This window comes from Ochotona curzoniae, unplaced genomic scaffold (genome assembly GCF_017591425.1).
Source record: "Ochotona curzoniae isolate NIBS_2020 unplaced genomic scaffold, NIBS_Ocur_1.0 contig_4612, whole genome shotgun sequence".
Lineage (NCBI taxonomy): Eukaryota > Metazoa > Chordata > Mammalia > Lagomorpha > Ochotonidae > Ochotona > Ochotona curzoniae.
In genome coordinates, this window is record NW_024466343.1 from 13,448,501 (window position 1) to 13,592,679 (window position 144,179).

The 144,179-nt window shown below is 36.7% G+C and overlaps 1 protein-coding gene across 3 annotated transcripts; it reads left to right on the forward strand.

The window, feature by feature from the left end:
* The first annotated feature begins 43,923 nt into the window (after nt 1–43,923).
* On the forward strand, nt 43,924–117,388 carry PRKACB (protein kinase cAMP-activated catalytic subunit beta). 3 transcript variants are annotated; one of them, XM_040987353.1, is made up of 12 exons: nt 63,826–65,404; nt 71,995–72,018; nt 73,584–73,607; nt 77,655–77,716; nt 79,333–79,461; nt 89,401–89,499; nt 93,879–93,961; nt 97,988–98,114; nt 99,353–99,448; nt 102,605–102,727; nt 111,649–111,813; nt 114,135–117,388. In XM_040987353.1, the coding sequence occupies exons 1-12, from the start codon at nt 65,398–65,400 to the stop codon at nt 114,258–114,260; spliced, it is 1,065 nt and encodes a 354-aa protein (XP_040843287.1). In that variant the 5' UTR covers nt 63,826–65,397; the 3' UTR covers nt 114,261–117,388. The 3 variants fall into 3 exon arrangements, with proteins under 3 accessions (XP_040843286.1, XP_040843287.1, XP_040843288.1); XM_040987352.1 differs by lacking the exons at nt 63,826–65,404; nt 71,995–72,018; nt 73,584–73,607 and adding an exon at nt 43,924–44,269; XM_040987354.1 differs by lacking the exons at nt 71,995–72,018; nt 73,584–73,607 and having other exon boundaries at nt 63,827–64,811.
* Nucleotides 117,389–144,179: the final 26,791 nt, after the last annotated feature.

Consider the following 144,179-nt stretch of genomic DNA (forward strand, 5'->3'; position numbering starts at 1 on the left):
GCTTTTGTATTTAGAGTTCTTAATTTATAGAAACTATTCCAAATGTTATATTTCCTCTAGTATCTAAACAGCTGGCCTTGAGAAGAGTTACAGACAAAGATGAAATGTGGGAAAAGTTCTTTGATCATTGAAACTCATATCCCACAGCCCCTTAGTCCTCATGGCTGACAGAATAAGATAGTCCATATTCACAAAAAACACAAATCATTTCTCAGAAGTGTCATAGAGATCCTGACTTCAGTATCCCTTTGACCTTACTTTCTAAATCTGCTCCTGCCCTGTATTCATGTCCTGATTCCATTATGAATATCACAACGTATCAAGCAAAGACACTGAAGTTCAATGTCATCTTCAGTTCTTCCTTTGCTTTACTTCTTATGGGTAAACAGTGAAAGAATTGATTCATCTTTCTTTTCCAAATTTCTTCCAATCCAGATTCTGTGTCCTCCCTGTTTCTACCACCTTGGTTTAGACTCTCAGAATTCTCAAAGTCTTCTTGCCTTTGCTCCATTTGCTACACAGTGATGTATCATCACATGGTCATCAAAATAATCTCTTTAAATCTCAAATTTCAGTCTGGCACAGTAGCCTAGTGTCTAAATCCTCACCTTGCATAAGCAGGAATTACATATAGGCACCAAAACATTTCCCGGCTGCTTCACTTCCCATCCAGCTCCCTGCTTGTGGCCTGGGAAAACAGTTAAGGATGACCCAAAGGCTGGGGACCCTCATGGGAGACCCAGAAGGGGTTCCTGGCTCCTGGCTTCTGATGGGCTCAGCTGCAGCTGTTGCAGCCACTTGGGGATTGAACCAGTGGACAGAGGATATTTCTCTCTCTCCTTCTCTCTGAAGATTCCAATAAAAAAAAATCTTAAAAGCCCCTCAGATATCATCATTATCTCTTCCTTATTTCAAAATGTACAACTGCTCCTGTCCAGAGAATAGAACTTGAATTCTGTTCATTGTTTCTGTTAAATATTTAGTCTTATCCTTCGTTATATAATCTCTCTTCTTCCTAACACCAATCTCATATGTCAATTAGGCACAGTAAAAATTTGTTTTGAATACACCATACAGTTTCACTCCTATGAATCTTTGTTTACTCTCTGATCTCTTTATTCAGATACCCTTCCTTCTGTAATCTACTTAGTGAAGATTTTTCATTTTCACTTTTCACTTCAGGACTCACATCTTTTTGAAGTGCTTCTTGCATCTTTCCCCATCTCGGTGGAAATGACTATTTTTCCTTCAGTTCTCTACAGAACTTTTATGAAACCATGTGTAACAGTTTGTAACAGTTATTTCCGATTAGTATTGACCTATCTGTTTTCTCTAATCTATTGGAATACAGGCACACTGGCGCTGTTCTATGCCCTAATTCAATCTATTTCTGTAGCCTTCCACAGTTTGTCATAAGTTGGGAGCTCAATTATGCATGCTGAATGAATGAATTAAACAACAAAGAAAATAACTAGGCAAAATACATTTTAAGGAGTATTTTTAAGGAAACACTGCCATAATACAGTTTGGACCTACATATACTATTTTCTATAAATTCTACACTTTCTATTAAATAAAATTTCTAAATGAAAACTTAAGATTTATTTATTTGAGGAAATTTGGTTTACATATGTGTGCTAATACTTAGTATCCCCTAAATACATTGACAGCTTCAAAATTGTTAATTCTTTAATTATATTAACAAAAAATTGCATAGAACTTTTGACTTAAAAAAAAAAAAACTCAGCAAGACTATTCCCAAGTACCTTTTCCAATCTACTAAAGTGAAACAGGTATGTTGCTGACTTTCCTTAACAAAGAATTCTGGGGGCCAGCCTTTGATACAGTGGGCAAAGCTATTACCTGTAACCCTGGCATCCCATTTGGTTCTGGCTGCTCCACTTCCTGCTAATGACCTAGGAAAAGCAACAGGAAATGTCCAAAATGCTTGGGTTGCTCCACCTATGTGGGAAACTCTGAAGAAGCGCCTGGCTCCTGGCTTCAGCCTGGGTCAGCCCTGGCAGTTGCAGCTATCTGGGGAAAGGACCAAAGGTTGGAAAGAGGGAAAGGGAGAGAAAGGGGAGAACTGGATTGGATGTGGAGCAGCGAAGACTCAAACTGGCATTATCATATGGGATGTCAGCATTGTAGGCAGTGACTTAACCTTTACATTCTTGTAAAGATGGAAATGCACTAATTGAGTTGATGCATCAATGTAATAGAAGTTGGTTCTGCCTTAGTAAGGTGCATGTCTTCTATCTTGCTTGCTTCAATGAAGTATAAAACTCCAGGCTTTATGGCCATAACTTAATGATTCTGTATTGCCTGGAGTGCATATATTAACTTTTGGTGTTCTTAAACTTTAGTACTCTTGTGAGACAACTGTTGAATTTAAATCTCAAATGTATAGCAAGTATATTTATTTGGTTTTGGTCCTGAAAAACTTAGAGACTGCCTTGAGGTCTGATTAATGTAGGGTTCCAGTTACTATAGATGATGTTCAATTTTAACACAGCATTCTTTTTAAATAGATTATCATATATCATTGCAGACTTTTGTATGTAAGCCACAAATTTGAGAGAACATGTTTGTTACAGACAATACTTGGCTTCTGTTATTGGGAGTGGTTGTGCTGATAATGTGAGCTACTCCAGTCCCAGCTCTACTTTCCAGTTGAATGGGAGCTATGGGAAGATTAAATTGGGAAAGTATGAGTTGTACTTTTGATTATAGTCTTAATATCACTAAGTAAGCTAGAGGTCAGCTCATAGAGTGATATGGGGACAAAGCATTCATCTAATTGCAATTTGTTCATCCAATCCTTCCATTATACTTAATGTATGCTTACTAAGTTTCTGTTTGATGCCAAACATTGTGCGAGTCTTTCTCTCTCTATAATATATATATATAAAGCATACAATATATTATTTGTAATATATTGTATGTTATACACATTGACTACATAATCATTGTATATGTTACATACACATTAATGTACACATTATATACATTATATATTATATTGTATATAATATATTATATACGTACATAATATTTATATATGTATATTTTTTCTGTCCTTAAGTTGAGAAGGCGATACTTATGGATATTTATAAGATACACAATGATTACAATGATTACACTGGTTCCAGAAACTGATATTGGTTGAAAATTCAGCATAGAAGTTTACACAGGAATAAAATTAGAATTTCTGAGATTATTTTGGGAAGTAAACTAAAAGTGATTGAGCAGAAACTTGCTTGGGTTCATTTTGGAGTATGTACACCTATAATTGTAAAGCACTATATTGCCTTAGCTACTTCCCCCAGTATCAGTGTAATCCTGGAAAGGAGATGATGGAGAGGATGTCTTTATCTTGTCTGTAATTTAAGCCTGGGTTCTTATTTTGTGTCATGGTGGAAGCTAAAAGCATAGATAATTAAATGGATAAAAAAAGTCAAGCATAATTATTTTTCACTTTCTCTAGTTGGCAGGAACTTTGTCTTTAATATATTCACTACTGGGGATAATACCTGATTTGTTTAGTAAGAGATTATCTCTTTTGGAGAAACAGTTTATATATCAAATTTATATCAGTTTTTAACTGGTAGAGATATCTTGGTCTCAATACTTTCATGTTTAGTAGCTTTAGGAAAAACTGGTGTACTCCCAACATTTTGAAAAAGTCATCATTTAAGAAGCAGGCATTTTGCCCTGTGGTTAAGTTATTGCTTAGGATATCCACATCTCATCCTGAAGTCCAGCAACTGGTTCCATCTCCTTGCTGCTTGGATTCCTAGAGGGCAGCAGAGATAACTCAAGTAGTTGGGTCCATGCTACCCATGTGGAGGACTTGATTGAGTTTCTGTTTCCCAGCTTTGGCTTGACTCAGCTTTGGTCCTAGCAACTATTTGGGGAATGAACGAGTGAAAGGGAACTTTTTCCTCTTTCCTCTGGCTCTGCCTCTCAACAAACAAACAGTCATTTGAAGCATTATCATTTTACTGTACCACTGTGTGTCTCATCCTTGTTGCTTTCATTTACCTAGTTCTTATTTTTCATTCATCAAAACTTTGCTACCTACCTTTATGCTTGCATCCCTGCATTCATTGAGGGTGACCCAATCACCAATATTACTTCTTAGTTCTTTGGCCATTTTTTAAAAAATGTAATTTCCTTCTCTTTACATCATTTCAGATATCTAGTCTCACCAAGGATCTTGTCTTACTCATTAACTGCTCATGAACCACAAAATGTAGGTATGCTGTTTCTCTAGGTCACAATGTTCTCTCCCTTTGTTTACTTTAAAAATATTCCTACTGTGAGTGCTTTTTATTAGAACTGCTCGTTTCTTCAGCCATCAGTGTTCCTCTTCATTTTGCCCCTAATTACTTGAGATTTCATGGGCCCCACATCCTATGCATTTTTATGTTTTTTATAATATCTTTCGGACAAAGTCCAACACTAATACACTCAACTGTATGTATCTTGGTGCATTCAACTGAGAACTAAGTACTCCTGGAGAAAGTCTCAAAGACTTCAAATAGTCAAGTAATATTTCTACTGTATTACTGTGATCAAATCTGTCTCACACTTTTCACAATTTTAATTTTATTTTTCTCTCTTTGAACTGTGACTTCCCCATTATCTCTCTCACAGGAAATGATTATCTTTGTCATATTTCACCAGAAAAATGACAATAGAGAGGAGCTGCTTTAGCTTCTTTATAGCAAGCATTCTCTCCTATTGTTTTCAGCTGTATTCTCTAATTCTTTTATAGAAGAATTTTTATATAACACTTTCATGTTTAGTAGCTTAAAGCTATGACAACATGTATTTTGCTCATGAAAGTATAATTTGGGAAGATCTCAGCAAAGACAGTTTGTCTCTGATCTTTTTTGATTTAGCCAACTAGGCTCAAAGTTTGGGGACAGAAATCATCTATTGAATTTTAATTCTTCTTGATGTTAGCTGTAGGTTGCTTGAACCTTATGTAGGCTTTTCTTGGATCCCCAGATGAGTGACCTCTGCATGTCACATGGGCCCTTGTTAATGTAGTGACTGAGTTCCAATATACAGGGAAAGAGCTAGGTGGAAACAATATTACATTATGTGCTAACTTCCAGAGGCAATTCATGTCACTTCTGCTGCATTATGTTCATTAGATGATTTTATATTCAAAGAAAGGTGAAGTAAATTCTACCCTTCAAGGAAGGAATTAAAATGGTTTTAGACAAGTTTTAAAAACCACCCCATTGTTCATAAACGCCAATACTCCTACTGTTAATTTAGAACCAATTTCCTCTTGCTTTCCTTGGAGTCATTATGTTATCTTGTATTCTTATTTTATATATCCAGCTTATGTTCTTTTTCATTTAAAATATATAGCCCATTTACTTTAACCTGCAGTTTTATTGTTTGACCTTACTTTCTCTTTTTTCCCCTTTTCATCTTTGTCTACTAAAGTATATTATTAATTCTTTTGACTTCAATGGCCAGACAGATGATTTCAGTTTGGGGTACAAACATGAGACCAATGAGAAAAAGATGAAAGTACCTTTTTTCTTGATATTATGTAAAGAACTCATGGGGAAATGAAATTAAAAGTTTATTTGCATTCAAGAAATTTGAAATTCATATATAGTTTTCCTGTATTATGTGTTTTCCATGATCATTTTGAAGATTCCTTGTATTAGAGTTTCTCCCTGTAGTAGATCTATTTATAGTCAAGATATGTAGACCTTAACCTAAATTCAGTATATTTCCTATTTATCCTTACCCCAAGGAGCCTCTTGTGTTTTGGCTAAAGCCTATAGTAATTGTCAGGGGGTGGGCACCTTTCACCCTGGCTAGTCTCAACCTTAGTTGTTCTGCTATTGTAAGATTACTTGTGTGTTTGCTTAGTTTTCTAGCTACTCATGTGCATTTTATGACTTCATTCCTTCAGCAGTTTATACTTCTATGAATGCTTCAGAAAAATGCAGAAAAATTACAGAAGCATGAACATTTTATTTCTGGGATATTAAAGTTTTGGTTGCTTTGAGAGTACTGAATTCCAATTTGTCTCCAGACAAAATGTTGAGTGTCTGAGCCATAGCTTTTCACTTGGCCTGCCAATTAAAACTTTGGCTGTGAAAATATTAGTGAACATAGGTTTTACCTTAACAATTTTTCATCTTTAAAGAGTGTGACTTTAAAGTTATAAATTGAAGAGGCTTTACAAATGAATGTGCTTACATAATTACAGCTAGATCAACATGTAAATTAAAAGCATTCTAGAATCCTTCATTGTGCTCCTTCAAAGACAGTAAGCATCCTTTTCTCAAAATCAACAACTATTCTGATTTTTGTCAATATAGATAAGTTTTGCTTGTTTCTGAGCTTTATATAAGTAGATTCAATTTTACTCATGTGTGTAGACTTTATTTCAACATTAAGTCTGTGGAATCTGCATATAGGTGTATTCTTTGATATGTGGTGCTCCATTGTGTAAGTATACCATTATTTGTTTTTACATTCTATACATTTTGGACATTTGGGATATTTTCAGCTATTGTAAGTAAAACTTTTGTAAACTATTATAAGTAAAACTTTTATGACATTCTTTGTCATATGCATTTATAATAATTTATGCTGAGTATGTACCTGTGAGTGAAATTGCTCAGGTATAAAGTATGTATATCCATTGTTATAGATAATACTAGCTTTTCAATAAGGTTATACCAATTTATACCCATAGAATCAGGGAAGGAAAGTTCCCACTGCTCCACATATTCATTATCCTTGGTATTGACAAGCATTAGTTTTGTTATGCTTTGCTTTAATGACTTTTGTTTGTATGCAATGGATCTTCAAAAACTTCATGGCTAAATTCGTGATAAGGCTATGTGTAGATTTAAAATTTTCTTTTAAAATGTTTTTTAAACAAATATTTGAAAGGCAGATTTTCAAGGAGGGAGAAAACGAGGGTGGAAAAGGGAGAGGAAAAATGAGAGAGAAATGGAGAGAATCTTGTCTGGCGATTTACTCCTCAAATGTCTGCTATTTAATAGCTGGGCCTGGGCTGGACCAAAGTTAGGAGCCTAGAACTCTATACTTAGAACCAAGTACTTGCATCATTTGTTGCCGTCCTGGTTGCATCAGCAGGAAGATGGATTGGAAAAAGTGTAGCCAAGACACTAACACACACTCCAACATGGAAGGCAGTTGTCCAAAGTGGTAGCTTTAATTGCAATGCCAGAATGTTAGCTCAGATTTTAAAATATTTTTGCACCAAAATAAACTTGCACTATAATGCTGGTTTGCCATGAATTTTTTGTTGATCATATTAGTCATAGTTCTTCAGATAAACACACCCAACAGAAAGTGTGTGCATATGTAAAGTAGGAATACATATTTCTCATAATAAATCTATGTGTATGCATATTTCTTTTTTTTAGGATTTAATTTATTTTTATTGGAAAGGCAGATATACAGAGAGGAGGAGAAACAGAGAGGAAGATCTTCTGTCTGATGACCCCACTCCCCAAGTGAGTGCAATGGCTGGAGTTGAGCCAGTCTGAAGCCAGGAGCTCTTCCGGGTCTCCCACGCGGGTGCAGGGTCCCAAGGTGTTTGGCCATCCTCGACTGCTTTCCCAGGCCACAAGCAAGGAGGTGGATGGGAGGCAGGGCTGCCGGGATTAGAACCGGCATCCTTATGGGATCCTGGCGCATGCAAGGCGATACTTTAGCCATTACACTATCGCTCCCGTCCCTCTTTTTTAAAAGTTTTTGTTTTGTTTTGTTTTGTTTTGTTTTATTGGAAAGTCAGATATACAGAGAGAAGGAGAGGCAGAGAGGAAGATCTTCATCCGTTGGCTTACTCCCCAGGTGGTGACAATGTCCAGAGCTGAGCTGGTTTGAAGCTTGGCGCCCAGAGCCTCTTCCGGTCTCCCACGTGGGTACAGGGTCCCAAGGTTTTGGGTCATCCGCAACTGCTTTCCCAGGACACAAGCAGGGCGTTGGATGAGAATGGATGCATGGAATTCATCATCACAGAGGGTATATATCAATGTGTAATTATGCTTTTAATTTCCATCTCTCTGATGGCTAATCACTCTAGGCATTGTTACTTTGGTTTACTAGCTGTTTTATTTGTGGAGTCTGCATTTTTTTACCTAATTTTCTGTTGGGAAAAGAATATAGACATGAACATACTTAATTGTCTATTGGGAATATAACATTTTGCAAGAATGATATTTTTGCAGGAATGTGTGTTTTCTCTGGGTTGTTGTCTCGGTTTTATCTTTGATGAACACAAATGTTCAAGATACCAGCTCATTTTTCTCTATGATTAGCACCATTTTTTTGTTTTAATAAATTTAAGGCATTCATGAAGATGTTTTCTTATTTTCTTACAAAAGCTGTATTATTTTATCTTTTGCATTTAAATCTGCTTACATGTGTTAAAACAGTGAGAAACAGTAGTAGCTGCAAATAAGAACTGTAGAAAACTTACTGTAGACTGAAAATAAGGCATGAAAATTACAGTATAATGGGAAAGTAAATGGTCAAGAGAAATGCTGTGTGCTTTCCAGACATTAATAGATGCATGTGATGTGTTTTGCTGTGTATTTCAAATGATAAAATAAAATTAATTCTATCTAGCTTTAAAAAGACAGATTTACTATAGTGAATAAACCCAAATTGTAAATTTTAAAGACATTTGTATTTTTCTTCAGCCTCACACAACTGCACTTATGCAGGTTCACAGTAGGTAGGAAGATTACATGAGTTTTATGGTTTTGTCAAAAAATGTGAATAAATAAATCAGAGGAAGGTGGCTGAAACTACGTGCAAGTGAGTGATTACAATGCCTAGCCTTAAAATTTGTGTATAATAAAAAGTACTGGCGATTCTGTTAGGGTCTTAATACTATTGGAGTATAGGAATTAGCTATCTAACCAAATGTTAAAATGCTTGTTAAATGATCATGTCCCCAATCAGAGTACCTGGTTTGAATTCTAGCCTCTATCCCAGTTTTCCTATGCTATAACGTGGACCCTCGGATGCAGTAGAAGATGGTGAAGTTGTTGGAACTGTATCATCCATTTTGGAGATCTGAATTGAGATTATAGGTTCTTGCCTGAGCTTTGCTAAGATCCAAAAATTGTAGACATTTGTGGAATGAATCAATGAATGGGAGATCTCTTTTTAACTACCTCTCAAAAAATAGATTATTGGTATCAAGACATTAAAAGGAGTGAGTTAAAAGATAGAACATGATACATTGAAATGATTCAAGGGTACGATCCTTGGAGTAAATGACTCAAGTATTAAAGGGTAGAAATGAGCATGTTAAATTAATTTAGATATTTTATTAGGGTTGGTGCTTGTATTAATATTAAATTATTTTGGGCCAGGAGTGGTGGCTCAGTGACCGAATACTTGCCTTGCATGTATTAGAATCACAAATGAACACTGGTTTGTGTCCCAGCTGCTATAGTTCCCATCCAGCACCCTGCTTTTTGCCTCTGAAAGCAGTAGAGAATGGCCCAAAGCCTTGGGACCCTGCACTTGTGACAGAGACTTGGAAGAAATGCCTGGTTCCTGACTTTGGATTGACTGGGCTACAGCTATTGGAGCCACTTTGGGAGGGAAGCAGTGGATGGAAGATTTCGTATTTATTTTTATTGGAAAGGCAGATTTACTGAGAGGAGAAGATACAGAAAGAAAGCTCTTCTGTCAATTGGTTCCCTCCACAAGTGGCTGCAATGGCCAGAGCCGGGCTTATCTGAAGCCAGAAGCCAGGTGCTTCTTCCAGGTGTACCATGTGGATGCAGGGTCTCAAGGCTTTGGGCTGTCCTTGCTGCTTCCCCAGGCCACAAGAAGGGAGCTGAATGGGAAGTGGAGTATTCTGGACACAAACCAGTACCCATATTATGAGATACAGGCACTTGCAAAGCAAAGGCTTTAATTACTATGCTACTTTGCTGAGCCCATAACTAAATGAATTATAAGTAGCCAGATTTTATTGATAGTATTAAGTATAAGAAGTATGAGTATACTCAGACCTACAATGCTTGTTAAAATTTCTATCAACAACAACAGCAACAATAATAATAATAATAAAGTTTCAAAATCTCTATTTGGTGTTAACCTGTGATTTTTTAGACAAAAAGAGTACAACTCTACAGTGTGTTCTAATGGTATGAGCTTTCATGTTTTATAGATAAATATAAATGGATATCATGCTTTATTCTGTAGATTACATATGCTTCAATTTAAATGTATATCTCAGACTTAGCATTGCAACAAAGCAAGTTAAACCACCACCTGTGACTCTAGCATGCCATTTGAGTGCAGGCTTGAATCCCAGCTGCTCCCCTTCTTATTTCCTTCTTATCTAGGCCCTCGGTAATGCACTGGAAAAGCAGCTGAAGATGCTTCACATACTAGAACTTCTACCACCCACATGGAGATCTGGAGGGAGTTCCAGTATCCTGGCTTTGGGCCAAAATGGCTCTGGCCATCTTGGCCATTTGAGGACTAAAACTAAGCAGATGGAAGGAAGCTCTTTCTCTCTCTCTTAGTCTTTTAAATAGTTAAAGTAAATCTTTAAAAAAGCTGAACATCTCTTCTTGGATTTAAAAGTAGTTATATACTTACAAAACTAAATGGGAATGTGTTATTTTCTGTGACTCAATCGCATTAACCTGGTGTGCTCAAATTTCTGATTGTTTGTGGTTCATCCTTATTGTTATATTTTTTCTAGAAATTTTTATATTTCTAGGCTGTCCAGTTAGTTGATATGTAATTCTCACAGTGGTCTCTAATGTTTCTTTTTCTTTCTTGTACCAATTTAATGCTTTCTTTCATTTCTGATTTTATTTGTTTGTGTCTTCTCTATTTTATTTGGCTAAAGGCTTATCAGTTTTATTTAGATTTATTTCCGTTTCTTTGGTCATCCCACTGATTTTCTAAACTCTATTATTCTTTGTTATTTCTTTCCAAATTCTACAAATTTGGAGCTTAGCTTGCTTATATAAACTTATTTATCACAGTGACTCCATGTAGTACATACTGTTATTATCATCTTTTTTTTTTCTAGTTGGAAAACTTCAGTCTTAGAGAAGATAAATAATGCCACATAGCTAGTTAAGTGGAAAACCTTCTGTTTTCAATCCTCTTATATTGCTTGTTTACTCCTGTTCTGGCAGGCATCATCAATAATCCTAGAGTTCTTTCTATTGTGACCTGCTGCCTCTCAACCCCATCTTTACTTTGGAATAGACATTCTCCACTGTTTTGTTTCCCTAAAGTGAGTTGTGCACTAATTACTTCAGGCACACTCATTTTCTATTCTTGTCTTTGTGACCAACACATACCTTTCTTCTATTCTCTGGGCCTAATTTATATTGCATGTGATCCTAGAAGAACCAAAATGAGGAAACTATCTTTGCCCCAAAACTGCTCATTTATTTTTTTTGTTTGTGAAAGTGGCAGAATTCTTGTCACATGGTCAAAAATCTGTGATCTACCCTAGATTCTTCATTTTCTTTATCTCCTTCCTCTTACTGGTAATTGGCTCTTACCAATAACTTGTTCATTCTTGCCTAGGTTTACTGCTTCTTGGTTACTTCAATTCTTTATCATTTCTTTCTAAGAAATCCACAACTGTTTTCTAATCCACCTCCTTGCTTTTAGTTTTCTCAGTCTGTCATTCAAATCTACTCTGATTATTCTGAATTACTTTTGAAATTATTTTTGTAGAGTTCCATATCCAGATAGGATAAAATTTGTTCCTAATATTACATATAAGGCCTGTCATGATTTCAAGTTTTATCTTGTTTGGTTTCCTTCCTGTCATTTCTACAGCACCTCTTAAGGCACAAGGCATTATTATGAATGATTTCCTTGGAATTATTTGACTTGAACAACAAAAATTGTAGTACTAAAAATGCACCCCAGTCACAAAATGAGTCCTTCTGTACTGCTAGTTAATATCTAGTTCTATCTGCTGATTGATCACTTTAGAAGGTGTTAGTTTTATCAAAACGGACAAATCTGCTATGGAAAATAGGATAAGTTAGTTTCAATAAAAATTATTTTTGCTTGTTTTCTATCTAGAATTGTCTATTGTTTGATTTTATAGAACTGTCTCAAAGGAATTAACCTAGCATATACATATTATCCATATATAATTTAAGTATATTGACCATATTTTATCTGGCAAGTTTGTTTCTTTTAAAGTTTCTGTTAGTGCCTACATTTTTCTTTCTTAAAACTCTTTCCTTTCTGTAAGACTCCTCACTTTCTCCCTTTAGGTAAGTTAATCCTTTTTCAAGTCCTTTACATTTTATTTCAGTCATAATGCCTTTAGGAACACTGTTACTGACCTTCTGATACTGTGTTAAGGTCTCCTGTTGAATATTTTCATAGAATCATTCCATGATCTGTTTTATCTTATTTTGTTTTTTAGTTTACTTTTCCACTGTGTTTTCACTCACCAAACAGTTCTATCAGATGTATGGGATGGTGCTCGGCACATTGTATACACTCAGGAAATACTTGATATGTAAATAAATATAGATTCTTTAATCTATATTTTTTAGAAAAAAAAATTTTAGAGGTTTGCTTATTTTAAAATAGTTGCAGTAACTTTGATATATGTAAAAAAAAATGTAGAGAATAATAGCCCTATTTGAACTTAGAATTTTTTGGTTTCTGTTTGTTTCCTAATAGATGTGGAAGGTAGTTGTCAAAATACTTCTGGTTGATAGTAAAACAAACTGATTATGTATCTGAAGATAATTATAACTGTGTACTTTGACTTCAATCCAGGGTTTGATTCCTGAATCGAAAGCATTATCTTAGTAAGAATCAAATATGGCAAAGAAATTTTATGAACCTTACTCAGATGCAAGATTAAATGGTGATTGCTTTTTGTGAGTTTAAGAATACAGTGATGTAACAGTGATGGTGTTGTCATTAGCATTAGAGACAGGTGTCTGTTACACAACCCATGATATCCTACTTGGATTTTCTCTTCTGTTATCTTGACTTCTTTGGTAACTACTGTAACCTGGCTTTGCACCCCCCTTGCCTGTTCTGTTTACTTAGCTAATGAATTTATTATCTGCTTACACTAACTAGCATATTTTTTAGTTTCACTTCTTTGCAGCCACAACTCTAACTAGTAAAGATCCTAAAGGGTACACCAATTCATATGTCTTGCCAGAAAAGGCTGCTAAATCTTTATTTGCATGTCTGATGGAGCTCCCAGGAAACCAATGAAAGCTACACTAGGATTTGTAATGAAAATCTGAGGCACAAGAATTAGGCATCTCAGATTCTGACAGTGCAGGGAAATGTTTTTGTATGGAACAACTCCAAACAACAATATTCAAAGTTCACTAAGAATAGAGATTTTCAGGAAATATTTTCAATGCATAGTACTGAAAGACTTAATAGCCAGATTTAAGAACATTTTATAAGCCAATAAAAAGAGAAGAAAGAATGGTAGAGAAAAAAATACATGAAAAGCTAAATTACTGAAAATGAAGTTCAGGTGATTGGTTGACATAATTTACTTCATAAGTAACAGTACAATATAATTTAAAATGAGGTGACTTTCTTTTTAAACATTTGTTTATTTTTATTGGAAAGGCAGATATACAGGGAGAAAGATATTTTGCTGGTTCACTACCCAAGTGGTCACAATGGCCGAAACTAAGCTGATCCGAAGCCAGGAGCCTCTTCCAGGTCTCCCATGCAGGTGCAGGGTCCCAAGGCCTTGTGCCCTCCTCAACTGCTTTCCCAGTCTACAAGCAGGGAGGTGGATGGAAAGTGGAGCAGCTGGGACATGAACCAGTGTCCATATGGAATCGTGGTGCATACAAAAATGAAGATTTAGCCACTAGGCTATTACATGGGGCCTGAGGTGACCCTTTTTAATTCACTAGATTAGCAAAGATGAACAAATCATTTCACATTATGTATGATAAAGCATCTTTGTTATAAATTGGTATAATTACTCAGTTTGGTTATATCATTACAACTGAAAATGGATATAAAATATAACCTATGAAACCCTCTCTCAGGGATCTCCTACATTTACATGTACAAAAAGAAGTTAGAAAAAATGACACATATACAGAAATTGGAAACTCATATATTATTATTTTTTTTTAAAGATTTATTTTTATTATTTTTTTATTGGAAAGGCGGATATACAGAGAGGAGAGACAGAGAGGAAGATCTTCCGTCCGATGATTCACTCCCCAAGTGAGCGCAACGGGCCGATACTATGCCGATCCGAAGCCAGGAGCCTCTTCCGGGTCTCCCACGCGGGTGCAGGTTCCCAAAGCTTTGGGCCGTCCTCGACTGCTTTCCCAGGCCACAGGCAGGGATCTGGAAGGGAAGCGGGGCTGCCGGGATTAGAACCGGCGCCCATATGGGATCCCGGGCGTGCAAGGTGAGGACCTTTAACCACTTGCGCCACCGTGCCGGGCCCAGAAACTCATGTATTATTGATAAAAATATGAAATGGTACAGCTTCTTTGACATAGGCAGTTGGCTGAAATATTAAGCATAGCATTAACATCCAGAAATTTCAGTTTTAGAAATATATTTAAGAAAAATAAAAACATGCATCTAGGACAGGCATTTGGCCTAGGAGTTAAAATGTTGTTTGGGATGCTTACATTTCGTATTAGAGCATGTAGGTTTAAATCTTGACTCCAGCCTGATTCTAGCTTCTTGCTTCTGTGCACCCTAGTGAGGCAACATGTCATACCTCAAGTAGTTGAGTCCTGCCACCTAGGGAGGCCATCTGAACTGGATTTCTTTTTTTTTTTTTTTTAAAGATTTATTTTTATTATTTTTTCATTGGAAAGGCGGATATACAGAGAGGAGAGACAGAGAGGAAGATCTTCCGTCCGATGATTCACTCCCCAAGTGAGCGTAACGGGCCGATACTATGCCGATCCGAAGCCAGGAGCCTCTTCCGGGTCTCCCACGCGGGTGCAGGTTCCCAAAGCTTTGGGCCGTCCTCGACTGCTTTCCCAGGCCACAGGCAGGGAGCTGGAAGGGAAGCAGGGCTGCCGGGATTAGAACCGGCGCCCATATGGGATCCCGGGCGTGCAAGGCGAGGACCTTTAACCACTTGCGCCACCGCGCCGGGCCCTGAACTGGATTTCTAAACTCCTGTTCAACCCGACCCAGCTCCAACCACTGCAGGCATTTGCGGAGTAGATTAGAAAATGGATCCTAGTATTTTCTCTCTTTTATTCTTACTCTTTGTTCCTTCCCTTCAAATAAACATTAAAAATATGTCCACACAAAAATTTTTCATTAATATTCATAGCTGTAGTAGTTATAAAATAAAGTAGAAACAACTCAGCCAGCAAATAGGCACTCAGGATATGCTGTATCTATACAACAGAATGCAGAAGCATATCATGACATGGGAAGGGGACATGTAGCATAGGGCACTAAGCTGTCTACAGAGCCAGCATCCCATATGAGCACCAGTATATTTCCTTATTGCTCCGCTTCCAATCCACTTCCCTGCTAGTGGAACCTGCGAAAGCAGCAGGAGATGGTCCACAGTGTTGGGTCACTAAACCCATGTGGGAAACCTGGAAGAAGCTCCCAGCTCCTGGCTCCTGCCTCCTGGCTTTGGACTGGCTCCTAGCTCTGGCCATTGAGGCTATTTGGGATGGGAACCAACAGGTGAAAGATCTCCCTTACTCTTTCTGTGTTTCCACTTTTCTCTTTTTCTGTAACCTTGTCTTTCAAATACATTTAAAAAAATGTATTATGAGGAGAAATTTTTAAGAAGCAAAAATGCATATGAAGTTAGTAGAAATAAAGCAAAAGCACACAGAGAAAAAAGGCACACAAGCAGAGGAATCTAATGCGCATTTCATAATAGTTTGTTATAGTGGGATTGGATATAGCCTAAACACCCCTTAAGAAAGAAATAGCTTAAGATGCTAGAGTTGTTTTCATTTTTTTCTCTTTTAGTTTTTGAAATTTTATTTTTAACTTTTTTTTATGTAGTTAAGAGGGACGCATGTCTATGTGGACCTGGGATTAGGGTGGTGCGGTTCGGGTTTGGAAGAAGGTGGATGGGACACTTGTGTCAGTCTCTTTTTTGTTGTTGTTGTTGTTTTTCTCCTATGTCCACATGCGAGGAGGCACAGAGGGTTGCTCTTTGCTGCCAAGCCACATCAGCACAAGGGAATAAGGATGGTCATTTGATGAGGCCCTAGAGACCCTGGTGTGGGGAAGAGTGTTCTGAGGTTGTTACTTGAGTGGTTTTGATAGCCTTGAGACATTGTCAGTTTTGTTGCTCCAGGGTAGAGGAAATCTTTCCCAGGTCTGCTGGTTGACGGAGTTCGCCTTGCTATATCCACAGACCTAGGAAAATGCTGCAAAGCTTGGCCAGGATATTTGTGCAACCTGTTCTACTTCCCATCCTCTCACAAGGCAGTTCACAACCCTTGCTGGCCTAAATGAGCTGGCTGTTGTGTCTCCTATATGCATCTGTGCATGTTGTCCACTGCATAGGCATCAGAAACTGAGGAGACCCAGTTGAAATGCCTGTTCTCCTGACCACATATCGTGTGATTTTCCCTGTGGCCAAGGTCTGAGTCCAGTGCTCCAACTGGGGAGTTCCCCAAGAAACTTCACCTGGGGTAACCACCTGTGTGTGCCAGTCAGTGCAGAGTCAGGTGTGGTCTGTCACTTGCACCAGCCAATGCACATACTGGTGGATCTAGCTGCCTGTTCCATTCTAGCCCGGCCCATATCTCACACTAGTTGATGGGTGCTGCGGCCTAGCCCAGCCAGGCCTCAATATATCTGGTCCTCATGCATACCAGCAGGTGCCACATCCTAGTTGGGGTGACCAACAGTAACCCCAGTCAGAGCTACCTTCAGTCCTGGTTTTTGCATGTCCAGCCTCTGCTGCGGCCTATCCCAGCCCAAGCCACATCCCCTTCTGGCTCTTCAGTGTTGTGCCTTAATTCAGCCCAGCCCACTCCCAGACCCAGCTCTCATGTATGAGGACAACTGCCACTTCCTTGTCCAGTGGGCCTGTCCTCAGCTCTAGTTTTCATGCTCAATTGTGGTAGTTATAGCCAAGCAAGGGAGTGCTCAGTTTCCCTGCCAGGCATATTCCCAGCCCTGGATCTTTCACTTGCCAGGGGCTATTGCTCTCCAGGCTGGCATGACTTGTGCCCAGTTCCTGCTCTAGCTTGGCTGACGCCTAACTTGGCTGGCTTGTATCCATTCTGGCTCTTGTGCAGAATAGGTACAATGGCAGTAGCCTAGCCCAGCCTGGCCCACCCTTAGACTGCCCCATACACAGTCCCAGCTCTCAACACTCACTAATGGAAGCAGCAGCCCAGCAAGGAAGTTTCCAAAGTTCCCTACCATGCTACCAGGTCTGGGTCTTGCTGTGCTCCCAGTTAGTATGTGCTGCAGCCTAGTCAGAGATGGCCTATGCCCTAGTCTCTGCATTTGTCAGTTGGTGCTGAACCTGGCTTAGCCTAGTCTACCCCGAGTCAGCTCTCATTGGTGGATCCAACAGCATAGCTAGGCCTGGCTTACCCTGAGCCCTCATGTGAACTGGTGGGTATTGTGGTCCAACCCATCCTGTCCTGAATCCTGTCCTGGCTCTCATGCCAGTATGTCCTATGGATTGATTCTACCCACTGTGTCCCCAGTTGTAGTTCACATATGTACCAATGGGTGTTGAAGCCCAGTCTGGCTAGCCTCTCCCAACTCTAGCTCTCACACTCACCAACAAGAGCTGGGCTTAACAAGGGAGTTCCCTAAGTTACTCTACCACACCTGCCTCCAGCAGTAATCTCACTTTTGCTGGTAGGTGCTAGTACCAGTCTGACATTGCCAGCCTCTAGTCCTTTTACTCTCTGGTAAGTACTGTAGCCTTGCCTGTCTGTCCCACACTATTCTGGCTCTCATCCATGGGTACTACAGCCAGACTAAGCATGGCCTACCCCTGGACCTGGTTCTTGTGTGATCTGGCAGGTGCTGTGGCCTATCCTGTCCTGTCCTACACTCATTCTGGCTCTCATGAGAACCAGTCAGTGCTGGAGCCCAGTCTAGTTTGGCCCATCCCTAGACACAGCCCACACACATGCTGATGGGTGCTATGGCCTTACCTGGCTTGGTCTTCCCATGGCCCTGGCTCTCTCAATTATCCGTGGGAGCTTCAGTTCAGAAGGGAAGTCCCCATAGTTTTCCTACGAGGCCTTTTTCCAGCCTCAGGTCTTGTGTGTGCTGGAGGATGCTTTGACACACAGCCTAGCGTGATCCACCCACAGTCTCAACTCTTGCTGGCAGGTGTTCCATGCCCCGTCCTGGCTGTCGTGCATGCCAGCAGGTACCAAGGGCTGCCCCAGCCTGGCTTGGCCGGCCCCCAGCTCCTGCTCTTATGCTCCCCAGCAGGAGTTATGGTCTAATAGGGGAGTTCATCAAATTCCCCTACCAGGTCTGCTTTCAGCCCTGGATGTCAAGCCTGCCAACTGGGGGCAGTAGCCCTGCCTGGCATGGTCTGTCTTTACTCCTGGCCGTTACATGCTTCTTCAGGTGCTGCAGCCTGGCCCCACCTGGTCTTCTCTCAGCCCCATCCCCTGCAAATATAAAGTGGGTTCCTATCAGGGGAGTTCCATGATCCAGTCTGGCTCAGCTCATCACCACCCCCAACTTTCCATATACACCAGTGGATGCTGCAGTCCCATAGAAGCAAGCCCATAATTTCTCTACAGAATCTGTGCCCAGATCTGGTTCTTTTGAGTTCTGGTGGGTGCGGTGGCCCAGCCTGAGGTAGCCCACCTCCTGCTAGGATACTCACAGGTGGTTACTGTGGCCTAAGCCCAGCCAGGCATGCCTCCCCAGACCTAGCTTTTGTGAGCACCAGTGAGCAGTGGGTGATGTTATTTAGTCTAACCTATGTTTCCCATGTGAGCCTGTGTGTTGGCCTGGGCTAGACATGCCCTCTGTCCCCCCCCCCCCCGCCCCCTGTCCCTTTAAACCTCCATCTCAGTTCCTTGGCTACCTGTGAATACAATGGCCTAGTCTGTGGAAGACCCCAGAAATCATTTCTTCCCTGTCAAACATGCCCGCAGCCATTCCTACTCTAGTACATCCCCAGACTGTTTCTCTGAGTAATCTGCAGCACGCCCACCTAGAGGCTGGGCTGGCGTGTCCTAACCCTGAGTTTCCTGCCTTCCCCAGTTATATTAAAAAGAAAAAAAAAAAACAAGGAGAAGAAGAAGAAAGAGAAAGAAATGAATAATAAACAACTATGTTGCCATGCTGGTATAGTTAACACAAATTTGGTATTAACCAGGCCCAGAATGCGTCAGCAATTTGGCTGCTTTTCTCCCAGCAGTGTAACATTTGCCTAGGTACAAGGCAACCCAGGCAGTTGCCTATAGCTAAGGGCTTTTTTTTTTTAGATGATTTACTTATTAATGTGTGTTACAAAGGTTACAGACCATGTGGCCACCAAAAAAGATGGAGAGGGCCGGGGGCATGGGCAAGATGAATGAAGGAGAAGCCCCTGTTCTACCTTCTGTTACTGTGGGTAGAGAGTGCAGGGAGGAAGATGTGTTGATAATGTGACCTGGCACATTATCAACAGATGATAGAGAGGGGGGTCCACAAATGTTTTCCCTGAACCTGATGAGAAGAAGAATATCCTGATGGTATTCCTGATGTAGTTATGATTGTTCTGCAATACTGTTGGCATCGTTGTACCAGAGATGAGAAATTACTTCTAAGGTGTGTTGGCTTTTTATGCCTATTCAGTGAGTTCATGTCCTTAGGTATTTACTGGAGAACTTAGTATTCTTCACCTTCCTTGGTTTCTACCATTTGATGAAGAATTTGAGGTCTTCTGTTGAATTAAAGCAGTTTTCTATTTTGTCTTTCATGTGGATCTGGGCATGTTGGGTATGCTTGCATGGGAGTCAGCAAGGCAGGTGACCCAGTCTTGAAACACGTGCTCCAAGGCCAGACCAGTCTATGTGATGTTCCCTGAAGTTGGGGATTGTGTGAAAAGGTCCATTCAGATTCAACCCTAAGAACCCTACTGGGCTAGTCCTCAGACCTAGTTTTTCCTTGCACTGCAGGTGTAGCAACCCAGCCCAGTCTACACTCCACCGTAGACATCACACATACTAGTGGATGTAGCAGTGTGCTTGACTAGACTGTCCATGTACTCCTACCGTTAGTCTCCAGACCCAGCTCTCCTGTGCATTGACAGGTGCAGTGGTCTAGCCTGCCTTAAGCTCAGCTTTTGTCAGATGCTGTGGTCTAGTTGTGGAGGCCCTTTTAGAAATCTAACTAGGCTTGCCCCCTAGCCCGACTCTCGCAAACAGTGGGTGTTGCCAGCTGGCCTAGCATGTACTCAGTCCTAACCATCATGTGTGTCTGTGGATGTAATGGTCTGGCTCAAGAAGATCTTCCAGATACCCTTAACTGGCTTGTCATCAGGTCTGGCTCTCATGTGTACGTACCCACAGGTGCAGCAGCTGGTCCTCAATGCCGAGTGCAGTGGTCTGGTCTGGGAGACCCTTTAGAAACCTCATCAGATTTGCTGACTCCCTGCTCTCTGGGTCACTGTCACTGTGTGTGCAATGATCTGGCCTGTGCCAGCATTCATTCTATACATCTCTTGGATTTTTAAAAAAAAATTATTTATTTTTATGGAAAGGCAGATCAAATTTATAGAAAGAAAGAGACAGAAAGGAAGATCTTTCATCCACTCCAGGTGACCACAGTGGCTAGAGTTTAGCCGATTCGAAGCAAGTAGCTAGGAACTTCTTTGCAGTCTCCCATGCTGGATCAGGGTTCCAAGGCTTTGGGCTATTTTCTGCTGCTTTTGCAGGCCATAAGCAAGGAGCTGGATAGGAAGTGGAGCAGCTGGGACATGAATGGCACCCATGTGGGATTTCAGCAAGGTTAGGATTTATCCCATTGACCCATTGTGCCAGGTACCATCCTATCTTTTTTTTTTTTTAAGATTAATTTATTTTTATTGGAAAGTTAGACATACAGAGAGGAGGAGAGACAGAAAGATCTTCCATCTGCTGATTCCCTCCCAAGTGGCTACAATGGCTGGAGCTGCGCCAATCCAAAGCCAGGAATCAGGAGCTTCTTCCGAGTCTCCTGTGCAGGTGTAGGGTCCCAAGATTTTGGGGCCATCCTCAATTGCTTTCCCAGGCCACAAGCAGGGAGCTGGTTGGGAAGCGGGGCTGCTGGGATTAGAACCGGTGCCCATGTGGAATCCTGATGCATGCAAGACAAGGAGTTTAGCTGCTAGGCCACTGTGCTAGGCCCTAAAATATTATTTTAAGCTTTTTACTTGTTTATTTGAGGAGTTACAGAGAGGGAGGGAGGGAGGGAAAGACAGAGGGAGAGAGAGAGAGAAAGAGAAAGTGTTGCATCTTCTGCTGTACTCCCAGAATGGCTGTCACATCCATGCTGGGCCAAGCTGAAACCTCAAGTCAGGAGCCCGATTTGGGTTTCTCATATGGATGTGAGGTCTCAAGCACTTGGCCCATTCTGTTGCTGCTGTGTCTCCCAGACACATCAGCCTGGAGCTGGATTGTAAGTGCAACAGCTAGGTCTCAAGCCACTGCCTTTATGGTTTGCAGGTAATGCAGGTGGTGGCCCAGACAGCTGTGCCCAATGCCTAACTGTTATGTCCCATAGCTTTTTTTTTCCCCCTTGAGATTTATTTATTTAAAAGAGAAAGAGAAGGAGGGAGGATGAAAAAGAGAAAAAAGTTCTTATATCTGCTGTGTTACTCCCCAAATAGCTTCAGTGACTCGGTCTGGTTCTTGTCAAAGACAGGAAGCAGAGCTCTCCCAACTAGGTGTCAGGAGCCCAATTACTAGAGCCATCTTCTTTTCTGTGTGCACTAACCGGAAGCTAGATGAGATGTGGAGCTGACTTGGCTTGAACCTGAGTTCCAGTATGGGATTTTGCTATTGCTAGCAGCAGCCTAAAATGCTCTGCCACAATACTGGCTTAAAGATTTCTTACGTGAAAAAAATAATTTTTGAGAAGATATATACAAAGCATGTACTGTCAGGATATATTATAAAGATGTATATGTTTTAGAAGCACAATAGTAACTAGTTTTGTCTTTTAAAAATATTAATTTATATATATTTGAAAGGCATATTTTACAAAGAAAGAGATAAAAAAAAAAAGGTCTTTCATCCACTGGCCCACTCCCCAAATGGTCTCAATAACCAGAGTTGAGGTGAGCTGATCTGAAGCTGAGAGTCAGGAGCTTCTTCCAGGTCTCCCACAGGGGTGCAGGGTTCCAAGGATATCAGGCTGCTGTCTCAGGCTGCCTTCCCAGGCCATGAACAGGCAGCTGGAGAAGAGGTGAAGCAGCTGGGACACCAGTTGACAACCATATGGTATACCAGCACCACAGGACAGAGGATTAGCTTGCTATGCCACTACGTCAGCACAGCCTGGCCCCCTAGGTTTATTTTTTAATTATGTATTTATAAAAAAGGCTTGAAGGCCATGAGCAAATTTAGAATGATTGTTGATTTTGGGAATAGAAAGGATGAGGGTGGTTATCAGGAAGACCATAGTCTTGTTTGTAATGTTTAATTTCCAAACAGATACCAAATTTGAAATTGTACGATTTTTTTAAACTTGTAAACAGAAAAAGTGGGTTCTAAGCAAGAATTCCAAAATATTGATCTTATTTCTGGTTTGTGGGCATGAGACTAAGAAAAAAAGCCAAAAGCAAAGAAACAAATTTAATAGTCATCTTTTGCTTTAGTTGCCTAACATAAAGCTGCACAATGCAAGGTAAAAAAAAACAAGTCTTAAAAATGGCAGTCAGAACATCATGTGCCCAAAACAGACCACGAGACAATAGCAAGAGTGGAACAGCAGCCACGCAGAGAATACTGGCCTTCAGAACAGGCTCTGCCTGGTATTAGAGGGAACTAAAGAATTGGGCATTTTGTTGGCAGGAACTGTAATATATGTGATCTGTCCAGGTTATAATTTCTTTGAGTATTTTATAGCCGCATGAGACTCCTTTTCCATTCTCTTCTGTTTCTTATTCAGCAACAATTATTTCTGCTGTAATTTCAAACCATTTAGGATATTCACTTCTTCTGCTGAAGAAAGTTGGAAGTCACTTTATTACCCAGCAGCTGTTAAAAGTGAATTTATATACAGAAAGTATTTGATATATTTTAAAAGTAGGATAACCTGAAATTATTCTTAACTGACTGAAATGAAGGAAAATGATTTTCAGCAGGAAATTAATGTAGTAAAATGGCCTTCCAGTAGTGCAATATCCAGGCCCTCAGATGATGATCTTTTTCCCTCTCTTCTGCTGCATCTCAGTCTTTTTCTCCTTTTTTTAGTATTGATATAATTTTTGTTACTGTTTAGAAGCTGGAAGGTGCTTAAATACTGCTTCTCGGAAACTTCATTTTCATGATTATGTTTGCCATTAGATATGTACATTCAAATGCCCTAGAAGTACATCTGGTAGAGTTTGCTGTATCCCAAACTTCAGGGGCAAGGAGTCCAGGAAATGGATTCTTTTCATTTTTATTTATTTTATTTTTATTGGAAAGTCAGGTATACAGAGAGGAGGAAAGACAGAGGGGAAGATCTTCCATCCATTGAATCTCTCCCCAAGTGGCTGCAATGGCCAGAGCTGCACTGATCCTGAGCCAGGAGCCAGGTGCCTCTTCTGGGTCTCCCACACGAGTACAGGGTCTCAACACCTTGGGCTGTCTTCGACTGCTTTCCTAGGTCACAGGCAGGGAGCTAGATGGGAAGTGGTGTCACTGGGATTAGAATCCCATAGTGCCCACATGGGATTCTGGCATATGCAAGGCGAGGACTTTAGCCAGTAGGCTACTGTGCTGGGCTCCAGGAAATGCATTTTATAGCTTTCCAGCCTCTTCTACTGTTATGGAAGGAGAATGGAAAACCAATTTGCAACATCTACCATAGTTCATTTCTTTACCTATTGGTACCTTTTGATACCTACAAAATAACAACAACAACAACAACAAAAAAACCAAAAACAATCACAATATGCTACCTCTAACTTAATGACTGTCTTTCATCTAAATAAAAACACTTTCAACTTTTTTCCCAAAGGAAAGACCCCAAATTCCATAAGCGTCTGGATGATGTTCTGTAGTCCTGCTGCCAGACCATATTAACTGTCATAATCAAGCCTTATATCAAGTTATCAGTGAAATGAAAGTAGAAAATGGATTTGTATACACTTACATGTTCAAACAGAAGACAATATGTATGAGTAGCTACTATAGCAATTGTTCTTGATAATTTTATTGATATTTATAACTTTATTGCTCATTCATTCATTCCATGTTCCCACTGCTAGCAAATTATCCAGAAGGGGTACTTTTTAATGTAATACTCCGCATCTTCATTTTGAATCACTGAGATGTAGGTAGTACTTCCTAAACAAACGCTTCTCAACATACATTTGAATTGCATCCTGATAAACCTGTTATAAATTGAAGCTATGGTAAGTTCCAAATACATTTACACATAGAATCCTAAGACTGCTTTTTTAAGAAGGACAGTGTCAAGCCCTTGGGTTAGACGTAGGGCTTCAGAATCTTTTTTTTTTTCCTTTTTCAAATAAAGATTTACTTAATGATTTGAAAGACAGAGGTACACTGGAGTGGGGGGTTGAAGTGGGAGGAGGTGGGGCAGGAAGAGACAGAGATCCTTCATCTTCTGTTTCACTCCCTTAATAGAAGCAACTGCCACAGCTGAGCCAGAAGCCTGGGGTTTCTTTCAGATCTCCAACAAGATTCCATTCCAGTTGAACGGTCTTGAAAATTTTAACTTCACAGTAAAACTGCTGTAGACCTTGGATTTCAGTGTCCTTTCTGAGTCACCTGAAGTGTGACTGCCCACAGTCTTTTCTAAAGTCCACGGTGCATAGATGTATTTTTCCCCTTTGGTTAAAATTGGAGCGCTCTCTCTTTCAACACAACTCTTTTCACTCTTGTCACTGGGCAAAGGTGGTTATGTTCCCTCCACCTCCCTTAAATCCTGTCTAGTACCTGACAGCTCACTGTACAACTATTTTTTTTTATTTATTGAATTTTTAATTTTGAATTTTTTGGTACAATTCCATAGAATCTGTGATTTCCCTACCTCCTCCCTAATTCCCACCCCCCTGACTGATTTCCCCATATTATTACAATAATAGAGTCTTTCATAAGCAGTGATAAGTCTATCAGACTCTCCAGGACTCTTTAGTGTTAATTGACTAATGATAGAAGATCCGGTTTTAGAATCTCTTAGTTTGTCTTTGGAACTATATGTACTAAGCCTTATGGTAGGACTGAGAATGCGGAGATGAACAAATCCATTGTAAAACACCGCAGTTTATAAAAAATGAAAAATATAGTCAATCTGCCATATATTAAAACATTGTATGTAAACATCATCAAATTTGATATGAATACAATTGCTTTTGTTCAGAGCATCGCTGTGCATTAGGTTAAGCTACTGCTTGAGGTGCTTGCATCTCATATTGGAATGCCCTTTTGAGTCCAATCCAGTTTCCTACTATATGTGTGGGTTGTGGTGGAAGTGAATGGAAATCATGTCACCGCTGTTGGAGGTCTGGATGGAGATCCTAGCTTCTGGCTTTGGTTTGACCTAGCCTGGCTATTGTGAACATTGGGGGAATGAACCAGCCTGTAGAAGAATCTTTCATCCTCTCTTTCTCATTCTCTGTTTGTCTTTCCTTCTGCCTTTTCAATGAAATAAGCTTTAAAAATCAGAACTCTGTTTTAAAATACTTATATGAATTTTTATAGAACATTTCATCTTGTCATCAAATAGTAACTGGTATATCTTATCAAATTAAATATATTGCATAATAAAACATTTACTAAGAATCCTCCATTAGAATATTAGTAAATTTAAATGCAGGAGTTGAATGATATTAGGGAATTTGGAAGACAGTTTTTATAGAATTGTTTAAAGACGTTTGTGAAGGGGGGAATGTGGGTTATTCTTTAGATGTGGTAGTCTATGAAAACTGAGTTGTACACATGGAATGATGCTCTTGTGTGTTTGTAGCATGCTGAATTTTTTTATGTGAAAATTTAAATTGTGCTCAGTTATTTCCGAAACTTAAGGTAATACAATGAAAGATTTTTCTGTTGGGAAGGTCCCATTCTGCCACCTTCTGGCTGACTTCAAGTCTTACAGTGTAATGAGTTACGCACTGTTACCTGTGTGGGTTGGCATTAAGTAATTTATTTTCAGGCCTAACACAGTTTGAGCTGTAACACAGTTCTAGCACCACAGGCTCACATTTATTCTTTTAGTTTAAACTATGAGGATTAATTAAACTAGGACAGCACAAGATGATATTGTGGGGCAGTTGTTTGTCCTGGAGTATGTAGTTAAAACTTTTGACTTTTTCACAATACTAATGTTTCTTCAGGTATTACATGATGTTAACTATATCAAATCCATTTGCTATTTGTCACAATCATAAAAAGAAAACTTTTGGGGGTGGGACAAAGAAAGGAAATTACTAAAATACTGTCAAGTATTTATGCAGAAACTAATGTTGGATTTAGTAAACACATATTGCAACATTAAAATAAAAGCAGAAGTCATATGCATATTAAAGTCTCGGTACTTTATGTCCAGGACTTTGAACTGTTTCAAAGTCCTTCCATGTTTTCAAAGAATTTCTAGGTTACTAAAGAAATTTTCAGAATGGCTCAAAATTTTTCAAATCTAACTTATTTTAAATGAGTACGGTATACTTTGAGGGAAGATGAGGAGAAAATGAATTGAAATCAGAACTTTATAGAATGTTACAGTTTTGATGCTTTTTGTAAAACAGTTTCTTTATGTCTTTGGAAAATCTAATAATAATCTAAAGGAAGGTTGTTGAAAGGAGTAAATTTGTTATATACTTTATGTAAAACACTTAGAATATTTATGTAAAACACTTAGAGCAGTTGCTGACACATAATAAGTTGTATTATGGTTATATACGACCAGTTGAATATTTAGATTGTATTACAGTCTATTATATCATAAGTTTAGATTGAAAAGTATTCTTTGCTGTAAAATTTATAACCAATAATAAAATAGGACAAATGAATATATTGGAAATATATAGCTTCCAATATGTATATTGCTTCCTAAACTAGTGTAAAATATATACTGTATTGGGGCCTAATACATGCCCCTTACTTCTGTCTGTGACTTAGCTGCATGAAATATCAAAAGCTGTCTCATGAAAGAGCCATGGTGTCTATAAACAACTGCTCAATTTAGAAACATTTATTGAATGCTTACTATGTGAGAACCATTACATTAGATTCTGGAGGTATAAAAGAATGTGAAAACCTCACAAAGGAATTGTAAATTATACATGTAATTACTGAAAAGTGTGGATATTAATATATTCAACAAGTTAGGACAGAGGAAACAATATTGAACCAAACTTCAAATGACAAGTAGGAATTTGCCAGGATGTCTTCTTACATAAATGCAACTTTTGTAATCAGTCTTAATAGATTTATCTTCACCTTTTTCTTTTCTTCCCTTTTTTTCTTTTCCTTTCTCTCTGTCTCTCTCTCTCTCTCTTTTGATTTGTTGGTCAGATTCTTTTTTGGTCAGATTCGTTTGCTATAGGCAACAGATAGATGGGTTTTGTTTTTTCACCCAGTCCATTAATCAGCTTGATTGCTGAGTTTAAGCCATTTATAATCAGGGTTAATATCAATAGGTAGTAATTATTTTATTCGGTCTTCTTTTGTAGTTTTATTGGGACCTTCTCCACATTTGCCTTTGGTTTTGGTAGGTGCTATTTTTTTTTTTTTTTTGTCAGTAGAACATCTTAAAGTATCATTTGTAGGGCAAGTCTGGAAAAGGTAATCTCTGAGTTTTTCTTTACTGAAAAAAAATTTTATTTCATTTTCAAAGACAACGGAAAGCTTTTCTGGGCATGTTATTTTTTCCTGACAGTTTTCCTTTTTAGAAACTGTATTATGTCACTCCATTCTCTTCTGGACTGTAGAGTTTCCGCTAGAGGTCAGCAGTGAGTCTGATTAGAGTTCCCATATAGGTCAATCGATTTTTTTTTTCCATGTGCACATTTAAGGATCTTTTCCTTATGTTCCACTGAAGAGAGCTTGGTTATCATGTATCAAGGTGAAGATCACTTTTGGTCAGCTTTATTGGGAGTTCTGAGCCTCTTTTGTATTTTGTTTCCCAATTGTTTCTCCAAATTAAAGATTTCTTTTATTATTTTATTAAATGCATTTTTAAACACAGCTTCTCTTTCTATACCTTCCAGATCACTCATAACTCTTATATTTGGCCTTTTAATAATGTCCCTTAATTCCTGAATACTTTTCTTAGCTTGACTCAGTTCCTCCAGCTTTTTTATTTTACCCACATTGTTGAAGGAAATGCCTTCCAATTCTGAGATTCTTTCTTCTGCCTCATTCATTCTGTTATTGAGGCTTTCCATTGAATTTTTATTTGCTCCATTGTGTCCTGCATGTTTAATAATTAGACTTGATTTTGTTTCAGTGTTGTTATTTCCTGTGTGACATATTCCTTAATTTCTTTGAACTCCTTTATAAAAAATCTTTAATATTCTTTATCCCAGTTTCCTCCACAGTTAACTCTGAGGTTGACAAAGGGCTTTTGTTCCTCTATAGGGGAGGCATCAGTGATAATCATGTACCTCTGTCTTCTTTTGCTCTGGGTCATTGCACTTCAGGTTAGTAGATTCCTCTCTTTATGGCTGATTTCTAAGCTGTGTTGCTTACTGATGTATAGGTCTGTTTTACTGATTGCATTTGATACCCGATTGTTTGTGGTCACTTGTGCCACTCCCTCTGCCAAGTTTCGGTTCTGGACTCTTGTGCTAGGCTTCTACCACAATTTCCATAGCCCTAGTTCCTGGTTCACTACTCTCCACCTCCTGTGATCTTATGCTGTGGCTGTACCATTGCCTGTACAACCTTGTCCCACTCCCAGTTTGAGCAGTGCCCAGGATTGGAGAGACACCAGCTATCTTCAATATCTGGGTTGTTGGTGTTGCTGATTTTGCTGGAACTTGCTGGTTGTTGGGTCTGAGGACCACCTGGATCTATTTTGGGAGTATTGATAGTATTAACAGAAAACTATTGGTCTTTCTAATAGATTACTTGCAGAGACTAGTCCAGATTGGACAAAGGATACTGGTTTTGAAAGTAGTTTTTGATGATTTAACTGGCTTCTTTGCACACTGAGTATTTTAAAGAATCTAAGAGTTGGTAACAGTTGAGTTCATGGCATTCTACTCTTAAGCTCTCTGAATAAACTTTGGCTTCCTCTTCTTCAGAACAAGATCATTAATAACATTCCTGACTATAACATAGTTCTAAATGTGACTCAAAGTGACACCAATGACTCTGCTTTGTAAACAATAAATATTACCAAAATATAAATTTCACTAGTAAATTTACACATATTAAACAGCATTAAAGTTAATGAAAGTACACTTTAGTGTTATTTTTAAGAAATATGGAAATATCCTAAAACAACCAAGGCATTTACCAAAAATCTAAAAAATCAATTTTAATATTTGAAAGTGTCCATGTGAAACTGTGGCAATCACATAACAACTAATGTATTCAGTTGTTTTAAAATGCTATAAATCTAAACAACCACTTCTAGTGACATCAAAGCAATTTTACTCATAAAGGAAATGTGTTAGTCCTGTTTCATATTGTCTACTACATTTTGTTTTCACTAAAACACACTTATCAAAATATGCTTTATGGCAGCTAAGGTGAATTTTGTGGGAAATTTTTGATGAAAAACATTAGATTTTCATAGTAACAATCTTGTAAAAAGCTTTTTTCATAATATACAACTTCACAAATTAGACTTCTTTCAAAATTCCCATTAAACATGCTATCTTTAATATAATATTGTGACATAAAGTTGTAAAAATTACATTTCCATAAAAAATAAAGGCCTGGCATTGTGGCAGTAGTTAGGCTGCCATTTGTGATGCTGGCAGTGTACATCAGATGGCCTGTTCAAATCCTGGCTGCCCTGCTTCTTGTTCAGCTTTATGCTACTGTGCATGGGAAGGCAATGGATGATTGCCCAAATTCCTGGGCACCTGCCACCCATGTGAGAGATGAGAATACAATTCCTGGCTCCTGGCTTCCAACTGGTCCATATCTGGTTACTTGGCAGCCTTTTAAAAAGGGTACAAACCCAACTGATGGAAGATTCTCACTGGCGATATAGCGTAGTGGCTAAACACAAGGTGAAATATATGTGTATATGTATATATATGTATGTATATATGTATATATGTATATGTACACACATATATACATACACACATACATATATATATTTATGCATTTATACAGACTCTACAAAGGAAATTGGCATGCTGGGAAATAATAATTGCTTATCATATGCATCTTTGCTCCTGATTAATAGTAGGATTCCAACGGATACTTAGAAATATTCTTTTATATTGTGATACTGTGCTTTATACTTTTTCCTATACTTACCATATCATGATGCATTTAAATATCAAGAAATTGGGCTTGTAACCATTAACTGACTATGCTATTATGATAACATGGGGGCAAACAGTAGGAAGGGAAAATTGGAAGAAAGAGAGGGGGAGAGATGAACCCCTATGCTTATAACTATCATGAAAAACAATACATAAATAAAGTTTTTAAAAATTAAAATAAGTTCATGCTGTTTAAGAAAATAAAAAGTATTTGAATTTCTTTTAATATAAACATAAAAATTAAGGGATAACACACTTCCAGCCTGTATCTGTGTCAGAAGCTTAACTTCCGTAGAATTTTGGATGTTTCTGTTGTCCGGTTCTTGCAATTAGAATATTCTTTTGCATTTGAATTTCTTGACATCTGCACTATTTAAAAAGAATAAATGTAGCTATTGAGCACTTGAAATATGCCTAGTGTGACCAAGGAACTAAATTTTCTATTTTATTTAGTTATAAATACAGAAAGTATGTGTTGCTAGTGACTTACATATTGGACAGTGTCTGTGAACTCAAATATCTGAATAAAGAAGTCTAACATAGTTTTAGATTTATTTTTAATTTTTATTGGAAAATCAGATATACGGGGAGAAGAGGAGAGACAGAGAGGAAGATCTTCCATCTGCTGATTCACTCCCCAAATGGCTGCAACAGTTGGAGCTGCGCCAATCTGAAGCCAGGAGCCTCTTCCGGATCTCCCACACGGGTGCAGGGTCCCAAAGTTTTGGCCGTCCTTGACTGCTTTTCCAGATGACAAGCAGGGAGTTGGATGGGAAGCGGGACTGGTGGGATTAGAACTGGAGCCCATATGGCATCCTAGTGCATGCAAGGCAAGGACTTTAGCCACTAGGCTACTGCTCCAGGCCCAAGAAGTCCAATATTTAAATGACATATAGAGAGTGCTTATCTTTGGTATAGAACATGTTTTGAGCAAATGTATATTCTTACTCATTTCTGTATTAATGTGAAATATTAAAATGCTATCTTTGCATCTTGCATTGTCTTATTCCTTAATACTTAGTGAGCTTACAAACTTTCACATTACTTATAGTTCATGATTTGTCACTATAAATGATGATGGAAATAAAAAGTTGGAAAATTATTAGATGAACTTTCAAGTGTGTTTAGATGTTTATACAAGAGGGAGAACAAAGCTAAAGAGAATGAAATGATTGTAATGTTTATAAATTTACAAAATTGCAATTTGAAGTAGACTGTGAAAAGTAAAGTGTGTATATTGAAATTTATAGGCAAATATCCAACAAGAACAAAATTTAATATCTAGAACAGCATTCAAAGGAAAAGGAAAAAGAAAGAAGAGTAATTACACAAACATACGGATATTCATACAATCCAGAAGAAGACAGGGATTGAGAAACAGAGGGAAGAAAAGTAGAAGAAAGAGACTCAGGATTCGCTAAATGAAAGTCAGTAATTTCTCTTGTACATATAAGAGAGCTGATATTGCAGGGCAATCACTAGACTGATGTCTGGAGAGACGGGCAAATCTAGAGACCTGTAGCAATGATCTGACCACCTGGAGCAGAAGCACTGGAGTCACAAGTTGGTAGAAGCATTTCAGTGATAATTTAGGCTTATTTATATAAACTGGGCACCAGCTTGAGAGTGTTGAACTCCCTGGAGCAGCAGTGTTAGGGAGGCTCCAATATGTAATGTGCTTCATCTCTAGTAATTCCATAAGATTTTCCATGTGAAGACTCTGGTAAAGATCCTCTTGTACTTCGTGCAGGAGTAGGAAGGGCAGTATTACATCTTCCCAGAGCATTCTCTAATACAAGCCTGCTCTATAAAAGGGAAATACTTCACCAAAGCCTTAACCCAGTTTTCGGAGTGCATTTTTCTAACTATAGTTGTGTCTAGCCTTCCTGTCTAAAGAGGTAAAATAAATGCTTCCAGGTTTTCCCCATTCAATATACTGGCTGTGAATTTTTCTTATGTTACCTTCATTGTGGTTTGCTTACTGTTTTTATTTTGAAGGAATGCTGTATTTTATCAAATACTTTCCCTGAATCTATTGAGAAAATAACATGGCTTTTGTTTTCAGTTTATTAATGTAATATATTACATATTATTGATTTGTATATGTTGAACCATTCTGCATACCAAGGATAAATCCCATTTGGTCTGGGTAAGCAATCTTTCTAATCTTTTCTTGGATTCAGTTAACTAGTGTTTTGCTGAATAATTTTGCCCCTATGTTCATCAGGGATATTTGTCTTTTTCTTTGTTGCATTTTTTCTTTTTTACAGTTTGGGTGATGCTGACCTCATAATAGGAATTTGGGAGTATTCCCTCCCTTTCAATTGTTTTGCTTAGATTGAGAGAATTGGAATTAGTTTTTTCAGTGTTTACTAGAATTCAACAATGAAGCCATCTAACCCAGTGCTTTTCTTTGTTAGGAGGGTCATTATCACATGATTCAATCTCTTAGTTAATGTTCTATTTATATTTTCTGTATCTTTACGATTTAACTGTTTTGATTATGTTTATTGGAAAGGCAAATCGGATTTATAGAGAGAAGAGAGACAGAAAGATCATGCATCTGCTTGTTAACTCCCCAAGTGACCGAAATTGCTGAAACTGTAATCCAAAGTCAAGAGCCAGGAGCTGCTTCTGGTCTCTCATGCAGGTGCAGAGTCCCAAGGCTTTCGGCCATCCTCTACTGTTTTTACGGGTCACAAGCAGGTAGCTGGATGGGAAATGGAGCAGCTGGTACAAGAACCAGTGGTTATATAGGATCCCGGCACTTACAAGGTGAGAATTTAGCCATTGAGCCATCATGCCAGGCCCACGACTCAGTTTTGATAGGTGTGTATGTTCAGAAATCAGAAATCAGTCCATTTCTTTTAGATTTTTCATTTTGTTGGCAGATAGGTGTTAGTAGTAGTTACAGATGATTATTTCTGTTTTTGTGATATCCACTGTAGTAGCTCCTATTTCATTTCTGACTTTTTTGTTTCGGATCTCCCTTTCTCATGCCTTGTTTTTGTTGTTGTTAGTTGGCTCAATGTCATACACGTTTCTTTTTTCAAAAAACTGATCCTTCATTTTATGACTCCTTTGTACTTTTTTTTACTTCAATTTTGTTTATTTCATCTCTAGTTTTTAGTGTTTCTTTCTTCTTACTAGCTTTAGTACTTATTTTCCTATATCTTTGAGATGTCATTATCAGGTCTCTTATTTGATGCCTTTCCAGTTTCTTAAAGTACACATTAATTGCTAAAAAGTTTCCTCTGAGCTGAAAACTTTCCTTTTCTTTTGCTGTACTAGTTATGTTTTGATATTTTGTGTTATCTTCATTGGTTTCTAAGATTTTGTGTTGTTTTGTTTTCTCTTTAGATTTCCTCTGTCATTCAGAAGCGGTATGTTCAGTTTCCATGTATTTGCATTTTTCTAGGGTTTCTTAAGTTATTCATTTCTATCTTCATCCCATTGTGATTTAAAATGAAAGCACAATATATTTTCAACTTTGAAAAATTTGTTGAGACTTGCTTTTTAGGCTACTGTATGGTCAATCCTAGATAAATTTCCATGCACTTTTGACAAGCAGCTGTGTGATGTAGTTTAGGATATCATTTTTCTTGTGGATTAGCTCCCATAGCCAGCATCATGTTTAATAGGGAAAAACTGAAGTCATTTTCACCAAAATCTAGAACCAGACAAGTATTCACACTCTTACCATTGCTATTTAGTATAATTCTGAAATTTTTAGTGAGAATTATTACATAAGAAACAGAAATTCAGGCCCAATGCCATGGCCTAGAAATGGTTAAAGTTCTTGCCTTGAACGCGCCAGGATCCCCTGTGGGCACTGGTTCTAATCCCAGCAGCCCCTCTTTCCATCCAGCTCCCTGCTTGTGGCCTGGGAAAGCAGTTAAGGATGACCCAAAGCCTTGGGACACTGCACCTGCATGGGAGACCCGAAAGGGCTCCTGGCTGCTGTCTTCAGCTCAGCACTAGCCATTGCAGTCACCTGGGGAGTGAATAATGTGACGGAAAATCTTTCTCTCTCTCTCTCCTTCTGTCTATATGTATCTGACTTTGTAATAAAAAATAATTCTTAAAAAGAGTAAAGAAAAAATATCAACTATGCCTTAGAGAAACAGACAATAAATTATAAAACTTCTTATCACTATACAAGAATGAAAATGTTATGAAGTTCTTAGAAACTTGAAAGAATAAAATGGCTGAGTTTGAACTCATATCCAGTGAAATATCCTTTTTGACATGGAGGAAAAATAAGGACGTTTTCAGATAAACAATTTAAGATTATTGATTGCCAGCAGATCTGCCCTGTGAGAAATGATGAAAGAAGTTTTCTAGAAAAAAGGAAAATGAGAAAGGATGAAGAAGTGATATTTATATAAGGAAAGGATAATAGCCAGAAAGAAAAAAAATGAAAGTAAAATAAAATCTCTTGTTTTTCCTGTTCTTCATCAATCTAAGGAATAACTGTGTAAAGTATTAATAGCATCAGTATGTGGGGTGATAATAACGTCAACACCTTAAAGGACAGACCAAAGATTTGGGAATAGTTTGTTAAAATATACCTGACCTAGAAAGAAAGGTTATAGTACTGTTTATAGATGGGCTTCTAGTTAGTTAAATATATAAATTGCAAACTATAGAACATTTACTAAACTTTCTTTTGCAAAGAAAGTTTCTTTTTGTTAAGAAAAGGGAATCATTAAAAGTGTTCACGGGTATAAACATGTTGGACTTTATGTTAATAATCACTTTAAAGAGTAATGAAAATTCTAAGGAAGAGAAAAATTTCTAGAGTGGGTAAAATCATGACTCATGAAAACAAGTAACTAGGGGCTAGCATTTGACACAGTGATTAAGAGACTTTGGAGGTCAGCATTGTGGCATACAAAGTAAAGCAGCCATGTGCAGTGACATAATCCCCACTCCTTTGTATACTACTGCTCAATTTTTTTTTATGATTTATTGATTTTTATTGGAAAGTCCGATTTCCAGAGAGAAGGAGAGTCGCAGAGAGGAAGATCTTGCATCTGCTGGTTCACTCCCAAGTGGCCGCAATGACCAGAGCCAGGTCTCCCACCTGGATGCAGGGTTCCAAGGCTTTAGGCCATCCTTTGCTGCTTTCCCCGGCCATAAGCAGGGAGTTGGGTGGCAAGTGGAGCAGCAAGGACTGGAACGGGTACTCAGATGGCATCCCAGTGCATGTAAGGCGAAGATTTAGCCACGAAGCTATTACTCAATTCTTATCTAGCTTCCTGCTAATAGCCTGGGAAAAAAGGTGTAGCAAGTGTTTGGGGTCCTATATCCACATGAGAGTCTGATAGAAGCACATCGCTCCTGTCCTCAGCATGTCTCAGTCCTGGCGTTTGAGGTTATCTGGAGCATGACTCAGCAGGTGTAAAATCTCTCTTTCTCTCTTTCTCTCTCTCTCTCTCACACACACACACAGACTTTTAAATAACAAATCTTAAAAAATAAAATAAAAAAAAAACCCACAGCTTGGAACAAACATATTCCATATCAACTAGTTCGAGCCGCTGATTTGAATCTCAGGCACATTTCTATCCAGCCTGTACACACTGGGATGCAACACGTGATGGCTCAGATGCTTAAGTCTCTGCCTCCAAATTTGGAGTTCTGGGCTCTTGGCTTTGGCCCTTGCTTAGCCCTTGCTGTTACAGTCATTTGTGGAGAAAACCAACAAATGAAATGTCCCTTATTTCTTGTTTTTAAAATAAAATGATAATAAACAATAAATAATAAGCCAAAAACCCCACAATTTATTGTTGTCAAATAAAGTAAAACAAAACAAAACAAAACAAAAAAACAGTTATGGTTTGTCTTTAAGAAATACATGCTAAATATAAAGAATTAAATAGGTTAGAAATGAAAGTGATAGAGAAAATAGAATGTGGTGTCTCTAACCAAAAGGAAACTGTATTGATTCCAGAAAAGCATTAAATAATTATTTAAGTCATTTCTTCAAGACATAATCCTAAATGTGTGTTTTTAACAATAGAATATAAAAATTCATTCGGCAAAGTTTGATAGAACTGAATAGACAAATCCACTGTTACATTTGGGTACTTTAACATTGCTTTTAAAATGATGATCAAATAGGCAGAAAATCAGTATGTGTGTAGTTGAACCAAATGGAGCATCAGTCAACCTAATCTAATTGACATTATAGAATATTCCATTCACCAATTGCAGAATATGCTTTTTCTTCATTTTGAATGAACTATGCACCAAGACAAAACACATTCTGGACCATATACCTTACCTAAGAAATTTTACAAAATAAAAATCGGATAAAATGTGTTCAAAGATGAAGTAATTGAACTAGATCTCAGGAAAGTGAAAATCCCTACATATTGGACATCAGTTAGAGAACTGACTTTTAAATAACACCTGGACAAAAAAAGAAGTCTTGAGAAATTTTTAAATATTTAAAGAAAAATGTTGAAATACAACTTATCAGAATATGGGGGACTTAGAAAAGCAGTGCTTAGGGGGAAATGAATAGCTTTAAATGCATGTAATAGAAAAGAAGATGGAAAATCAGAAACAATAAAGAATTCTACCATAGCCGACTGCATAGATAAGAATAACTGAAGCTCAGTGTAAACAAAAGGAAATAAAAAATTGAGAAGAGAGCAATAAGAAAATCAACAAACTGAGAACATTATTTCAAAATATCAATAGAATGATAAACTTTCAGCAAAGCTATTACAAAATATGGAAAAGATAAATTACCAATGCAAGAAATGAAAGATGGATCTTTTTTTCTTTTTAAGATTTATTTTGTTTTTATTGGAAAGCCAGATATACAGGGAGGAGAAGAGATGGGAGTGAAAGATCTTCCGTCTGATGATTCACTCCCCAAGTGACCACAACAGCTGGTGCCAGGATCCAGGAACTCCCTGCAGGTCTCCCAGGTGGGTGCTGAGTCCCAAGGCTTTGGGCTGTCCTCAACTGCTTTCCCAGACAACAAGCAGGGAATTGGATGGGAAGTGGAGCTGCCGGGATTAGAATCGGCGCCCGCCCGGCGCATTCAAGGCAAGAACTCTAGCCATTAGGCCACAGCGCCAAACCCAAAAGATGGATCTTAATAGTTAACTACAGGCCCCCGGGTATTAAAAAAATAATGAGTTAATATTGTGAAAAACTCTGCTCATAAATTTGGCAAATGTAACGAACTAATTCCCTTAAAGATATACTGTCAAGACTTACTTGGGGAGAAATGTATTTGAATGTGTTTAGGAAAATTAAAAATTGAATCAGTAATTTAAAAATCATTAGTGGTAATGTTCCCCAAAATAATCAATACCAGTGCATTTATTGGTGAATTCTACAACTAAGTTCAATTTTAAGATAAACATCCTGTTTAAAAAGGTAATAAAAGATTTGAACAGGTCCCGGCGTGATGGCCAAGCAGCTAAAGTCCTCGCACCAGGATCCCATATGGGCACTGGTTCTAATCCTGGCAGTTCTACTTCCCATCCAGCTCCCTGGTTGTGGCCTGGGAAAGCAGTTGAGGACGGCCCAAAGCCTTGGGACCGTGTACCCATATGGGAGACCTGGAAGAAATTCCTGGCTCCTTGCTTCGGACCGGCACAGCACCGGCCGTTGTGCTCACTTGGGGAGTGAATCATTGAACAGAAGATCTTCCTCTCTGTCTCTCCTCTCTGTATATCTGACTTTGTAATTAAAAATAATAATAATTAAAAAAAGATTTGAACAGAAGCTAGTAAAGATATGAGTAGAAAATAAGCTTATTTTCTCATATATAGGGATATATGAGAAATACCATGTTACTAGGAAATTGCAATTAAAATAATAATGAGAGGACACTGTATACCAACTAGAATGGCTGAAATCATCCATATACATAAACACATACAAATAAGTGACTGACAGTTGTAGAGCCTTGTAAATCATTTTGATTGCTGATAGTAATCGCAATGTTCTTTACAACTAGGTAGATCATTTGTCAGTTTCTTGTAAAGCTATATTCTGACCATACAACTCGGCAGTCATACTCCTAAAGTATTTACCCAACTGATTACAAGCAAATAAACAAACTAGGTTTATACAGAAATTTGCTCATGAATATTTATAACAACTTAATCGCAGTTTCCCCAAACTAGATAAAAATATGATGTTCTTTAGTAGATGCATGTTTAAAATATTGTTACATCTATATAATGAAATATTATTCAATTTTGAAATAAGCCTATAAGGTCACAAAAAGAAATACTTGCATGTTAAATGTATAGTTCAGTGATGGTATACCATTTGGTACAGTATGTATGTTTATAATGACATGACATTCTGTAGAAAAAGAAAAACTTTGGCTGTGGTAAAATACCGGTGTCAAGGATCAGACTGCCCAGAGAATTTATTACAGCAGCAAACTTGTTTTCTGTGGCACTGTAATTGTGTGTGCATGCATTATGTCTGTCCAAATTCATAGTACATACATCACAAAGAGTAAACATTAATTTCAGCAAAAAGGGTTTTTGTTGTTGCAAACCATTTAGGAAACCAGCCAAGAAGTTGGCATAGTGAGTAATGCTAACACCTGTGATGCTGGTATTAGCATATGGGCACCCATTTGTGTCCAGCTGCTTCACTTCCAGTCCAGTTCTCCAGGAAAAGCAGTGGGATATAGCCAGGATATTTGGGCCCTTAAACCCACGTGGGAGCCCTGGGTGAAGTTCCTGGCTCCTAGCTGCATCCTGGCCCAGCGCTAGCTATTTGTAGCTGATTTGGAAGTGCATTAGTGGATGAGATCTCTCTCTCTCCATCTCTCTGTCTCTCTCTCTTCCCCCTCCCACTCCTCTTTTTGTAACTCTTAAAAATAAATAAATTTAAAAAACTCATTTCCATTATTGGTGCAGGATGTAGATTGTGACTAAACAACCTATGTCCTACAAATATATGAAGCAATCTCATTATGTACACCAGAATTGAAAAAGTAAATTAATGATATATTTTCAAAGTCAAATTTCTCATTATTGATATGGTAGCTTACAGATAAGCAAGGGAATAGTATAGTAATGATTTAGGGTTAAAGAGTGTTAATAAAGCTAAGGAAATTTGAATAAACTATCTAGTTGAAAGTGATGTATCAATATTAGTTTATAAAAAGATACAAGTGGTGAAATCTGGCTGTGGTATGTATGGCGAATTACTTCCTAAGTAATTTTTCTGATGCTGTAAAATTTGCAAATAAGAAGTTCATTTGGGGTAGGAATTTAATCTACTGATCAAGACCCTGGTGTGCAGGCCTGTATCCCATATTGCAATATCTAGATTCAGAACCCAGTTGTGCTTCTGATCCCAGCTTTTTGATGATGTGCCCCCTAGAAGGCAGCAAGTAATGGATGGCTTAAATACTTGAGTACAGACAATTCATGGGAGAGACCTGAACTGAGTTCCTACTCCTGGCTTTGCACAGCCTCAGTGCTGTGTTGTCTCTATGTCTCAAATAGTTCAATGAAGCTGAGAGTTGATTTTAGCAAAAGGAGCTTCATTTGCATAAAAATGTAAAAAGTGCACATTACCAGAAATCATCAGTTTCCTGGGGATTGAGAATGGCAGGGGTGAAAATTAAAGGAAAGGATGAAAAAGTGACAGAGATGGTAAATATACTTGTTATTTTGATTGCACTTATGGTCTCACATCTTTTTTGTTTCAAAACTTATTAAACCCTACATTGTACAAAGGAGATAGTGAAGTTCATTGTATGTCATAATTATTTAATAATTACATTACAGGTTAATGATCTAAATTTGACCCAGCATTTTTCTGTGTTCTTGAATACTGATATGTATTATCTAAAAGCAAAGGGAAGTTGCGGTAGGAGACAATGCCCTGCAAGCACTGTCAAATGTAAGCTGTTGTGACTAGCTATATTAGGACTACACAAAATAAACTTTACAACACAACCTGGCAAGGATTAATAAAGACATTTATAATGACAAAAGTTACAATGCAGTAAGAATGTGGAACCTCATAAATGTAGGCATATATACCTAATAACAGAGCTTCAAAGTGCAGGAAAGAAATGTCAATACATATGAAAAGAAGATAATCTAATCTTCATAATCAAAAACTTCTGTAGGTATCTTTGAGTACTTTATAGTATGTTTAATTAGAAAATCTAGGATACCTCTATGACACTACGAAAAATTTGCCTGACAGTTATGTTCATATGTCATAACAATGGAAAACTCTTTATTTAAATGTGCATGTGGAACATTCATAATGAAAAACTGCATCCTGTGTCCCAAGACAAAGTTTACCAAACTTAAAAAGAATTGAAAATAATATGAAACATTGTATCTACAAAATCTGAATGTCAGTAACATCTTTTGTAAAAGCTCATGTACATTGTAGATCTATTTATGCAACCTTCTGGAAAAGACAAAATTATTATCTTAAAACATTATTTGAATATTGGGGTCATAGGTCATTTGTCCACTACATGGAGCAGATATATCATTTACATGTCAAATTTGCCATTGTATTTTATACTTACTTCCCTACTTTTGCTTAAATGATGCTATATTTGAAAAGGTGAGTGCTTCACTGTTGTATAGAACAAGGAGACATTTTATTGGAGTTAGAAAATGAAAGTGACTTTGGACAAGTAACTTGATAAGTTTATTTTTACTTCTTAAAATAAGATTAATACCTGTGCTGCTTGATTTCACATGTAAGGATCTCATAAGCCTTAACTTCACAATGCGAATTATTTTATATTTTGTAAAGTGCTTGGCAAATATGTTTTTATTACTAAATAAACAAGTATTTTGTGATCATTTTTTCTCAAGGCAGGTTCAACTCTAAAAGTTGCTATTATTTCCACAGTTCTTCCAGAATGAATATGATTTTATGTCCTTATGAAATTAGTTACTTCCATAGTGTTGCAAGTTTGCATTATTTAGTTACCAAATGTGCTCTTTTTTTTTTAAAGATTTTTATTTTTATTATTTTTTTTTATTGGAAAGGCAGATATACAGAGAGGAGGAGAGACAGAAAGGAAGATCTTCCATCCGATGATTCACTCCCCAAGTGAGCGCAACGGCCAATGCTATGCCGATCCGAAGCCAGGAGCCTCTTCTGGGTCTCCCACACGGGTGCAGGGTCCCAAAACTTTGGGCCATCCTCGACTGCTTTCCCAGGCCACAGGCAGGGAGCTGGATGGGTAATGGGGCTGCCGGGATTAGAACCGGTGCCCATATAGGATCCCGGGTGTGCAAGGCGAAGACCTTAACCACTGCACCACCGCACCGGGCCCCAAATGTGCTCTTAAAACAAATAGTTAGTACATGATTAGATATTACAGTACAAGTTAAAAGTTTAAAATTGGAGTGAGCATTTCATCTACTGGTTAAGACCCCAGTTAAGATGTCTGTGTCCCACATCAATACCTAGGTTTAGCACCTTGCTCAAGCTCCCTGCATTGAACCTGGCAGCTAGTATTGATGGCCCAAATAACTGGATCATGCCGCTAAAAAGAGCAGATCAGAGCTCAAGTCCTGACTCTTGGCTTTGACTCCAGCTTGGCTCAGAGATGTCCTGGTTGATGCCAGGTTTTGGGAAGCCTGAATTCAGTGAGTGACAGCTGTCTTTCAATCTCTCTGTCTCTGAGGTAAAAATACACACATTTTTTGAAAATTTAGAAAGTCCATCAAGAAAATGCTAAGCAACATACTTAAGATTGATTATAACAGTACGGGAATTCAGTTCCAGTTCAAACTGTAGTTGTTTCTTTCTAGCAGTAGATGCCAGTAGAGTTCTTTTTAAATAAAAAAAATCAAATTCAGCACTTCCATAGCAACAGCTTCCTGGTTACGTTACCATTTCTGGAAATATTTCTGTAAGGGCTAAATATTACACTTTCTATAAGGACTTCATAAAACAAAAACAATTTTATTGGAAAAATTGTAGATTTCAAAGGTACTCAGCTAATGCAGGTTTTTTGGGGGGGGAGTACAGTAATTTTTTAAAAAGTTTCATGTTTTAAATGAATCACTCCTAACACTTTAACTTGGAATCAGGAAATTCTATACTTAGCTCAAACAACTTTGATCATAAATAGTCTGACTAGACATTTAAAGTGAATATGGTCAGGCTAATTGTTAAAAATGAATTTTTAAATTTACTGAATATATAATACATACGTTGATTTATGAATTCAAGTAGCCCATTTCATAAATAGCAAATTTTAGCATAAAATTGTGAGATCAGTATACGCAGAGAAACTATCTTGTTTTATAGGAGGAGATAAAATTTATAGTAAGCCTTGAAGATGAAGAGAATTTTCACTAAGAAGAGAAGTCAAAAGAATTCAGGAATTTTATCCACTTTTTCTGAGTCAGTCCTGCTCCGATTTTCCTTCTTTGTATTACTTGGTGCTTCCAAAGAGAAAAGCACACAAATTTCTGTCCCTTTAATTAATTTCCAAAGGCAACTACTCCAAAGTTATATTAATGTCACAGGTTACTTTTCTTCCTGTGAATTAAAGATGGCAAGTTTTATTTATGTTTTTTGAAAGGCTGTGTTTCTGTGTGAGGCCAATAAGTCAGAAGATCAGGTAAGCAGTAATCTTTCAAGTTAACGTTTTAAAACTAACTTGTCTTATTCAACTAGCAGGAATTTTTTTTTCCTCTCAATTAAAATTTGCTACTGTTGCTGATATATGATAATTTATATGTGACTTTAAATTATTTATCTTACCTCTTTTCAAATTTTATAGGGCTCTAAAATATACTACTAGCAATTAGAAATACTTTAGTAGATAATAACTTTGATAAACAACATTCACAAATTAAATTAAGCTTGTGTCAGCAAATGAGCAACATTAAGTTCTTAAAATGCTAGTTCAGATTTTTCTTAATTATAACACGTATGTGATAAATTTGTTTTGCAACAATTTGCTATAATTATTCCATACCAGTATTTCTGATCAAAAGTTAGATACTCATAAAGACATAAAACCTGCATATTAACTCAGTTTTAATTTTTCAGAAAACCATTTTAGCATGTTGCATTTGGAAAGTTTGGTCTTCAATTTTCGCAAGATTAGACCACATATTTAAATAAACTTCCTTGTTAGAAAATTCAGACTCTATATTTAATTCTCCAAACTGGAATATTAATATTAAAACACTAAAACATAAAGCTTCTAGCAAATGTTACAAGTTTTTAAAATCCCCGTCTGTGGTTGAGATGGAAAGGTTTTGCTAAGAAAAGCTCACTAATGTGCTGTTTTATATTAACAGGAAACAGCAAAGGCAGTGGTGGTTTGAATACCCTGCAAACAGGAAGTTTTACACATGCATAGCTCTTAGCTTCTGTGTAAGAAGTTGTAGAACTCCTTCTGGAAGTATTTTCAGTTAATTTAAGAAAAGTGTAAATGCACTTGAATGGCAGCTTATAGAGAACTACCATGCAACCAGTATACAGGTACAAGTACTGCTCTTCAGAAATTGGAAGGTTTTGCTAGCCGATTATTTCATAGACACTCTAAAGGCACTGCACATGATCAGAAAGCAGCTCTGGAAAATGACAGCCTTCATTTCTCTGAACATACTGCCTTATGGGACAAATCAAGTAAGTTTTGTTTTCTTTTGTTTTTTAAATGATACATTATAACTAGCAGTTACAATAATAATTGAAGTTTTGGATTTCAACATAAAGAGCTGTGTTTTGCTTGGTAATTTGCATAAAGACATTTTACAAGATGAAGGTGAACGCATTTTAGAAAAACTTGATTGTAAGTTGAGCTGAATCATGAAGTTTATTGTTCATTTTATAAATGATCACTTAGGTTGACTATCAGTGAGAAAAATCTACAAAATCCTCATGTCTTTTCTAGTGTATACTACAGATTTTTAAAAACTTTTATTTTAAAATGGAAAGCCTAAGCTTATGAAACATTGACTTGTTTATTTGTTCAAATTGTTTTTATTCCTGATTTAAACTTTGAAAGGGGAAATAGCATGAATTGCAATTATATTTCTATTGTGTTTGCTATCTTTTATTTTTAAATGCATGTACAAAATTCTGTTTTTACAAGCAAGATTTTTTAAAAATAAAAATAGAATATGATTCTAAGTAAAATTTTGCATTTATAACAATGAAACTCAAATTCTCGTAGTATTTTATGTTACTTGTAAATATGGAAAAGAGGGAAACATTTATGTGTGCTTATATTCCTTCTAGACATATTAAAATGCTGAGGCTTACTTCTTTGTTAAAATGGTGATATAGAATTATTTTTGATGACATGCATTTAAAAAGATAGTTCTCACATATACACATTAGCACTTTTTCCATTCCACATCTCATCTTGAACCCTCCCCAAAGTATTTTTGTCAGTTTGATTAACGAAACAGGAGAATTGTCCTTGGCACTATTGCCTTTTTGGTGTTTGTTTGGTCATCAAATAGCACTAGGGCTTGCGACTTTTGTTCATGTATTACAGTATAATTAAGGAAGAAAACTTTTTTAAAAGAGAACTAAAGGAAAAATAGTCTATAAAATATGCCGATTGATTTAAACAGTTACAATTATCATTCTACACAAACTTTTTTGAATTTTTTTAATTATAAAACAATTTATTTTAATTTTTTTTCAAGCTTGTTAGGATGAATGTGAAGAGGGCCATATTTGTTGTAAATTTTTTTTCACTCAAAATATTCAAATTAGTATAAGTTAGTTTTGATAGCAAGTTGACGTAAATATTTATTTTCAAATTAATGGGTTGTTAAAGATTGGAATTTTGGTAATTAATTATTAAAAATTTTCTATGTATGTTGAAAGTTTGTTCATTCTACTTGCCCTCCTATTATGTTGCATTGCAGTTTCCTCAGCCATCTCAGAAATCATATTTATGCATTTCAGAAATCTTCTAATTCAAAGTTCAATAAGGAATGAGGGCAGAAAAATTAGTTTCACCAAAGCCTGTTACTCATACTTGTCTATTGATGTTTATTAAGTGTATGGCAAATGAACTAATGTTGAAAGGGTGAATTTCCCAACAACTGGCTCCATTTTGGCCATGCAAGCATTTGGGCAATAAATAAATGAGCAAATAAGAACTGTCTTTTTTTATGTCTTTCATTCTGTCTCTTGAGTAAAAAACAAAAAAAATGTATTTAAAAAAACAATTAATGCTTATATTTGAGCTGGCTTCTCACCATTTTTAAATATATGTGAACCATGATATGTTCTGAAATGCATTTTAACAATCTAATGAAAAATGGCATGATGAATCATGAATTTTTATAAAAACACTGATGAAATGTTGACATTTTTCTTATTTTGGAATAAAAATAAAACAAACTTATTATGATATTCAGATAAGAGTGTGAGTGGTGTAACCTGGTAAATAAAAAGAATGATACAGGACGCACTTAGAAAGTGATTGTTCAGGGAACCTGGTGCAATGGCTCAGTTTGCTCATCCTCCCCTTTCATATGTTCGAATCTGATATAGGCACCAGTTCATGTCCTGGCTGCTCCGCTTCCCATCCAGCTCTCTGCTGGGGCCTGGTAAAGTAGCAGAGGATGGTCCAAAAGCCTTGGGTTCCTCTGCTGCTCACACTTGGGAGACCTAGAAGAGGCCCCTTGCTTTAAATCGGCTTAGCTATGGGTATTTAGGGACCGAAACAGCTGATGAATGATCTTTCTCTGTGTCTCTCCTTCTCTCTGTAAATCTGCCTTTCCAACAAAAAATAATTTTTAAGGTGACTGTTAATTAATTTTCCTCTTTTTCTTCTTTTCATGACCCCAAAATGTAATCGGCCCAGCAGTTTAATTTGTAAGGATGAGTGTAATAAGCTTAGAACTCTGGTTTCTATCATGGAAAGTGCTAATGAAGAAAAACTGACAGTGAAGCAGAGGAATCTTACACTTTCAAATGCCACGGTTTATTTTTGTTGCTGAAATATAAGTTTTCATTCATTTGTTAAGTGAGTTAAGGGAGGAGTGTTGACTCTATTCATAAACCACATTCTTCAAGGCTTAAATCTGGCATGACTTGTTTGACAAGAAAAGGAATATAAACATTCTGAATGTGCTTGCTGTGAACGTCTATTTAAAGAGATCAGCTAAATATAGAAACTACATGCAGTTTTCAAAAAATTAGGTTAGGCACATAGGAAATGTAACAGGCTTTAATCCAAGAGTCTTTATTCTCCAGTGTTGTTACATGTCGGAAGAAATGCAGCAAAGGCCTTGGTGGTTCCCAGGTGTTTCTTGTTCTACTAGTAAATTAAGTAACAGGAATTCCTGTTTAGTAATATAAGTATGTAACATCTAATTCCATGCACATATATCAAATGCAAAGGGAAAATATAGGACAGTTCTGGCTTTAACTTTGTTTGTTTTATTTCTTTGTTTTGTTTTATTTATTCTGCCTTGGAGTGAAAGGGAATATTGACATTCATTGACTTTTTCCCCTAGCAAATTTGTTATAGTTAGCTTTTGGAACTTCTTTGATCATAAACGGCTGCCTGCTAAATTATAGAGTATTAAACTTGATCAAAGTTGTACATGATTTAAATATTTGACTTTCTTTAAGGAATGTTCAGGAGCAACATTTTAAAGAGTGAACATGTCAATACTATCAAACACTTTGTGTCCACTTTTCCCTTGACTTGACAGATAGTTTCTCTAGTAGACAGAAATCTATATTCTTGAATCTTAGCTTTAAATACTATATTGACAGTTGATTAATTTTTAAAATGAATTTCCTCAAGTAAAATTAGACAGCTAAAGTGATTTTAGCAGAGTTTTTTTTGTTGTTGTTGTTGTTGTTTTCATTTTACCCTTCCACAGTTATGGAATCTTTCAGTTAACTTAGAATTTGTTACTGCAGTGGATCCACATGTTTTATCTGCTGAAGTGGCAGACTTTACCACACTAACTTTTCATATACTTTTCCCATTTACAGTTATTTAATAGCTTACTTTGTGATTATCTTGTTTATTTGAGAGGCAGAGGGAATATATGTGAGAGAGAGAGTGAGATCTTTTGTCTGGGCTTTCATTTCCCAAATGTCTGCAATGGCTAGGTTAGCAGCTAAGAGGCTGGAGCTTCATTTTGGTCTCACATGTGAATGACAGAGACCCAAGTGTTTGAACCATAATCTGTTGCCTCTCTAGGAGCATTAGTGGGAAGCTGGATCTTAAGAGTAGACAGAACTCAAACTGGTGCTCTGACATGGATGCAGCTATCCCGGTCACAGCCTTACTTGTGCCAAAGAAGTACACCAGCTTTTAAAAATGTTTATTTATTTGTTTGTTTGTTTTTAACTTGAAAGGCAAAGAAAGAAACAGATACAGAGATCTATCAGTGTTGTTTCACTCACCCAGTGCCCATGACAGCCAGGGCTGGGGCAGACCAAAGCTAGGCACCTAAAACTCAATCTGGGTCTCCCATGTGGGTGACAGGGACTCAAGTGTTTAAACTGTTACCTGTGCCTTTCAGGGTCTGCATTATCAGGAAGCTGTATTAAACACAGATGTGGGACTTGAACTCAGAGATTTTGATGTAGGATGCAGGTGTCCCAAGCAGAACTATGATCTGTCCCAATAAGCTTTTTGATAGCTATTAATTTCTGCTTATTTAGCACATCTTTTTAAGTATTTACAGTATTAATCTGCAAACAAGATCCTGGGGAAAAAAAGATATAGTCTGGAACTGAAAAACAATTTTAGAAAGAATAAGCATATTAATATTCAAGGTATAATGAAATGATTGCCTAAAATGTATAAATAAGTTGTCATGGAAGGCTGGTCTTAAAAAAATAATATTAAAGCCAAGATAGGGGTTTTCAAGAATACAGGGAAATTAATAGGAATAGGATTTTTAAAACACAAAGAAGAAAGAAAAGATTGCTTGATTTAAAAAAATAAAAAGAACAAATACAAGGAAAGTTCAGAAATTTCATGGAGAATGGGATTAAAATATGAATTTACTCAGGTGCAAAAAAGTTTGAAATCTCGGCCCGGCACAGTGGTCAAGTGGCTAAAGTCCTTGCCTTGAACATGCTGGGATCCCATATGGGTGCTCCACCTCCAATCCAACTCCCTGCCTGTGGCCTGGGAAAGCAGTCGAGGATGGCCCAAAACCTTGGGACCCTGCACCCGCGTGGGAGACCTGGAGGAATTTCCTGGCTCCCGGCTTCAGATCGGCGCAGCATCGGCCATTGCAGTCACTTGGGGAGTGAATCCTTTGACGGAAGATCTTCTTTGTCTCTCCTCCCTCTCTACCTGACTTTGCAATAAAAAAAAAATTATATCTTTTTAAAAAAAGTTTGAAATCTGCATACAGTGGGTCTTCAAAAGTGTGATGAACAATACATATTCTGAAAAACGCTGGAATGATTTGAAAATTTTTCACGTGGAAATAACTTGTTTTTCTGTGACCATTTTGGAGTCTTGTGTGTGAGAAAACGGACATTTATAATTTACATTGAAGAGTTAATAAGATACTATATTGAAATGGAGTTTGTGATTGTGATATTTAAGTTTTCTATAAGATATTAGGAACTTTGGAATACATTGTAATAGATAGTGAGGGACCGATGACGTTTTTAGAAGTGATAAATTATATAATGAAAGCTTTACTGAAAGTGCCTAGAATATTTTAACTGCACAATACATGTTAAGTTAGTGTGCTTATTCTTTTACAAGGAACTGAATATAGCTGCTTTAGGTTTTCCTTTTGCAATGAGCTCAAATACAAATATCTAAGACTTTTAACAGTGTGGTAAACACAGCCATGAATGACCAGATAAAGGATTTCTTCTATACCAGTGCTTGTTCTTGTTGTCTCTTTTGTCTTTTTTTGCTGCTCAGCCAGTAGTGAGTTTTTGTCTAACTTTAACACTCCTTTCAGAGATTTTCTCTGTACCCCAAATCACCAAATCATTCCATTTCTTTGTTTTTGTTCTTATTAAATTCATCCTCTCCTTTCTTATGTTATCATATTAAATTATGCATACTTATATTGTGGTTTCTGTTATAGTATTAAAATTATGTTATTGTTAGTCCTTATATTATCAATCTCCACATTTAATTTTAAATTTCTGGAAGACATAAAACTAATCAGTTTATTTTGATTTTGCCTAAAGTGTTAGCACTGAATGTCAAGTGGCTTGTTAGATTAAAATCAAATAGCAATTTAGATTTTTGTTAATGGACTACTTATAACTTGTGCAATGGGGATTTTTGCAATTTGTCTGAAAAGCCTATGACCATTAAACAAAAACAGTTAAGTGCTGCTGTAACTAATAAACACCACATTCTAGGGCTACTGTACCTTTCAGTATTTCTGTCTTTAACTTAATTTCTTATAAGAACTTTAATAATGAGCAGATTTAATAATACAACTAAAATAATTGATATTCAAAATGGTTCTAAATTAGAAAATGTGTCTATTTGTTATTTAGCATTGCTATATACTATACAAGTGTACTAACATAATGAGAAGTTTTTACTTGTGCTTTAGAAAAATAGCCATAGGATAGAGATAGTGAAGAAGGTCAATTTCATTTATACTTTAGGTTCCTTGTTGTTCAAAGTGGATTCAGAATCCTTAGCATCCCCACGAAGTTTGGAGAAAGGAAGAATTTCAGGTTCTGTTTAGATCTACTGAATCGAAATCTCTGTTTTAACAGATTCATCAACTAATCCATATTAAAGTCTGAGAAGCAGGCCCCTGAGTTGCAGCACAACAGGCTAAGCTATTGCTTGCAGCACCAGCATCCCATACAGGAACACTGGGCCCAGTCTCTGCTGTTCCATTTTCTCTTCAGCTCCCTGCTAATCTGCCCTGAAAAGCACTAGAGGATGGGCCCCTGCCACTATGGTACTCCTGTTTCCTGGTCCAGCAGCCACTGTTTCTGTCACTCTCTCTGTTGCTCTTTCAAATAAATAAATCTTTTTTTAAAATTTCATGTTATTTTATGACACAGTTTCATAGACCCTGGGATTTCCCCAACCCCTTCCACATTGTTGCAGCATTACAGTTCAAATCCAGGCCTGAATCCTTCATTGCAAGCATATACCATGCATAGAGTCCAGCATCTTATTGTCCAGATAAATTTAACTGTTTCTTGGAGACACCATTTCTGGTCTGAAAGCAGAGCTGGTAGAACATCATCCCGTCCAATGAAAAAGGCCACTACATAACATCAACAATAATTTACAACATTATGGAGTTAATTGACATGGTATTGAGTGACCAATATGTTAGAAAATGCAAGTTCTTAACCACATCCTGTGACTACTTCATTGACACAACCGACTGCTATACACCTAAAATGGCTATGGGGTACTATTCAGCTGTCTTGTGTCTATTTTCATTTTTATATTTAGCAGTTTATAGTATTGAAGCATAATTTTTACTGAACTTGGCAAATTTTAGAATAGTTCAAACTGGCTTATAACTCTAACAAGGCATATGCCCACAATTGAGGTACAGGACAGTTTTAGGAGGGGTGTGCAGAGAAATCTTTAATACCTTAGTGAGGAGTAACTAATCTTTGTGTCCTACCTAGTAAGATATATGCGAGTCCAAGCTGACCGTTTCCTGTCTAGCTCTAAGCATTCCTTATTGATCTCTGTGTATTTAATCTAATAAATTTTGGTGGGGGGGGGGTGGAGGGAGTGGCTCCAGAGCCACCCTGGTGGTCATTGCAAGAGAGGGTGGAGATCCAAAGTTAGAACTAAGTAAGGACCAGAGAAAGCTCCCCTCCCGAGTCAAGATGGAAGTCTACTGATCTGTTTCTGAGGACCACTCAGGGCTCCTGGCTGTTGTTCCGATGACATTAGATCCTGTGAGGAAGGATCTGAGCATCTTCTGTCTCATGTGGGAGATCCAAAAAGGAGTGGATGACCTCAGAGTTCTTGGCCTGCAAGGGCAATCCAATTTCCTGTGGTCTCTTTGGCAGTGGGATATAGCCCTAGGTGCTTGTGCTGATAGTCCTGGGTGAGGATCTAGGAGTCTCCAGGGTTGGGATACAAGCCTCCTCCTGTCTGCCTGCTCCACTCTGTGGGTCTCACCCCGCCCCCCCCGCTCTATGCAATGACCGCCTTTGAAGAGGTTGTTAGGATCACTCTTGATTCCCCCTGTATGTCTTTATAGTTTTGCTAATGTCTGATGCTGATTCAAGTCTGTTATCCATTAAGTTACTTGTTATATTCTTGATAGGTTATACTTAACGTCTTACATACACATTCTAAGGAGGCGAATGATTTCTCTGCTCTCCCACTCCATTATTCAAGAACATAGGGTATTAAAAGTATATTAGGTTTTACAGTTCTTTGATGTAGATCATAAGCAGTCTAACTCACATTGATTGTTGGTTCATTGGTTACATCACAATATCATATTGCATGTGATACAGGCTGTTTGAGGTTGAAATAGTGTTACAACTTACAGGTACTACTTTTTGGATTGACATCATTTCATCTTAAATTAAGGCAAACATGTGATATCTAACCTTTTGGGATTGGCTCATTTCCCTTAGCATAATGGTTTCCAATTGGGCCCATTTGGCCACAAAAAAACTGCGTTTCATTTTTTTTAATAGCTGAGTAGAATTCCAGGGAGTAGATGAACCATAGCTTTCTTATCCAGTCTTCTGTTGTTGGGCATTTCAGTTGCTTCCAAGTTTTTGCAGTTATTGATTGTGCTGCTATGAGCATAGGGGTACATGTTGGTTTCTCGTGTACCAGGTGTTTTGAATATATTCCTAGAAGTGCTAATGCTGGATTGTATGGTATGCAGATTTTCAGTTGTTTGAGTGTTCTCCATACTGATTTCCATAAAGGCTGCACCAGCCTGCAGTCTCACCAACAGTGGAGTAGGGTTCCCTTTTCCCCACCTCCTTGCCAGCAAGTGTTGTTGGTGTTTTTTGTATTTGAGTCATTCTTACTGGCGTTAGGTAGTACCTCATTGATGTCTTAATTTGGATTTCCCTTATTGTCAGGATCTTGAGCATTTTTTCATATGTTTGTTTGCCATTTGGGTTTGTTCCTTTGTGAAGTGTCTGTCCATTTCCCATGCCCATTTCTTGAGTGATTTGTTTGTTTTGGTGTTTTGGTTGTTCTGGAGATCTTTGTATATTCTGAAGATTAACCCTCTATCACCTCTGTAGTGTGCAAGATCTTCTCGCATTCTGTGGGTTGCTTTTTTACTTTGTTGCTTATGTCCTTTGCTGTACAGAGGCTTCCTAGTTTGATGTAGTCCCATTTGTTTATTTTGGTCTTGATTGCTATTGCTTTTGGTGGGTTTTTTAGGAAGTCAGGCCTGCACCTAAATCTTGCACCTAAATGTTGGGTGTTCCAACATTTTCTTCCAAAAGTTTGAAGGCGTTGGGTATTTCACATATTGCTTTGATTATGTTGTGGATTGTTCCTTCTATGCCTACCTTGGTTAGGGTTTTTAGCATGAGTGGTGTTAGATTTTGTCGAAAGCTTTTTCTGCATCTGTGGATACTATTATATTTTTGTTTTTCAGTTTTTGGCTGTGGTGTATTACATTTATGGATTTATGAATGTTGAACCATCCCTGCATTCCAGGGATGAATCCTACTTGATTCAGATGAATAATCTGTCTGATTTTTTTCTGAATTCTATTGGCTAGGATTTTGTTGAGGATCTTACTGCTATTTATCTTTAATGTGCTGTCTCCACTGTGCATGGTCCTTTAGAGGAAGGAGTAGTTCTCGGTCAGGGCAGAAATGCAATGGATTCTCATTATTATTAGATTCCAAATTTGTAAATTCACATACTCAGTGGGCTTTGTCCATAATCCTCAAATCAATACTTTGAGCATTTTCCTGGCCAACTAAGCTCACACATGGAACAATGAAATGTTTGAATCATTTATGGCACATTCTCAGTTAGTTAAACAAGGTCATGCAGTCCCCCGTTTTTTTTCAACTCTCATGCTACAAGCATCACTTTCCCAGTCTATCTAATGTCACATTTTAATGCTTTTTGTTGCCGAAAATGGTTCTCACAGGTAGTATTCAAATTCTATCAAATGTGCAAGAAGACTGCACATTCTTTACTGCTTTGCCTCTGTTTCTCTCACTCTCTCTGTTGCTCTGTCTTTCAAATAAATAAATCTTTTAAAAAAATATTGAGAAGGACATTTGTGTTAGTAATTCCCTAACTTTATTTTCAAATAATATGTCTTCCCTGGAGAATATTTGAAAATCATAGGGAACAACAAAAAAATGTAACAATCACACCCAAACTTGTCAAAGATGATCATTTTAACCCTTCTGATTATATACTCTATTTATGTATAGGTACACTAATTTTCACCAGCCTCCAAATTTGGATCTTCGGTACTTTGTGTTTCCATCACATTTTTTTTCTTACAAAGACTTTTTCTACAATATTTTGGGTGTCCAGACATAAGATTATATAACCAAATGATTTTACCAACTGTCAACTTGATTTTTAACTATTTGGCATTATATTTTCTAACAATGCTATGTTAAACTTGTAGTGAGATTTTTGTGCATATTTGTGTTTGTTTTTTATGAAGTACAATTAAATATCTGATATTTTAAGCCTTTTGTGTTGAATTAATTGCATTCAAGTTAGATACATTTATCTTTTTGAGTTAAATCTGTTTCAGTATTCAGGAAAGAGACCTATCATTTTACAGTATTTAATTTCCCTAATTAAAACTTTAGATCCAGGCTCATTACCATAGCTTAGTGGATTAAGTCCTGGCCTTGTAACCCCCAGGATCCCATGTAAGGACTGATCCATGTCCCAGCTGCTTCACTTCCCTTGCAACTCCCTGCTTGTGGCCTCGGAAAGCAATAGAGGATGGCCTAGGGCCTTGGGATCACATGGGAGACCTGGAGGAAGCTCTGGCTTTTGGCTTTGGATCAACTCAGCTTCTGCTGTTGTGGTCACTTAGGGAGTAAACTAGCAGATGCAGAATCTTTCTCTCTTGTCTCTCCTTCTATCTGACTTTCCTATAAAAATGAAATTTTAAAAAATTAGGTTCATCAAGTATGCTTTATTTTCTTCCTTATTGTTGTTGGCTTTCTAATTTTTCCCACTTTTTATAAGTTACATAATAAGTTACATAATGATACTATTTAATTATGATAATTTCTAATAAACTGTAGCAATTGGCTCTCTGGAAAGTAATTATGTAACTGATGTCCTTAATTTAACATATACTTAACTCAACCTACAGTAGTATGATTCTGTTCTCTCTCTCCAAGAATTAACACTCAAAAAAAAAAAAGATTTACTCATTTTTATTGGAAAGATAGATTTGCAGAGAGGACAGACAGAGAGAAGGACAGACAGAGAGAAGGATCTTCCATCTGCTGGTTCACTTCCCAAATGGCCCCAGTGGTCAGAGCTAAACCAATCTGAAGCCAGGAACAAGGAGCCCTCTCTGGGTCTTTCATGTGGGTACCGTGAGGCTTTCGGTTATCCTCCACTGTTCTCAGGCCATAAGAAGGGAGCTGGATGGGAAGTGGAGCAGCCAGAACATGTACCAGTGCCCATGGGATTTCTGGAACTTGTAGGTGAGGGATTAGCCAGTTGAGCCATCACACTGGCTCAGGACTGACACCATTTGAGTCCATTAGTGTGTAGTGCTTCTTTCTGTGTCTAAGAGATAGGTTTTTTCACTTGCTTTAATGACCTTCAGTATGTTTCCCAAATGGAAAAATTTTGTGTCATTTTAAGGCGGAGCAACTGTTCTGATGTTTGTGTCTCTGGATGATCTATGGAGTTCATGGAAAATGCCTATTATGAAGAAACTGTGGATGAAATTTTTTACACCAAATTAATTACATTTCCACAAAAGTTTTAAGTATTTATGTGTGTGGGGGTATATGTAAACATTTACTTTACCAATTCATCTGTCAGGACACTTCGGTTGGTTCTCTGTGTTGGCTCTTATGAATACGGCTGTAATGAGCTTGAGAATACAGTTATCAACATATTAATCTCATTTTCTTTGAATGTGTATCTAGAAGCAGAGTTGCTGAAATGGATGTTTTTCAATTTTTAAGAAATTCCTTTTTGCAGGTCACCAAATTGTTACTTTTTTTCAATGCTTATATTTTTTTGAAAGGCAGAAAAACAGAAAGAGATCATTGAGAAAGAGAGCTCCCATCTGCGAGCTCAGTCTTTGAGTGACTGAAGGCAGGTGCTTGGGACTCAATTGAGGTCTAGGATGTGGGTGCCAGAAATTGAGTCATTTAAGCCGCCACTGCTGTCTCTGAAGGTCTGCATCAGCAGGAAGCTGGATTCCTGTGAAGGTGTCAGGGACTCAGACATGTGGGTCCTCTTATGCTGCTTCATTGCACATTAGCAGAAGCTGGATAGGAAGCCGAACAACCAGTGCTCAGTTTGACATTCTGGTTTGGGATGCTGCCATAAAAGGCAGCAGTGGTTTTATAACCTCAGCTCTTATTCTTGTATGTGTTGTGGATATTGAGCTTTTTCAAAATGGTTTATTGAAGAAGCCATCATTTTCTGATGGTGTGTGCTTGGCACTTTCTCTGAAGAAAACTGAGTGAAAATGTGGAGATTTACTTCTGAGCTCTCTGGTTTATTTTATTAGTCTATTTGTGTTTTCATTCAATACCATGCAGTTTTGGCTATTTTTGCTTTAATATATTTTTGAAGTCAGATAGTACATTGCTTCAAACTTTGTGCCTTTTGCTAAAGATTACATTGATTCTGTGTGAATTTCAATATAGATTTCACTTCTGTGCAAAATGTCAGAGACTGTTGCTGTGGAGCACAAGCATTGAATATCATAGAAGAAATGTATAAATTCCTAGAAAATTAATTGACATTGTTCACATGAATAGAAAAAAAAATCCCCAGTGTTTTTATGGAACTGCTAGTCATCACAAATAAACAAAAGTGTCTTGAATAAAAAAAATTTGCCAGCTTTTAAAGTTGTCCAATTACTATTAGCAAATTATCTGAGACCAAATTTTTGAAGATTAGATATAATCAGGAATGAAGTAATAAATTGAAACAAGAATGATAAGGGAGTGAAGGATTGAGTTTTACTTGCAACTCCTAGAAACATAGTGTCTTTCAGCTTTGGAGTCTAGTTATTTATTTAATTATGATTACTTAATAAATCTGACCTGCTTGGGACATAAACAGCATATCATGTTCTATTTTTAATTTTTATTATTTATTTTAAAGGTAGAAACAGAGATAAATATCCCATCGGCTGGTTCATTTTCTAAATACTTGCAGCAGCATGCACTGGGACAGACCAAAACCAGAAGCTAGGAATTCAATCTGGGTTTCTACGGAGGTGGGAGAGACTCAATCATTTAAGCCAACACCTGCTGCCTCCCAAGAGTGCCTATTAGAGACTAATCTATCCAATGCTTAGATGAATAAAGAGATGGATTTTTTGGTTAGTTTTTAATTAACTGATTTGCATCTGCAGCTGCTTTGATTTTGCCACTGCTAAGTATTCAGTGGTTTAAACAGATCCTAATGAATATGATATATCCTTGCTCTTTATAGGATGCCACTGATCCTTGTATAGATCTTAGTGATTCTTAATCAGAAGACACTGAGGTCCTACCAATATTATGCTCATTCAAGGATTACATCGTGGAATTTTGTTTCTATAATTTTTACTCATATCCTGGCTTCCTTGGCAGATTGGAAGTATGGGTAGATGTTTTCAGCGTTTCTGCATACTTTGTCAAAAGCAGCCTTCCTTTCTTCAACAACTAATTCTGTGTTAGAAAACTACTAGTTCATGACCTTATAGCAGCTCACAGGTTTGTTTGATTTAATCTTCCCACTCTTATATAAATAATCGAATTTGGGGTAGATATTTGGTGTAGCAGTTAAGATAATGCTTGATAGGCCTATATCCCAAAATGAAGTGTCTAGTTAAACTCCAGGGTCTGGCCCAGTTCAGCTTTCTGCTGGTGTGCACCCTGAATGACAGCAGATGATGGTTCATGTTACTGGAACACTGCCACCTACATGAGAAATTCTAAGTGAGTTCCAGACCATTGGCTTTGGCACGGCCTAATCCTGGCTTTTGCAGGCATTTGAGGAGTTAATAGAAGATGGGAGGTCTGTATGTGTGTGTCCAATTTCCTTTTTTTTTTTTTGCCTTTCAGATAAACAGTAAAAAAAATTTATGACATAAATTTGATAACTTATATAACACACATACACAATACTATGATTTTAAATGAAGAGAATGATATAAATATCCATACTTTGGCATTCTTGAACCATTAGAAAAACTGGTTTTAGTGACATGGAAAAAATTGGGCAATACTGTCATTTTTTTATGAAGATTTATTATTTGCTGTTGCACGTATTACTTCTATTGCTTTACTTGCTTGGCCTTTGCAAGTGCCAAGATTCCATGTCCAATGTTTAGCCTAAATCACCACTCAGATTCTCTCTCTCTCTCTTTTTTTAAAAATTTTTTTTAAAGATTTATTTTATTTTTATCGGAAAGGCGGATATACAGAGAGGAGAGACAGAGAGGAAGATCTTCCGTCCGATGATTCACTCCCCAAGTGAGCACAACGGTTGATGCTATGCCAATCCAAAGCCAGGAGCCTTTTCCGGTCTCCCACATGGGTGCAGGGTCCCAAAGCTTTGGGCCGTCCTGGACTGCTTTCCCAGGCCACAAGCGGGGAGCTGGATGGGAAGAGGGGCCGCCAGGATTAGAACTGGCGCCCATATGGGATCCCAGGCGTGCAAAGCGAGGACCTTAACCACTGCACCACCGCGCTGGGCCCTCTCTCTCTCTTTTAAAATGTATTAATTTTTATTGGAAAATCAGATATACAGAGAGGAGGAGAGACAGAAAGATCTTCCACCCAATAATTCACTCCTAAAGCGGCTGCAATGGGCAGAGATGAGCTGATCCAAAGTCAGGACCCAGGAGCTTCTTCCAGGTCTCCTGTGCAAGTGCAGGGTCCAAAGGCTTCAGGCTGTCCCGGACTGCTTTTCCAGGCCACGGGCAGAGAGCTGTATGGGAAACAGGGCCAGCTGGGATTAGAACCGGTGCCCATGTGGAATCCCAGCACGTGCATTATGACTTTAACTGCTAGGGTAGTAGCAGCACCCCTCAGATTCTCTCTTTCTTTCTCTCTTTCAGATTCTCTTTTAATAAAGCTGAAGTGTGTCTTCCAACTTGTGGTGTATATATCTCCTGCTAAAATTTATGAAAGAGGCTCTAGTTAAAAGTGCTCTAGTTAAAAGTGCTCTATATTTGATGTATATTCAGAATTCTTTTTTGTTCAAATCTATTTTATCTTTTTCCAGTTAATTATTTCTGTTTACTTCTGAACTTTGGAAAGAAATGTCTTTTTACCAAGTCCCACAGGGTTTTGTTAGATCTTTTCTCCAAGGTAATGGCTGCCTGCTAGCCTGACAATTACATAATGAAGTTGTCCACTGAAGGGAGTATTCCCATGGCAAAGATCTGATTCTTTACCTAGTTAGCTTTCTTTACATAGGTTGTAAAGCACTTGATAGCTTTTAAAAAAATTGAAGAATAATATGCATGCCATAAAACTCATTACTAATATACAATTCTGTTAATATATTTATGGAGTTATACAAACATTACCACAATTCAGTTTTACAATATTTCCATGACACCAAAAAATTTTTATAGCCATAATCAGTCAATCTCCTCTTTAACCTCAACTAAGATAAACACTGGTCTCTAGATTTCCTTTCCTGAAAATTTTATATAAATGGAATTATATAATCTGTGTTATATCGTTTCTGAGTTCTTTCACTGGGAATAATACTTTTCAGGTCCATTCATGTTGTAGAACACCTCCATCATTAATTCTTTTTCTATTGCTTGATTATATTATTTTACGTTAATATAACACCTTTATTTAACCTTTCTGCAACTGTGCAGCTGATGAAAATGAGAGCTGTGTCCAGTTTTTGAATATTTTGATAATGTTACTATAATTACCTGAAAGTGAATCTGTGCATACATGTATTTTCATTCCCTTTGGCTAGCAATAGAATTGTTAGATTGTATGGTAGTTTCATGTTTGCCTTTTTAAGAAATTGCTAAATTGTTCTCTAAAATGACTGCACCATTTGCATTGTCACCATTGATATTTAAGTGATTTCCAGTTCCTCCATGCTGGTTTTGATGGTAGCCATTCTGTAGGTGTGAATTGCTCTTTTGCAATTGCATTTTCAGTCTGTTTTTTCTTATCAGCTGATGATACTGCAATGACTATTTACATCTGGTTTGAAGAAGTATCTATCTTCAAATAAATTCCCTACTTTCCAGTTGAAGTGTTTGTTGAGACCATCAGTGCTGCATGGCAGGTAAAGCCACTGCCTATGGAGCCAGCGTCACAATGGGCACTGGTTTGAGCCCTGCTAATGTTCCTGGGAAAACTGTGGGGATTGCTCCAGTACTTCGGTCCATGCCTTCATGCTGGAGACCCAGATTTAACTCCTGGCCACTGGATTTGAATCCATCCAGAGCCAGCCATTGTGACCATTTGGAGAGTAAGCCCTCAGCTGGAAGATCTCTCCTTTCTCTGTAATTCTGCCTTTCAAATTCATAGGTAAATCTTTTTAAAAAGAAGAAATGTTTGTCTTTTTTATCAACCCTCAAGAATTCTTTATATATTCTGAACCCAAGTTCATTCCCAGACATGAAATTTTATATTACCTCTTACTGCAGTTTGTCTTGTCATTTTTAAGGTTGTCTTTGAAGTACAAAACTTTGTAATTTTAGTGTAGACTAAAATGTCTTTTTTTTTTCCTTTATGTATTTCATGTTTGGTGCCAGATTTGTAGCAATATTTTGCTAGCCCAAAGTAATGTAAAATTATAATTTGTACCTTTTCTGTAAAACCATTTTTAAAAGATTTACTTATTTGAAAGGCAGAGTTTAGGCAGAAGCAAATATCTTCCACATACTGGTTCACTCCTCAAGTGGAAACAAAGGCCAAGGCTGGGCCCGGCTGAAGCCAAGAGCTAGCTGCATCCATGTCTTGTGTGTGGCTGGCAGGGGCCTGTACTTAGGCAATCTTGTCCTGTTTTCCCAGGAGCATGAGCATGGAGCTAGACTGAGAATGGAATAGCCAGGACTGGAACAGGTATCCATTTGGGATGCCAGCATCAATGGCAGTAGCTTAACGTGCTAAGTCACAATGTCAGCCTCATAGAAATCCATCATTGCATTAAGTTTTGTATATGGCATAACATAATGAATCAAACTTTTGTTTTTAGGTATGGATATCCAATTTTTTCTGCTTCAGTTATTGGAAATATTTTTTTCTCTATTTAGTATGTTAGTCCAAAATCAGTTGGCCACAAATGTATGGGTTTGTTTCTGAGTTTTTCAATTTTTTTCTTCAGTCTATATGTCAGTGATACATTGTCTTGATTATTTTAGCCTAAAATTAAAGTTTAAAATCAGTAGTATCAACATTGTTTAGGCGAATCTGTGTCCTTTTAATTTGTATTTCATCTCTCAGTCATTATGTATAATTTGCATAAAGTTGTCCCAAGTAATCCCTTGTAAATCTTTTAACTTTATTACCATTAATAATGTTGTCTTCTCATTCCTGATTTTGGTGATTATTGTATTCCTTGTTACTGTTTTGTTCTAATACTGCTCAGTCTATCTCAAGTTTTACCAATAAGACTTTTGGTTATATTAACTTTTTATTCTGTTCTCTGTTTTCTATTCATTGAATCATTCTCTGATCTTTCCTTTTTGTTTGGGGTTTTTTAGTTCTTTTTTGATAATTATATTTATTTGAATGAATTGCAGAGAAAGAAGGAGACAGAGAGATGGATCTTCCATCTGCTGGATTACTGTCCCAAGGGTCAGGGGATAGGCCAGGCTGTTGGTGGGAGTAGCAATTCCATCTGAGTTTCCTACACATGTGGCAGGGGTCCACCTTGCAGTGCTCTCTCTCTCTCTCATACATTAGGAGGGAGCTTGCCTGGAAGCGAACATGTGGTACTTGAACTGATACTCAGATATACTATGCCAGCATTGTAGTTGACAACCTAATCCATTGTGCCACACACCAGCCCCAACTTGGGGAGTTTTCTTTTGTTGCTTTTGCTTTTACAGTTTCTTAAAGTGAAAGCTTAAATTATTGGTTTGTGTCTTTTCTTTTAAATATAGTGAGTGAAGCCTTGATTTCCCTTATGGTCTGTTTTGTCTATATCCTGTAAATGTTGATAGCTTGTGGGCTTTTCTCTATTCAGTTTCAAATATTTTCTAGTTACTCTCAGAATCTGTGTGATTTACTATCCAAATATTTTCCACAGTTTATTTCTGCTGTTGATTCCTAATTTAATTCTCATTGATGAAATAACATATCTTGAAAGATTTAATAATCCTCTAAAATTATTGAGAAGTGTTATGTCGCTTGGCATATATTTGAAGAGTCTGCACATATTTGAAGAGAATATGTATTATGCTGATGTTAGATGCTATATTTTGCACATGTCATTTTTGGTTTTTTTACTCAATTTTTGTATACCTTTACTGATTTCCTGTGTAATTTTTCTGTGAGTTATTGAGAGAAGATGTTGAAATCTCTTACACAATCAAGCTGTACATAATGATGTTTTAATCGATGATGAACCACATATATAATGGTGAGCCGATAAAATAATGAAACAAAAATTCATTTAGTCTAATCATCATAACACTACAGTACAATTATTCATATGTTTGTGGTGATGCTACTATGAAAAACAAAAGCCTACCATACTGCTAGTTGTATAAAGAAATAGCACAAGTATGTCACATTACTGGGTTAAATATTGACTATACTGTATTTTTATCTTTTGTGCTGTCATCCTCCTATTTCTTAAAAAAAAGTTTACTATAAGATAGTATTCCATGTTACACTGACAACAACCTCATGCAACCCATATTTATCTCATGTCTCTTGACTGTATTGTTTTCTCTTGCTCTTGATTTATATTTGGTTCATTATAGATCTTATGTTCACTATTTGATTTTTTGCCTTCTCAAATCTGCTCTCAGGACTCTAATGTGCTTTTAAATTTTGGTTATTGACATTTAAAGTGTCTGGTTTTCATTTCTAAAGTAATATCTCTTTCCTCTGAAATTCCAAATCTGCTGAATCATTGCCATCATATTTTTCTTTAATTCTTTAAAGATAGTTTAGTCTTCATTCTTTTAACATATGTAACTAAGCTGCTTTGAAGTCTGCATCTGCTAGTTCCTGCATCTAGTCCTTTAAAGCAATACTGCTTTCTTCCCTCATTATGGACCTCATAAGCTTTTGTCTAAAATCAGCTTTTAAAAATAATGTTTGTAGTGGCTCTGGATTCTGGTTATGTTTTTGTTTTTTTTTTCCCTGAGGCTCATCTTACTAGCTTTTAATTATCTTCTTAATCTGAATCTGTGGAATCCATGTCCACATGATATGTGTTTGATTCTCTGTTCATGTTTTGTCATTCTTTATTTTGCTTTTTACTTTTTAGCATAACACCCCCAGAAATTATTCTATTTTCCCCTAGCTTAGGTGTTACTCAATTTTTGATCAGAGGTTGTGTTTGAACACTTGGAGCTAGTGTGTGTTTGCAGGACTATGTGTGGATTCAGGTGGAGTAAGTGGTGGGAGAGACACATTACAGTCTGTACAAGTTTTAACATTCCGCAAAACCTTGTTGGGTCTCCCCTTGTCAATCAGGTATTGGAAACTATCTAGCCCTTCTCTACTTCTCTCATTTGTATTTTCCTTGTTAGATGTATTACCTGGATCACCCATAAGGAACTGCAGATTTAACTGTAAGGTGAGAATGTTCCCTGTTAAGTTCTCTTCTTTCTTTTTTTTTTTTGCTTTTAAAAGATATATTTATGTATGTGACAAAGTTACAGAGAGGGAGAGAGACAGTGATATCTCCACTGATCCACTTCCCAAAAGGAAGCAACACTTGATACTGGCACAGTCCAAAGCCAGGAGCCAGGAGCTTTTTTTGATCTCCAGTGTGGTTGCAGGGGCCCAAGTAATTTAGCCATCCTCCACTGCTTCCCCAAACACCTTTGGAAGAAGCTGGATCAGAAGTGGAGCAGCCAGTACTCCAACCAACACCTTTATGTGATATGAGGGTGCTGGCCCCTCCTTACTAATTTTATACAGGTTTTTTTAAACAGTATAATTAATATGAAGTCTTCTCTTCCATTCCAAATCAAGTCGCCACATCCTCATCAGTGAAGAAGCTAAGTATCATGACCAGTCATTCCTTAGAAGTGTTATCCTAATTGATAGGGAAAGAAGAGGAGCAGCTGCAGACAAGAACATCACAGACTAAGACTCCCACTGTTCTGCAAAGCTCATCAGTTTTTCATGTGCGAAAGCTTCACAATTTGTTGTTTGTTACTGCTTGATTATCAAAGCAGTGATAATAATTTTTCTCACAATTTTGTCCAGCTCTCTAGTTGTTTGCTGGGAGATTTCCTGACCTACTCACACCCCTGCCACCAGAAGTCCTGCCTCACCTGGCAGCTTTTAAAATGGCAAATTAACTTGAAATTCTACCTGCAAGGCACCGTTCTGTAGCTCCCTACCATGTTGGCACAAATTTGTGCCTTTGGGGATTAGAACAGTCTTTTTACCATGCTATTTGGTTTGTCCACCTTGCTGCACAATAGATCATCTAAATCCAGTTTGATACAGGGAATTTCACATTTCTAATTGCCAGGATTTTTGTGTGTATTGCTTCCTTTGGAATACCACATGGATGGCATCTGATACTGTTTGTAATGCTGAATTTAAAGACAGTTTATAAATAATTTATTTCATAATTCTCCTTTTTAAATTCATATACATATAATTTTACTTTGTCTCTTTCATAATATAGAATGTTTAAATGGTTAACATTTGTGCTGCAGTATAGCTTTCTGGCTCATGAAAAATGAAAGCTATCAGCGATCTGGGCAATAAGATTCATCGCCAATAGTCAGTAGCAACAGCACAGAGCATTTTAATATCAGTGAGGTCCACAGCTAGCTGTAAGAGCTGGTGTACTTGAAAGACGTTTAGGTGCAATCATTCTGCTGTTTGTTCCTTGCCTGATTCAACATGGGATTGTGTGAGTATTTGAAGAAAACATCTTTTTTTTTATAGCTTTGAAAGATTTAAAAGGATAGATCAATGCTTAAATGTAAGGCACGGGGTAATTGTAAAAATCGTATATCTCTAAAAAGGGAAGATATTTTATTTATCTTGGTTGATTAACGTTTTAGAAAAGCTATTGCTTGGTTACAAGTGAACTGATAATGCTGGTCTAATGTTGCCGTGGTAACAACTCATGCTGATATAATTGAGAACATCTTATACATCCTAGCTTGAACATTTTCTCCCTGCCATTTTGAGTTGTTCTGGTGGTATATGAAGGAAGCTAAGACAGCTGGCTTGAAAGAAATTAAATCTGGTTGTATGCATCTTTGGCGTTAATGTGGCGTTTAGTAGTGATATCACATGCTGGGCAGTTATGCTTTGCTTCTAGAGGCTTTTCTTTGTAAAACAAAAGAAAGCTTTCTTCATTTTCTGTGTGCTGCATGTTCCAGTGTATGTGTTTACACCATCGGTTCCTCTACCTCTAGAGATTAGCATAACTCCCTTTGCTATTGGATTGTTGTTTTGAGCAATATGTTTTGGAAAGGTTGCTTTTCATCATGAGTGGTAAGTAAGCTCTTTGAGATTCTTCAGCTATATATTTTTAAAAACATATTTAGCTAAAAGAGAAAAATGCTTCTGAAAGAGACTGTTATGAAACCAGAGCTACAGTGAGTTATATTTTGTGTTGATGCTTGTGCAGTGAGGTATTATTGTAAATTGCTTTTAAAAAACCAGTAAGAATTGCAACGATGTTAACTGTTAATAGAAAATATCAATAACAAGTTTCTAATTTCATTTATGGTTTGATATATTAAATCCATTTGCATTTTTGTTGTATAAATTAATGAGTGGAATACCCACCCTCAAAAGAGGGATTTATTGATCCTAGAAATAGTTTAACTTCCTTTGATTAGCTTTGAAATACTGACTTTTGCTTACCTTCCTTTTAATTATGTTTTAATTCCTAATTTGAGAAAGGGTTGCTACAAAAATTTGGTGATTTGTTGATTCCTTCCACTAAAATTCATTGAAACATAGGCATTTGGTGATAAAAAAAAAAAAAACAGGCAGTTTTGGATTTGATGGCTTTGTTAAGATTTTAAAAAAAAACAGCTTTTGGGCAATAATTTATTGGAATTAGTTCATTGGTGATAGCTTCTTTTTGTTATTGCAATATGATACATTTTCCCAAAACATTTAACAAAGTGTTGTTTGAGAATATACTACAGCATTTACTGCAGCTTGTCATAGAAAAAAGCTGTTCACTTCAAGCCAATTCTGCAGCTAAAAATAGATATCCTGTTGTCAGAGTAAGAAATATTTGGTTAGAGCTCAGTTCATTTACATCTTTTTTGCTTAACAAAAAGGATTCTGTTTAGAAGTTAACCTTTTATTCAGATACCTTTGTTAGGAGAAGTATTATGTGATTTCTCTGAAAATATAGCAATCTTATAATTTATGCTTAAAATATTTGTTTTGAAATTCAGAACCTAGTGAGCTGGATTTTTGCTGTATAGTGACAAAACATCAGATCAGTTCATCTTTACTTGCATAACTGGAGATTGCCTCATTATCACTGATATATACATAAATAAATCTTGCTGCAGTACAACAAAAACCTCCTTAGCATTATTAGGTATTTGTTTATAGAGTGATCTTGCGCAGTACAGGATTTTTATATGGAAAATGTTATGAATTTTCTGGATTGTTATTTTCCTGTTGTTGAAGTAGAACTCTCTGGTCTAGGGTTCTAAATCTGGGCTAAAATTACCAAAACAACATGTCAACAATCCTTAGGATTTCTATGGATATGGAAACTGATTCTACCTAGTTATCATATTTGTGTTTCTTTGAATCAGACCAATGTGTGTTTTTCTTTGAAAGTCTGGACCATAAGTTAGAATGCTTGGAAAACCACTGTGATATTCTGGAGCTTTTTTTCAATAGAATATATTGCTTTTAGCTGAATGAAATTGCTTCTGCTTCTCTACTGCTTTAGTTTTTTATTCAGTAAAGCTATAGATTATGGATGGTATATACTTGGTCATATAGGTCGTGCTTTTTTTCTACCGTAAATTATAGTAAAAACAAGTAGAAGTTCTCACCTTTTCAAGAGTAGTCAATTTTAACCAATTTTATTCTTGCTATATTGATTAAATGCTTTGCCATTTCTAAAAGTGGAAAATTATAACTGATATAGGGTTTATCTGTAAAAATACACAAATGGTAGGCTTTTAAATCTAAGTCTATTTAACTATATATGTGGTATCTATCTGTATGTAAATTTTCCCAGCTATAAATCTATTCATCTCCTCTATGACAGTTTAATGTTAGATTTTTTTTTTTCTGGGAATCTAACATTGGTCTTTGCTGTGTTCTCTGAATGATCTCATCTATGCTCATATCTTAAGCCATTGTCTGAAAGTTCAGTTCAAAAGTGAATTTTCTGCTCCCATCCCCAAATCTCTTCTTAATTTCTGTAAAGACTTAAAGACAGAAATCTTGGAGTCATTTCTAACTTATTTTTTATCCTCCAGACATACACTCAGACTGTAAGTTCTGTTGATTCTGTATCAAAAATACCTCAGAAATCATTCAGTTGTTTCCAATCTTACTGACACTAGGATTGCTTTTAGGTCAGAGAGCCTACCTCCTCTCAATCTCCTTACAATAGCTGCTTCATAGTTCTTGCAGTTCATTTTATTTTTTTTCCAGATCATTTCCCACCATGCATCATTAAAATGCAAATGTGCCTGCTTCTTAACCCAATGTGAAGACTTTCTATTACTTCTGAAATACTTTCTGTTATTTCTAAAAGGATGTTAGCCTGCCTTCCTGGTTTCATGCAGTTTTCTTATAAATTTGATATAGCCTTTCTATACCACTTATAATATTTTTGCATATGTATATTCTTTACTTGCAGATATTCTTTATTGTAAATATGCTAAGAACCAACTATGCTTAACAGTGCCTCCATTTTTGACTATAGAATTGATTTATCTGCATTCCCAAATGAACTTATAAACCTAAAAATTATTGTTTTATTTGAAAGGAAATATTTGTATGTTAGGCTTTTATCTAAATTTTGTGCTGTTTATGTCAATCACAATGCTTTTTTAAATCTAGGTATTCCCATCAGTTACCAAATATATCAAGGAAAACACAAATACTGAGGGAGTTGGTTAATTAAATTTTAGTTTTCCATATTAAACCTTTTTTTGTTATTTTACCATTGAAAATTTTGATTGGTTTGAATCAGAAAATATGAGAAGTACTTCAGAATGTTTGTGGACAGTTTAGCAAAAGATTATTTTTGGTGCAAAAAGAATATGAAATCCATGTATGCTTATTTCATAGTATGTTTTTCATATACTTTTCGAAGGAACATGTACATGGATTTCACTACCATAAGTTTATCTTTTAATTCAGTTTTCTCTAAGATTTTGAAGGACTTATCATTGTTTCATCTGTAGTATTAAGTTACATTAAAAGGAATAAGAAAGTCAGTTGTGTGAGTCTGAACTTTCCTGTTTCTATTATTTGAAAATTGTTTGTAAAGGAAAGAAAAGCCCTCATATCCTATTTTTTTTCTTACTTATAGCTCTTTTTGGGGAGAAATATTTTCTTGTTAAGCAAACCAGTCTTCTCAAGAGCTAAGAAAAGTACTTTTTAAAAATCAAATGAACTATCTTAAGATTCTTTTGTTTAGAAGAAATAGCAAACTATTCAAATAGGCTTAAACAGAATAATACAGTACTACCTGGATGGACAGTTTGAGTTAGCTTAGATTAAAAGCAGGATTTGGAAATTGGTTGGGATACTAGCAACACCTTTCTCAACTTTTCTAAGATCATCTGATTACATTTTTCCTTGCACCTGTTACTTTGATTTATATAAACTATATTGTTCTGCTACTTGTACAAAATGGAGCTTATTCATCTGAAAGGTTCATACTTTATATAATATTCTTTTAGCTCATCTACTTTCTGGTATGTCCAGAATCACTGTGTCACAATCTTTGGTGAGAACTGTGGCCTACAGTAGTTGAGGTCTAAGATCAGTAGAAGAAGATGTTAACCTGCTATGGATTATAGGAAATTTTCAGACTTGAGCACATTCACTTAAGTAACTCCCCTTTCTATATCTTGACTGAAAATATAAGAATAGGAAACTGGAAATTTTTTGCATCAACACTAGAATAAAGCAGGCTGTTTGCCCAGAAATACACTGTATCTGATTGATGATCAGACTGCAAAGTTCAACCAATGATTTTACTTTGAGTTGTTTGCCTAACATTGTGGGGGAAAAGAATGCAAGACTCAAAATAACTCATTTCTTTTACTTGAAAGCACCAAATAACCAAGAAGTTATTAGGCCATTCAGAATGGAAAATGTGGCCTCTCTCCAGTTATGTCAAGACTCTTTTTGACCCCATGAGCATCAGCAACAACGAGGAGCCCTCTAGTCTTTCTTACATTATTTTTGAAGTTAACTGTAGTCTTTAAATGAAAACATAAATATATGTGAACTAAGAGATATGAGAAATTACTTGTAACAGCACCTTAGTCAGTACTGAGTTGGTCAGAAGTAAAATCCATATACATTGTTCGGGGGAAATTTATAAAGTTTTGGAAAGCTTTTTGATTATGAATGAATAAACAAGAAAAGCAACAACACAGAGCCTATTAAAAGGGCAATCCCCCATGGAATGTTTAAAAATCACAGCATTAAAATATTAGCCTTAACCTAGTATTTGTGAAATATAACCCTGCATTAGAGACAAGACACAATAATCACTGCAGAAATTAATGATGTGAAGAATTTATGCTTAGAACATGTACAGAAGGTTGTAAACATAACAAATCTTAAATGTCATCTGTAGTCTTAAAAGTTTAAGATGAACAGGAAAACAACACATCAAAGTTAGGAAGATGAAATACAAGATTTGAATGGAAAGAGTGAAATTAGGCAGGAATGGAAAAAAAGGTAGAGTGGTGTGATAAGGAAAGGTTGTAAGATAATAAACATGGCTTTGACAGAATATAAAGCTGCATTTTGAGCAATAAGAAACTGAAAATCCCTGCAGAAAACTAAATTAAGTATGTGAAGAACTAGCCTGATAGATCCTTCCAGAATCTAGGGGAAATAAACAATACAAGTGAAAAATAAACAGTTTTCACTATGTTGGATAAAAGTAGAAATCAAACCAAAATATTTCCACCAAGCAGATATGATTAATAGAACAAAAGCAATCACCAAGGATTATTAACTTAAATGAAAACTTATTGTTTGTATCTAAAGAGTTTCTTGCATTTTGACAAGATTTTTAAAAACACCATTCCTAAATTTGTCTTCATGAAATTTTTTTGCTCTAAGGATAAATAATTCTGTAAGTATTCAGACATGTTTGCATGTTATATCCTAACACACAACTTGTCTTAGAAAGAACAAAATATAAAATTAGAAACTGGCAATGCTCTAAGACAATTTGAATGACATCATAACAGCACTTTGAATATTGTGCATTCTTCTAAATGACTTCCTGAATTTACAAAAATCAAAACCAATTCTCATACCACCCCCCCAAAAAAGTGGTAAATGAAAACCATATCTGTAAACTTCCATTAAGAAGATTTTTCAAAGCATTTTGACTAACATGCTTTCATTTTAAGTGGCCACCCACAGAGAGAAGATAGATACTTTAAAACACCTGATTTTGGATTTCTTATAAATCCAGGATCCACAAAGAACCCTAATCTCAGTGAAACCATGCATTGGAAAATTAAGCTTCTGCAGTAACACAAAGAGAAAATAAGACAATTGTTTTCATTGATTTTGATTCTTGCGAGTGAGGAAGGAATGTGTGTTGTGTGTGTGTGTGTGTGTGTGTGTAACAGAGAGAGAGAAAGAGACAAAGCGAGATATGCCTCTCTAGAGAATTCACAACCAACTGCTTAAGCTGAAGTAGGTTTAAGATTTTAATATAGTAACTGTGTGGACTAGGAACAACCCACAAAATATTGATGAAGAATTCCAGACTGGTAAAATATTTTGGACATTGGGTAAAAGTTAATGAAAAACCCTATACATCTATGATTCAAACCTATATAATTTTTCAAGATACAAGTTCATAGTTCAAAAGCAAAATAGATACACACACAAACACACATGAATATCTACACAAATGATATTCAGACATAACAGGTTTACATTCCCTTCTAAACGTGTCAGATAATAGTATTGTCACATTAGCACTCTCATTTAAAATTAATGACAAAGAAGCCACACGCATTGGCCTGATGGTTAAGTCACTGGTGAAGGCATCTACGTTTCTTCTCACAATACCTATTAACTGCTGGTGCTGCTTCTAACTCTACGTTCCTACTTTCCCATCAATGGACACTGTGAGGCAGCAAGTGATAGATGACTCAGATCATTAGGTTCCTGCCATCTATCTAATCTTCAATAGAATTCATACTGCACCCAGCTATCCAATTAGATGTGCCAAATGCATTTCCTTCTAGAATTTGATTTTTCATTTATTTTTCTATATAAAATGTGTAAGTTTTTGTTTTTTCACAATTTAATGAATCAGTTTAGTCACTTGTAATCAGGATTTGATAAAGAACTAACTAATAATAAAGCTGAAGAGGGAAAATGCCAGTAAAATACATATAATAATAGAAAATGAAACTTGTTGCTTTATTAGATTTCCATGCTTTCATGTGTGACTTTAAAGACTAATAGCTTAAAATCAAAACTAGTCATGGTTCCATGCAGTAAACTGCACAAATTCAATAGCATAACTAATGTTATTCAATATCTGTGTATTTTTTTAGAACCAGCTTTTTAAGACTGCAACTCACTTGTTTTGAATGAACTTATTTGAGTAGTATGAGGGAACAAAATGAACCTAATTATACTTCAGATTATATGGATAGAATATTACAATTAATATTCTAGAATAGATTTTGTTCAGAAGTATTATAATAATAACAGTATCTGTTATTATTATAATTATGTAGAACATTTGAATGTATAAATGCAAATATTTAATTCTTTTTCTATGTGTGGTAAACTGTAGGTGGTTAACTTCTTATGGATATGTTATTTATATGTTATTTAATCTGTTTAATTTATTTTTTTTAATCAAGCACGCAAATCATCAGATGCATCTGGTAGGAAACTTCTCTTTATAGAATAACTATTACTTCAATTGTTGTAAGTTGGGTTTTTGAGGTATCTTGTGTCAAATAGAACAGTTTATATTTAGCTTTTCTGTGAATTCTGTGTGTTAAAATGACTTCTAGTAACATGTGTATATGTGGGGAGAGGGAGAACATTCTTAGAAATAGCAATAGAGGTCTCAAGAGCTGTGTGTTTAAAGCAGGGCTGGTAGAAGCCAGTCAAGCAACTACTGCTTTTACACTTTCCAGGTTTTTGGCTTTTCAGTTATTTGTTAATAAAACTTCATTGTTTTCATGGATAATTTTGCTCCTATTTCTATCCTGTTTGTGCTTTTGACAAACATACACTAAGTAACTTTGAAATAGAATAGTGCTTTTAGTAATGTAAAATAGGGAGATGGAAATACTTTGATTATAAATACAATAGGAGATACTTGAATCAATTGAGTAATAAATTTTGATAGTTATTGCAAGATCCCATTAAAAACATATTTAGTATTTGTTTATAGTACCTAATACCCACTGTTGTAACAATAAGTTTCCTAATATTCCTTATATTAACCATCAGCTTATGATGTTCAGGCCTCTAACCCTCATCATTTTCTTGTTACCTTATTTGACTCTCCCCTTACTTCACACACACTGAAAAGCATCACCACTGCAAACATGCCCCTCCCTGGCTGGCACCTGCTTGCTCCTACGTTTCACCTCCCACCAGTGTGTACACTCATAGCCTATGCTTTATCTATTCCAAGTCATTTGCCATTTCCTGGGTAAATTATGCTCTTCCTCTATGCCATCTATACAAGATCATCTCATCTTAAAATTTATTCCCTAACTTTATCTTCCGGAGGGAGTCGTTCTTCAACACTCAGTACAAAAGCTGTGTTCTCTATTATTCCCTACCTTACTATCCAAGAATTTCCTCTTGCAAAATCCAACAGCTCCTTACAATCAATTGACTTGGTTTTAGTGCTTATCACACTCCATTAAAATTTCTCCCATTAGCTTTCTTTCATCTCCCTAACAGCAAAGAGATACTTATTGTTTGTAGTATTCAGAGATTCACTGTATCATCTGACACTGATAAAGGTGCTTAATAATTGTTGAAAAATTAAAATAGAACCATGGATACAAGAATTGAAAGGTACAATAGCTGAAAGAAGCTATGGTATCTTTCAGAGGAGAGCGAAACTGTTAAAATTCATTAGAGTTGAATTACAGAAATCTAGAGTTGGTAATAGAATAGGTCTAGGATATATATTTCCACATTTGCATGTTAATATTATTAGTCCTATTGCTATGGAAAAATAAAGTTTTGTTGTGATTTTAAAGAAACTTGGAATTAATTTTGGCATTTGGCAGTGGTTATTGTTTATTTCTTTACCATTTAATTTTAAAATGTTCTACTCAAATATATGTAGTCAAACGAGTTTCTATATATTGATTTTTATTTCTGCATATAATCTGGGAAAATGTGTTTGGTGACTTCATGCTGACATGCTATTTTTATAAGTGTGATTTAATCATTGTTTAATTTATTTTTTGGACACAAGCTTGCTCCTCTTCAGAAATATCTGGTAGGCGACTATTTTCTAATAAAATAAATGTTATCTTTAAACTTTTTTATTTGGTTGTTTGCAAGCTTTTGATCTTCTCTTAAAGTTTTGTTTATTAAGTGTATTGAATAAATGAAATAATTTAGTTGATGAAGAAACTTCTTTGTTAAATTTTTGTTGAGCTTGAACTATAGAGCTGATTCATACAGATATTATAGTTTACTGTGATTTTAAAAATAAAAATCTTACCATTGTGCAATGAAAGGTGCAATGGGGAACAGAAGACACAGAATGTAATACCCAGAACTTAAGTTACATCACCCAGATTAATGTGTGGTTTTTTGAAAAATGCATGCCACTATTAATTTTTAATGAAATGACTAGTATTTTAATATTTACTGTAGAAAATTTTATTCTATCCATTTTGTTCTGTTTGTTCCTTTCCAATATTCCTAAATTGAATAAAAGTTAAATAAATTTGTGTGTTTAGTGTCCAAGAGGTATAAAAAAGGAGGTGAATTTTATTACATCATGAATGTCTAAAGAACCAAACATATAGAGTAGTTGTAATCTATATGTAATCTATATGAATGATGATCTTTTAAAAGAGTTGTAGGATGCAGTAATGCACAGCGAGCTCTTTTAATGATAAGCAGTTATCAACTTTATCTACCATAGCACCCAAAGGTGCCTAATAAGTAATTTGCAAAATGTTATTTGTAAACCATTCTTCATTGTAGAATTATCTGAAATATATGAGATAGTTTTCCTTCATATGAGTTCTTATTGAATTTTCCTAGTGTTTAAAGGGAACTTTATAATTTAGATTTTAAGTTATAAAACACAAATAAATACAAAAATATTTCAGGAATGGATTAAGAATTATTCTTATGTACCTTTAGAAATACATACATATTGCCTTTGTTTATTTTCTCTTCATCTCATGACACAATTGAATATTCCTTCATGTAATTCCAGGTGAATATATAGATTCAGTTTTGATGTTTATTTTCCTTAGAATACAATCTGATAGACTCTAAAGAATACAAACTAGGGAGAAAATAAATATATTTAGGAAATGAATATAATTGAAAATGAATACTCCTGAGATAATTTGAGTTAAATTTGTTGTGCCTTCCTTTTATCTAGTAACTAGTTTGCCCTGTTATTAACCAACACAGACATATTAACATACAATTCTTGAGTGTTTTTTTTTTCTGTAGATAGAGATACTAATTAATGTTGGGTACTTTATCAATAGGTATCCATGATCAGTAGCTAAATATTAGGACCAATAGTTTAACTATGGAACAAGCTCCAAAACCTGTGACTATGCTAAGAAACCATGATGATTTAAATATGAACATGGCTTATATAATAGAACTGAAAAACTAAAAAATTTAAGAAACGTAGAGTATGTACACACTTTACAGGGAACTCTGGTTTGAATATGGTGCAATATATGAATCTAGCTGTCATACCTCTTATTTTTATCAACTTACCAAACAAAAAAAAAAACCAAAAACAAAAACCAACAACAAAAAAGCCTGGTTTCCTTGGTGAAGTTTTTAAAAATAAGCAGAAAAATATGTTGTTAGAAATTAAATCCACCGATATCTAAAAGTAATAAAAGCCAAATTAAATACATGTATTTTGGGATTGCTTGTTGTTTTAGGACCATTTATAATCTAACATTGAGAAAAAGTTAATTTTTAATAATTAAATATTTGTTATTTACATTTCTATGCATATTTTGCCTCATGTATTTTTACAAAAAGTTATATTCATCTTTACATCTAAATAGTGAACATGTGAACTGAAGATTTAATGCATGTTTTTATCTTTAAATGAGAAAAATATTTCAGGAACAGAGTTTGCATCATAAAAGTAATGACAATATAAATTAATGATAATGTTCAAAAGAAAATTTCTTATGTTGGAAAAATTCACAAGTGAATATTTGACCAATACTCATTTCTCATAATTTTACAGATCTTCATGATAGCTCTTGTTTACTTTTTGTCTTGAGGGACTTTATTTCTCCTTAGTTTGTGAAATATAACTTTTATTTTTCTTTTTAAAAATTTATTTTAAATTTCATGATACAATTCCATAGGCTCTGGGATTTCTGTTACCCTTTTTAAAATAGAAGGTAAACTCAGAATAGTAATGAGTAAAGAGAACCTTACAAAGTTTTTACAGAATGTTCTATCAGTGAATGAAATTAAAAGTAGACCTGGATCTTTTTATTTTATGTCATCTCTAAGCAGATAAAATTATTTCCCTCCCCTAATCATCCCAGTGTACCATCTTTGGCAAATACTGCTACTCCATTCTTTGATCAGTTAGGTTTTTTCTTAATTCTATATTTAAGTGTTATGAAAAGCTAAAACAGGACATTAGAGGTATTTTTTGTTTTTGTTTTTTTTTCCTCATTCTTTTTTTTATTTCCAGATTTCATGCTCATGCAGAGATCTACATTTTATACTGGAACTTGAGGCACAGGATTTAAAGATGTTTTCCAAAATTTCTTTAGAAGTAAGAGATATATTCAGGAAATCAAAAATTATGTCTTAAAAGTCAGGTTGCTTTTATAATAAACCATGTCTTATTTTAGAGCCATCATTTCTATATTAAAGCCATGTGGAGGCATGCCTTTTTCATGGGGGAAAAAAAATCTTATAAAACCTCTATCTCTTGGTTGTAATTAATACATTAACTGTTAGAAGTAAAATGACATGAGCCATCTTAATTTCCAAGAAAATTTAAACACTTTTCCCTCAAGTGCACCTCATGGGGAGAAATTGGATCATATTTGGATAATTAGGTGCCACTGCTTAATTGTTTTGATATATGTATGAGCTTTTTTACAATGGGAAAGGTTGTAATTTTGAAAAAGTTCTGTCTCAAATATATATATTTGATAATATTTTACAACAAAATACTAATGAAAACTTATAGAAAGTAGTAAAATAATGTCTCCAGAAATATATTACTTAAAAACTAATGATTGCTTTTGATGAAATCATCATCATTCAAATTGTCAAAAAGTTTAGAATGTCAGCAGCCTTTTTGATGAATAACAGTGTTTTGCTAAAGGTAACTTCACTGGGGATGAAAGAGGGAATAATAACATATGTATTTAAATGTCTGACTGAAATGCTACATTTTGAGCAAGAGCAAGCTAAAATAAAAACTGCTTGCACAGTCAGGTTCTATTCTCATACCTAGGAACATGAGTGGATTTTGTTAATGCCAATTTTTTCTCTTTGAAATTTTCTTTGTATTACTTGTTTTTAGGCAGCTAAAATTGTTTTATAAACAGAAGCCATCAGTAGTGAATAGGTAGAAAGACAATGAAAAAAGAGTATTTTCAAATGCTTTGTCTAAAACTTCATATCACAGCTGTATAAAATAATGATCTATATAGAATCTACATGTGTATGTGTGCATATATTTGTTTTAATTACTTTAGTGTAAATTTTAAATAAACCTCAGACACTTTTTGTCCCAAATTTAGAATGAGATTTTGTTTAAATTTTCTATGATGTTTTGTTCTGTTTTGTTTTTAAGATGGTGTGAGTATCCTCTGTGTGTTTCTTAGTCCGTATTTTTTCTCTCTACCCTTATTTAGTACAAAAAACAAAAATTTAATAACTTGAATTCTTATACCTGAAAACAAATGAGTTATTTTTGAACTCCACAAATGAACACATTCATATCCTCCAGGTTTTTTTTTTTTCTGTAAACGCTCAGTTACCAGGACTGCTGACTTATTTATCTACAATCACTATTTTGTCCTGGATTAATTTCTAACTTTTGCATTACTTTCAGGCTTGTTTTCAGGAACAGTATTTTTTATTAGATTTGAAGCTATCGAAATGATCTTCATCATAGAAATTTGAGAAAGTATTAGCTTCTAGTTCAAAGATACTGAATACCTCTCTTATGTGTCATGGTAGTGAGTACACAGTTTGTTACAATAGGTGCCATAGTCTGTTTTTTCTTAAGAATTATTTACATGTAGTGTTCTTACAAGACACAATTTGTTTCTATGTATAATTTCAGTGAAAGAGTTTCTAGCCAAAGCCAAAGAAGACTTCTTGAAAAAATGGGAGAATCCTCCTCCGGTAAGAAATATTTAAAATATCCTTATATTCATCATTTTAAAATCATGATCTAAGTAAAATCATGATTCTTGCCCAAGTAATTTACTAGTTTAGAAATTTTAATTTTCCATTGGCATTAGTAACTAGAAGTTTAAGATGGAAATGTTGCCATAGTATTGTATTTTGATTTATTAGTCCATAATTTTATGTATGCTTAAATGAGAAAAGGAACTAATTTCTGTGTTAGTAGCTGATTACAAATTTAGATACTAATTTCAAGTTGCTGTAAACTCTTGCTACATTCTATTAATATGGAATTACAACTTTAATAGCATACACAAATGTTAGACATGATTTCAAAATATTTTGTATTTCATAACATGAAGTCGAAAAGGATGTGAGGAAGTTAGTATATTTATTATATAAAGAAAATACTGACTAATATAAAGTTATATTCTCTTTATCAATAAAGTTTATTTCCATTATTTGGTTAGACTTCTAAATACTTCAATTTACCTAGTTGCTAAAACCGAGAGTTAAATACTAACCCATATAATAAATTTGAACTGGATTAAACAGGCATTTTCTACTGTGATAAAGAATCTCATTAAGTTTGAAATTAAAATGTTTTTATTTTAAAAGACATGTTTGATTTGCCAAGAGATTTAGTCAACGATTATGAACTCTAATATCTATCCATATTTCTGATTTTTAAAAGAATCTTTATGCATTTCGTTCTCAAACTAAGTATTATGCCGACTGGCCCTTAGAAATATTTCATCTGAGATTTTCTTTGAGATGTTTGTAATGACAACCTATTGAATAAGTGGGCCAACAATTACTACTTGTTGCTACTTAGCACATAATTTGTTCCTAGTAATTTTCATTTTGTTGTGGCAGCAACAAATTCAATAGATTGATGGCTCCAATTCTTTGCTTCTGTGTTTAGTCAAAGCCAAAGAAAGATATTCACTTGTAACAAAACATCTATTCAAGAAGAAAAAGAGGCTGATTATTGTTCTTGGACTCTGGCTTTGGTTCCTTGTAGAATGAGGAACTCTTCTTTCCTTGTTACTGTTTTAGGTAACACTGGGTTATTATAACAACAGGGAGAGAAAGCCACTAGAATTTCTCATACTGCTATTATCTAGTTTTGTAAGCATGTATACAAATAGAAATTAAGTAAAATGGGCTTTTTACAGTGAAAGAACTCTGATCCCTCAGCTCATCCTATTCATCATAGTCATTTACAAGTATAGACAGACTATGTAACAATCATGATTCTTATCAGTATTATTATGGTCTGTTTGCAATTATTAAAATGTGTAACTAATTTGTTACAGATCAGTATTGGGTGTTTATGTTGGATGATGAATTTTAATATTTCAGCTGAGGTTGTTATTCCTTCCAATTACTGTTATGCTGTGTTTTGCAGTTTAGCATTTATTAGATCCTTACATATTCAAAGCGGTGAGGGGAGGATGGAACCAATGACTCAGAATTATCACTAGTACTTTTATTTTTTAAATGGATATTTATAAATTAAATGATACATTCTAATTACATATTGCTAAAGCTATTATAATGATCATAATCTTCTAAGTTTTTGGCTCTTTTTTTTTTTTGTAAATATACAGAACAATGCTGGACTTGAGGATTTTGAAAGGAAAAAAACTCTTGGAACAGGTTCGTTTGGGAGAGTCATGCTGGTGAAGCATAAAGCCACTGAGCAGTATTATGCCATGAAGATCTTAGATAAGCAGAAGGTTAGTGTATTGCTGTTTCTTTTTGCATGATAAATTTCAGTTTTACCAGCTAAGGTACTAAGCAGATACAGCAGAATGGTCTATATTGAAGCCATCAAATAATTTTCATGTTATATTCAATTTTTATTGTCATTTTTGTGACTATATGATATATTATGCTTTTAGTAGTATGTTATTATTTCAACAATTACCCATAATATGAATCATTATGCTTACTAACAAAGTATTGAATTAAATATGTGAAAAACAAGTTTGTCCACTGTTTTCTGCCTTTTGGAAAATATGGAATTTAATTACTTAAGTTTTAATTAAGATATCAGAAGTTTGTTTTATTTTATGAATGTAGTAGAAACCTCTTAATATGATTGTTTTGATAAATTTAAATGCCAATTAAAGCATAGGAAAGTTTTAAACCTACAAATAGTAAAAAATCATTTTGAGTATTAGTAATATTTTAAGCATTTATTGAAGCTGATATGTCAGAATATGTGAAGAATTCATGCTTTAAATATTAAATATCTACTTCACTAATAATCACAATTAAGGGAAGAAAAATAAAAATAACAAATTCTGATACATTATTTTAAAGATATTATATTCCCAGGAGTAATTTTTTAGCCTATTGGGACATAGGCAGAAAAATGTGGAAAAAACACTAGATGTCAGTTTTACAAATCGTGGTTGGACTCATGCTATACAATAGAAACATAAGTGAGCCTCATGCACAACTTGAATACTTCTAGCAGCCACACTTAAGTTGTAAAAATAGTTGAAAACTTTTCCATGACATGTTTAATAGCTTGGTACATCCCAACTATTTTCATTTCAATATATAATTAATATAAGATATGTGAAAATGATTTTATATTTTTACCCTGAGACTTGACAATCTGAATGGTATTTCATACCTAGAATATATCTTTATTTGGATAAGCTACATTTTACCTGTTTCATAACCACATGTGTCTAATTCTTAGCATCATGGACAGTGTAGTGTTAGACTTGTCTAAGGTTTTAGTTCAACCTCCATATTAACTAGAGCTAATCTGTAACATGAAAAGGGGTTGTGGTTTAAAAGTTAGTCTCCTTAAAATTAAATATGCCAATACACATATTTACGAATACATTTTTCTCATTCTCATGACTTTTCTAACCATGATTCTTGAGAAGAAATAGTTAAATTACTCTATGCACTTACTTCCTATTCATTATATAGTCTTCAACAATTTGGCTTCCTCCTTTTTTATCCCATATCTTTTGCTACTCCTCTGAAATGGCTCTACCAGAGTTGAACAGTTGAGCGACCTTATTGCTGAGTCCAGTAGAATGTGCTTTATGCTCGTCTTACCTAATATTTTTTAAGCAAATGGCTGTTCTCAGCACACCATTGAATCTGTTTTATCCCTGGACTTATGAAATTTCATACTCTGCTGATTATGCTTCTACCCTCCTGGGCTCCTCTTCTTTGTTTAACCCTTTTTTTTTTGCTATTTTGTTCTTCTGTTTCCTCTATTATTTAAAGCTTGGTAATCCTGAAGCTCTGCAGTAGCTCCTCTTCTTTGCTTATACTGTGCACTCACATCTAATAGCCTTGGATATTTCTGGAGCTCCTCACTTCTAATTTGTACAGTCTTAGCAAAGGGCTCTTAGAAATTGCTTTGCTTTCATTTCTAGATAGCTTATTATATCTCAGAGAGTAAAGGCAATTTGTGTTAGTAGCAGAACAACAGCAAAGCACATCATAAACCTGCCAATAAAGTGTTATTGTATGTGTAACTCATAACATTTTTGCTTTCTTAAAAAAATTAATGGAATATCTTTATTAAAAGTATTGAAAAGACAGCGAGCTGTGTACCATTTTATGGATTTAAAGTGATTATTGAAGAAGCCTTCACATTTTAGTAAGGTTATGAGTTGTTAAAACAATTACTGAGTTGATTATATCAGGAATAAATCATGGAGATTTACTGTTTCTCAGAAGAATGGCTGCCATTTTATAACATTTTTATTACTGTAGTATACATGATTAGATAGAAAAAACTTGAATTTTTTGAAGTCTGCTTATTTTAATTTGCTAAAATAAGCAACAATGTGGTGAACACTTGGCCTAGTAATTAAGATGCCCTTGCCACATGCAAAGTTCCTGGGTCCTATAAATGGCTCCTGCTTCCAATTCCAGCTTCCTGTCAGTATGTACCATGGGAGGCAACATGTGATGGCTCAAGTACTTGAGTTCCTGTCACCCAAATAGAAGACCTGGGTTGACTTGCTAGCTCTTGGCTTTGACCTAGTCCAGTCCTGGCTGTTGCAGGCAATTGAGAGTGAACCAGAAAATCGTTTAATTACAACTTGCCCTTCTCTCTCTGCCACTCCCTTTTTCCCCTCCTCCTCTCCCTTTTCGTTTACTCCTTCCCCTTCATCTCTCCAAGTCTTGACTAAAAGGAACAGGAAAAAAATAATTAAATAATAGTTCATAATAACTAGTATTTCTGTTAATTACAAATTTTGAGTTTACCTGCTGGGCTTCTTCTGTCATCAAGTATATGCTATGAGGAATTGAAAACCAGTACAGAAATTAAGAAAATTATATTTCTGCAATATATACTGTGTGTCAGTTGTTGCTTAGCACTTTAAATGAGAAGGCTTTGTTTAAAAATTTGTGGAAAGTGGAATTAAAAAGTTAAATTTGTCTCCCCTCCACATTTTGAAATCCATACTCAAACTTCACAGAGTAAACATTTTCCATGACCCTTCATATATATTTTGTCAGTTAATCTTCACAACTGGGTTTTTTTTTTTGGAATTAGTCTATTTTTTTGGAATTGCTTCCATGTAAGCAATTCTTTCTAAGTTTTAAGGCTAACCTTATAAACCAAGAATTTGATCTCATTTGTCTCGTTTCAGTGTCTTTACTCCATATTCTGCTTTTTCAATTTTCTTTAAAATGTGTGAGAATGGGGGTCATTTCATACAATATTTAAGATGCCATTTAGAATGCTGCTCACATCTGATATTAGAATGGCTGAGTGCAAGTCTGGGATCTGCTCAAAATTTGAGCTTCCTGCTAATGCATGTCCTGGAAGGCAGCTAATGAGTTCCCAATGATTTGATACCTCTGTGGAAGACCTGGAAGGAGTTCCTAACTCCTGGATTCAATTTGGCATGAGAACACTTGTTCCAGATATTTGGGAATTGAGCCAGTGTATGAGAGATATATAAATAAATATATTTTAGAATATATATTTTAAAGATAAAATGCATGAATTTTGTTATTTCTAATATCATTTTTACTACCATCTAGTTGGGAGTTAACATTGTCTGGTTTTACCATAACATTTTTATTTCTACAACTCTAGACTTTAATCTCTGCTAATTCATCTTTCTCATTGCCAACAAAGTTTTCTTACCATGTTGTATCATTTACTCTCCCATCAAAAACCTTCATGATGTTTATTAAATAAAATCAGAATTCTACAGCCAACTTTCAGACCTTCCACACTTTTCTTCCAAATTCCAGTGTAATGTCTTCTCTGGTGTTATTGCCTACATTTCTTCTGTAGTTTATTTCTCTAATTTAAGATGGCATACAGGAATATATAGGACATAATAATTTCTCAAGTGTTTGGCTAAAAAAATAGAAAAGAAAGGAGAGAGAGAGAGAGAGAGAGAAAGTAAGCGAGGGAGGAAGACCTGGTATCAGATAAGTACTTTTAAATCCATTTAAGATAGAAACTTTACAAGGTAAATTCAGGAAGAGGCATTTATGTGGCTGTTGGGATGCCAGTTAAAACACTTGGATCAACACTGGAAAATCTGGATTCATTTCTCACCCATATTTCCAAATACAGCTTCCTCCTAACACAAACCCTTGGAAGGGATGGGTGATGGCACCCGTTTGAGAGATTTTGATTGAATACCAGTTTCTGACTCTGATTGTCACTCATTGCCAGCACCAGCCATTGCGTTGGAACTAAGGAATGAACTGAGAAATTGGAACATCATGTCTCTCTGCTTTCCAAATAGAAAGATAAGTAGTTAGCTAGTGTCAGGGTCCCTTGGCCAGCAAGTCAAACCCGGACACTCGTTGTCTTTGCAGAACGTTTATTGTGGAGAAGACACAGCAAAACCGGCGTGTGGCGGCCGCGCAGCAGCCACCGTGCAGCCGCGCAGCAGCCACAGCATCGCAAAGCGCGCTCTCTCTCTCTCTCCCTGTTTCTCTGGCTCCCTTATATATTGGGTAACCCGGCCAATCAACGTAAAGGTCACCTGTGCACGCAGCGGGCAGGCCAATCATCACACAGATCACGCGCTGTCCACGTGCCATCCACGCACCCCTGGGCCAATCACAGCAGACTTCTTGTGACTTGTTTTTTTCTAGCACAGGAGGAAGCAGCAGTCCGGTGCCGTCCGTCTAGGGTGTGGGATGCAGGCTCCCTACAAGCTAGGTTGATAGGTAGGTAGATAGATAGGTAGGTAGGTAGGTAGATAGATAGATAGATAGATAGATAGATAGATAGATAGATAGATAGATAGATAGATAGATAATTTTAAGGAAATACGATTATATAATTCTACATGAAATTTGAATATAAAATTTGAATACCATTCTAGCTATTCCTTTAAAAAAATGATTTGAAATACCGACTGATGGAAGATAGAAAGAGACAGAGAGCTTCATCTTTAATCTGCTGGTTTGTCCACAAATGCCCGCATTAGCTGGGGCTGGACTTAGACATCTGCTAGAGGCACAGAACTTTATCTAGTCTCCCACATGGTAGGGTTCCAGGTCTTTGGGCCTCATCCCCTGCCTTCCAAGGTGCAATAGCAGAAGGCTAGATTGGAAGCAGAGGACCCTGGACTTAGTCCCAGGCATTCCAATATGGAATTCCAGTTTCCTAAATGGTGCCTGAACTAGCCATACCACAACCCCAAACCTTAATTGTCAATTTTACTCTGCCATTTCTAAATACTTCATTACCAATTTTTTTTGCCTTTTGTCTATTTTAATTTATTTTTGTTGGTTTTTAATTTCACTACCAGTTCTGCGAAGCACTGTTATTAATTATAGCTAAATGAAACTGCAACTCAGATTTTCTGTGTTTTTCGTACATTTTTTTTTTTAATTTTAATTCTGACTGAAATTTTTTTTTAAAGATTTATTTTTATTATTTCTTATTGGAAAGGCAGATATACAGAAAGGAGAGACAGAGAGGAAGATCTTCCGTCCAATGATTCATTCCCCAAGTGAGCACAACGGCCAATGCTATGCCGATCCGAAGCCAGGAGCCTCTTCCGGGTCTCCCACGCGGGTGCAGGGTCCCAAAGCTTTGGGCTGTCCTGGACTGCTCTCCCAGGCCACAAGCAGGGAGCTGGAAGGGAAGCGGGGCTGCCGGGATTAGAACCGGCGCCCATATGGGATCCCGGGCGTGCAAGGTGAGGACCTTTAACCACTTGCGCCACCGCGCCGGGCCCCTGACTGAAATTTATTTTCTCTTTTTCCTTAAGCTTAGTAATCTATCTTTTAAGATCCATTTTAATCTTTTCCTATTTAAATAGATTTTAATAATTTTTTTGAATTTTTACAATTTGCCAAATATTATGTACATCATTGAGGCGTATAATTATGCCATACACCTACCTTAAAAGTAAAAGTAAAAGTATATAAATAAATAACCTGGAACTTAGAAAAGTTGAATACTTAGTTTCAAGTAAACATTTGTTCCTCTAAGTACATATGACATGATTACTCTCATTTAGCAATGTTTCCTATATCTCTATTCATATATTTTTACCTCCTACTTTCAAATAGAATTTGTGCAGCATGCAGGGAAGCATTCCTTTCTCCTGCAATACCAGTTATTATACAGAAGATATAATTAGTGCATGTGCATAATTTGAAGTAAGTTAGATTGTAATTTGCTAACTTAAAATAGAACTTGTCAAATTTCCGTTCTAATCATGTAAAGTCCAGTACATACATAGTTGCCTTAAGAATGTAAGTTAGAAAGCCTCTTGTTGTCCTTTTCATTACTTATTTCACAAGCCAGTATGTGTTTATGTTTAATTCAAACCTTGCTATATGATAATACACAAAGAGAAATCTAATAATTCCCTTTGTAATGTCACAAAATTTATTGTGATAATCATGGATTAATTGACCCTATAATTACTTAAAATAGGCAAAGGGTCAACCAACTACCTCATGTTGTGAGTTGAAAACTCCTGAAGTATAAAAAGAGTTGAAATAACAACCCCAAGGTTAGAATGCTGATTGAATAGACGACCTGGAGAAGAACACAAATCTTCTAACTCCAGTCTAGTATTCTTGGCTCAGTATTATTTGTAGACTCCTAATTTTATGTATAGAAGTGAATATATACCTTTTTTTCTCACAAATAATTTCTTCTTTGATTATATTGACAGTGGATTTTTCATGAATTGCTTTAATTATGTTGTGGAGTGTTCCTTCTGTGCTTACCTTGCTTAGAGTTTTTAGCATGATGGAATATTGGATTTTATCAAATGCTTTCTCTGTATCTGTTGAGACTATTGTGTGATTTTTATTCTTCAGTTTCTCTATGTGGTGTATTTACGTTTATGGATTTGCATATGTTAAACCATCCCTGCATGCCAGAAATAAATCCCACCAGATCTGGGTGAATGATCTGTCTAATGTATTTTTTTATTCTGTTGGCTGGTGTTTTGTTGAAGATGTTAGCGTCGATGTTCATCAAAGATATTGATCTGTAGCTTTCTTTGTTGTGTCTTTCTGGCGTTGGTATTTAGGTGATATTAAATTCATAGAAAGAGTTTGGAAAGATTGCCTCCCCTCCAATTGTTTTGAATAGTTTATAAAGAATTGGAGTCAGTTCCACTTAAACTGTTCTGTAGAATTCAGCCATTTGGGCCTGGGCTTTTCTTTGTTGGGAGGGCTTTGCCTACTGACTGTCTCTGTTTCAGTTATACACTTATTTATATTTTGTGATGCCTTGTGACTTAGTTTTGGTAGATGGTATAAGTACAGGAATCTGTCCATTTTTGGAAAACTTCTGGCATGTAGCTGCTTGTAGTGATTTATGATTATTCTCTGTATGGCTGAGGTATCTATTGTTATGTTCCCTTTTCCATCTTTGGTACTATTGATTCTTGTATTCTCCAGCTTGTTGTTGTTGTTGTTAGTTGGGCCAGTGGGGTGTCTATTTTTATTGTTTTCTCAAAGAATCAGCTTTTTGAATCATTGATTTTGTGTATTGTTCTTTTGATCTCTCTTTGGCTTATTCCTTCTCTTATTTTGATTATTCCTTTTTTCTATTGTTCTTCAGATTGTTTTGCTATTGTTTTTCTAGTTCCTTCATGTGTATATATAGCTTAGTTACCTGATGTCTTTCTTGCTTCCTAATATAAGCACAATTGCAATATATTTACCTCATAATACTGCCCTGACAGTATGCCATAGGTTTTGGTATATTGTGTTTTTGTTTTCATTGGTTTCAAGGTATTTTTAAATTTCTTGTTGAATTTCTTCTCTAGCCCATTGCTTGTTCAGTAGCATGTGGTTCACTTCCAAAAGTTTACAAATTTCCTGGGGAGTAGTTTGATTAGTTGGTCTCTAGTTTCATTCCATGGTGATCTAAGAAAATGCATGGTATGATTTCAATTTTTTTTGAAGTTGGTGAGGCTTGTTTTGTGACCTATCATGTGGTTGATCCTGGAGAAGGTTCCATGTACAACTGAAAAAAATGTATATTCAGTGTCCATGGGGTGGAAGGGTTTGTATATATCTATTAAGTCCATTTGTCCGATTATCTGTGTGAGATCTGTTGCTTCTTTGCTGAGTTTCTGTCTTGGTGATCAGTTTATCGATGTTAATGGGTGTTAAAGTCCCCAGCTATTATTGTATTGGCATCTGTGTCTCCCAGTAGGTTAATCAATAATTGTCTCATATAGCTAGGTTCTCTTGTATTTGGTGCATATAAATTTATTGTTTTTTCTTCTTGGTATATAACTCCATTTATCATTATGTATTGTCCCTCTTTATCTCTTCTAATATTTTTCATGGTGAAGTTTACATTATCTAATAGTAGAATGATTACACCAACACCTTTTTTGTTTTCCATTGGAATGAAGTGTTCTTTTCCATTCATACACTCTTGGCTTTCTTGTATCTTTATTGATTAGATGTGTAGAGACTGGCATATGTTATCAAAGATATGTTAGTAATTAGTGCAGTCTCTGCAGAAAACAGTATAGAGAGCTGTTTAAAGTATAGAAGTAGACTTTTCATGTTGTCCAGCAATCCCACTACTGGGTATATACCCAAAAGACATGAATGTATTTATACCAAAAAAATACTAGTACCATCATATTTTTAACAACAGTGTTCATCATAGCCATAAGATGGAGGCATCTCAGATGTCCATCAAGGGATGAATGGATGAAGAAATATATATATACATGCAAATATATATATATACATGCACACACAGTAGAATCCTGTGAGATTTAAAAAGAATAAAAATCTTTAATTTTCATAAAAAGAGTTGTAACTAGGGAGTATCTTGTTGAGTGAAATACATGAGACAATAAAACAAATTCTGTGTATTCTTTCTTGTATGTGGAAATTAGAATTTTAAAAGTCAAAAAACAAAACAAATGGAAATGACTGTGTATCATTTTTGTTTTAAATATGGTGTTCTGTCGAACTTTATTTTTAATCTTTATCAGGCAAATTATTAGGCGTTTTGAGGATCTGTTACTATCTTGAAGTTGGTTGTATATTGGTGAAGTTGACTTTTTAAAAAAAATTTGATCGGTTATGGCCCTTGCTTTTGATTGTCAAACTCTTTATTTAGTGGAGCATTAAGCGTTTGACTGTAATGCAAAATGAAAATGTTCGTCTTAAAAGAAAACAAAAACTAAAATAAAATGTGAAAAAGATGTTCTCTTCTCCCACCTATTCAGTCCCTTTGCTTTTTTCTCCCGCTTTCCCTCCCTTCCTCTTTATACGTCACTCTGCCTTTCAAATACATAAAATAAATCTTTATAAAAGAAAGAAAGAAAGCAACTATCTGATGATTTACACTATAAAAAATCATTTATACATCTCAAAGGTTGCATTTTCTTACCTTTACCGTGGAATTATGGTCTTTACTAAGTCAAAATGAATTGACTTCCTTTTCTATTGAATAAACAATGCAAAGGGGTCTTGATTAATCCTGCAAGACCTGTTAGAAGGATGCAGGGCTTATTTGCCTAAATATTTCATCTTCTTTTGTGACTTTGTAAATTCAGTATTTAGAATCTATACTAGTATTTATTCATGTATTTTTTTTATTTATTGACTTTTTGTTAATCCTCAATTTTTGAGGTATTTAAAAGTCAGTACTTCACTAAATTGATTGAACCCAGCTTCTTTATGGATTGTAAGGCTTTAAAAGCGAGATATTTTCACATATTAATTTTAAAGTAATTTAAAGACTTGAATCTTCTTTAAAAATTGTTTTTTTAATTGAAAAGGCAGATTTTCAGAGAGAAAGATCTTTTGTGTGCTTGTTCACTCTCCAAGTGGTCACAACAGGCAGAGACCCAGGAGCTTCTTCAGGTCTCCCACGCAGGTTTTGGGCCATTCTCCTCTGCTTTTCTGAGGCACAACCAGGGAACTGGATTGGAAGTGGAAATGCTAGCACATGAATAGGATCCCATAAGGAATGCATGAACTTGAAGATGGACATTTAGCCAGTGGACCAGTAGCGCAGTTCCAAGACTACAATTTTCAATCCCGTATTAGTTTGCACTTTTTAAAAATTTGAATCTAATACATATGGTTGGTACAAGTGGAGCAGTCTTGCTTTTAAGAGTTCATTATTATATGAAAAACATTTCTTTTAAAATTATGGGAACTGTGGTTTTGCTTAAAATATGTTTATCTCTCAATTGCAGGTTGTTAAACTGAAGCAAATAGAGCATACACTGAATGAAAAACGAATATTACAGGCTGTGAATTTTCCTTTTCTTGTTCGACTGGAATATTCATTTAAGGTGAGATTTCATAACCTCTAAATAACATATTTACCAACTGGTGATATTTTTTAAAGTATGAAGCTTAGTAGGATCTAAACAATATGATAGCAATAGAGAATGCAAATAAGCAAACATTTTTATATAAATTAAAGATTTTATGTAATTAACTTTTTTATTTATTTATTTTTTCAATTTTGACAATCTTTACATAGTTAATTAGGGTAAAAAGGTTCAAGGGCTACAGGAAAGTGGATAAGACTAGTATTTTTTCCATATTGTTTCCTTCATGTTTAAAGGGGAGTATTAAAGGAGAAGGCCCACCCAATTTCCCATCCTCCCCAGGTCCCGGATGTAGGGCATGCTCTGAGGATCTTGCTCAAGTGGTTTTGATATTTCAACAGTTATGAATCTTGCCACTGCCAATCTTGCCACTCCAAGCACTATGAGGTCTTTGAAAAATCCGCTGATTGACATAGTCCATCATAGCTGAGATGGTTGGTTGACCTGTTCTGTCTTCTCTCTTTTCTTCGTTAGGGTTCTGAGTCCAGCATTTAGATAAGGAAGATCTCCAAAGAAACTTTGTCTGAGGTGTTCTCAAGCCAGATTCTTGTATGTGCTAGCAAGTACAGGGCCCGGCACAGTCCATCACCCTGATCAGCTGGTAGTTGTAATTGCTGGGTTGGTTCTGTTTTCACTCCCAACTTCTACTAGAACCAATGGGTGTTGCAGTCCAGCCTGGTTCTGCCCAGCACATACTTGGTGTTCGCATAAACCAGTGGGAGCTGCAGCCTAGTTGGAGCGACCCGGAATAACCCCCACCAGGCCCACCCCCTACCCTGGTTTGCCAGTATGTGTAGCAGTAGTCCAGTCTGTCCCACACCCCATTCCACCCCGGCCGCTGTCTTAGTTTGATGTCCTCCTGTGGAAGTGGTAACCCAAGAGGGATGAGCCCACTATTTCCCTCCCAGGCCTCTCCCACTCCCAGATTATGCACTCTCCGGATAGTTCTGTGGTTTGACTTGACAGAACTAGCCCCCAGTGCCAGCCTCTGCCAGGTGATGCTGCGGCTAAACCCAAACAACCCTCACCCACTCTAATTTTGTTTGCACCAGTAGGAATAATCAGCCCAGCCCGGCTTTTCCCTGATCTAGGCCACATGAGGCACACAGGTGTTGTTGGCCTGCCTAGTCTGGTCTGCCCCCATCCCAGCCTACATTCTCCTGCGGGAGTAGCTGTCCAGCAAAGGAACCCTCCCTTATTCCCATGCCGGCTCTGCCCCCTCCCTTCCTTGTTCTCACGCTGGTTTGGCGCTGCAGTCCCTTCCAGTATAGGCAATCTCACCTTGGCATTCCATATTTCTTTGTTGTGACCGAACCTGGCTCGACCCACACTGGTGCTTGGATTTGCCAGTGGATGACGTGGACAGATTCAGCCTGGAATTCCCCCAACCCCTGTCAATTGTATGCCAGTGTGTAACTCCATGACCTGTTCTGTGCTGTTTCCTATCATGTTTCTTGCGCTTACGTGCTGGGTCTGTGTCCTGCCAGAGGAGTTGCCCAGGCTCCTCCATCAGAACCTCTCCCAATGCCAGATTTCACGCTTACCAGTGGGTCTATAAGCCAACCCTACTCAGTTCACATCCTGTCATAGCAGGAACTGTGGCTTTTCCTGACTGGCCTTCAATCCAATCTGGTTCTTGCTGTTGGATGTTTCAGTCCAGCCATGGTTTGTCCATACCCACATATGGCTCACACATGGCTCAGTAGGACCTTGCCTAGTCCATCCCACATCTGCCCTGGTCCTCCAGGACACCAGGGGGTGTTGGGGTCTGGCCCGGTTCTGTGCATCCAATCCCAGTCCACACTTATGCCAAGGGAGATTACAACTGTATCCAGATCAGAATGCAGCCCCCATTCCAGGTCACACACCCCTTGGCAGGAACCTCAACCCAGCTAGGGTTGTCCCCTTAGCTCCCCAACCGGGCCTGTTCCCAGCCATAGATCACTCGCATGCTGGTGGTTTCTCTGACTCAGCTTGGCACAGCCCCTCCCCTGTCCCGACCTCTGCCTTAGACACTATGGCTTAGCGTCCCTGGCTCATGTGGACCAGTAGGTACAAGAGCCTAGCTTGGCATGACCTCTGCTCCCTCCTGGTTTCTAGTTTTGCTTGTGGGCTAAGGTTTGCTTGGTCCTGCCTGATCTACTCTGTTCCATTACCAGTTGATACATTAGCTAGCTGTTGGAACTACTTTTCCTAGGTTGTCCAACCCCCAGGTCTGGACCACATGTTCACCAGCGGGACCTATGACTCTCCAAGGGAGTTTCCCAAGTTCTTCCACTTAATCCACTCCCAGACCCAGTTCTCATAAATGCCATTGGGTTTAGGTCAGTCCCCGAACAGTCTGGCCTTCCATTTGGCCTTGTATGAGCTGGTGAATGTTGCAGCCCGTCCCACCCCACACCCTAATCAGGATGCACAATCGGGTGCTCCTGCCCTGACCAGTCCAGACTATTGGGAGTTCTTTTACCTGTGATTGATGGCAGGCTCCTGGGTCACACCTAGCTTAGTCCATCACCACCCCTACTCTTGAGATAACCAGTGGGGCTAGAATTTCCACAGGATGTGGCTCACACATCCCTCACAGAATTTACCCCTGGTTATGGTTTTTGAGTGCTAGTGAATGTAATGGCTTGCTTAATGTGACCCTTCTCCTGATCCAGCAAGCCATAGCTTCTGCATGGACTGGTATTTGGTGGTCAGCATTGTTCAGTGATTACAAGTTTTACAAAGGAAGAATTACTGCCAGTGGGAATCTTTACGAATGCCTCAGGTCCTAGAAGCAAAATGGGTTCAACCTGGAGCTAATTAAGCAGCAACTCAAAGAACCAAATCCCTAGAGCTCCCCAGCCGGGCAGCCAGCAGGCAGAGCCTGGCACCTAATGGCGCACTGGCCGCCCTGGGGACAGCTCACCACGTGCACATGGCGGCTGTAGTCTGGGATTTATTTAAATATCCAGGCCCAAGGTCGCGCCCCTCCCAAATCCCATTCACTGCCCAATGAAGGCGATGGGTGGGTCCCGGACCTGCCCAGTCACAGAGACCTCCCCCCTCGGTGTACTCACCTTGAAGGGAGCAGCCCCTGGAGCCCAGGCAGTCCCGGGGACAGCCCACCACATGCACATGGCGGCTGTCATCTGGGATCCAGGCATGAGACGCCCCGTCCTGAGACCCACCCGTAATTAACTTTTTATACTTATAAAATTTAGTAACATTTGAAAAGATTTTCATTGTTTCCTGTGAATTTTTCAAGGTCACGCGCATAATTTTTCATGAGATGGTATTATAAAATCAAATTTTAAAATGATAGATAAGCACAATGATGCTGATTAAGCACTTCTTTTTTTTTTAAGATTTATTTATTTATTTATTTTTATTGCAAAGTCAGATATACACAGAGGGGGAGAGACAGAGAGGAAGATCTTCTGTCCAATGATTCACTCTGTAAGTGACCACAACGGCCAGTACTGTGCCAATCCGAAGCCAGGAACCCGGAACCTCCTCTGGGTCCCACACGGGTGCAGGGTCCCAAGGCTCTGGGCCGTCCTGGACTGCTTTCCCAGGCCACAAGCAGGGAGCTGGAAGGGAAGTGGGGATGCTGGGATAGAACCGGCACCCAATATGGGATCCTGGCGCGTTCAAGGCGAGGACTTTAGCTGCTAGGCCATGCCGCGGGGCCCTGATTAAGTACTTCTTACACTCATGCAACTGAATGTCATAACAAAACTTTTTCTTCTCTTAAGTCGTTCCTGACAGTATCTCCCCAAATTTTTATTTCATAATTTTGCTTCTAGTCATTTCACTTACACAAGGCAGAACAGCTTTTGTCAAGTGTCTCACAAAGTTGTACAAGATATTTTGAAAGTTGGCATCTTTTCAGCATTTTAGAATGATGCTTTGCATCTGTCTGCGCTATTGACTCATATAAAATACTTTAACCCCCTCTCCCACATTATTCTTTAAATCAATGAAGACCCATGATTTGAGGTATTAAAACCAAAGTCTCTCAGTCACAAAATGTAATTTTTTACATTATTTACTTATTTACTTTTTTACTTTTACTTATTTACTTTTTAGAAATGTTTTAACCCAGTTATCCTTTGCATATGCTGTCATTTTAAGTCATTGCTTCAGTGTTTTAGTTCCACATTTTATTTCTGCTAATGTACAAAAGCTGGAGCATTTTTCATTTATTATTTCATTTATTATTTATGTCCTGTATTATTTGCTCTATCAAGTAGACATTAGGTTGTTTTTCCTGATTGAATATGATGTACTTAAAAACATTTTTTAACTTTTCATCTTTATAATTTGATTTATATCTTCTTATTTGTTCATAGGATAATTCTAACTTATACATGGTTATGGAATATGTTCCTGGAGGTGAAATGTTTTCACATCTAAGAAGAATTGGAAGGTTCAGGTAACTAATGCCTTCTCCCTGTTCAAATCTTCATATGTCTGTGTCTTTTTATAAATTAATTTCAATATCAAAGCCTGCTTTCATTAATTAGCTCATATTTTAACTATATGGAACATTACTAAGAGGAAACATCATATGTGCATTTTTTTAAGATTTAAAAAATTTTTATTGTTAAGTCAGATATACACAGAGGAGGGGAGACGGGAAGATCTTCCATTCATTGATCCACATCCCAAGTGGCCACAGTGGCCAGAGCTGAGCCGATCCGAAGCGTGAAGCCCACACTTTCTTCCAGGTCTCCCATGCAGGTGCAGGGTCCCAAGGCTTTGGGCCATCTTCAACTGCTTTCCCAGGCCACAAGCAGGGAGCTAGATGAGAAGTGGGGCTGCCGGGATAAGAACTAGCACCCATATAGGGTCCTGGTGCATGCAAGGTGAGGACTTTAGCTGCTGGGCTACATGAGTTTTAATATTCAAATAAAGGCCAGTGCAATGGCATAGCAAGCCTCTACCCTGACGTGCTGACATTGTGCACACTTGAGTCCCAACTAATTCACTTCCCATCAAGCTCCCTACAAATGGCCAAGGAATGCAGTGGAAAATGTCCCAAGTTCTTGGGCCTTTACACTGATGTGAAATATCTGGAAGAATCTGCTGGCTCCTAGCTTTGAATTGGCTCAGCCTCAGCTATTTGGGTCATTTGGACAGTGAACCAGCAAATGGAATATCTATCTTTGTCTCTTCTTCTCCCTCTGTAAATGCCTTTCAAATAAAAATAAATCTTCTTTAAAGAGTTTCAAATAAAAGCACTATGAAACCAAGTTAAATATTCTGCCATTAGTAAGCATTGTAATGATTCATTATTTGAAAAGTTTCAAGAAATGTAAAAATTAATTGAATTTTAAAATATTAATGTTCTTTGGTATTGTTCTTGAAAAATATTAGTGATGCAATTTCTGAGTCAGGTTTGAAAGAATGAAGAAGAGATATAATTGATCGTAGCAGTAATCAGGGTATTGTGATGATGGAAGATTTCAGAAATATAATTCCTAAAGTTATTATGTTTTTTAAGTGTATAAAAATTTAATATTTTACTTTATGATTAATTTACTAGTAGTATTATCTCACATTAATTAGACTAGCTTATGATTTTGATGATTTTTACCAGTATTTGACAGCTTATAAGCTAATACTGTTCATTAATTCTTCCTATTATAATTCAGCTGAACGCAAGACAAGGTTCAGCTTCATTCAGTGTAATATAAAGTAGCATAATGAAATAGTAAGTGTGAGCTCAAACAGGACTGATGATGGCCATTCACTTTACAGAAAGATGATAGAGGACTTGAATTGTCACAAGATAATATTAAGTACTAGGGAAAATATTATAATTTTCCATGTTAGATGAACTAAAGTTGAATTCATTTATTGACCTAATATGAACAGGGCAGCTAATATGTGTTAAGTCACCATGACAATGCATAGTAGCTTTTGTTTATCTTTGATCATTTTGTTTCATCTGCTCACGCATTTTCTCTCCTATCACCAGTACTCCAAGCAGATCCAGAATCCTCTTATTGCATTAGAATTATTCAGTGTTTTACAAAAAACACCACACCTTAATTAGTGGTCAAAGTTTTCTGCCCATTTTCTGCAATTACTAATGTCCACACTTTGATTTTATAATAATGGGTTACTACAAGAAAAGCAAATTAATTGAAAATGTCATACTGAAACAGTGAGGCAGCAAGAATATTAGCTATTCTTTAGCACAAAAAAAGGAATCATGATTATCTCTTACTTAAACAGACCTAAAGATCCTATAGAATTAAGCCTTACTGTTGTCCTCCCACATTTCCTTAAATATTAAATAGAACTGTCTAATGATAAGCTGTGTTTGAAATATTTTGCTTTTATTTTCAACAATTTGATGATAGATCTATGTAATGTCTGTAGTCCTAAAGATATTAGTATGTAAAGAAGTAATTAAAATTATAAAGATATTAGTAATTAAAAGTACAAAGATATTAGTATGTATAAAGAAGTAATTAAAAGATATGTGGGAAAAATAGGAGGTTTCCCCATAGCAAATGTTTTCAAGTTGAATGTTTCTTTGACTGGGATGATTTTCTCTACCTCTTTTTAGTGTTCCTCCTCATTCTTTGACATTTGATATGCAAAGCAGATTGTTTAAAGCATTGAGATGGGATGAAATTGGAAGAGTATTAAAAAAATATTGCATCTCAAAGTATTTTACTTTACCTATTCATTCAATAAATATTTACTAATGTAAATTGGGTTACACTCTGGGAATTGAGATGATAAATAACAGGAGCAAATGTATTCTCCTATAATCTTTTAAAAAAATGTATTTCGGGGGCCCGGCGCGGTGGCGCAAGTGGTTAAAGGTCCTCACCTTGCACGCCCGGGATCCCATATGGGCGCCGGTTCTAATCCCGGCAGCCCCGCTTCCCTTCCAGCTCCCTGCCTGTGGCCTGGGAAAGCAGTCGAGGACAGCCCAAAGCTTTGGGAACCTGCACCCGCATGGGAGACCCGGAAGAGGCTCCTGGCTTCGGATCGGCATAGTATCGGCCCGTTGCGCTCACTTGGGGAGTGAATCATCGGACGGAAGATCTTCCTCTCTGTCTCTCCTCTCTGTATATCCGCCTTTCCAATGAAAAAATAATAAAAATAAATCTTTAAAAAAAAAAAATGTATTTCGGTATTACTAGAACAAACTCATGGCCATATCTTGAAGGAAATTTACTCCATAATTATAATTGTTCATAGTTGATAAAAATCTGAAAATTATTGTTATTTATCTGACAGATTAGTAGAATTTAGTATAAACACTGGAAAATTAATTAGTAACCCAAAATTATAAAATTGGTATATCCTTTTACAGTAATATGTGATATTGGAATTTTTTGATATATTGAAGTAATATTTACATGCAAGAACTGGACTTTTTACACAAATCTACAGATTATACCTACATCTTGTCTAAATAGACATGCGTAGTTGAAGATTTGGAAATCTGCATGCCAAAATTGTATCTGTAACTTCTGGGTTGGAGTTTAGATGTTTATTCTTCACCAGTATATTATGAACTTTTCTATATCAGAAATGATTGTTATAACAGTAAATACTAGAAAAATTAGCAAAGTAAAATCAATCCACACATCAATTCAGTTAAAGATATTCCATATAAAAAAATTCTTTGAGCACTTTAAACTTCTGAGTAATATAGAGCCTGCATTAGTCAAGTTTTAATTATTTTAACAAATGCCAGAAAGGAACTACTTCATGAATTATTTCATGCAGTTTTGGAAATTCACAGTCCAAGATCAGGTGGCCACATAAGCCCGGCGTCTGATTAGGGCAATGCATGTTGAAATGTGTGCAGATGGAGAATGTCATGATGAGCTAGGAAACAGAGCTGACCTGGACTTGGCATAAATAACTCTCTTGGGAGAACTGCTTTCACAAGACACACCCCTGCTGCCTTGAAGACTTCTCATCTGGATGACATTCCAGACACCTTAATTGTGTCATGCCTCCACCTTTTATTCTGTCAACAACCAACATTAATCCATTAACTGCTAACATAAGATTTAGAATTTTAAAAGTCTGTATGAACTGGGGAAGCCAAATCCTGTTCAAACCATAGCAGAGCCTATTAACTGTAGCAATAACTGGTAGAAAGTCTACTGGGCACATTTGCTTTTCAGCCATTCCCTAGATCAGCATAATTATAAAGACATTGAGATATTCTAATACAAGCAGCAATAAATAACACTAGGGTTATTTTAGGGTTTTGGTTTTTTTCAACATGTGCTATCCCCTAAATAAAGCATCAATTGAAGACAGTTTAGAGATGCACTAAAAATTTAGATACTAAAAATATTTTTTAGAAGAAAAATACTTTTAACTCCTGAAATGGCATTTTTAAGTTAATGTTTAAGATTAATCTACTGACATACTTGTTAATCATTTTACATGGAATTAATGTTTTCTTTCTTCTCAGTGAACCCCATGCACGGTTCTATGCAGCGCAGATAGTGCTAACATTCGAGTACCTCCATTCACTAGACCTCATCTACAGAGATCTAAAACCAGAAAATCTCTTAATTGACCATCAAGGTTATATCCAGGTATGGCTTGAAAGTGTTATACATGACACATTTGCAAAAATAATAGATAAGACTATTGTATGTTTAACTTAAGCTATCAATATTAGATTTTTCTTTCTGAAAGAATCAATTATTTCTTCCTAATATCTTTAAGTTGAGTTCATCCTTCTGCCACTTAAACAGAGAAGTAGGAAAACACTATCTTGGATGGAACCTGTTTCATAATCTGTATGTGTGAACTGGAATGTGTGAGCATTCATTGAAGTCAGGCATTTGTCAAATGTTTTACATATACAAGTTGAGAATCCATGATCTGAAAGTCTGAAATACAAAATACTCCCAATCCAAACCTTTTTGACCACTGACATGATATCATAAGTAGAAATTTCCACAGATGACCTCACATGAAAGGGAGACTGCAAACACAGAAGTACTAAATATATTGTATAAAGTTACCTTTGAGCTACTTGTATAAGATATATAAATAAAACATAATTGAATGTCATGTTTTAAGTATTTCTTACCCTCCAAATATTCCAAACAGGAAAAACCTGAATTCTCAAACATTTTGGAAAAGGGCAATCAAATTTTATTTGGTCCTGTAATCCTGATAACCGTATGAGGTGACAGTGCTGTTGTTATCCTCATTTTAAGGCTAACAAAACTAAGGCATAGCAAGTTTGCACAGCCTATAGCTGGGAGTATCAGAGTTTTAATTGGGGCAGGTCTGATTCCATAGTCCTATCTTTACCTCTCTAATACCAGTGCCACTGGAACCCTGACTACCTTTGCTGTACTGGGAACAACACTTTGTTGCGTTTTCACCATCAGAGATTGGGAGCATACCATTTTGCATAATTATCAGTAGATCTCCCATTGATGCTTTTGTACTTTTGATGGTACAGTTAATGGCAGAGGGCATTTTTAACATAATGAGCACTTTTATCATTGTTTAATTTTTATGGAAACTATTTTTTTGCATTCTATTTTCAGTTTTTGTTTCTTGAATCTGAGCCCTTAAGAAAATGATTGAAAAAAGTTTTACGATGGCTGTCAGTTATTTCTTTGTTTTGAGTGGGGGCAAGATTTTCCAATTTGGATGGTTTTAACCTTGATTCATTAAATACTGATTCATGTAAATTAGTCTCTGTAACATAAACTCTTTTTTTGTATTTTTCATAACTTTCATTTTAACCCTGAATTTTAAAATTTCAATTTAGATAAATTCTTACAAAGTTTTGTTTTTTTTCCTCTTAAAGGTCACAGACTTTGGGTTTGCCAAAAGAGTTAAAGGCAGAACTTGGACATTGTGTGGCACCCCCGAGTATTTGGCTCCAGAAATAATCCTGAGCAAGGTATGTTTATAATCTCAATATATATAAAAAGTAGAAATGTAAGCATGCATCCCCTGTATACTTTTGTAAAAATTAGTTTTCTTGATCAAATTTTACATTTTTATTTATTCTATATTATAAATTTTTAAACTATCCATGCATGATAACTAAGAAACAATTAGACTTTACCACTAACTCCCTGACATCTTCAAATTTTAACTTTGGGTTGAGAAACTGCGTGAATAAATCTGGCCTATATACTCATGTTTTGAAGCAAAGAATACCATCTTCATAATCATCCTCTTCTAATGATTGAGTGGAAAAACTTATTAATCTCTCCTCGGGATGAATCTATGAGTGTGTGGGTCCAATGCCAAGCTGCTCCCCTGACTCTAGCTTCCCGCTAATGTGGACCTTGGGAAAGGCTCTAGTGGCTGAGTTTCTGATATCACCATAGGAGACCTGAACTGAGTTCCTAGCTTCCGGCTTTGGCCCCAGAGGTGACCACTGCACGCATTTGGAGAGTATACCACTAGATGGAATCTTTCTCTCCCCAACCCCATCTCTGTCTCTCTTCCTCTCCTCCATCGTTTGTTCTCCCTCTCTATCCCTGCCTTTCAAAAAAAAATGAATTGATTTTGGGGAAAAAAGAAACATATTTAGCAAGATATATGCTCACTGTCAATCCTTGTTTCCAATATACAGCTTTAGTTTAAAAGGAATATTAAAGCAATTGCATTGTTTTAGTCTTACTGAATGCAATCCTAGTTTTCTCAGCAATGAAGTGTGAGAGGAGTTGTAAACTTATCTTTGAAAAAATGCCTTAACTTCTTGTTCTCTTTCTTCTACCATTCTTCAACAGAGAAAAGTAAAAAGAAGAAACATAGCAAAAACTGAGACATAAATAGGGACAGGAAAGGGAAAGCAGTTGGGCAAATGCCTGAGTATGACCTACACTAAATAACTGAAGTTGGATTAATTTTTATGTATATTAGAATATAATGAAGGATTTTGTATAGCTTTCCTCTTACTATCATTTATAATTTAAATCCCTTATAACTGGCTAGCACTTTACAATCCAATATAATTGCTGTTAACACATTGCTTCTTATTTAAATACATTTAACAAATAATGTGACTGAAATATAATAAGCACCACAATGTTTAAATGTGTATATATTATAAAAGTGATAGATATCCATTGTACAAAATTTGGAAAATACAGAAAAAAATGTAAAGAAACAACCCAAAAACCTGAAATCCTGCCAGTCAATCTTTTTTTTTAACATTATGATATAGTTTCCTGTGCATGTTATCATAGTTGGGGTCATAGAGAATGCATAGTTTTGTGTGTGACTTTTTTCAGTTGCATGAGAGCAAGCATGCAAACATTCTATTGGCTTGTTTGCAAATGAATCATAAAGTATGTAGTCATTCTTTTATTGCTGAATAATCAAGTTTTCTTTTTATTTTATTGTTGCTGTTTTAGTTTTTTTGAGTTTTTTCATTTTTTAAATTTTTTGCTATTATAAATAACTGTGATAAACATCTTTGTGCATAAAGCTTTTTCTGTATTTCACATTATTTCCTTAGGATAGATTCCCTGAAGTGGAATTACTGGGTCAAAGGGTATGAACATTTTTAAGGCTCTTGATACATATTGATAATTGTTTCCCCCCCAAATTGTACTATTTACACTCCTACCAGTACTATATGAGAATGCCTATTTTATCACATTCTTTCTGTCACTGGTTATTCTCATTTTAAAATATTTACTAATGTATTGTTCAGTAAATGATATTCCCATTTGTTTTATTTCTCATGTCTGATTATTTGTGTTTCAAATGCTTAGTATCCATTTTATATTTCTTTGTGCATACATGTCAATTATTAGTTCATGTCTTTTGCTCATTTGTGTATTAAATGAAGCATTTTTTTCTTCTTGATTTGTTTCAATTCTTTATACCCAGGGTTTCATTGTTTCTTGCATATTTACTGTGAAGATTAGCACACAGTTTAGAACAGAAATGAAAGCAAAGATGATGCCCATTTTATTAACAAAAAACAAAAATAAGCACTACTCTTTTCATACCAAGTGCCTCCCTTGAAAAAAAATATACACACTCAGAAAAATAAGGAACAGAAAATCTCCATAAAATAATAAATTATTTTAGCGAATTAATTGAAAACTAAATAGTTTATAGAGGAAAAATTTTCACAATATGTTGAAATTCAAGGAGTGGATAATTAGGAAACAGAATGTCTGGGAAGAACTCCGATTGCTGCTCTTCAAGATCAGATGCTTGTTAGGATCTTTCCCAATAACCTTTCATAGCAGTTGACATTGATCATAGTTTATTTAGAAAACTATGTACATGCGTTAATATGTTATAATATGTTACATGTACATATTATAATAATTTTCTTATAAATATTCAAGATGTTAATTTTAATAAGCTTAATATTTTGCAAAAACCAGATAAGAATCTTTGAATTATGCATTTGCAAATTTACACTATTTATAAACATTATTCTCTTTCATTTGATATCGTACTCCAAAACCCTAAGTACTAAGGTTTTTTTCTTGCATTTTTTAAGATGAGAAACAAAAATAGTCGATAATAAAGTAATGAGTACTCAAATAATTGCTTCAATTGTATTGCATATGAACCATTTAGTTTTCACAAGATCCTGTGAAGTGAATGAAATTACCTCAATACATTCACCCTCCTGACTCCCAGAATATTTTTTAAATCTGCTCCGTACTTACTGAATTTCAATATCTGCCAGATTATTTTAAAACTTTTAACCAGTCGATGTGTTACAGGTAATCTAATTAATAAGATTATGAGCCTTAAGAGGTATTTAGATCAAATTCCCACCGTATGATTGAGCAATAACTGAATTATAACAATGAAATACTCTTAATTACTTTAGAAAGAACATTTGATAATCCTTCCTAATGTCCAATTTGTTTGTTTGGAAAATCTCTATTGAATTTAAATCTTACCTGCTAACATTTTGTTCATTTAAAAAGTTACATTCTGAATATCTACTTTGCAAATGCTTTACAAGCTTTTTTTTAACATGCTCCCACATAATTTTGAAGTTACCTATGACTTCCTTTTCTTTTGAGTAACTTGAAAAATAATTAATACTGGTGTTGGTTTATCTTAGGGCTACAATAAGGCAGTGGATTGGTGGGCATTAGGAGTGCTAATCTATGAAATGGCAGCTGGCTATCCGCCATTCTTTGCAGACCAGCCAATTCAGATTTATGAAAAGATTGTTTCTGGAAAAGTAAGTAATACATTTTATTATTCCTCTGTTATATCTCTGCGTATTTGTTATTAAGCTTTGTAGATTGAAACCATCTCGTATCATCATAATATTATCTTAAATTGCAAAATGGTATGAAAGCTTAGTGTTTGTTGTCCTATAGCTAGCATTTCTGTAATCTGATACAAAAAGTATCAAACCACTAAAGGTTTTAAGGAAAAAAACACACACACAGTTTTACAAGCAAGTTGACAAAACAGGCAATTTTTAGTCTTTTTTGAAAGCACAGGATCATTGAGCTAATTCGTAGTAGTTAAGTGAATATTGCTATTTCATGTGGATATTTCATTGGATAAAAGTTTCCTTGGAAAAAGTTTGCTTTTATATATCCTTGATTTTTAGGATGAAATTCTTGCTTGAATTATGTCAAGCTCAATAAAATTAGAATTAAATGTAAACTCTGTAAAAATTTTAGAGAAAAATTCATAAAATTATTTTTACCAGAATTGTTCATGTTGACTGTAATTCTGATTGCCGTGGATTTTTTTTATCAGATCTGGAAATAAAAACTAGTATTTCTTGCATTTAAAAATATTTATGTCATATTTTGTATTTTCAGGTTATTCCATAAAACTTTCCTTCTGTTGCATGTATAATCTCTAATTTTGCTCCTTAAGATATTTCATTTGCACTCAGTCATAGCCTCTTCCCTTAGCTCAGCCCTGAGCTTGCATTAAAAGCACTGTATCTCAGTCAGGGTCAGTACATGGTAGGAGTTTCCTACCAGGTAACAGAGAAAGTAGACTTTCAAACAGTACCAGAAGGAACCAATCTATTCATTAGTAATAGAGTAAAGAGAAAGAGGTGTTTGTCTATTTTCCTATTTTCCTGTATGTATGCAGTCAACAGGGTCACAAGATTTTCTCTTGTGTTTCACTGCATTTTATTATGTCATTATTTACAAACTAGGGGCTATCTAAAGAATTCATACTTCAAGTATGTCAAAGGCAAAAATAAATGCTGCTTACAAATAAAGAATGTAAATGAAATATATAAGGATTTATGCTGATGAAGCAATACAGTTGGGTGGAATGTAGTATATATTTTAAATAATTAAAGGTCATTACCATTTCTTATTATATATTTGAAATTCCAGGTTTCAGATTTCTTACATTTCTAATTGCTTTCCCCCAGCAGAATGTAAAAGATCATAGCAAAAGAACTTTTGATATGAACAAAATAGTAAGAAAAAAAGACAAAGCTGAGATTTATTATTGGAAATTTTGAGAAGTGATTATTTATATTTTTAGAGAACGAGAGCAAAAAGTCAAATGAGAGATTATGGGTAGACTAAAATATGCTAAATCAAAAGTTAGAGAAGAGTAATTCCAAGACTAATCAGCAGAAATTAGAGAAATAACTTTTAACATTTCATTAGAAATAGTTATAAAGTTCCTCAGTCTTTACTATATTGCTTTATACTTTGTCATGGAAGAAACCAGATTTTATGACAAGGATGTTATCAGAACTAATTTACATTTTTCTAGAAAAAAAATTCCTCGTTTAAAATTAATGCTGTCTGTATGAAACAGCCTCAGCTTCCTATTCACTCTATATTGGCTAATTTTTTTTCTTAGCTTTTTGATATATTTTCATGTAATATAAAATTTTGACATTCTGTGCCTAATAATCTTCCTATGTATTAAAGTGATAGTGGTTTAAATTCTAGTCTCTTTAGAAAATAACAGCATAAAATTTTGTCATAATCACAAAAAAGAATATTTCTTGTCTAAAAATGATACAGTACAATGTAAATATTACTGCATAAACTCATACTTTTAGATTCAGAAAAAACAGTTGTGAGTGGAAATTGTTTTCTAAAATGGTATATAATTAAAATCGTTGAAAATCAATTGAAAAAAATTGAAAATCAAATTAAAGTCATTGAAAATATTTGAATGCAAAAGTAGAATCTACAAACATAAGGTCAAAGTTAGATTTTTAATAATTTGAGCTGTTAGGAAATATTAAAAACTAATTAGTTTTGGATTTGGCTTTAGCTACTAAGCAGAGAGATAATGCTGCTTTCACAGTGTGGGTAGAGATACATTCTAGTCTGGATTTTTGTGTTGAAATACATAGTTTTATTGAAAAATAATGCATAAGAATTATATTTCACATAGTACAGATTCCTCTCTAGGAATTACTCTCTAGGAATACCTCTAAGTTAATGACAATACTCCACTTATGTGAATTCTGTTGTAGATGAGTAAACGAAGCAAATGATTGAATTAACTTTATGTTCAATAGGAGGGGAGATAACCCGGTACTTTCAGTTAAAAATTTTAGGTACCAGTGACTTATCAAAGATTTTAGGTACCAGTGACTTATCAAAATTAAAAGTTATTAAGTGAGCAATTTATAAAATACTGAATGCTTTATCAAATATATTTGAGCATGATGTTTTAAAGTATTTCCTCATTAACAGCATTCTAGTTCAGGCTGGTATTTTTAAATACACAGAAAGATGATCAATCAGCTTGTTAGATTCTCTCCTACACATATTTTGCCTTTCAAAAACAGAGGAGGTGGTATTTAAATGTCAAATTATTCATGCAATACTAAGGTTTAGAAAGGCATAGTTGACATAAAAGACTTGTAGTTCCTACATTAGCATTAATTCATTAATTAATGAATGAATTAATTCCTAATGTGTCTCATATGCTGAGTTTCTCTCAATAGTCTCTAAATTTCATTCCTCAGTGCATATTTTCTGTGATAACTATCACAGAACAACTCTGTGTTACCCATAGAAATATACAAGTAGATGTTGTGGTTAACTTTAATTTTTTAAAGTAGGGAGTGTTGTGGAAAACTTCATTTTAGAGTTCTTGACCTAATTTGAAAAATTTGTAGCTTCATTACATATAAGCGAATATTATGCTATTATGCCATTTTTAACAAGCACTAACATTGCAAAGGAGATGCCATCTTTAAAAAAAAACACACAGAGAGAGGTGAATGTAATGTAAGCCTGTACTGAATGACCAAAGAGAGTCTGTTAATTTTTCCTGAATGAAAAATTCTGGATTTTCCTGGTTGGTAGCTAAATTGTTACCAATTCTTTCTTTGTCATGGGCCGCCGAGGCCATCTTCAGGTTTTTACACAGGGAGGACTCACTAACTTAGCATATACTGGTAGTCATGGTTAAGATGTATTACAGTTTAAGGATACAAAGCAAAGGGGAATGACAATTAAGACAAAGAAAATAGGGAAACATTTCAAAAGTTCTGTTCCAGAAGACCCACAAAGGATGTGTGTAATTTTTGAGCAACACACTGTGACAACACATATGAAATATTATAGACTAGTAAAACTCGTTAGAGACCCAGTGCCCAAAGTCTTCATTGAAAATTGGTCACGTGTGCACCTTCTGCCTAGAGCAGGCTGCCAAGTGAGAGCAGATGTTCAGCATAAGCAATATTGTTTGTACAATCAAAGTACAGTAATCCATTGTGATCATTGAGGGCAAATTTCATTTCAGTGTAAGGAACTGATCAAGGGCCAGACTGACAGTCCTTTCTATGACTGGCAATTCCACACCTGTTGTGTTAATTCTTTTCTGCATACTTTTTGTTTCCTAGATACTAAATACATATTGAGATTAAAAAAAAAAACTATACTTCCCGTAAGACACCATGGTTAACACTTTTGGGAAAATTAAGACATCATTTTCTATTTGGCCATAGCTATATATAGGTAAAAAGATTTAGAAGTTCTCATAAGTAATTTCAGAAAACTCAAAAGCAGTTATACTGTTTGCATTGAAATCCAGGGCCATTGTTTTAAACACTTTGTTTTAAGACATCTCTTTACTCTGTTGGCTATTTGACAAAATGATTATATCACTGGCTCCTTACATTCGAAAGGAAGGGCGAGGGGAAGTGAAGAGTAACAGCCACCTGCACCCATCCAGGTTATTTATCCACCACTGCTCCCTTGAAGGGGAGAGAACAGATTGCTGAGCCCACAGAGACAGCACCAATAGTTATAAAAACGTTTAAGGTCCCATTTGTTTCTTCCTATATATATAAAATCCAGGCCAAGTAATTTTTCTCTAAGGCCCTATGAGGCAGTATTGAGATTGACAAATAGCTATAGAAAGTCTAGTATATAAAAAACTATCATGCCTTTTGAAAAACTGTGTAATGTAAATGTCTATCTTTGCTAGATAAAATTTTCAATGGGATTATGGCTTTTTTTTAGAACTTATTTTAAAGATTTTTAGTTATTTGGAGGCAGAGAGAAAGAAAGAGACATTTGACAGAGTGTGATCCCTTCTGCAAGTTTACTCCCAAAATACCTGTAATGGCCTCCTCTGGGTTACAGCTAAGTTGAGACTTGCAGGTCTACTTGAGGGACAGGCACCCAGTTACTTGAACTAGCACTGCTGCCTCCCCAGCGTTGGTAGGAAGCTGGTTAAGCACAGGGACTCCAGTGTCGGCCACAGACATCTGACTGCTAGATTAAACACCCACTCCCAAGAAACAGTGTCTAAAACGTATTCCAACATGCTTATGGCCATAAGTTAATGGATTTTTGCTTATTTTCTGTGACAAACACTTTGAGTCATTTTTGATTTATAAATCGTATCCTAGTGCATAAGAGACAATGTTGTTAGTTATACTTATCCTGATGATAATTACAGAATAGCAGTAAGATTTTTCCCTTCTTTTAGTCAGACATTAACCCTGTAATTTATTTGATTAAGGTAAATTTAGACAAATTTGATTTGGTCTCATTTTGTTTCTAAAAAAAAAATCAGCCAGCTAGTAAATTTATCCACTGTGATGATCATAAGAATATGAACTGACTTGCTTTTTTTGTATAGCTTCCTCTTAAATTTTTAGAAAGTAGTCATTCCACAATCTGAAAGGAACAAGATCTTATAATTGGTGCTGAAAGCAGAACAAATAATCTGTTGAGTTGGCTCAATTTAGAGTGAGTTGCGTTGTTTGTTTAACACATTACATAATATATTTTGATGAAGTGGTTTCACATATCAGCTATATTCACAATGCTGTTCTTATGAAACAAAATGATAAGTCATACAATTTCCCCTTGACTGTGAGAATGAGGATTAAGAAAAGATGAAAACAGAGGCCAGAGATGTAGCATGTGGATTATGCTGCTATCTGCATCACCAGTATCACATAAAAGTACCAGTTCAAGTCCTGGCTGCCCAGGTTCCAAACCAGGTTCCTGCTAGGTCTGGGAAAAACAGCATAAGATTATTTAGGCCCCTACTACTCACATGCAAGACTCCAAATAAGTTCCTAGCTCCTGGGTTCAACCTGGCCCAAGTCCTAGCTGTTGTATCCACCTGAAGAGCCAACAGCAAATGAAAAATCTCTTTCTTTCTCTGTAACCCTGCCTTTCAAATAAATAAATCTTAAAAAAAAAAAAAAAGATATTAGAGCCCAGCACAGTAGCCTAGTGACTGAAGTCCTTTCCTTGTATGCACCAGGTTCCTGTATGGGTGGAGGTTCATATCCCGACAGCACCACTTTCCATCCAGCTCCTTGCTTGTTGCCTGGGAAAGCAGTCAAGGAGCTGGATGGGAAGAGGAGCAACCAGGACACAAACCAGCACCCACATGGGATCCTGGCAATTGGCAAGGCGAGGATTTAGCTACTTGACCAGCATGCTGGACCCTCCTAGGACTTCTAAAACAGACTGTAGGAATTCTGGAACACAATGATAGATATAGACTTACTCTGTCCCGAGTTCATTCTTTGATTCAGGAATCCAGCTTCAGATAACTTAAAAGGTATTAAAATAGGAATATTTAAAAATGAAAAATGCATTGAATTAGAGTATACGAGATATTGAGCATAGTCAAAAACAGTATCCTAAATGTAATATAATTTTTTCACATCTGCCAGATTAAATATACTATCATAATTTTGTAGACTAGGAAACTGGGGGAGGTGAAAGGGTTTGCCCTATAGCACAGCATATTTATGTAACTGGAATTTGGATTAACAGCGAGAATTTTTTCAACTGAAGAAATACTTGGAGATGACAGTACTGTGGTACCATGATTTAACCTGCAGTTTGTGATAATAGCATTCAGTATCATAGTGGTGCCACTTGGAATCCAGCCATCCCCACACATACTGACTGCTTCTCACTCATTTTTTGCTGCTGTGACTGGGAAGGCAGGAGCAGATGGGCCCAACTACTTGGGCCATTATTCCTATGTGGGAGACCCAAATGGGATTTCAGGCTCCTAAATTTAGCCTGACTAAGCCCCAGAACATTTGAGACATGAACAGTGGATGGAAGATTAATTCTCTCTCTCTGTTTCTTTCTCTCTCTCCTTATATCCTTCTCTTCCTGTCTGCTATTCTGCTTTTCAAATAAAATGAATCTTAAAAAAGAAATTGGTGGAATTTTCTAGGTGGCAAGAATGTTTTATCTAACTCCTTCATTGTATATGTAATTAAATCACAGAATTGTCCAAAGGCAAGGAGTAGTTTATGACAAAGCAGGAAATAGGATTAAGTTCCGTTTCTTCATTTATTATTTCTTCCCTTGCTTCAGTGACTCTTCACAATCTTGGTTTTATTCCTCCATGGCTGATCTTCCCTTCTGTTTACTGTTTTTTATACTTCCTCCATGGCTGACTCTTCCAAACTCATGACCTTGAATGTCAACTGACTATTCCCAAGTTCATTTTTCTAGTTCATATCTGTTTACTGAATTACACACTCTTATATACAGTTTCATACTCAAGATCTCCACTCCAATGTCTCATAAATATCTCAAAGTTACCTGAAAAACAGGCAATTGCCTTTGTCCCCCCCAAAAAAATCTGTCCCTTTTACAACCTTCCCTATCCAGTTAATGGTAACTCCTTCCTTTCAATTGATCAGACCAAAACAACTGAGATTTCTCCTCCCATAGCTGAGATTTCTGCTCCCATAAAGAAATATTTGTGGCTCTGTCTTTAGAATGAATACAAATTCAATGGTTCTTACCACCACTGCCACCTCACTCAGTAGTCTTCAGTCAGATCCATTTAGTCCCTTCAAAACCTTCAGTGATTCCCAGTTTTCTTCAGATTAATACTTGAAGATATTACAGTGCTGTATTTTCTGAGAAAAAAATAAGATGACTTCTCAAATAATTTCTCCAGTTGCTAAGTTATGTTTTATCATCTGTCTTCTTTGCTATAATGTAAATCCAACAAGAGTAGGAATCCTTGTCTTGTTTTGTTTATTATGCTTAGCACATGTATGTGTACAGTCAATATCTGTACGATTGGAATTCATGCTTTTAAAAAAAAAAGTTGTTAAGAACACAGTATATGCCAGAGTTCTACATGAGAGATACTGCAGTTCAGTTGGGGTGTGTATCTTCATAAAGCTTTCAGGAAGTAGACTCCATTTTGGTGTCCCACTCTAGAGATACTGGTTCATTTTGTTTTCTGTGGATGCCAAACACCTGTGTTTTTCCTAATGACAGTAAGAAATTCTGATTCAAACCACATGTTAGGAGAGTGTTCTCAGTGAGGATGTGTACCATGAGAAATCTCAGGAGTTTTGTGGCCTCTAACTTTTGGGGGCAGGGAGGGGCGGGGAGAATTACAACAAAGAAATAATATTAAGAAGAAAACACCACTCAAAAATGTATATGTTGCCTGTGTACCTATTTCATATTGTACAGACACCGGTTCCATGTTCCAAATTTCCAAGAATCTTCTGACTCATAGTTAATGGCTCAATGAGTTTAGACTTCCCTGTTTCTTTAACTGATATAATATAACTGCCTCAACATTGTGTCCTATTCTGGGCTGGCAAAAAGCTCATACTTATGAAAGTGAGAAGAATTAAGTTATTTTTCCCAATGATTTCACTGACTTAATTGGTTGTCTCACGAGAATTCAATTTTTTTTTAATATGAAACCTTAGACTCAATTAATTTCTCTCTGGTACCAATGTCCAAAATCCTGATATCACTTTCAATAGTAGATGTGATTGGTAATAATAGTACTCCTCTTGATATAGTCTGAAGAAAAAATGAGCCACTCTTCCCATCATAGAAGTCATTGGTTTCTCCAGGCTTGATATGCTAAATATAAAGGCTTTGCATGCAAGATATAATTTCTCCTCCAATATACTTTGAGAATGTGACTGATTCATTAACATGAGCCTCTGTGAGCACATAGGTTACCTATTATATCTCTTTGCAAGAAATGGATGTGATACAGAGATGTGGAGGCTATGTGTATAATCTTGAATGGTTCCCATAAAATTCTGATATCTGCCATCCCAACCTACCCCCACTCCTCGTTTGGAAATTGTATCACAAAGATTAAACAGACACATACATACACACTACCCCATAATAACTAATTCAAGACCATCACTTTATTTGCATTCCAAATTAAACAATAATAATAATAAGTGAAAAATAGTGCCCTGTGCTTTGAAAGACAGTGTGTCTGGACTTATAAATACATTTTCCAACTTCCTTTGTGGTATATCTCTTTTCAGAATGTACACACTGATTTCTTTCACATGTGTTTGTCTTGTTTGGGTAAAAACAAGTTCCAGTTTGTATATCTTTGAGACAAGGGCTCTCTTTTGAATATCAGTGAACATAATGGTGTTATTGGAAAAGTTATGTTTATGTGCATATTTTCCCACAGACTGCCCAATGTTCTTAAAGGGAGTTTATAACTAAAAGGTTTAGTTCATTCATACAAATAATTATTTTCTCTAAGACTAGTATGGGGACAGCAACTTAAATACATTTAAAGATCATCAGTAGGCATTTTGTTCATATAATGCCTGTGTCTTAAAAAACATGAAACCAGAATAGAGATATCACAAATTTGGGGATATGTGTCTTACCATTTGTTGTGTTTGTACAGGTTCGATTCCCATCCCACTTCAGTTCAGATCTCAAGGATCTTCTAAGGAACCTACTGCAAGTAGATTTGACAAAGCGATTTGGAAATCTAAAGAATGGTGTGAGTGATATAAAAACTCACAAGTGGTTTGCTACAACAGATTGGATTGCTATTTACCAGAGGAAGGTGAGACTTTCTAAAAGTTGATGTTTAACTTATATGCAGTAAAGATATTTTCAGTTTAATACGTTAAAGGGAGAAAATGTTAATGTTCTAGTTAAGCGTTTTTGTATATTTATAAATAATACTGTTGTGAAAGATTGTAAAACCAAAGCAATAAGAGTTTTAAGTGCAACAACCAGTAAATATAACAAAACCTGAATAACGTGAGTACAGTAAAGCCTCTATTTCTTACAGAAGCGAATCACTCTCCAACTGTTCATGAAACAAAGCATTGTTACTGTAAATGGATGTACTGTGTAGTCAAGAACAAGGGTCACAGTAACTTAAAATAGACTTCACCTGCCATTAAAAACTTATTTTCCCAGATTTGTTAGAAGCAATGTAGTACCTTACAAACATCTCATTTTAATCCTTTAGGTAATTTTTTTAGATAAGTGGTATGATTTAACTCATTTTACTAATCAGAAAATCAATTCAGGTTACTGAACTTAAACATAACCTTGGAACTATGGAGTGAGGCCTGTATTTCATCCTATGTTCTTCAGGGTCCTATTCCCAGGACCATGTTTCCAATGTACAGTCTTTTTAATATGGTCAATAAAATGAAGTCCCAAGCCACTGCACAATATAGTCTTTCATAAAATTTTTAGGTCATCTGCTTAACTTTCATGGAGAGAGCATTGGGAAAAAGAAGACTCTGCCTCAAAAAAAATGAACATAAACTCCAAGGCTCAGTCCCAGATCAACTAAGCATTTGTAATATGATCTTGAACAAATAATTGAACTTCTCTAAGCATCTATTCAGTCATCCTTAAATGGATGAATAGTTTAAGGAAAAAGGTTACACAGATTATCAAGGTTCCCTTTGATTTCTGGTTGATATGTTTTATTGTAGGTAAAGTTGGATACTTTAAAAAGAGCCAAATCTTGATTAACAAAACAGATGCAAGGAACCCTAGATAATTTATAAATAGAAATAATTTATTACTTTAATTTCATTATTTGTTTTGATATTTTCTTAGATACAACTATGCTTAGCACTGCAAAAAATAGATTTGAACCATTTTCATGATTATTCTCTGACGCAGTGTTCATGAACATGAAACAGCCAAGTGACTCCAACAGAAAAAAAATGTTATTTTTAAAAAGGAGTGAGGGGGGAAAAGGACATGAATGACTCAAACTGTGTATAATCATTCTTTAGAGATGGTCACCCCATAAGATCAATCCCAAATGGTTGTAATGGCTAAATACGAGGCAACTATATGCTTAGTTTATTCTTCTAGAACAAAACAGTCCTGAAAGCACATAAAAATGTTTGAATTTCCATTCCAATTCATTTTTCACCTTAAAATGTCCTTGTTTTTATGTTTATCTTATGTTAATATAATCATTCATGTAAATAGTATGTAAATAAATAACTTCAAATATTGCTAATGTATATAACTAGGAACCATTTTATTGAAATGGTTACAGAAAGAGATGCAAATCAGAAATATTTGGGGACCACTGGTATAGATAGCACTCTATGCCAGAAGTGGAAAGTCATGAGTTTGAGACTTGCATTAGCCGCCCCCCAGTCGTGTGATTTTAGCCAACTGTGTAACACTATTTTATGATTTTACAATCAAAGAAGAAGTAAAATGCCTACTCTGCCTTCCTCTATTGTGGTACTGAGAAAGAAATGAGAAAAAAAAATGTGTGATTGTAAATTCTGTGAGTATTGTGTAAACTATGACATTATTTTTGCAGCTTTTAAAATATTTTCCTTGGATATATTCAATACACCACACCTTTCTAAGAGACAATTTACTTTCATAATCTAAAAAGAAAAATATTTAGGTTTTAACAGTTCCATACTTCCAAAAGAGATCCTTTCCTTTCCAACTTCTGAAAAAGTTGCACATTTATAGATAAATAATTAAAATAAACTTAGAAATGTAAAACGTAATGTGATTTAAAGTAAAGCTAAGATATGTCTGTTAGCTTTAGAAGAAAGAAATATAAAAGGGGAGATAGACAAAGTCTTTGAACATAAACTGATAAGGAAAAACTAGATGTCTGTAACCTTTGCAGTCTACACCTTGGTGTCAATACTTCACTATCCTAGATATTTCTTACTGCTTAGTCCTTCACCAGCCCATAAATGAAAATGATGAGTTCAGTATCAAATCTGCTGTTGCATCATATCCCATTGTATTTTAGGAATTTAATGTCATTCAAAGACACCATCCAGTTAGTAAGAGTAGAGGTTTGTTTTCCATAGTGTATGGAAACACTCAGGAACTTAGTTTTCTTGTTTTCCTCTCTATCTCACTGTGTAGGTTGAAGCTCCATTCATACCAAAGTTCAGAGGCTCTGGAGATACCAGCAACTTTGATGATTATGAAGAAGAAGATATCCGTGTCTCTATAACAGAAAAATGTGCAAAAGAATTTTGTGAATTTTAGAGGGGGCCAACAAGTTGAAATTAGAGCTCACACTCTTTGCACTCTGGTGAGAGACAAGGTGGAGCTGAGACCCTCCTTGTCGAAGCAGTTACCTAGTTCCTTCATTCCAGCAACTGAGTGAGGTCTTTATTGCCATCATCCGTGTGTGCACTCTGCATCCACCTATGTAAAAAGGCACCGCTAAGTCAGCATTCTGTGTGCCATGACGCAGTACTAGACCACTTTCTGCTTCTATTGGTTTGTCTTTCTCCTCTCCTCCTACAACCACTTACTCTTTTTCATTAGTTTTCCTCCAAGCAGTGCTCCATTTTATCTTGCTGGTGTTTCAGGTGTGCAGTGTTATGACTATGTGATCTTTGAAGGGAAGGACAACTGTTGCTTTTAGTAGCTCCTGCCAAATGTTTTTGTTGGTCAGTGGCATGAAGATGAACTTTCTGATCATTGTTTTTAGTTTGAGTAGCTCAGACTCGGTTTTGCCAAACTTGTGACAATTTTTGAACATAATGTCTTACCCCCAAAGACATTTGCACAAATTGAAATCATTTTAATTTTCTTGAAATTCACTATTCTGGCAATAAATTTAGCTAGACTAATATAGAGTAGCTGTACCCAGCAATTTGGATTTGTATAGATCAGAGGATCCCTTTTCCCTTTGCTCCTTTTTATGTTATCTTCCCTGCTCCCATCCCTTAATTAAAGAAGTGACCAACCCTGTGCAGTGTGACAAATGTGGCTTCTCCAACAGCAAACTCCAATGTTAGGGCTCTCAGCCCAGATTCTGTCACTTGGAAACAGCATTTCTGTAGGTATTACAGAAGAGCTGGAAGGCTTATCGACCTTACCTCTTTCTTAAGGGTTTTAGCCAGTATTTTAACCGAACATGATGAATGGAAATAACAAAATTTAAAGTTTTTCAAATGGTCTTTACTGTAAAGTTTTTACAGGAACGGAAGCAAGAACATTGGTCTTACTAAGTCAAAGAAATGACTTGATTCTTGCAAATAGTGTGGAGGTACTTTTGATTAAATGAGGTTTTATTCTATTTTGTCTTAATACTGAAGAACAAAAGGAGATGTCACTAGCTTATTATTCTGGTGTGCTATATGCATAGGCCCATGGTAGGGGCAAGATTGCAACTTCTGCTTTCATCCCATACCTCATCACTGAGGAAAGGAGACAAAGTTTATAAAACTGCCACAGTTGTGTTTTAATTTTGATGGATGATATTTTTTAGATAAATAATCATTTCTAGCTTCTTTTCTTTCAGTAACCAGAATGAATGATCATACAGGTATAATTTTGGTATTTGAGTTAGTTATTTTTTATACTTTTTTGCCAACTGACTTAACAACATTGCTGTGATGCAGAAATTTCAAGCAGTTTTGCACATTTAGTTCAGTGTTTTTTGAGATTCCTTGGCTTAATTCATTTTTAAACTAATTTTTCTTTTGCTTCGTTTTCCCTATTTGATTTGATCTGTATGTCTCAGTGACCTATCTTTAAACAACACACCAAAATGGTTTAAAATAAACTGCTTTCATCTTTATGATCAGTTTACAACCATATAAAAGAAATTGTTAATCACATTGATCTTGATGTAAATAACCTTTGTTTGCTTCATCACTGGTGCAGGTGCGTCACTAACACTACTTCTTTTCATCTGTACCATACCCTTGTAAAGCTTCTGAAGACATTAAGAAATTCTGTCTGAAATACTCTCCTCACCAATCTGTACGTCTTTTGGTTGCCAAGTATTTCTGCATGATAATGTTCATGTAAAGGCTGATACTGATTTCAGTTGGTTCACGTATATTTATAATGTGCAAGAAACATTTGAAATACTCTGCTGTAGCAAGTTTTATGTAACAAAAATATATCATCATGTCAATAAATTTAAAATAGCATTTGTATAAAATATCTTAATGTTTTTGTATTTCGTTTAGATTCAAGAACATGCTGATGATCATTGTATTCTGTATGTATGCTACAAATTCTATGGTAGCTTTGTTGTATATTATTGTAAAATTATTTTAATAAATCACAGGGATGACAATTTGATTATTACAATTTCATTTTCAGTAACCAAAAATATTTCTATAAATTCTGAAATTATTTTTTCTATGAAATTCCTAGTGCCCAACTGTAGAATTTGCCCAGGTAGATGACTTCCAGGCTATTCAGCCATTCCACTTTACTCTCTATTTAAAAGGACAAGAGTAAGCTGTCAAATATGTCAAGGGACTCTATTTTTGACCAATGAAGTATGTTTAATTAGAATATTTTTAAAGTACATGAAATTTGCAGTTCCAGCCACAGTGTAGCCAAAAACAAGATAAAAACTTGAAGACAAATAAGTGGCATAAATCAGTGTTTAGCCTCAAATTTTATTATTTGAAACAGAAGACATTGTGCTTTTGCTCAGAAAACAGAGTTGAGATCATATTGGAAGGTACCCTAGAATGAAAATCAAGACATGTGAGTTTCAGGCCAGAAAATTATAAGAGTGGCCCTGGCCTCAGTTCTCTTATCTGCACTATGGAAGCATTAGATTAGGCAGTTTCTAAAGTCCCTTCTAACTTGCAGTCATTAGGACAAGATTCTCTTTTTATCTGCTGTTTTGAAGCAGTCTCGGTAAAGCAATGTATTATAGGGCCATATTTATCTTTGACAGTGTTCTGAGGCTTCTTTGACTATCATGAGACTCTTGTGTCTGTCCTGATTCCTTCCTCATTCACTGATGCTGAATACCCGGTTGATATCAAACTGTCAGCCTACCAAAAATGATACTGTGGCTTATGGGTATTGCTGTCTTGTTCATGGTATGTTCTTGTATTGACAGCCCATTGGCCTGAAAATACTCATTGTAAGCCTGAAAAAAAAATCATTTTTATTTGCCCCTGATTATTTTTTCTGCTTGTTGTAAGAATCAAATGAAATAATGTACGTGGAAGCACCTTGTACACTGTAAGCTATCAATGTAAAATGTTAAGGTGTGTTGTTATTTCATTAATTATTTCTTTATTTAGAATGGAGTTTCCTATGCATTATTATAGCTAGGAAATGCTGAAAACAACTGTGTTTTTTAATTAATCAATAACTGCAAAATTAAAGTATCTTCAAAGATAAAATAACTTATTGAGTCTTGAATCACATTTGATATCTTTATTTTCTGATTTATTTTCTAGTACTATGGATAATTAGAGATTTTGAATTTTGCTACCTTTGGGTAGATAGTTTAGTTGTGGAAATAGAAATACAGAGAAAGAAATATCTAACGATCTATTCGTAGTGAATTAAGCAACTGCAAGTGTTTCTACATCTCTGTTATTTCTCACATTACTCCTAACATTGGTAACATTCATTCTTGAAGGGGTGGTACTGCATCCTCATTTTTAAACTAACAATGAACTTATCCTTTCTTCTTTCGGCGCTTCAGATGAACTTATCCTGTTTTAGTCAGGTTAATTAGTGTGTACGTCTATAGCTTTCCTTTATTCTAGGAAACATTGCTTTAAAAAAAACAATTGTTAACAACTTTACCACTTTTTTGTTACGTAAATATTTGTAAATACTGATGCATTTCATAACATGCTTACTATTTTTATGCTAGTGCTTGATTTATTGTTAAAGCTCAATATAAATTCCAGTGTTCACATTTCCTTTGCAAAAACAATTATACAAATCTGAATATGCCTTCATTCCAGAAGTATCATCATTTGAAACCCCATTAAGTATAAATTTTCTCTTAGGTACAAATATCAGATTTAAAGTAGAATTATTATTATTATTCTATTATTATTTCTGAAGATTTTGTATATATTTACAAGCCTCTGTATACACTGTCATGGAAATCAGCAGTGAGTTTCATCAGGGAAAAACTCATCTACTAAAGTCCTAAGGAATAGTATAGGAACTCAGCCTGTGTTTGAGCAACTAAGATAAAATGAGGTCTTATGGGTGCACCCTAATCCACTAAAGTTATTGTTCTTCTTAAAAAAAAAAAAAGATTAAGACATACAGCAGAGGGAAGAGCTCTGGAAAACCCAAGGAGAAGGTGAGTCTCTTCAAGCTACAACAGGAGGCTTCAGAAGAAGCCAACTCTGCCAACATCTCGACCTTAGATTGAACTTGTTTAAGGAACTCAGTCCATGGTAGTTTATTTGCTGTGTAACCGTAGCAAACCAGTGGAGCCATGGAGCTAGGTGTTCCTTTGGTGAGAGGCTTACATTGATCTCCCTCATCTGCTTCATGCTTTAGGTGTGGCCAGAAGTGCACTGACATCACAGAGAAAGTAAACTGGAAGTATGTCCATGTGTTCACAGACCTTAAAGTTCCTGGAACACAAGCAGAAAATAATCAACAGTAGTAGCAGAAGACAGGGATAACGCAGATCACTAACTCCAGATCAGACTTGACTCTTGGGTTCAAACTGTCCTCTGAAATCAGTACTAAAATAACACAAAACTGAGCAGACCAGGTTGGTTATGTTTACAGTCTTTTCCCGTCTTTTAGTAATGATAATACCAGTGAGGTAACCCGAAGGGAAATGGGACTGGGAGTAAAGGGTTGGTTCATTACCTCTTGAGTGCTAGTAATGCAGCACAATATTCCCATATTATGTATTCATTTACTCATTGCTGCTCTAAAAATTTCTACAAACTTAGTGGCTTGTAAGTAACACAATATTATTTCTGATCTAAATCCAAATTGAACCTCCTTTGTGAAAATCAGGATGCCAACAGGGTCTAGGAGAATCTTTTCTTTCTTGACTTTTGCCCATTTTCCTTGATTTGTCACACCATTTCTCCCTCTTCAAAGTGAACAGCATTGAACCAAATTTTCACACTGTGTCACTAGGATCTTTTCTGCCTCCATTTCACATTCAGAGACCCCTGTGAATATGTTAGATGCACCTGGGAAATCCAGGCTAATATCCCTATTTTAAGATTAACTGATAAGCAGCATGAATTCTTTATGTTACCTAGGTACATTGAAATTTCTATAATATCACTGTTTACCAGTGCAAGACAGCTCTCAAGCTGGCCTTGACATCCCTTATGTGCGTGCAGATGTCAGAACAGCCATAAAATATGCTGGGAATGGGCCCAACACAGTAGCCTAGCACTAAAGTTCTCAACTTGCATGCCCTGGGATCCCATATGGGCGCTGGTTCTAATCCTGGTTACCCTGCTTCCCATTCATCTTCTTGCTTGTGGCCTGGGAAACCAGTTAAGGACAGCACAAAGCCTTCAGACATTGCACCCACATGGAAAACCCAGAAGAGGCTCTAGGGTCCTGGCTTCAGATTGCCACAGCTCCAGATGTTGCGGCCACTTGAGGAGTAAATCAACAGATGAAACATCTTCCTCTCTGTCTTTCCTCCTCTCTGTATATGTGCCTTTCCAATAAAAAGAAAATGTCTTTTTAAAAATATGCTAGGAATGTAATATGAGAAACTGCCTGGATCCATCAAGGGGAGGTAACAAATTTGGAAAGAACTTCCTAGTATAGCAGGTGTATGTACCTTTCAAAACTTTCTCCATAAATATCATTGCCTAAGAAATTCATAATCCCTGGAGACGTGCCTTTGAGGTGCCTTAGCTAGAGGGAATGTATGGAATGCACAAAAATAAACTCCATCCAGTGGAGGTGTTCTGGTAGCTCCACATTCAAGGCTCCATAGGAGACGATACAGACCCAGATGAAATTCCTGGCTAATGGCTTAGTCCTGACCCTGCCCTGGATCTTCAGCCCATTTGGGGGATGAACCAAAAGATTGTGGATCTCTGTCTCTAACTCTATCAAATTAAAAATAAGTATATCTTTAAAAAACTATAAGGGGTATTACACCTCAGTGACATATTTAGACATATCCACCCAACATCTCATACTATTGAAATAATATAAGGGAAAACAGAGGGGGGTGTGGTGAAAGGGGAAATACTTGAGTCTATGGAACCATATCATGAAAAAGAAAAAAAAATTCTGAGACAAAATCTCCACCCAAAGGGAAATAGCTAATTTTCAAAAGAACAGTTTTATTCACATGAGATACTAAGAAATAAAATAACACCTTCAAAGTGATAATAATTATTTGCTAACTCTGAATTCCATAACTTGGGCTCATGCTGTGAGTCAACAGATTAATCCTCCACCTGCAAGAACTGATACTACACCTAGGTACCATTTCATGTCCCAGCCGCTCCATTTCTCATAGAGTTCCCTGCTTCTGGCCTGGGAAAGCACTGGAGAATGGCCCAAAGTCTTGGTACCCTGCATCTGCATGGGAGACCCAAAGGAAATGCTTGGTTCTTGGCTTCTGCATCGTGGCCTCAGATTGGCTCTTCTCTGGCTTTTGTGGCCATTTGGAAGTGAACCAACAAAAGGAAAATCTCTGTCTCCCTGTCTCTCCTCTCCATATATTTGCCTTTCAAATAAAAAGTAAATCCTTAAAAAAAAGAAGTACAAGCTTGTTTGTAGAAAATGATGGAGTTGAAGACCCATGGGGATTCCAATTTCTAGGCAATATACAGTCAATGGCATGCAGATAGAGCTAGCTGATGGGAGTTATTAGAAACTGAATGTTTCAAGAATCAAGATGTCAGAATAGGGTAAGGACACATTTAAACAGATGTAGAAAATTAGCCAGTGTGAAGCAGAGAGGGAACATTCCAGGACACAGGAGAGGACAGAATGACAGCAGAGGGGCACCTGGAGACTGACAGACACAGGAAAACATTGGACAAAATGATGTGGTGTTGCAGTGACTGATACCCCAGTGGCATTCAGCAAATGGCAATCTGAACTGCACCAATAGCTGCTAGAACTCTACCAGCAATTAGATGGAAAGACACTTTCACTGGGAGCTCAGGAGGTGAACCCAAACAAAGAACTGCTCATCCTGGTGGTCTGTTTCACTTGACCAGGAGCAGAGAGAGTAGCAGAGCAGATCCCAGATGCATGATGCAGGAATAGGTTGGATTTCACAGCCCAGTACACTCCCTAGAGCCAAATTGGGCGCAATTTTATGTAGGGAAAAAAAAGGTTATGGGACAGAGCTGCACATACACTGAGCTGGGAGTTAACTCATTTCTAGCTCAGCAAACTGCAACAACATGGCATCCTACAGGTTCTACCCCACATAGATCCGGTCCCAATATCTGACAGCCAGCAGATCAAGAACTCTAGCAGTGGCACAGCAGGTGACATTTTATACAGTGGGATAAAAGCTTAAAGACTGAGGAACAACAGTGAGCTGCACATGCACTGAGCCGGGAGTGAACTTACTGAGCTCAGTGTATTGCACTGGTCCCACAGGGAAAATAATACCAACATTAGCATCCTGCCGGTCAAAATAGGTCCATGTGGCTCTCAGACCTAACAGGCAACAAGTTCCAGCAAGATAAACAACAACCTGGCTATACAGGTGTCTCCCGAATCCTGGGTCCTGCTCCAATCAGAAGTGGGAGAAAAGTTGTGTAGACAACAGTGCAATCTCAGCACGGGATCACAGGAGGTGGAGACTCAGGTGAACCAGGAGCTGGGGCTATGAAAACCATGGTGGAAATCTAACATAAGAACCCATACCTGGAACTTGCTGGAGGGAGTGGCACAAGTGACTGCAAACAAAGAGCATTACCAATGCGATAAGTAAAATCAAGTTGTAGACCTGGAGCTTAGAAACCTGCCTAAAGGAAAAGAACATGCTAATCAGAAATTACAATGACCAAGAGCAAAAGAAGAGACACAGACACAAGGAATATTACTGAAGACTCCCCTGTAAAGGAGCAAAACCCTATGCCAAGCGCAGAGTTAACTGAGGAACATCGAGAAAATAGGGGATACAGAATTCAAAACACTTATAAAACTTCGTATCAACAATGAGAAGTAAGTAAAGCAGCCATTCAAGGAATACACTGAAAATAAATCAAATGAAAGCTGATATATCAGAATTGAAGAATACAGTGGAGCAAATTAAAAGTACAGTGGAGAGTCTCCAAAATAGAATGAAGGAGGCAGAGGAATCTCAGAAGATATTTCTTGTCACGAGTGGGAAACAAAGAAAAAGCTGGAAGCAGAGCTGAGTCAAGCTAAAAAAAAGTATTCAAGAAATAAAAGACACCATTAAAAGGCTGAATATAACAATTATGGGACTCCTAGAAGCTGCAGAAAGAGAAACTGGTTTAAAAATATATTTAATGAAAGGAAAACATCCTAATATGGAGAAAGAATTGAAAACAACATCCAGGAGGAGCACAGAACTCCCGACAGGCTTGACCAAAAGCAATCTTCACCACAACACATGATAATCATGTTCTCTTCTACTGTACACAAGGAAAAGACCCTTAAATGTGCACCTGAAAAAAAAATGCATTGACATATAGAGGAATGTCAGTCAGATTCACAGCTGACCTCTCATAGGAAACTCTACAGGTCAGAAGAGAATGGAGTGACATATTTCCATATTCCAAAAGCAGAAAATCGTTGGTCCAGGATAAAGTACCCAGCAAAGCTTTTCTTGGTTTTTGGAAATAAAAGTCTTCCCTCGTAAAGAAAAGTTGAAAGAATATGCCTCTTCCAAACCTGCCCTACAAATAACACTTAAAGATGTTCTCTTGACAGAGAAATAGCACACACCAAAACCAAAGGCTACTGTGAAGAACATCCCAATAAAATAAAAACAGAAGATTAAATCAATGAACAACCCATTGCTTAATGACAGGACCAAATTACTGCCTATTTGTATTAATTCTGTATGTAAATGGCTTAAACTCATCAGTGAAACATCATAGATTAGTAGACTGAATTAAAAAAACAAAACCCATCTATTTTTTTGCCTACAGGAAACATATCTCACCAACAAAGATCAGTGGAAACTGTATCTCATAAATGTTGATTTTTTTTTGTTAGTTTCATCTCTTCAAAACTCTTTCTTGTTAAATTCTTCAGTGACTCATAGATAATGCAGTAGCATCATTTTTCTGCAAGAAGGATCTTGATTTTTATTTCTTCCGCAACACATTAATCATTCAATAGCATGTTATTTAACTTCATGGCAATTTTAATTTCTTTCTTTTTTCTTCTTGTTGATATTGTATTATGACTTTTCATTTAGGAGGATGTTCAGTAACTGTAACGGAGACTGTCATATCCAGTAGCATGTTATTTAACTTCGTGGCATTGTAAACTTCTTCTTTTCTTCCTGTTGTTGATTTTTCTGTTGTGACTTTTCATCTAAGGGGATGTATATAACTGTGTAATGGAGACCATCATATCCAGATGTGAATACACAATGCACATGCATCTCTACTTCCACATAAAGACAGACTCCCAGTGAAACTGTTTACTGTATCTTGACAACAGGATGCTGAACTCTGCCATTGTCCATTCCTGCAATGATGGACATATGACTGCTTGTGAAGAACTATGGTATAGCAATAATATAGGGGAAGTTGGAGAAAAGGGGAAGCTTGGGTAGAGGGGAAGGAAAATCCCAAGGCCTATTGAACTGTATCATAAAATGATGATGATAATAATATTAAAAAGACAAATTATACTTAAAGAAACTGAATGTTTTCCTCTGTAGCTCTCTTGGCTTTCTGTCCCTTCTCTGGGCTCTTTGGTATCCTAACTTTGGCCAGCATCATGGTTCCATGTTCTCTGAGTGGTTCCAGCCCCTGAGCTCTGAATTTTCCTCCTTCTCTTTACTCTTGAGACTTAGGGGTGATAGAACTGCCTACTTACTGTTTGTCATCTTTGGATTACTTCTCCAGCCTTTTGTTGTCTTAATTTTTAGATGGTTTTAGAAACTTTCTAGTAATGAAGTGACAGGTTTCCATCTGTATTTATATAAAGTGCATTTGTCTGACTCTCTATTGACTCGTTGCCTATTTAACCCATTTCTCCAGTTAATTAATTAATAAATTTCCTCTGTTGAAATACTTAGAATGTTTTCTATTTTTCTGACCAGAAGCTAACTGATATTCCTGTTATTACCTATTTTAATTACACTGTAATAAGTGATTTTAGCCATCAGGAAAAGCAAAGCAGCAGTAACAGTGTAATAAAAACCATTTCAAGTAAAAGTAAATTTTGTATCCCCCGATCCTTATTATGGAACATTGAAAATTGTATTTCAGGGAGAAGAAAGATGATTCCAGAAAGTGAAAAACAGTCTCTAGAGTGACTGAAGGTGTTTAAAAAGGAAAATATAGAAAATCCAAAAATAAATATTGGAAATAAGAAATGATAGAGACCGAGAACTGTCTCTAAAATAAAACAGAAATCTAGCCTGGCTGGGACTACAAAGACATAGATTCTCCTACCCTCCTTCTGCCGTCCTTTTCTAAGCATAAAGCAATGATACAGCATCTATATGGGCACAAGTTGTACTCAAGATGAACTAAATATCTCTACAGAATAAAAATACTCAGATACCTGGAATCTGAAACCACAGACTTAGTAACATACATGGAAGAGTTTTATTATAATGAGATGATTATAGTTAGTAGAGAAGAAAAAAATTTAAAGAAAATTCACAGATGGGAAAGGATATTGAGAATAAATGAATCCATTGCTATTGGTATATGAACTGAGGAAGTAATGAGCAAAATGGGAAAAGTGTTCAAATATTTCATACAGAAACTTTGTCTTGGAATGAAACAAAAAAAGGAATCATCTGTTGAAACACCATTTATTTTTTCAGAAAACTAGAAACAGAGATTTCATCCTTAAGTCATAACTTGGTTTCTAATTTTAACAATTATAACTTTATGCCTAAAAGTTAAGTTCCTTCACAAGACAATGAGGAGAAATTCAGATTGTTCTTAACTGTTCTTACAATATTGCTTACTGCCAAAAGAATTAAGCAATGGCTGGAAAGATCAGCATAAAAGAAAATGTGTGCTAAAGGTATTTAATACTCAGCCTAATTGAATCTACATGAAAGGAACAAGGCAAATATTTTTGATCAACAAAAAACAAAGGCTAGAAAATGTATGGCCCCTTCACATCCAAATAGATACAAAACCAAGTAAAGAACTTAGTAATGGGGAAGCAGTGATATAAAGATCAAGGTATTCAGTGACTCTGCCTGGCTGTAGTACTAGTTATAGGCAACTGATGTCATCTCAAGTTCAGAACCAAGTGTAAGTGCAATAAACCCTAGCAAACATAGATTGGCATGACTGACAACTGACAACCTTGGAAGGTAAGGAGAGAAGGAAATAAAGAAACTACAAGATTTCTAATTTCCATGCCTTTTATGACATTAAGTCCATGAATAGACTCTAAAACAAGTATATGTGGTTAAATAAAATAATGACTCTAACCTCTCAATTTTATTTTAAGGTTTTTTAAAATTCTGTAGTGCAGAAGGAACATGCATCAGTGGCTTTCATTTTCACTTCAACTTCTTTATTGTGTTCAGTTCAACAGCAGTTAGTAATGTTTACATTTCAGTTTCTTCTGGAAAAATGGACTTCATAAGTAAAATTAAGCTGAGAACCTTCTAACACAAAGTATGATATAATCTGTCTAAATCTAGTGTTATCTAATTATTTACCTCCCTACCCTCTCTCTCTCTCTCTCTCTCTCTATATATATATATATACACATAAATACATGTATATGCTATTACATATATATGTATAAGCATTACTGGTGGTAAGTGATTTGGGGTTTTTCATGATTTCCAACTCCTGAATTATTTGAATTCTTCATAATTTCAGTCATAGGAAGAGAGACTTTAAAGTATGCTTTTGCAGGCCTGGCGTGGTGGCCTAGCAGCTAAAGTCCTTGCCTTGAACGCACTGGGATCCTATATGGGCGCCAGTTCTAATCCCGGCAGCTCCACTTCCCATCCAACCTCCTGCTTGTGGCCTGGGAAAGCAGTCGAGGATGGCCCAAAGCCTTGGGACCCTGCATGCGTGTGGGAGACCTGGATGAAGTTCCTGGATCCTGGCTCCGGATCGGCACAGCACCGGCTGTTGCGGTGGTTGGAAGATCTTCCTCTCTGTCTCTCCTCCTCTGTGTATATCTGCCTTTACAACAAAAATAAATAAATCTTTTAAAAAGGAAAAAGGCATGTTTTTGCAAATGACAAAGCACACAATGCAATGTACCTTTGCCACTTCCTCACAGCAGGAAGTTTGAGGGTGGACTTTGGTTGCAATGTGATCAAAAAGATCAAACCACATCATGAGAATTCTGCTCTCCTCAGAGGTGACCTCAGCCTCAAGGACTCTTTCCACAGGACAGAAACCAAAGCCACTCCAAGCTTTCACGTTCAAGAGCTAATGGGTCACAGATGCAGAAGGAGGTCTCTCCTGGCTTTATCAAGGCCCCTAATTGCCAAGCAGAGCTGGGGCAGGGCCTACCTCAGTGGCTTTGCGAGGGGTGACACAGGATTGACGGCCTCACCAATGTTTTGGGTGTGGGGAGAAGAGCGTTTCTCCAAAGAAACTTGTGTTGCTCACTAAACAGCTGAGGAGATAAGAGAGTAAAATCTCTCCCATTTATGAAAAAGCCCAACAATTTTAAACAGAAATTCTTTTCTATTGTTCTTGGAGAAAACACTGCATGAATTTACCTAAATGATACATATAAAGATTTACTGATACTTTATCCCTTGTTAAGAAGTTAACATGGAGCCTATGCGCTGACATGTCAGGCTAGTCTTCCACCTGCTCAGCCGTCATTCAACACGGATTTTGGTTCAAGTCATGGCTGCTCCACTTCTGATACAGTTCCCCACTAATGACCTGAGAAAGTAGCAGAGGAAGACCCGAGGCTTGGTGACCCTGATTCCCTTGTGGGAAATCCAGAAGAAGCTCTTGGTTCCCAGCTTTGAATCAGCTCAGCTCCGGCCATTGCAGCCAACAGGGGAGACAACCAGCAAATGGAAGATTTCTCTCTCTAACTCACTTTCAAGTAAAATAAGTAAATCTTTAAAAAAATAGAAATAAAAAAGAAATTGTCTCAATAAATAGCATGATAGATAAAAGGAAGAATGATTGTCCAAAATGTTACTTTCCAAAATGTTTGGTTTTCTCCTCCTCTCACTTTTATTTTTTCTGTTTGACATAAATCATCAATCCTAGAGACTTATTCTGTTGTTACATTGTTAATTATCTTAATAGAATCTATTTCACTATTTATAATTTTTAAATTATTATGATGCTAAGTATTTTCCAGTTTTCATTGTGATTTCTTTTATTGAATGTTTTGTATACATTTTTTCACAATGAAACATGAAATTGAATAATGCGTAAGTAATGGAAAAAGTTTTCAAGATCAAGCTACACCATGTTGTGTGCTGTTTTAGAAAAAAAGTAGCTAAACATTCCTTATGGAATACCACAGACATTTTAAACCCATCTACAAATTTTTTCAACAACCCCTCCCCCCCCCCCCCGACATTGAGACATGATATCATGTTCTTGACCATTGATACTGTGCTTATCATGGTGATCACTTTCAGCCAACTGAATACTGGAAATGTGATCCCATGTCACTTCTTAGGGAACATCGTTAAATAACAGCATAGTTTGTGACCTATTTTATTGATATACTCCAATCTGGAGGCTTTTTTTTCCACCATGTCAGGTATCCTGAAATTAGGTATCTAAAACTACTACACTAGAAGCAAGACCACACCAAACTTATGCCATATCTGATGTCCACATCAGTATCTTTATCTGAGATCTGGACCGACAGCCAGAACTGAGCTCTAGATAATGATTCCTCCAGATAACACCAACCTGCACCAGTGAGTCACTTCTGGCTGTTTAATGCTTCCCACTGCCTGACATGGGGGATGACGACCAGCCATTTTACTTACCTTTTAAATTCATGATCCTGAATCCTCTGAATTTAATAAACTGGCTATTTTAAGAAGCAAAATTTTGAGATAACTTGTTAAGTAGTAGACAAACAGAACATGTATGTCCAAGAATGTAGTAGATAAAAACACAAAGGAACAAACTTGCCTACACATCAATTGAACAAACCCAGAACACCAAACTAACAGCAGCAAAGATGTGGAGCTATTGAAACTCGTGCACTGACATTGCAAACACAAACTGGCTGAGCATTTTGGAAGGCAAGTCTGACAAAGTCCAGTCAAATTGCCAAAGCACATGTCCTGTGGTCATTTGTTTCACTCAGAGGGACATTGCCCTATAGGAATTCATTTGCCCATTAAGACACCCACCATTACAAAAAGTTCATAAAAAATGAAATTAAAAGTTATGTTTATCTTGATGCAATTTTTGAAATTAATGCATTTTAATAATGTGTGTATTTTCCATTAACTTTTTGAAGGTACTTCATATGCACACATTTTAAATATCTTCCGCTGAAATAAAGTTAAATTTATCTTTTAATTCAATCTTCCATGAACATCTTGAAGTTTCTTCATATAAGAAATATATTTAGCAAAACTATTTGTAGTAGCAAAAATGGAGGCAATCTTTAAATACAGTCAAACACAGATGATTGACTTCTATGCAGAAAATGAATGCTAGGTAAGTATCATTTAAACAAATATGATCTCCAAGAATACAAACAAATGAAGGAATCTAACCCTATTAGCACAGACTAGGGAAGCCAGCTCAATTTAAGTCGTACAGGCAATCAATTTTGTGCCTGTGAGACATGCCCCTAAACCTTCAAAATTTTAGTTTCCTCATCAATACATGGAGGTGCTAATAACCCCTACCTCGAAGAAGATTTCATAAAGATTCAGCACTTTTAATACCCTTAGTTCCCTTAAAGAACAAGTTAACTGAAATGACAAACACCAAGTCAGAATAACAGCTATGGGGTGGGAAAGCGAAACGAGAAAAAGAACCAAAAGGAAACTCCTTAGGGGGCAGGAAGCTGCTGCTGAATCATCAATATTTCCTTTATTAAACTGGGTGGAACTAGCTAGTTCCTTTGTCAAGCACAAACGCGTAGCCATATCATGGTGGTATCTCCACACCACAGTTTCCCCTGGTGGAAAAATATAAAACTGATACTTGAAAAAATTATAATCACATGAGTGAACCAACTGTCATGAAAGAGAGCTTGCAAATTCAACAGAAGAAGAAATCAACTCCATAATACTTGGGTCAATAAAACAACACTAAAATGTTCTACTCTCAAATATTAAATTTTGAGAGGATAAAATTTGCCAGAATTAGTTGGAAATTCTTGAAATAAAATATGTAACCAAGGGGAAGTAAAATGAGATTATTGCATAGTAACCTATTCACAAATGAAGACAGAAATTAAAAATTACAAAAGGAAACTGATTAAACAACTCAAACTTTAGTAGAGACAAAAAAGCATAAAAACGTTAATATACTTGTAGAATAAAATAGTTTCTAGGCAGTCTATTAAGTTTCACCTAGAACTTTTTGTTCTTGAGTTGAGAGGACAGACAGCTACCATGTGCTTGTTCATTACCCCAGATACCTGCAATACCTGCGACTAAGCTTAAGCTGAAGCCGGAAAAGGGAAATCCAAGTCAGGTCTTTCTCATGCGTATAGGAACCCAATTACTTGACCTATCACTACTGTTTCTCAAGATTGACATTTGTAGGAAGTTGGAGTCAGGAGCCCAACCTGGGGTTCCAACCTAGGTATGCTGATGTGGGACTTGGGCGTTTTAACCATGAGACTACCCTTACGTGCTAAAGTTCTCAGCCATTTACATTGGTTTGTCATGTGATCAGTTGAAGTTCCTTGATTGCACTTCCTAATTTTTGGCCTTAGATTTTTTTTATTTTCAAATTTCCATTTATGTTATTTCCATGAACAATTGTTCATTTTTTTCTAAATTGGGTTTAGATTTTCTTATTTCTTTTTTAAAGATGTGTTTAATTTATTAGAAAGGAAAAATTACAAGGAAAGAGGGAAAGAAAGAGAGAGATTTTTTTTTTTTCGTTCACTGTCCACTCCCTAAATTACCAATCCTGGGTCAAGCCAAAACCCACAGTCAGGAAGTATGTCTGAGTCTGCAAATGGGTGACAGCCACCCAAGTATTGTGGCCATTTTCCATTGCTCTCCCAGGAGCATTAGCAGGACATTAGCTGGGCAGTAGAGCAGCTAATACTTCAACTTGTGCCCATATGGGATAGCACTCTCACAGGGATCACCTTAGCCCACTGCACCTCAACATCAGAATACTAAATTAAGTTTTGATACAGCTATTTTTTACAAGTAATAGAGATTAATCATTTGTTAAATACTCAAATGGTACAGCATTTTTATTCCAGGAAACTCAATTTTAATTTTTTTGGTAGTGCTCATAAGCAGAATCTCTGTATCTATTTCACAAGGTACAGAAAATGTAGCTCCCCCAGGATTTTTGCCATTATGTTAAGGAAGGAAATAGCTCATTTTCACATCTGTTCATTTTCAAGTATAATCCAGTCTGACATATAAGGCAGCTCCATTAGAAAACAGTCCATCTCTCAGAAAGTACCTCCTCCATTTATCTCTCATCCACAACAGCTTATCTGCAGGAGGAAGGGGACAACTGATTTACCTGCGTGTACTTATAGCACTGGGAAAAAGACTCAGCTTGGGCAAGTCCATGCATGGAAAATACCAGCATCTACAGCAGTTTGGCACAAGACCAAGGTGTACCCTGAACTTTTCAATTCAGTTTTTGTTGTTGTTGTTGACCTCCTCCACATACCAGGTACTATACTAGACAAGTGTCTAAAGCATCACTGTTCCTCATCAGACCCTCTGTTTTGCTGTCTTGTTGATTTCCCTCCATCCAAGTGTGCTTACCTTACAGTGATTCTCAGACACAAGAGCTCTGAGCACACAGATGTGCTATCATCTGTTATAAGCCAGTAGCTCTTGATTAGTTGCTAATAATTCAATCGTCACAGATTCCCATTGATTTATTTTGATTTAACACTAGAGCATATTGCAGTAATATTTGTAATAACACTCTCCCAATTACTTGCATCCCAACATACTTCTTAGAGTTGGTAAAAAAAGAGTGACTAATGCATCTTAAAAATAAAGGCCTACAGTAGTGTCATATACTACCATGTATAGTCCCACCAATTGTCATAGTAGAAATGTGCAGAATCGCTGTTATCTACTTATTGGAGGCACCTCCTATATTATGCCACTGCTCTTGTGTTATTCCTCACTGGTTTTGTCTGATTAGAAAAAACGTAGTCCCGGCAGGCTCTTAGGTCTCTTTGGATCAGCTGTCAGCCCCCAGGTGTAACATATATTGATTGATTGCGCAAATACTTGTGCCAAGAATACTCTGGACACATGGTCCTAGTCAAGGTCAAAAACAGACATCTAAGTCTAACACAAAGGCTAGCTGTGCACAGCTATTTTTCTGTATCAGCAGTACCAAAAATAGAGCAAATATGACTTTAAAATAACATCCATCTGGAATAATGTCCCTATCATTTACTGGTTGTGTAGAATTGAGAAAGCAGCATAGCCTCGCTGATCATCCATTTCTTCACATGTAAAATGGAAATTTAAGAAATACAAACAAGATTAAACAAGAAAAGAAAAACTCCTAAAGCACCACACGACTGTCCTGGTTCAGGGAAGACACACAGTGTGTGGTGTCGTCTCTCACTCGATTAGGAGAGGCAGGTAGCATTCTCAGGGACATGGGAAAGAGAAAACCTGGAACAGCATAAAAAGTAACTTGTCCTGTCTGTGGGTCTGAGAGTGAGGTTTTCTTTCACCTGGCGCCTGCTGTATGGTTGAGCTGAGTATGATGGTCTGATCCTCTGCCACTCTCTTCAAGTCAGCCCACAGGCTCTGCTGGCCCAGCATGACAAGCACCCCTTTGTGTCCATGCCTTCTATTTTTAGAACAAAGACTAATCCACTCTCAGTCTGAGAGAGGAATGCTGTGTGAATCCTGGTCCTTGCTTGGATCTCTGACTTTATTGCAGAAGCCTGTTAGACTGGTGGGGTTCTGGGATTCCTGAGGTGGTCTCACCTGACTCAGAGTGGCCTCTCCCTGTGCACACTACAAATAGGGTGTCACAGTTGGACAGCAACAGCTGCGGAACAGGAGTGCGCACAGCTGGACCCCACTCATATTAACCCTTCTTTGCCTTTGGGGGGAAAAGCCCTCCTTTTTAAACAAAAATTAGCTAAGAGTTATTGTTTTGTCCAGGTCATGAGGAAAATCAGTGTATTCTAAAGAGGAAATGAAGTGGCATTTCTTGGCAGCCACTTCTGAATTCTTCATTTTAAGTCATTCAAAGTGCTTCTGCAGCTGGCGGATGATGGCAACTAGCTTGAGGGGAAGAATGAGAAACTCATCAAAGAATTGCACCTCCTTGGGATAATTTTGATCATAAATAGGACAGATGCCATCTGCCTAGCATTGCTCCCTCCTTCATTCATGAGTTCATTCAGAAATAGCCTGAGATGTGTCTGATAAGTGCTTGTGATTCAAAGATAGGAGGAATACAGTTGTCTGTGAACAAATGATCCATGTGCCATGAGACAGAGGCAATAAAGAATGCACGAGCAAAGTGCACTCTCAGCTGAGGGGAAGGGCTTTGGAAGGGCAGAGGGAAAGAACTCAAGGAGCATCTCACAGTGTAAGTGAAACCCAGACTTTGGTTTAAGGATGAGTAGGCCTCCATGAATGTTAATAATGGAAAGGCAGATGGGACAGCAACTGTTCTCTTTAGGATTTATTTATTTATTGTTGGAAAAACAGATATACAGACAGAAGGAGAGACAGAAAACATCTTCCATGTGCTGGTTCACTCCCCAGATGACTGCACTGGCCAGAGCTAAGTCAATTCAAAGCTAGGAGCCAGGAGCTGCCTTGTCTCCCACACAGGTGCAGGACCCAACATCTTAGTGGAGGAGAGGAACATTCTCCACTGTTTTTCCAGGCCATAAGCAGGGAGCTGGGTGGAAATGGAGCAACTGGGACACAAACCAGCTAGCAGATAGTGGTGGAAGATTAACCAACTGAGCCATTGCATTAGCCCCAGAACAGTAACTGTAAAACGCTGTCTTGTATAAAGGGATTAATATTCCATAATACTAGAAGACTAGAGAGCAGGTGTTAGGAAATGATAACAGAGAGTATGCAGTGTTGTATCATGGAAAGTCACATGAGGATTTTGGACTTCTCTTGTAGATTGCTTGAACCATTGAAGGGTGATAAGTAGGAGAAAAACACAGTAAGATCTGACTTGCCTTATGATTATTTTGTATTACAGACTGAAGGTTTCTGTTTACTCAAAGTGCAGAGATTGAAATCTAAATGCCTGATGTGGTAGTGTTTGGAGATGGCATCTTTGGGAGTCAAGGTCCAAAGGCAGCACTCTCATAAAAGGTATCCGTTGCCTACTCAGAAGAAGCTAAAGAATTGGCTGGCTCTGCTCCTTCCATGCGGGGATTGTCATAAGAGCAAGTCTGCTGCCCAAAGAGGATCTTCTCCAGAGCACGACCATACGGGCATTCATTCTGCTTTCTGAGTTTCAACCTCCAGAGTTATGAGAAGTGACAATGTGTTCATAAAGCAAACAGCACCAGCAGGAGATGGGAGAAAGACTGGAACCAAAGGGATGAACTTTTCAACACTTAAAATTTGGAGGAGTGAGAATTTACTGTAGCAGATAAGATGGTGTTAAAAGTTTTGTTTACTGTATCAGGGTGCCTAAGTTTGCTGCCTAGCTCCAGCTCATGATTCCAACTTCTTGCACTTGAGGGACCTGGTAAAAAGGCTTAAAGGTTCTAACAGTCAGAATCTTAACAACCATATATGAGCAAGGCTTAATCCTCAGCACAGATGTTAGAAAATTAACTAGTATATGGATGCTCAATCTATCTCTTTCCTTCTCTGTGGCTCTATCAATATAGCTCATCAATCAATCAATACAGTGTTTAAAATAGCAAAATTCATAGGATACAAAAAGACTTCTGTTTTTCTCAAGTTTTGACTTTTCTGTAAAATCAGCAGATCTAGTAACACTGAACACTCATCCTCATATTGCCACAACTGACTCGAACCAATCACTCAATGCTCCTTTAAAGAGGATATCTAATTTCAACCCTTTTTCTTCCTGTTCAGTTTCTCTCATTTGCAGTATCTGCTGGATCCCTAAAAACCTAATTTGTCTAAGAGAGGGCTGAAGACCTACAATAAAAGGAACTGCACATCTGTCCCAAGGATGTCCATGTCCAAATTCAGAACCTGAGGCTAGCTAATGATATATGCCAAAAGGAAATGAAAGTAGCAGACAGAATTAAGGTCGGTCATCAACCAAGCTTAAACAGACAGAGTGGAACTGCCATAGTGCACACTAAGCTAAACCTCAGCCCTGTGGCACAGCATCTCCTACAGGCACTGGTTCATATCCATGACTGCTCCACATCCCATCAACGCTCCTTCCAGAGCCCATGCTTATGGCATGGGAAGGTTGGAGAGAATGATTCAAGTCCTTGGGACTCTATACCCACATGGAACACTGGAAAGAAACTCCTGGCTCTTGGCTTAAAGAATCAACCCAGCTCTAGCTGTTATGGACATTTGGGGAGTGAATCAGAGAATATAAGACTTTCTCTCTGTCTTTCCTTTTCTCTCTGTAAAATCTGCCTCTCAAATAAAAATAAATAAATTCTTAAATAAGAAAAAAGGCAGACTATCCTAGATGATCCAAGTGAGCTCAATACAATTGCGAAATCTTTAGAAGTAGAAGAGGGAGACAGAAGAAGCTGTGGAAGTGAAGCAGTAAGAGAAGGACTTGGCTGCAAGCTGCCAACTCTGAAGGATGAGAAATGAACGGTGTGTGGAAGAGGAAAGTCACAGAGAAGCATGGTCAGTGTGACAGACAGAATACGAAAAAGACAGGTCAGCAGTTCCTGGCTTGGAGGAAAGAAGATGGCTCTGGGGGCCAAGGAACGTGATCAGCCTATGGAAGGTGGAAGAGGCAAGGGAAGCCTCTGCTGAAGCCTCCAGGAAAGGACACAGTCCTGCCACAGCTCTGCATGCCTCGTGTGTACTTCACACCTGCAAACCTCTACATTGGGCTTTTCCTTTTAAAAAAGATTTATTTGTTTTTATTAGAAAGTCAGATCTACAGAGAGAGAAGGAGAGCCAGAGAGAAAGATCTCCTGTCCACTGGCTCACTTCCCATGTAGCCATAATGGCTGGAATTGAGCTGGATCCAAAGCCAGAAGCCAGGAACTTCTTCTGGGTCTCCCATGCAGCTGCAGGGTCCTAGGGCCTTGAGCCATCTTTCACTGCTTTTCCAGGCCACAAGCAGGGAGCTGGGAGGGAAGTGGAGCAGCCATATGATATCCCAGGCATGCGAGGCCAGGATTTAGACACTAGGCCATTGTGCCAAACCCACACTAACTTGTTTGTTTGTGTCTTTAAAGATTTATTTATTCTTATTACAAAGTCAGATATGCAGAGAGGAGGAGAGAGAGGAAGATCTTCTGTCTCAAGATTCACTCCCCAAGTGACCACAATGGGAGGTGCTACACTGATCCAGAGCCAGGAGCCAGGAGCCAGGAACTTCTTCCAGGTCTCCCATGAGGGTGCACAGTCCCAAGGCTTTGGGCTATCCTCGACTGCTTTCCCAAGCCACAAGCAGGGAACTGGATAGGAAGTGGAGCTGCCGGGATTAGAACTGGCGCCCATATGGGATCCTGGTGCATAGAAGGCAAGGACTTTAGCCATTAGGCCACGCCACCAGGCCCCCACACTGACTTTTTTTTTTTCTTTTATTACATTTCATTTTTTGACACAGTTTCATAGTCTCTGGGATTCCCCCAACCCCTCCCCATACCTTCCCCTCATGGTGGATTCCTCTACCTGATTGCAGACACTGAGTTGTTTTAAGCCACAATATTTGCCACATGTTTTGGAAGCCATAGAAACCCACTTCATGGCTGGCTGAAAAAGGAATGTGCTGGGGAAGAGACGGGGGAAAACCGGAGACAGGAATGAGCCAGAGGGGATTGCAAATAGGGCATCAAAAGACCACACATTCTCAAGAAGGAGATGACCTCAAATGGCACTGAGATGTCAAGTACAGTTACAAAAGCAAATGATGAGCTTCAAACCCATAGCAGCATCAGAATCATCCAAAGACACTGTCTGGAACACCATTTTTCAGAACCCACCGCTGGCTACTGCAGTGCATGTTGACATATAGCCAAGTTTGACTGTCAGTGAATGGGATGGCCTGGTGTTTGGCTAGTTACATGGCACTTCATATCTGCATGATTTTTGTCCTTATGTAGATAATTAATCCTTAGTAAACTGTGAATATTTGCTAAATATTTGCTGAAAGGATAAATGAAATGGATGTAGCCACTGGGGGACTTAATTGTTGTCCAAGCTAACAGAAGGAACAGAGATCAGTTCTCTTAATTAAAAACTTCAGGCTAACTATTTAGATCCATTTAGTCCCAATTTTCTGTTTAGGTGTCTCAGATCTTCCATGGTTTATTATCTCATCAGAATCATGCAAAATTCACCCCGAAGAAGGGTTCATGCTTGAATGAGTTTGATAAAGAACCTCCTTTTACAGCTCCATTCCTGAAACTGCCTTTGGTGATAATACACTTGTCCAGATAAACTAAAATCAATTCTTGTCCTAATCCTGGGTGTTGCAGAGAATATTCCCAGTTTGTTACCCAGAAAGCAAACCTCAGAGGTGGGCCCCTAATATTTGCTGAGCTAAGAGCACCAGCCTTGGGAGAAGGCTAAAGGCTAAGCCACAGCAGCTGTTCTCCAGATTGTATAATTCCAAGTCAAAAATGTGACATCCTGTTGGCCCTGACACTCTGAAGGATGGAAACCTGTTCTACTTTGCAACCTGGGTCATATCACTGAGCCAAGAGTGTATACGGTTATAGCTCCAACACAAAGAGGAAAACAAAAAAAGAAGAAGATTACAAATACCCTGTTAATGGTAGGTTCATGAGCTGGGTTCCAGAGCATGGAGGCTGGGAAAGCCTGAGGGACACCCTGGCTTATGAGAGAAAGGGGGAGTTGGTGTCCTCCCCTGGGACAGTGAGGAGAGTGGCTGACTGGGGAGTGCTGTGTGCCTTCATGCCAGCGATGGCAGGAACAAACAGGACAACACTGGGAGAGTCTGGGAAGAACCCAGGATACAGAGGGTGAAGGACATGCTTTGGAAGTCTCAGATGAAGCAGGAAAGTAGGTCATGGTACTAGAAAGAAATGTCACAATGAAGGAAGATTTTTGCTTGTGTGTGTGTGTGTGTGTGTGTGTGTGTGTTTGGGGGGTTGTTTTTGTTCTGCTTTTATTTGCTTGGTTTTACATTTAGAATTAGAGTATTGAGGAACTATATTACCATAGGAAAGAAGAAATTTGAAACAGAAATAAAATGGGAGAAATAAGAGATGAATGTGAGGTTAGAGATGGATATGGGGGCCCGGCATGAGAGCGTAGTGGTTAAGGTCCTTGCCTTGAATGCACTGGGATCCCATACAGACGCCAGTTCTAACCCTGGCAGCTCCACTTCTCATCCAGCTCCCTGCTTGTGGCCTAGGAAAGCAGTCGCTGATGGCCCAAAGCCTTGGGACTGTGCACCTGCATGGGAGACCTGGAAGGAGGTTCCTGGCTCCTGGCTCTGGATTGGCACAGCACCAGCTGTTGCAGCCACTTGGGGAGTGAATCATGGGATGGAAGATCTTCCTCTCTTTCTGTCTCTCCTCTTCTCTGTACATCTGCCTTCCCAATAAAGTAAATAAATCTTTAAAAAAAAATGAGTTGGATATGACTCAGGGCAATGGTTCAATAGCTAAATTCTCTCACCTTGTAAATGCCGGGATTGTGTGTGGGCACCGGTTCATGTCCTAGCTGCTCCACTTTCCATTTTGCAACCTGCTTTTAGCCTGGGAAAGCAGTAGAGGATGGCCCAAAGCCTTGGGAGAGACCTGAAATAAGCTACTGTCTCCTGGCTTTGGATTGGCTTATCTCTGACTGTTGTATCATTTGGGGAGTGAACCAGCAAGTAGAAGCTCTTTTTCTTCTTCTTTCCTCTCCATAAATATGATCTGCCTTTCCAATAAAAAGTAAATAAATCTTTAAAAGAGATTAAAAGAGAGAGATGGATGCAATACCAGACGCAGGGTGAGTTAACAAATGCTCTCTGAAAAGTTCTGTGCGTTGGGCTCTATGCTCAGGACCGAGAATAAACCATAGAAGCACAGTCCTTTCATGGTGGCAGTTACAGCCCAGAAGGCAGTATTTTCTCAATTCCCTTTAGTTACAAATAACAGAAACCGAATTATCTTAAGAGAAAAAAAGAATGGGTTAATTCCCGCATCTGAAAACAATCCATGCAGGGCTGCTGCCAGAACTTCAACAAAATGACCACGATTCCTTTCTGCACCCCATAACTGCCTTTCTCTCCCTCGTTACTGCCTCTCTCCTTTTGTCTCCTTTGTTTTCATCTGTACTGGCTTTGTTTCTGCATCCTTGTGATAGAAAATGTGGTGCACATTCTCTCCATCCTGATATAGTCCCCAAGGCCTAAAGTCTCAGGAAAATGGGTGTTCTGCCTTTCAATGGCCCTTGCAAGAACTCTGGATTGGCTCCTATTGGCTGAGGCATTCATTATGTTTTCATTTTAACTGTGGCTGGGGGCATGCTGTGTGATTTTATTGGTTAATGCAGATCTCATGGAGCAGAAGTGAGCACAGGATCAATGCCAATTAAACCACCTGAGCTGAAATAGGGAGAGAATAATTCCAAAAAGGTCATCAGGGGTCAGAAGAAGGAACAAAGGAACATGAGCCCACTGTACAAGGGAGTGTACTTGTGTAGAATAAAGTACTCTCATTATCTTGGGCTTGGGGGAAGGATTGGTGCCAAAATAGATAACTTTAAAGACACAGATCTAAAAATGAGTCCCAAAAGACTGAGTTTCACCAGAGAAGGGAGACCAGCGCACAAGAGAGGGTTAGAACAGAGGTATTTTGAGACTTGGGCCACAGAGATAAGACTTAACAGAGCAGATCAGGGACATAGAAGAAGGAGCTGACTGATGCCTAGAGGATTGCTAAGGGTTAACTTCTTTTGAAAACCATGGATTTGTCGAGGCCCTCAACTTCACAGCTATGCAATTTTCTCCACAGTCTTGGCCTAGAATAACGGTAGCTAGGGCCATTTGTGTAGAAAGAGCACAGTGAGGAGCCCAATCTTCTGACCCATTTGGGAGCGATTAGGCTATCAGGGCAATCCATTTTTGGATTTGGGAGTTGCATTTGTGAAGGACTCCCAGGACTTGTGAGAGAAGTGAGGAAGAGAATGAGGAGTGGGCGTATATGACATAAGGCTTCAATGACATAGCCCTCCTACACTTCAGCAAGTCACTCACTGCCAATGTACAGGAAACTCACCAGGTCGCCTGAGAAAGGGTCAGAGTTTGATATCTCTTGGATCCCTGGCATCTTAGAGATGGGGAATACACAGCCTAAGCCTTTGGTACCTGATTAATGCTTCAGGGATTTGTGCTTGTACCAGTCTATATCTGTTACCTGTCAAAGAACTATTGTTAAGCTCCTATTGAATATCAGACACATTAAATCTGGCATCTCACAGAGCCCTGTTGTCACATTGATAAGATGGGTGTTGCTAGTCTAACTTTAAAGAAGAGAATATTGAAATTAAAAGATGTTGATGAACCTTCCCAAGATGATATAGCTTGCAAGGAGAGGGACTCCAGGGTGAAGAGGTCATATGCGGTCTATTATAAGCCCCTGTTTTCCATCACTGAAATGTTCTAGCACAATGCTCTAGAATGAATACCATTTCCTTAATTGGAGTCCAAAGATTCCTGTGATCTCCAAATATATCCTCAGGTTCTGTGAAAATGTTTTTCTTATTTTGATTGCCTGTGCCCGAACTATAGAGCCTGACCTTGAGAATGGTACTTACTTCTGGGGAGGTAGACATATTCAGCCACAAGAAAGTGTGGACAGAAGTGTGGGGAGCCAACATTGAGACTGCTCTGCTGTGAACTCTCCAACACTGACACTGCCTTGGTGTGAACTCTTCAACACTGACACTGCCTTGGTGTGAACTCTTCAACACTGACACTGCACTGGTATGAACTCTCCACAGCAGTGCCTTTGCTACTACAAGAAACACCCACACACTTGAATGTCTCCAGGACAAGAAGGATATGGAAAACTGAGTGTTAACCAGTGTTGCATGGTTCATTGCACTTAAACAGCAAAAAATGCATTTACTTCTACCAAGCTTCCCTCCAGAGAAGTATTATTGAGTCTATTTCCTAGGGTAAGAAACTGAGCTCAGAGCAGTGAGTTCACATAGCAATATAGAAACAGCAGGAGCAGAAATCAATCTTTGGACATTCCAATTGGAATGGTTCCATTGAGCCCACTTGAAGTGCATTTCTGGGCAAAAGTATAGACATCAGTGCAGGGGTCAGTTGCCATCTCCTTGAATTATCTGCTTAATATACTTCCATACCACTGAGCTGTACCTCCTCTTGAAAAAACAGTGAGTCAACAGATATCTTACAAAGGAGCGTTCTTGGTGAAAAGTGTACTTGAGGGCAAAAAGCTCACTGTCCCTCATTCAGCTGATGAGGGTTTTTTCCCCAGGACCTCCTGCAGCCATACGAGGTACTCCCTTAAATAAAGCCAACAATGTAATCCACTTCCCTTGCTGAGGTCAGCACAGGTTAGCCTTATGAAGTCTACAACAGTGATAGAGCAAGAGGAGATGAGACTTTGGAAAGAACTGTATATATTGAAGAGAAAAAGCTCACAGTGCAGATGTCCACCATTTGGGTCTTCTATTACTTTCTGGACCAAGGACCCTTGGTGCCTGACAGAAAGAAGTGGTGATAGAGCCACTCAACTGGTGTGATTTCTTTTGACCTCCGCAATTCCTTTACTATAGTGCATTTTTCTCTATGTTTTAATTGTAATCAATATTTAGTATTTGGGAAATACCATTTTTAAAACCAGATTTCCAACAGAACTCGACAACAAGAAATGAAACTATCAGTTTAAAATGGGCAAAGCCATGTCTAGACATATCTGAAGAAGATCTACAAAATGACCAATAGGTAAATGAAAATCGTTCAATATCTCCCATCATTTGGGCAGTATGAATAAAAGCCACGAGCCACTTCTCACATTTATCATGATGGCCATAACTATACATAAGAGAAAATAACTGTTGGTGAGAATATGAAGAAATTGGAACCCCTGTGCATTGCTGATGGGAATGTTGAAAATGATGCAATTATTGTGAAATAGCATGGTACAGTCTCAAAAATTAACAAGAAAGAACTTCCATATATGTCATCAACTCTACTTTAGGATATATGCCCAAATAAATTGAAAGCAGAAATTCAGACAGATGCTTGTATGCCTGTTAATAGTAGTAGTATTAGTAATATCCATCTGGGGTAAAACACTCAAATGTTCCTGGAAGAATGGATGAACACAATATGGCATGTTCAAGAAATGGAATATTACCCAGTCTCAAAAGGGAAGGAAATCCTGACACATGCCACAACATAGGTGAACACTGAAGACAATATGCTAAGTAAAATAAATGAGTTACAACAAGGCAGCTATTGTAGGATCCCCTTATAGTAGGCTCTCAGATTTAAAAATTCAGAGATGAAAAGACATGGGTAGTTGACAGGTCAGATGAGGGAGGTGGATGGGAATAAGCAATTATTTTTCGAGAGTAGAGTTTCAGTTTGAGAAGATGAAAGAGTTCTGGGGCCAGTTTTATGCCTTGTCAAATAAAGCTGCCGACACAACACCAGCATTCCATAATGGGCACCTGTTCAAGTCGTGGCTGTTCCACTTCTGATCTCACGCCCTGCTTATATGCCTGGGAAAGCAGCAAGAGCTGATTAAAGTGCTTGAATTCCTGCCACCCACATGGCAGACTTGAAAGAAACTTCTGTCTCCTAGCTCTTGAATGGTCCAGTTCTGGCCTTTGTAGCCATTTGGAGAGTAAGCCTGTACATAGAAAAAAAAATTTCTCTCCCTTTTCCTCTCTCCAGCTCTGCCTTTAAAATAAATAAATAAATCCTTTTAAGTTTCTGAAGGTTAATAGCCATGATGATTTCACAACAGTGAGTTTGCTTATTACCACTAAATACACTTAATAATATATTTCCTATTATATATATTTTACCATGTCTCTGACAATAGAAAAGGGATCTGAAGAAAGAATACATGTATCCACATCGAAGCAGTGGATGATTTTTCACCCAAGAAGCTCACCAGCAATGGAATCCTGTGAACCTTTAAAGGACTTGTGCAAGAAAATGTGATGAAAATGATAAATCTTGGGGATTAAAATGTCATTTTTTGGCAATGTGAATAACCCACCAAGACCAAGTAAGTGTTGATCATCTGGACCATATTGTACAAGAATACTTTGGAAAGTTCATGGAAAACAGAATTGAAAGGTAAGCTTATTTTGGAGCCCAAAACCTGAAGTCCCTGCATAGCTTTTTCATAATTGAATTTTCATGACCTTTTTGAAGGGTGCTCATATGCATGGTTTCAAAATTCGTGTATCACAATAAGAATGTTTTTATTTCAATTTCCATGAACTTTTAGAAGTACCTCTTATATTCTCATGCTTCCAAAACACACCTAGGTCTCTTCTCAGGTGAGATCCCATCGTTATTTTCTAAGCAGAGAATGTTTTTGCATAGTTGCAATGATCAGGTGGAACTCACTAACCATATGTGCTATGGCTTATCTGGAACACAGGTAGCCATGAAAAACAAAGACTGTGTTAATCATAGCAAGAAATCCAGGAGCTGACTGAGATGACCTCCCAAGGCAACCGTGTTTTTAGGGGCACATGACAACACTGGGCAGGACAGGTCATTTGCCAAGCTGGTGTTTGAAACAAGCACCAGGTCCAAGAGTTAGAAACAACCTAGATAGAGAATATGGACAAAAGAAGAGGAAAGAAGCTCATCAGTTGGAAGAGAGCTGTTAAGCTGAACAAACTGACAAGATGAAAAACTGAAGGGAGATCAGAGTTACAGGGAAGGAAACAGAAAGAGAGTGAAGAGAGGCTGGGAGAGAAACAGGGCACACTTGTCTGGCAGTTTCTGCCCCATGAGAGTGTAGGGCACCTCCCCTCGCCCCATATTGGAGGTTCTCTACCCCAGATTATCCCCTGAAATATCTTTATGGGATTTTAATTTTCTGAAAACCTTTCAGATCTTGTGCATTTCACTAAAATCATAACATGAATTTTTTTCTTCAGCTGGCAAAATTGATGCTAGCAGAGTTACAAAAACAAATCCTTGCCTACAAGGTCTTGAGAAGCCAGTGCCCTCATCTTCCCTATCACTGAGGGCTAGCTGCTATAGCCTGACGGGTTCCATGACTGTGGCGGTGGTTGGTTTTCAGATTGAAGTAAGCATCTGTCCATCAGCTTCTTCCCTTCTGGGCCTGAGCTGATTTCCCATGGCTGATTTAGCAGTAAAATTTGAGATAATAGTGTGCTAGCAGGTCATTTAAATCTTCAGGAATTCAATGTTTGAGTTATTGTGGGTCTCTGGAGTTGGGGACTGGCTTCCAGGTAACCTGACATTCCAATTTTTTGATATCTGTAACCCAGGTGTGAAGTTATGTGTTTGACCATCACAATAAACCAAACATATTGATTAGCTCCTAAGCATCTCATTAATTGTAAACTTAGAAAAATCTCATCATCATTTTCTTTATTTATTTTAGAATAAATTTCGTGGGATGAAAAATAAATCATTACATGTTAAAAATAGTTAAGGAAGCAACCAATGAATTGGTGTTAATTAAATTAATTTTAGTTAGGCATGAATCTTTGGGAACCCAAGATTAAATCTAGAAATTATGTCAAGGTCCATAGTCTGTCGCATC

Coding starts and splice junctions, on each gene's coding strand:
- PRKACB (XM_040987352.1), top strand. CDS start 44,083: ATGGCAGCTTATAGAGAACTACCATGCAACCAGTATACAGGTACAAGT. Junction 77,717..79,332: donor AATGGGAGAATCCTCCTCCG/GTAAGAAATATT, acceptor GTAAATATACAG/AACAATGCTGGACTTGAGGA. Junction 98,115..99,352: donor ACCATCAAGGTTATATCCAG/GTATGGCTTGAA, acceptor TTCCTCTTAAAG/GTCACAGACTTTGGGTTTGC.